The following is a 113,733-nucleotide window of genomic DNA, read 5'->3' as shown; positions in this document are numbered from 1 at the left end:
GCTGCCACTTGCGTATCTCAAGCTATTCAGGAAGCGTTCACCCAGATACCGTAACATACATGCCACTAATACCCTCCTGTGCCATCACACACCAGGCAGGCAGTCACACGTGGCCGGACTCTTTCAAGCCCACGCTGTCACACTGGGCACACGGTCACACAAAATAACCCCCCTGTATCACAAGTTCCTCGGACACGCAGCCACATAACACCAGTCACAATCACATTCTATCTTGTCGCACACATCTGGGTCCCTGCAGGCAGTGGCCCCCGCAGCATCGCCAGGGCCAAACATGCTTCCGATGCAGAGCATCCCCACCTGTCTGTCTCTCTGTCTCTCTCTGTGTCACACACACACACGCACACACACGCACACACGCCCTCTCGGGGAGGGGGAGGGGAGACTGGCGGAGGCTGCCGGGGCCCAGCGGGCGGGCGCCCTGCCCTCGGGCTGGCGATCAGGACTCTGCCCGGGCCAGGGCGGCGGCTGCGGCGGGCGGGCGACGTGGAGCGGCCACGTGGAGCTGCCCGGGGGAGGGCCGGGCGGCCGAGCTGGCCACAGCCCCGAACCCGCCGCCGGCCCGCAGCCGGAGCCTCGCCGCGCCGCCGCAGGTGGGTGGGAGCCCCGCCCGGCCCGCGGGCTGGGGGCGGCCCGGGGCGCTCGGCGCGGCTGCGGGGCGGCGGGGCGGCGGGGCAGCGGCCGCGCGGGGGCGGGGCGGGGGCCGGGCGGCCTCGCGGCCTCTGGGTCGGGATGCTGAAGGCGCAGTCCCTCTGCATCCCCAGGGCTCGGACGCGGCCGCGGCGGACCCGGGCCCTCTCGGGAGGGGTCACCCCGAGAGCAGGTACAGGGGTCACCCCCAGAGCAGGTACAGGAAGAGGGGGGAAGCCTGGGCCCCCTCTGCGTGACTCTGAGGCTTCGCAGTTCCCCGAGGGCTTTTCCCTCCGCCTGTCTCCCTTCGCTGTGACAGCCCTGGGGAGAGGGGCGCGGGCAGGAGTTTCTCATTTGACAGGCGGGTTAAAGGGGCCCGGGAGGGCCGAGGCTCCAGGCTGCAGCCCAGCGCGGGTGGGGACCCTTGGGCCGTATAGCCACTGCCTCGCCTCTTGGGCAGGGGGAGGGGAGCTTGGGGGTGATGCTGGGAGGCCCAGGAGGCGCCAGAGAGGTAAATTAAGGGAGAGGATTCTGGTCCAAATAACTTCCTGACAGAATTAGCCAGGAATGGAATGGATACCCTGTGAGGTGCTGGGCTCCATCCTGGAAAGTCAAGGGGAGGCTGAAAGCCATCGTCGTGGGTGCTGGGGAAGACGTTTTTGCACTGGATTGGAACTTACGCAAGGCAAAAGGCCCTGCCACATCCTAGAGCCTCTGAACTACTCAAGGAGCATCTGCTCCCTGCCAGCCTTTTAACCAACATTATCATGTGGCGTCCTCCCCATGCCCTCATGAGATAGATGCTATTCTGGGTTTTTAAAATGAAGATCCCAGGGCCCAGAGATGTTAAGACACTTGCCTAGACCACCCCGTTAGCACTGTGAGAGGCAGGCTTTGATCAGAAGTCTAACCCCAAGGCAGGCTCGCCTCTCGTGCACTGGTTCAAAGGCCTGAAGAAATCCGAGGTCAGAGGGCCCCTGTGAACGTGAGTGTGGATGTGTGTGTGTGTAGGATGTGAATAACTTTACTGAATTACATCATGACTGTTAACTGACGGTTGCGGTGGCTTTTATGTGGTCATAGGGTAAATTATGTTTACACACATTATAGTTATAGAAAATGATTAGGAACGTTTTTGACAGGCCGTGGTTCAATACTTGTTGCTTACAAATGCTTTGTAAATGCTTAGAAATGTGTGTGAACAACCCGCATTATGCCTGTCTCATTACTCATTTCTAGTGCCTGAGCCTGACTTCCTTTAAATAATGGAGGGAGGTGGGTTACCTGTACCAAAAATGTCAAAGTTGGAAACATTGCTTGAGAGAGTATTAGTTAGATGACACCAAAAGTTTGTGAAGTGGACTACAACCACTATGAATGCTAAGGTTGTCACCAGGGCCCAGGATATTCCAGGGAGAAGGTAGAACAGCTTGGGCAAAAGCATGGAAAAGTGAAAGTGAAAAGTATGTCAGGAGACTCCACTAACCCCTCTGTTTGAGGCAAAGTGTTAGTGTGACTAAGCACTGGAAGATGAGTTCACCATTATAACTTGATACCTGATTGTAGAAGACCCTGAATGCCCAGGTGAGGACTCTAGACTGTAATAGAAATAGGGAGCCATTGAAGGTTTTGGAGTAGCGGAGTTCCAGCAAAGGAAGATTAATCTGATGGAGTATGGAGGGTTTTTTAAATGGAGAAGATAGAAAAAAAACAATAAAATCAAAAACAAAACAAAAAACACACAAAAAAAAGTGGAGAAGATAGCAGAGGCAGGTACAAGAATGAGAGGCATTAGTTTGTGCAACAAATAATTCATTATTCAATTAATATACATTCTAACCCTGTGGTGTAAGTGCTCTCTCCATTATGAAGTTAAGGTAACTAAAGTTTAGTGAGGATAATTAACTTACCCAAGGTTCTGGGGACAGTGTGTGGTGAGGCTGGGATTCAAACATGTCTGTCTGGTTCCAAAGCTCTGTTCTCCTTTAATTGCACATACTGATTAGCTGCGTAAGTGTGACAGATACATAGGACCAAGAGAAGAGTGATAGTAATTCATGCGGGCAGGGTTCAGGACCAGGTACATACTTTTCAGGGCCCAGTGCAAAAATAAAATTAAAAATTTCAAGACGATGAGAGCAGAGCATTAGACTAAGCACAGGGCCCTTCTGAGAGCAGGCCACACACTCGTGAAATCAGTTCTAATTACTGTGACAACTTAACAGGTCACCTCAAAACTTAGTGGCTGAACACAATAGCATTGACTTTGCTCATAAATGTGCAGCTTGGGCAGGGCTGTGGAAACAAATACACTTCTGCTCCATTCTGTTGGCTGAGGTAGCTTGAAGGCTGGGGGTTGAAATCACCTGAAGGTTTGTTCTCTCACCTGTGTGGTCCCTGGGCTGGGAAGGTATGAGCAGCTGGAGGCCAGAATGGCTGGGGTTCCTCAGGTGTCTCTATGTCTATATGGCTTCTCCACTTGGCTTTTTCAGCATGGTGGCTTCAGGGACCCCAGACCTCTTCCATGGCTGCTCAGGGCTCCAGAGGTGCATATCTGCATGTCATGAGAGGGAGAGAGGGAAAGAAGGAGAGAGAACCAGAACCAGGCATAAGCAATGTCACCTTTTATAACTGACTTGGAAATCATGCAGCATCATTTCATCTATTCATTAAAAGTGAGTCCTTAAGTCCAGCTCATATACAAGGAAAGGTGAATTAGAATTGAGCTTTTGTGGGAAGGAGTGTCAAGGAATTTGTAGAGCCCTGGCTGGTGTGACTCAGTTGATTGGGCATGGTTCCATGCATCAAAAGGTTGCCAGTCGGATTCCCACTTAGGGCACAAGCCCAGGTTTCGGGCTTGGTCCCAGGTAGGGGGTGTGCAGGAGGCAGCCAATCTGATGTTTCAATCTCACATTGATGTTTCTCTCTCTTTCTCTCTCTCTTCCCCCTCCCCCTTCCTCTCTCTCTAAAAATCAATTAAAAAAATCTTTAAGCCCTGGTCAGTGTGGCTTAGTTGGTTGGGCGTCATCCTGTGCACTGAGAGGTTACTGGTTCGATTCCTGATCAGGGCACATGCTTGGGTTTCGGGCTAGATCCCTAGTAGGGGTGTGTGTAGGAAGCAGCCAATTTATGTTATGCTCTCACATTGACGTTTCTTTCTTCTCCCTTCCTCTCTCTCTAAAATTCAATAAACTATTCTTTAAAAAAAAAAAATCTTAAAAAAAATAAAAAGAACTTGTAGACCTGTTTTCAAACCAGACTGCTGGTCTCCTGAGCAAGTAGATTAGTGAGATCTGATGGATACTTCCCCCCAATGCCTGAACTGCTACCACTAGAGGTATTCTTTCTCCTCTTTTAGAAGCCCATTGCTAGTAGGTGATATATCAAGCCTTAATAATAGGCTTTGACAGCTCTGTGGGATTTAAATTACTCAGTGCTTCCTGTTGGCCTAGGTCCTGTCAGTAAACAGATGGGGAGGAGAAAGCAATTAGACAATGTTCTGGTGAGGAGACCAGGATGCTAGGTCAGTGTGAAGCCACTGTCAAGCAATCCAGGAAAACTTCTGGAAGGAAAAAGGCGAGGTATTGTGCTTTACAGGTCTCAGGTCGTTTAACCTGACCACACCCCATGAGAGGTTACAGGTAGAGAGACTGAAACACAGATGTCACACAGCTAGTGAGTTGCAGAGCCTGGATTTGAAGGTAGGCAGCCTGAGGTTGAGGCCCACACTCTTAAACTTTGGACTATGCCACCTATTAGCAATTCTATGTTTCTCTGTCTTTCTGTTAATCACTGTTTTAACATTTGAATCATTTCCTATTTATATATTTGCAAACTTTAAGGAAGAAAAGGAATAAGGTATTCTACTTTATGTTAATTTATAAGATAGTGCCTCACCTATAGTAGGTGCTTAATAAATATTAGAGAAGCAAATACCATTTATGCTTATTCTACAAGCTTATATTCATACTTTCCTTCCCTTCGGATGCTCACCCTCTTGGTCTTTGTCACCAGAGGTCTTAACTTCTGCTGGTGCATCCCATGGTGTCCTCTGTGGCATCCACTCCATGGTTCATACCTTGTGGCGTTTTCCTTCTGGCCGCCTGGCCCTCTCAGCCATTATGTGCCCCTCCTTCCACCTTGGAGATTGGAACCCTCAGCTGCAACTGACCCCCAGAAACAACACCCCTCAAACCAGCAGCGCTGAATACAAAGAACTGGGTGAGGTGGCCATTGACCTAAACTCCCTTTCAGCCATTGCTTCCTGACCACGCAGGCACTCTACCGGCAGGGCCTTCTCTGCAATCCTCGGGGATCAGGCACATGTCTCAGCAGTTCTTCAATTTCCACTCAGTCTCCATGGGGTTTCTATGGAGATTCTGTCTTCAAGCCCCTGCTGAGGCCCAGGTGGTGGTGAACTCCTCCCTCCTGAGAAGCCAGGTAGCCTTGAGCCCTAGTTGCCTTCCCTCCAGTCCTCTATCATTTGTGTCCTTGAACTTAATTTGTGGCATCTTTCATGATACAGACATTTAAGCTTTTAATATATTCAAACCTGTCCACTTTTTTCTTTACAACTTCTGAGTTTGAAATTTTTATCATGTTTAATGGCTCTGTTATATAATATGATTTGCTTAGCCATTGCCTAAATGTTAGACCTCCAAGATGTTTACATTTCTTTGACTAATAGTAATAGCACAGCTAATACCCATATAACTTCTTTTCTGTTCTTTTTTAAAATATATATATATCTTTATTGATTTCAGAGAGAAGAAGGGAGAAGGAGAGAGAGGTAGAAACATCAGTGATGAGAGAGTCATTGATCAGCTGCCCCCTGCCTGCCCCTTACTGGGAATGGAGCCTGCAACCCGGGCACATGCCCTGACTGGGAATCGAACTTCGATCTCCTGGATCTTAGGTCGATGCTCAATCTCTGAGCCACGCCCGGCCGGGCCCGTTCTTCTTTATGTAATTCCCGGGATGGTTTTGTTGGGTCAGAGTTTCACAGCAATTAATACATGTTTGCAGATTGCTTTCTAGAAACGGTTCAGGTTTACAATTCCTCAAACAATATTGGTTAATACTGATTTGTTCATTTCCCTCACGATTATCAGACTTAAAATTTTCTATTTTTTTGTGTCAGTTTTGCTTTTAAGTTTTTGTAGGAAATTGGCTATATCTGCTAAGTTTTCAAATTTCTTCTATTTCGCCCAGCCGGGCATGGCTCAGAGGTCGAGCATCGACCTAAGATCCAGGAGATCGAAGTTCAATTCCCGCTCAGGGCACATGCCCAGGTTGCGGGCTCGATCCCCAGTCGGGGGCGTGCAGGAGGCAGCCGATCAATGACTCTCATCATTGATGTTTCTATCTCTTTCTCCCTCTCCCTCCTCTCTCTGAAATCAATAAAGAAATTTCAATTTCTGTAGTCATGTTCACATTTTCATTCCTAATATTGTTTATTGTCCCTTTCTCTTTGTTCTAATGGAAATTGTCAAAAGTTTGTCTATTTTGTTAGTCCTTTATAAAAAACACCATTGTTTGTCTTTGTTGCTCCTCTGTATTGTATTTTTCATTTATGCTATCTTTTATTATTTCCTTTCTTTTTTTTTTTTTTAATCTTCACCTGAGGATACCTTTTCCATTGCTTTTCAGAGAAAGTGGAAGGGAGAGAGAGAAACATCGATGAGAGGGACATTGACTGGCTGACTCCTGCACGCCACCACCGGGGATTGAGCCCCCAACTCGGGCCTGTGCCCTAACTGGGAATTGAACTGGCAACCTCTTAGTGCACGGGTCAACACTCAACCACTGAGCAACACCAACCAGGCTTATTATTTCCTTTCTTTTAATTTCTTTAAATTTATTCTGTTTTACTAGCTTCTTGAATTGGAAGCTTAACTCATGAACTTTAGCTTTTCTGCTATTATAAACTTTTAAGTCAACCCATTTTCCCTCCAATACCACTCTAGCTATATGTCTTGTTTTGATGTATATTTTCCTAATATTATCCAATTCTAAGTATTTACCAAGTTCCATTATCTTCGTCGATCCTATGTAAGCACACCTTTTTAATTTCCATATATATAAGATTTTTCATGTCATTTCTGTTATTGATTTCTAATGTAATTGCATTTTAGTTATATAACAGTGTGAGACTGATTCTTGGACATTCATTGAGCCATACTCTCCGGCGCAGTATTTGTTGGTTTTTATAAATGTTCCAAGTGTTGAGAAGAATATGTTTTTGCTAAGTGATTGAAGTGGGGTTCTCTGTCCATTAGCTCAGGCTTATTGAATGTTTTACTCAACATTCTACATTCTTACTAATTTTCAGTTTGCTTAACCCTTCAGTTGCTGAATGTGGTATATTACATTCTCCCACCGTAATGGCAGATTCAATCTTTTGCCTTGAAGTTGTGCCAGGTGTTTTTTTAAGACTTTATTTTTCCTTAGGGCAGTTTTGGCTTCACAGCAAAATTGAGAGGAAGGCACAGAGATGTCCCATTTACCCCCTGCACCCAGACATGCATAGCTTCCCCCATTATGATCATCCCCACCACGATAGCACATAAGGGACTGGTAAACCTATACTGATCCTAATCGTCCAAAGTCCATAGTCTACCTCAGGGTTCACTTTTGGTGTCCTATGTTCTATGGGTCTGGACAAATGTATAATGACTTGTATTCATTATTATAAGATCTATTTTACTATTATGCCAGCTGGGGTAGAGGAAATTCTGTTCCTCCCTCACACACTGTATTGTCAATAATTTATTCAGATCTATTTTCCAGTTCATTAATCCTTACGACGTCTGTGTCTAATCTGTTTAACCCACTCATTGTATTTTTAAAATCAAACTTTTCTTTATATTTGCATGAGTTATATTTGGTTCATCTTAAAATCTACTTGGTCATTTTTATGCTCTTGTTCCATTCTCATAGTTTAAAGCTTCTCTTTAATGTCTTAAAACATATTAAATATTCTTTATAGTTCGTGTGTGATAATTACAATATCTTTAGCTTTGCAAATCTGCTCTGCCTGCTAGTGTTTAGCAGGCTCTTGTTCACAGTGTCTCATTTCCTTGTGTGTTTATGACTTTTTTGGCTGGGTGTTCACGCTCCCTGAAACTTGACCTATGGAACTTCTTGGAGCCCTGGATTGTAGGTGTGTTCTTTCAGACAAGGCGTACATTTTCTTCTGTCGGTCAACTGGGGGTACTGTCAACCAGGTGCCACTTCAAAATAAATGACCTGCCCTAGGTTTCTGAAGCACAGAGGTAGCAGTAATTGGGCCTCAGACCCACATAAGAGCAGGCTTATTACACATTCGCAGGGAAGATATTTTTCTTTCAACCCAGTACCAAGGTCAAATGACTGTGCTTGCTGTCCTTCAGGGCAAATTTACTTTTTGTTCACTGTTAGACTGAGAGCTGAGCTGTTTGCATCTCCTACTAGTCTGCTCACATTGCGTGGGTCCAGGCTTTCTCTCTGGTCTCCTCTATTGCACAAAGCACTCAAACCGAGAGCTCCAATTCACCAGGGTTTTTGGTTTGGCAGCTACCCTTAGGGCAAAAGCTGACTGTAAACTAACTTTTCCTCTGGGTTACTGGTTTCACTGCTTTTATATTGAGAATTGCTTACTTTCTTGCCAACTCATTGCATTTGAAAAGATACTTTCTATTTTTATCCAGCTCTGGAGTTACTTTCACTGGGACATTTACTAGCATACTCCCAGACATAGAGGCCTGGGTGTTTCTCTAGCCCACCCTTTTACTGAGGGGTGTCCTCTGTGGTGGGATCTCTGAGGGTCCCAGGGACTAAGGGGATCTCAGTTCCAGCTACCTCCCTTGTATGGGCCTGGGACTTTGTCTTCTCTCTTGGGTGCAACAACTAAAGCACAAGGACCTGTGTTGCCAGCCAATGTTTGTGAATGCCTTTGGGGCAGCTGTGGCTTCAGAACCCCTTTGGCCACTGGGGATTGTGGACCAACTGTGTAGACTCACCATATCCTTTGGGGTCAACGTATGCATGGAAAACTGAACATAGTTTCTAGGGCTCTCGCTAGTTTCACCTCCATGTTACTTCCATGTTTTGCTGCTGCTTCTTCGGGCAGCTCTGCTCGCAGCTACAGCCAGGTTCCCACTTGTATCTTCCTGTAGACCAGTTGCTCAGCTGCTCTCCGCATCTCTTAGGAAGCTGATGTCAGCTCCTGCAGTGGTTCTGAACCTTGTCTGGGTCATGGAACTCTGAGAATTTGCTGAAAGCTATGAACCTTTCTCCAGGGAAATTCAGTGCCAGCCAGTGTGTAGGGCACCGTTTCAGAGGTTCCTCATCTTCTGCCTGGACCAAGCAGCCAAGGATTTATCTACCTAGAGATGGGCGCAGGGTCTCGGGCCTCAGGTTGGGTGGGCATCTGCTTCCTCAGGAGCTCATGCCATGTACACACCCCTGGGACTAATCGGAAAGCTTCATGCTCTGTGGTTTTGATTGAGCCTCTCTCTTTTGACTGTTTTTATATAATCAAGTGGCTTTGCTGCCAACGGGCCTACACAATGTAGGTCTAAGGGGAAGTTTTTGCTTTTTCCCTCCTATTGGGATCTGATTTCCTACTTGCACTTAGTAAGTACCAGTTCCTGGGACCACTGTTGGTTTGACCCTGGTTTGTTGCGTTTTCAGTCCCTGCCTGAGTTTTTACCTGTTTCAAGGTGTCTGTGCCTTTTTTGATTTGTTCATCTGTAAGATTTTAATAAACACAAACTAACAACCTGCCTCTCTGTTTAAGTCTTGGTCCTTTTGTGACTCTTTGCATTTCCAGTATGGCCCTTTTCTTAACCTCTCCGAGTTAGCTTCCATCTGTAAAACAAGTGGACTAAACTGGATTGGATGTACTTAAACCGCTCCCCCAAGCACCTGGGGGGCTGCAGGGTGAGAGGAATGGGGTGTGGGCAGGGGCTCCTCCCACAGGCCACTTCCAGAGCAAGTCTTTGTGTACTTTACACACTGGATCTGGAGACAAATTTATTTTGAGCAAAGTTCCAAGGGGGATCACTGATGTCCCTGTGTCCTGTCAGCTGGGCTGCAGGGAGAGGTGGAGGCAGGGAGAGAAAACGTACCTGTTTAACCCACCAATCCCCTATTCTGTGGCACACACCCCCTCCCCCTGACTCCCTAACTCTGCTCCTAGGGAAAATGTTACCTGTTCCAGCTCCAGGAAGGATGTTACCTTTGACGATGAGAATGCTAGTGCTGTTGCTGCTGCCCCTGAGTCAGGCTGCCCCCAAGGATGGAACCACTAGGTAATGAGATTCAGAGGTCAGAGCCCTGGGCTGGGAGCAAGGAGAGTCTCTGGAGAATCGAGGGTATTGTGGGCCCCTCTGGGAAGCAGGAGACTGGGATGTACACTGCCTAACCTCTGTATCCCTGCCCACACCCCTCCACCTCTCTGCCTGGAGCCTGTTAGAGTGTCCCACACAATGTGGGCATGCAATCTGTGTTTGCTGGACTCATTTGGAGCCAGGAGCTCAGTTCCAATGAGGGGTGAGGGCCAGGGAAGAAGCTATGGGCCAGAGAAGGGGCTGCAGTCCTCCTATCAAGACCTGAGAGTGGGACCTCAAAGAAGTCGAGGCCATCAGCAGACCATCTCCACTCTCTCAGGATACCTTTCTTATACCTCTGCAGCATGGATTCTGGGTGGGGTGGGGAACACACACAGGAGCAGCAGGTGGCAGCAGTGACCAAGGTTGCTGCCACAGCTTCTGCGAGCTCTCTGGCATCACAGGTCTGGATTGACTTGGGCAAACAGGTAGCCTCATCCAGAACTGAGGGCAAATATTGAGCTTTAAAGACTGACAAAGAGACCGTAAGCAGCCTGAAACTCCAAAACCAACAGCTTGAGGGGAAAAGAGTCCAGTTTGTGTCGTGTGAATGGGGTCTGTATCAAAGTGGGCAGTGCCACTGAGCTCAGCCAGAGACCTGCCCCTTTGCCCAGCATCAGGGTAGAATTGTTGCTATAATCTACGTTGTCCTGCCCCTGACTGCGCTGTTTTCTTGGGTCTCCAACTTATATCGACTAGGTGTGCCCTCATCTGGCCTCTAACCAGATGTTTTATGGGGGTTTTCACTTACATACCACCTAGGTTAGGACTCTGCTAACATAGAGTCTGAGGGAGTAAGGCTCTGTTTCTGAGGAGACCGGAAGGGCCTCCTCTCCACAAGGTTTTGGGGAATTTGGGAGAGCAACTCCCTTTGGGTCTGGGGAGAGAACTCTGCCAGGAGCTTGGGGTGGAAGGCTGGTAGACTGGGCCCTCAGGAAGGCTCTTTGCAAGGCTGGTCCTCCCCTCCCTCCTCCAGGCTGGCCCCTGAAGTGGAGCAGCGGGCCCTACGCAACCCCTTCCAGCCAGGCCAGGAGCAGCTCCGGTGAGTAGGCTGGGCTGGGGCCTGAGAGTTAGGCCTGGGCCTGCAGATTGGCCTCCCAGGGGCTGATTTTCCACTTTTCTGTCAGACTTCTACAGAGCTACCTCAAGGGACTAGAGAGGATGGAAGAGGAACCGGAGCACATGAGCCGGGAGCAGGGTGAGGGGCTGGGCTGGGGAGCCACTGGAAGGGAGGCTCAGGGCGGCAGAGCGGGGACTGGCCTCAGGCCATCCCGTTGCCTCCTGCCTCCTCCTGTCCTGACACCTCTGTGATGCAGCTTCTTTTCCTTAGTTCTGCTCTACCTCTTTGCCCTCCATGACTACGACCAGAGTGGACAGCTGGACGGCCTGGAGCTGATGTCCATGTTGACAGCAGCTCTGGCCCCCGCAACCGCTGACTCTCTCACCACCAACCCAGTAAGCCCTGCTGGATAGGGACCCTTTTCCTGTGAAGGAGACCCAGCTCCCTGGGGCTTTGGTCTATTTCATCATGACTCTCTTGGTTAATCCCCAGGAATGCTCAAAGCTTGCATGACAGGGATGGGGGGAGGGGTGTTGGGAAGATCAGGGCTCCAGGAAACATCTCTGGTCCCTGTAGACCCCATGGCAGCTGTGTGCTTCATGGCAGCTGTGTGCTTCCACAGGTGATCCTGGTAGTGGACGAGGTGCTCGAGACCCAGGACCGGAACGGAGATGGGCTCATGACCCCTGCGGAGCTCATCAACTTTCCAGGAGAGGCCCTAAGGCACTCGGAGCACAAAGAGCCCCTGGAGCCCCAAGATTCACAGAGGCCGGCCCTGTTAGCTAAAAGCCCATCACGACAAGACGCACAGGAAGCCCTGGGTCCCAGAGAAGCTGGGGGACAAGTGGAGGCCAGAAAGGAGTCCTTGGAGCCTGTGCAGGAGGCTGGCGGGCAGGCAGAAGCTGGAGGAGAAGCCCTCAGCCCTGGAGAGGAGGCTGGGGGACAGGCAGAGGCCAGGGACACTGGAAAGGAAGCAGAAAAGCTTCCAGGGGAAACATTGGAGTCCAAGAACACTCCACATGACTTTGAGGTTCATGCTATTCAACTGGAGAATGACGAGATGTAAACCTGGAGGATACAGCTTGTACCCCTAGAAGTCTCAGTGCCAGAACATAAGTTCCAAATGATGGGGTGTGTATGTTGGGACAAGAACCACCTCTGTGTCCCCTTCCTGGTCCCAGTAGGTGGCAGGTCTTTCTCTACAGCTCATGGAGACCCTATGTTTGAGGGGCAGCTTTAGGGCCCAGACGACCAATAAAGAACTCAATAAACTCATGTCCCTGGACCACCTGTTTACTGGTCCAGCCTGGCCAGACCTCAGAGGTGCAGGGGGTTGGGGACCGGACAGGCCTCTTGGAGGAACAGGGATTCAGCTTTCCCAGTGTTCCCAGCTGGTGCCGAGAGCTCAGCCTCTCCCTGTCTCCCTGGGGCCCAAACACTCCTGTGCCCCCCTCACCTGGTATGCAGATACCCAGTGCCCCCCTGTAGCTCAGGGCAGATATTTCCCATTACCCTGTAGCTACCCCACCAATATTAACAATAACTACCATCTATCGAGAGCCTCGTACACACCAGCATTATACTGGGCATTTTCTATATTGTGTGTTTTTACCTCACAATAATTCTATGACCAGACCGAACTAGCTCCATTTCACGGATGGGGAAATTGAGGAAGACTGAGTTCAATAATGTACCAAGGTGGCACAGCTAATTAAGAGGCAGATCTGAATTCAGGTCCGTCTGTGGCTCATGCACCCTACCTCCACTCCCCTGTGCCCTCAGCCCTGGCTCCCCCAGGGACAGCAATGCTCTGTAACCCGGTCACATTTGTGGCTGAGGCACGGCCTTAACTACAAAGCTGCTCCAAGGGTGGGGCTTTTAGGCTGTGGGGCAGTCACTGGGAAGCTATTTTTGGACAGCAAAGGCCCCACCAAACCACAGAGTAGGATCCCTGCCCGCTGGCCTGTCAAGTTGGCTCAGCCTGAGCCACTCCTGGGGCCACGGAACTGGAGTCTGTGATGGCACAGCCTAGAGGAGCTTTTCTCATGATTTGTGGTTATTTGGAAGGTTCCCTGAGGTACAAACAGTTTAGTGTCCTCCGCAGCCAGTAAGGCTCCCTGTCACTACCTACCCTGATGGAGGGCCCGACCACAGGCACAGCTGGTGGCAAGCCTGGGGCACTTCTGCTGCTCGGGTCTAGGCAGCCCCTCCTTTGGGCTTACGTGGGGCGGTGCCTTGAGGGAATGGAAAGGAAAGGAGGAACGACTGCAGTGTCAAAGCCTCGGGAAGCCCCAGCCAGAGCAGCCTGGACGCCAAGGTCAAACAGACTGCCAGAAGCAAGCAGGCTCTGGGGAAGGAGATTTATTTGCTCTGTGGCTCCACAGTGTGAGATGCCAGGAGACAGGCGGAGCCCTCTCATGGCTGGCATCTGCCCAGGAGCAGGGCAGCCCGGATGCCGGGCTGGATGGAGGGGACAAGGCAACGGCAGGCAATGACATTGGCCCCCAAGGTGGGTAATGAACTGATGCCTCCTGCCACTTGGCACTCACACGATGCCATCGAAGCCCTGCAGGCCACACTTCTTGCCGGCCACCTGGCAGCCAAATCTCAGTGCCTCCTGCATGCTCTTTCCTGGAGGGAGGGACAAGTAGCTCGATCAGCCTGGCCGCCTGGGCAAGGCCAAGTGCCAACCTTGTGCCTCTTGCTGAGGTACTTACCTTGGGACAGGCTGAAGATGACAGAGGCATTGAAGGTGTCACCAGCCCCCAGAGTATCTACCACCCGGGGTGGTGGGAAAGCGTCGGAGTGGAGCAGCTGTCCATCGGGGCCCAGGGCATTGGCGCCCTTCTCAGCCCAGGCACAGATGAGCGTAGCCCTGCAAGACCCTCTACTCAGCTGGGTGTAAGCCCACCCCTGGCCCCCAGCCTCATTACTTCTCCCCAGGACAGACCCTGAGTCCAGGCTCACCATTTCCCACACCTACCCTTTCCTCACACGATTGTATAAGCCCCTCAGGGCCTCCACTGATGACTGGAACCCCAAGTGCTTGGCCACATCTTTGCTGACAAACACCTGTGGACAGTGGAAGAGAATTGGCCGATCACCCTAATTCTAGCCCCAGCTCACTCATCACCAGCAACCTAGCATTGCCCCCATGTTATGACCCCACTCCTCCAATGTGGCCACCCCAGCCCCCAAGATAGAGTTTCTGTGCCCCACAGGAACACGTTTTCATACTTGCTCAAGATATGCCAGAATACAGCCCTGGTCTAGTTCTAAAATCAAGGAATTTCCTCCCAATTGAAACCAAAGCGCGCCTTGAGCGCCCTCTAGAGGTGAAATCTACCCGCGCCAAGTTAGCCGGCCAACTCTCAGGAGCGTTTCTGTGTTTGTTTTCCTCATGCAACTGTGCCCTCCAAGTCTGGTTCCTTCATCTTAAGAACAAAGGGATAGGGGCTCAATACCAATCACACATAAGAATCGCCAGAGGCAGTTTTGGTAAAAAATACTTCAGCTCAGCCTCCACCCCACCAATCAAATAACCAACAGGGGTGGGGCCTGGGCATCCCCATCTTCTAACCTGCAGCCAAGGCTGAGGACCAGTCAGCTTCCGCAGGGACGCTAAGATTGTCAACCGGAGCCCAGTTACATGCCATGCTGCTCAGCTTCACCCTGTGCAAGGCCCCTTCCCATCCTCCCTCACCCACTGGTGGCTGCCACAACCTGACCTCCACCCCGAGTTACAGGACACTTCGGACACAGTCCCATCCCCTCATTTGACAGAGAAAAAGGCTGAGGAGGCCCGGGGAGGCGCCTTCCACAGAGGGCTGCCCGTGCGGGCCGTCTTCACCCTCTCCGAGCCCTCTGGCTACCCTCGTCCCTACGCACTGGGGCAGAGGAAAATCCTTGGCTACTGCCGAGGCCTGCACCACAGTCCAAAGCTGGGGGTTGCCCTCTTGCTTAGTCTCCCTCCTGCCAACACCACCAAGCCATGAGCAGCTAGCCATTCCCGGCATGGTAGGCAAGACAGGGGAATTCTCAGGCTCCTTTTAAGACCCAAATTAGCTGGCTGTGGCAAGGAGAAGCTGCATGGCATGCTCACCACGTCTCCATAGCCAAACAGCTGGAACAGCTCCTCTCGGGGCTTCTCCACCTCCACGGACACCCGGATCTTCTGCCCCGGAGGCTGCCTGGCGTTGTGCTGCTCTATCCGCTGCAGCATCTTCACCTGCTCCGACGCATTCCGGCCCTGCGGAGGGCAGCTCAGGGTCAGCGGCAGGTGCCCAGCCAGTCTGGGTCATTCTTCTCTTCCTGCTGAAATGCTGGGTAACGGGGGAGCGTGGCCGGGGGAGGCTGGGCTAGAACCCCACCCTCAATCTAAAAATTCCAGAGCTGTCACGAACCTTAGAGAACTTATCAACCAGCCCTCCTATTTCATAGATGAAGAGACTAAAGAATAAAAGGGAGCCTTTCCTAAGGAGCTACAATAAGTTAAATGGCAGGGCTAGGATTCGAACTCAGGAATTTTTGAGGCCTAGACTCCAAAACTTCTCTTGCAATGAAGATTCTAGTTCCCTTTATTTGGAGCTGGTCAGGCCCTCCCATTCCTGCCTCCCCAGAGGTAATGGTCAGGCCTCCTGCAGCCAGGCTCCCGCCAGTGTGGAGGAAGCAGGGCAGCCTGCCACACAGAAAGCACGGGACTTTGCCTGGAGTCAGCATCCTGCTTCTGGTGCCTACATCCTACTGTGTGACCTTGAGTAAGTCACCCAATCTTTGCAGGCCTTAGTTTCCTACCTAAAAACATAAAGTAGGATGGAAAGAGTATGAGGGGGTTCAGATTTATTGATCTCTAAGGCACTTCATGGTTCAAAGAAACCAAGAAGGAGGCAAAACATGAGGAGGGGCTGGCAGGTTGAGCCCTTCGAAACACAGGTAGGGCAGAGCTTGCCTCAATGTGGATCCACTTGAACCGAGTCAGGTCAACCTTCTCAAAGTCCATAGCAGAGACATCTGGCAGATTCCTAAGTCACAAGATAGAAAGGACAGAGAAGTGGCATGGTGAGGTTGGCCAGGGCCAGGATCTCCAACAGGCTGCTGGGGTCCTAATGTCTGGCACTGACTGAAGCATGGCAAGAAGTTGGATCCACAGCACAGGCTTGAGGTTCAGCTCCGGGACAGGCCCTGTCCCAAGCAAAACTCACAACCACTTCTCGCCCCACTGGGCTCCATCCAGACAGGGGACTAAAGGCAGCTTGCTAGGGTGCCTCTTCCTGTGTTTGAGGCTGTGATATTATCTAAGGGCAAACTCAACTGCAGCAGGTGTCAAGCAGCCAGTTGGGTGTGCTGTGGAGACCAGGTCTCCCAGAAATCCCCTTGCCAGCAACACACGGCTCCCAGCATCAGTGCCCCTGGGGAAACTGCAAATGCCTTGGGGATCTAGAATCCGGGCCCACTCACTTCTGGCACCACACCAGTGACAGCACCACTGTCTCAAGTTTGGCGGCTCCATGTCCCAACTGTGAGGATAAGCTTAGCGCTTGAGAATGAGTTTATATTTGACTAATTTAGGTGTGGACACCCCATAAGGGTCCGCCTTGACACTCCTTGGCCCGGGACCTACACATAGCTGATGTCCTCTCGGTATTCAGGAGCTGAATCCTTCGTCCACTTAACTAGCTGTGTCACCTGTGCCCCTCCGAAGCTGCTTCCCCACTGGTAAATGGGGAAGCCCCAGGCTCACAGGCTGTGATATTATCTGAAGGCAAACTCAACCACAGCAGGTGTTGAGGAGCCAGCTGGGCAGTTGGTTGGAGGTTATAATGTGTAGATTTGCCTAGACGTAAGCCAGTAGGCAATAAACGTCTTTCTTCAGAGATCTCCCCAGAGCTCTTCTGCCTCCCTCCCTGTGAATACCCATGTTGTGTCCTTGACAAAGGTTGCTACAGATTGTTGTTTAATGGGCAGATGACTAGGACTGCCCGAAGTGAATGTTGCCACTAGCATGTATGGCCCCCACTCATTCACTGGGACACAGAGCCCAGGGACCACTGACATAAAGCTTGTCCCAGAATGACTGTCCCTCTCCCCCAGGTCCAGTGGTCATGCTGGGTAGTGGGGATGGCCTGAACCTCAGGGCAGCTGAGTTTAGGCCATCTCAGCCCTAACATATTATCTGGCACATATTATGTTCTCAGTAGACTAAACCTCTGAGATTCTTCAAGGGGGACTCTGGGGATATGAGAAGGGTCCGGCCCACAGGGCCTCTCCCCAGTGGCTTGGACTCTAAAAGGATCCCCCTCCCCGTAGTTTAGCACATCAGATGGCCTTGATCTGCTGACCCAATGTTCCCCTTCATCAATGGCTACAGATCGTGTGTGGTGTGTGGTCTGGCTTCATTATGCTGGGACCTTTGCGGGGCCTCATCTTTTTAGTTCCTTGGTGCCATGCTACAGACTGGCAATGCTGACCCTGGAAATCCCACTGGGTCCCCCTCAGGGCTTAAGATGGTTAGAATCACATCTCTCCCACCCCTCTATCCCCAGGACAATTTCCCCACACCCAAACCCAGGCTGCTGATTGAGTAATCATGGAGGAATCACATCATAAATTACATTTTTGCCGGCCCCTCCTTGGTATTGACCAAGGCCAAGTTCCCAGGCAGAGCAAAGTGCATCCCTTCCCACATCTCTTCCCCCCTTATTGAAAACAATTCAGAAATCACTGAGCAGTTTGGCATAAGGACAATTTCTGGTACAAAGAGAGAGGCCACAGAGGGTGGGCAACTGGGATGCCCGTGGTGGCAAGCGAGGGGACTGATTGGTGGGGGTGGCAGGGTGAGGCCAGGGGCCCTTACGTGTCATAGAGCACAATGGTACGGGAGCCATTGGAGTTGTTGACGATGCAGCAAGAGCAGGGGGTCTCTCCCCGGCTCTGCCAGGCCACCTGAGACACGTCCACACCTCGTTGCCTGAAGTCAGTCACCAGGAAACTTGGGGTGGAGCCCGAGCCAAGGGAAGGGCAAGGAGGCACAAATTAGAGCCTACAAGTGGCCTGGACCTTCCACAGGGGTGGGGAGGGGTGCCGGAGCATGTGGGTGACGAGCACCCCTCTTCCAAGACAAGAAGGGTCCTGTTCTGTGAGTTCAGCGGTGGTGGCGGCAGCTGGCGAGGCGCAGACAGGTGTACAAACCTGTAGGCGTGTAGGATGGTGCGGCTACCGCTGGCCTCGTTGACGATCACTGTGGAGATGGGGACAGAGCCCGTGGTCTGAAAGACCGTGTAGCGCAGGTCCACGGAATAGCGGCGGAGGTCATCCAGGACAAAACTGCCGGGGTGGAGTAACCCGGGGGAGGTGCAGTTCGACAAGGTTTGGGGGCCGGAAGGGAGCTGGCAGGGCCACTAGGGACCCAGGGTGCAAGCAGAGGGTGCTAGGAGGGAACTAGAAATCGCCGGCTGTCACAGGCTGTGCACGGAGGCGGGAGAGGCAGGAACGCATAGGCTGGAGCTCAGTGAGAAAACACTAAGGGGCATTCGTACAGGTCCCGACACGAAGCAAACTCCAACCCTGACACTGTCCTTCAGTTTGACTCAGGCTGGAAAGGATGGGCTTACATTCGCAAAGCTACTGGGGTGGACTTGGGGCCTACAGCACGTGCCCTGTTTGAAACAAGCAGGGCACTGTGGCCTATTTCATGCGAAGCCCAGGCAGGATTAATAATTACCAAGGTGATACTTTGCCCCCAGTTGCCCTCTGCACACTCACCCCCACTGCACTCTTCCCTCTGAAGTCCCTTCCAGTCCTACAGTGACTCCTCTCTCTCTGCACCTGCCTCCACTCTGCCCAGCCAGGAAGCGGTGCTGCCTTGGTGGGCCTGTTCATCGCCCTCTCCTCTTGCAGCAAGGTGAACCCTCCCGGGCAGCGAGCTGGTGCCCAGTGCCCGGTGGCCCTCAGTATGGGCTGGTCCAGGACTCTTGCTCAGAATCCCTCCAATCAGAGTGAGTTGGAGGCAGCCCCTCGGGAAGACTGCCCCAGCAGGAGAGCAAGGAGGCCAGCCCTACCCTTCCTGACCCTCTCTGGAAACGCAGTGTCCTGTGCCCAAGAGCTGGCACTTATGCCAGTCATCCAGCCATCATCCTGGCTTTTCTCACTATGGCTGGAGCCCACTTCTGGCAGAACCAAAGCTGGACAATACAGGTTTGTGTAAAGGTGAAAAGACAGCAGTGCTGGGAAAAACAGAACGCAGCAGGAAAAGAGGAAGATGAAATATGAGATGAATTGACTCCATAAAGGAAGCCACAGGAGCTGAGCAGGGCTGTTGAGGACAGGACACTGTGGACATCACTCGATCATAGGGTCGCCAGGAGTTGGAGCTGACTCAATGGCATGTAATACACACCAAGTCAGGACATCGGTCCTTGTCTTACACCCCAAGGGTCCTTTAAATAGTAGCTTTTCCACAGCATAGAAAATGTGGTTTGGTTTTCCAAATAACTTTTGGTCCCCACACATGGTAAGCGCTCATTAAATGTTTGTTGAACACATGGGGAGAATTCAGAATGGCCCGCTCATCAGCATGATGACTACGTAACGGTGGGTCCACTACCCTTAGCAAGAGCCAGTCTTGCTTCTAACTGGGAGGGAAGGCAGCTGCTGAAGAGGGTTAATAAGTGACCAGCTGTTGGCTCTGGGTCCCTCTGTCCCACCTCACAGGGCAGGCTCTTGCCTCGATTTACTTCATGCCAGTTCATCAGGAAAAGAATCTGGCTGTGGCTCGGGGGGCTGGGCTCTTGCAGCAGCCCCTCTAAACCGGGGTTCAAAGGGCTGTGCTTCACAGGCCAGCAACCTGGAGCCTGCCCAGTGCCCACAGTGGGCAAAGTGTGGGCCTCACCTCCTGATAAACACTTGCTGAGTCGGCAGTGCCAGGGCTCAAAGGGCTCTTGGGTCCCTGCAGCAGCCAACATGAAGAGCATGTGGGCCACTTATGGGCTGCAGCCTCACTGCGCCTGAGCTGGGAGGTATGGGTCTGGGTTCAGCTTTAGCATGTGGCTTTGGGATGTCCTTAGCCAGGATGCTCTTGCTGCTTCAGGGAACAATGAGGACCTGAGCACTGGCCCTGCCCCCTCAACTGGGAAAGGAACTGTAAGCCTGGAACCTCGGATCATGATGCTGGACACCCCTGAGGGAGGATGGGTACAACATGTCCCGAACTGCCTTCTGCCTCAAGCACAGCCAGGGTGAGGGATTTAAGAAGGGCAAGGTCACATCCACCACAGTCTGTTGGAAGCAAGGAAGGAGAAGGTGGGAAGCTGAAGCAGACTCCAGGGAATGGCCAAGGAACCAGGCTGTGGAAATGAAACCTTCAACAGGAGCAGCATTAATATCTGAGCAGCAGATAAGCTACACCAGGGAGGCTTTGGGATGCTGGTCTCTGCTCCGTCCCCTCCCACCCATTTCTGGTGGGGACAACCATTCCTTATAGCCCACCTGTTCAGGGTTAAGACTGTCTTTTCCCCCCACCCTGTGGGCTGGCCTCCCCTGCTCCCTCCCCAACTCACTCAGCAACATGGCCCGGGGCCAGTGAGCCCATGAAGGCACAGGGGGCTCCTAGCAGGGAGAGAACGGTGCAGGAGTTGGACGCATTGCCTCCACGCTGCCATCTCTGGGACAAGCACCTGCAAAACACAAGGAAGGTCCCTGCAGCTCCAGCAGGCTCATCCTGGGATAAGCAGGGCTGACCACAGTGCCCTGGGCAGGGCCCACAGAATATCTAGAACTCCCTCAGAAAGCATCCCGGCCAGGCCCTGGCTGGATAGCTCAGTTGGTTAGAGCACAATCTTGATACACCAAGGTTGTGTGTTCAGTCCCTGGTCAGGGCACATACAAGAATCAACCAACGAGTGCATAATAAATGGAACAATGAACTGATGTTTCTCTTTCTCTTCCTCCCTTTCTCTAAAATCAATAAATAACAGATTTTTTTAAAAAGCATCCAGGACAGTCTTCTTATTTTCTAGATGGGGAGCCAAAGCTCAACAAAGGGTAGCGGCTTGGCTGAAAACCAGGTCTGCCTCCCCAGCCCAGGCTAAATTCAAGTTCACAGCAAGTAATTTCTATCTTCCACCTATTCTTATGACATCAGGAAACCACTCACTGAGGGTTCCACTCCCTCTGTGTTGGCTCCTCCTCAGTGACAATGGCTCACCTCCCCCCCAGGTAGAACTGCTATACTTTCGGCCTCCCCTTGAGAGCTGGGTAACTCCAAGTGCCAGTTCCCAAAGGTATTAAATCTATTAGGCGCTCCTGTCTTAGGAGAGCCGTTTCAATAACCACTCAGCTTAAATGACAAAGACAGGAAGTGAACCTGGACAGTGTGATCATGTAAGAGGAGGGGGAGCTAACTTTTACAATGTCAAAAGTTAAAAAGAGCCCAGCCTGTGGGCTCAGTGGTTGAGCATCGACCTATGATCCAGGAGATGGAGGTTTGATTCCAGTGAGGGCAGGTGCCCAGGTTGCAGGCTCCATGCCCAGCAGGGGACGTGCAGGAGGCAGCCAATCAATGACTCTCATCATTGATGTTTCTCTCTCTTTCTGTCTCCCTTCTTCTCTCTGAAATCAGTAGAAATATATTTTTTTAAAAAGTTAAAAAGATTATTGGGTGAAGACCAGTTTTTCCTCCATCTTTTTTGTTTGTTTTCCTTTTTTCAGCTTTATTGAAATGTAACTGACACATATCATTTTGTAAGTTTAAGAAGCACAACGTGATTGGACATATTACATATTGTGAAATGACCACCGCAAAAGGCTAGCTGACACATTCAGCACCTCAGAGTTATCTTTTTATAAATTTTTTCTCCATCTTTACTGAAAGTCTAACAAGAGGAAACTAACTCAAAATATACCTGTATGGCTTCATTGTCATCATCAAGAACAAAATAATAACTTATACACAGTAAAAAAACTTTAATGGTTTCTCATTGCCATTTCTAGTCTACCAATTCCAAAAGACTAATAATAATAACTATGGCAGACTGAAGTACCAAAGAATCACTAAGGAGAGGAAATAAATGCAGCAGAATTTTTAGACAAAGGTTTATTTGTACACAAAATTTAACCCTGGACTTCCCTTCAGCCTTGGGAAAAGGGGACTGTGATCTCATTAGAAAGGATACTAATTTGTAAGGGGTCACATGTTTCTCAAGCTATGAGCTTTAGAGAAACTTTCAGGCAGAGAAGAGAGGAGCCTAAGGGAATCTGACTTGCTCAAAATCACACCAATAGTTAATGACAAAGCTGATGCCAGAACCCAGGTTTCCGGACTCCCAAACCACAGCAGTGTACTCTGTGTTTTAATGGAGAGTAGTTGGGCTCCACTTTGGATGAAGTTTCAAAGAAAGAATATACAGTTTTACTCTGTGGAAAGCCTTCAAAGTCACACCGATACCCAACTTCATGAGCAGAAAGGATCTGCTGAACAGGAGGATGTTCTCTGGAAGGCTCTTCTCCGCCTGGACTCTGGGAGGCAGGGCCACTCCTCAGGGGTCTGGTTGAGTACCAGGTGGCAGTTCCTGACAGTCCCCAGCTGCCTGTGGAGCACAGAGAGCCTGGGACAGGTGGGGCTGAGATGGCTGGGAAGGACTGGGTCCCCACTCAAGCTTGCTCATCTGGGAGGCACAACAGAGTCCAGGAGCTGGGCTGGGTGGGATGGGAGCACGGGAGAGAGGCCCTAAGGACAATCACAGTGCTCCACTGAGCAGCAGAGCCATGGGTCTGGGGAGAAAGCGGCACACCCTGAAGAGCAAGGGGCATGGAGAACATGGGAAAGGTCAGCAGCAACGGGAAGGAAAGGGAACACAAGAAATGACTGCTGAATGAGGGCTGAAGAACTGGACTTGGAGTTAGGAGACTTGGGTTGTGATTACTGCTCTGCCACTCATGGCCTTACAAAAATTTAATTTCTCCACATCTTCCTCATCTACAAAGAAAGGGTCTTTACACACTTCCCATGGGCTGCTGTGAGGAACGTGTGATAACACAGGTGACAGTGCTGTATGGACCCAAAGCCTGAGGAGTGCCTGGCCTCTCCCCTCAATTAGCTTCACAGCTATCAGCACTGGGGTGTCTTGCTGAGCTCAACCTTGAACTGGTCTTTTATCCAGCTCGTGGCTGAGATGACTGATAGCCAAGGAGCAGTTCTTCTTGGTATTCCGAGTACTGGACTGTCCCAAGAGAAAGCTCTATATTCTGCCCACAGAAATGCTTTCTTGGGATTACAGCAACGGTGTGGGTTCTTATCAAGAGTAAATATAAGAACCAACAGATGACTCTTGGACTTCCACCACATCAGCGAGAAGGATGTTTTCCACTATGTTGCCTGCTGACTTTTGTAAAAAGGACTCTGGTAAACTCCCTTCGGAATTTAACACCAGGGGAAAGTCTGTCCTGGCACATGAACCAGCTCTATCCCTAACCCACAGCACCTCCAAAGGTCCCTCCAGGGCTAGCGAGCCCCGAGCTATAGTGAAGCTCAAATACCATGGCTTTAAATGTTCCTGACCTGTCTAACAGACTATACATACTTCTCATTGTAAGCTACCTCGATTTCCTTAAAGAAATAAATGAGATCTATATGTGATAAATTAGAAGTAAATGCTGGTGAGAGGCAAGTGCATAGGTCTTGTTGTTAAAACAAAATCCAAAAAACAAACCAAACCAACAAACAAAAAAAACTGGTCCTGCGAAGGACCAGCCGGGTGCCCTTGGATAAATCAATCACTCCATCTCCCAGAGTCTCTACTTGCTTATGGGTAAAATGGGGATAATCATGCCTGACAGTCCCAGTGTTGAAACGGGAATCGGCGAACACACCGCTATCCGAAGCCTGGGTCCTATTCCTAAAGGGCTCAGTTCCTTCTCCAGGTCCCAGGCAGAGGGCACGGGGCACCGGCGCCGGAGGTGGGACTCACGGACCCAGCCCTGTAGTCTTGGCCGCCAGGCACGGAGGGGCTGCAGCAGCCCGGGGGCTCCGAGGGGCCCGAGCGCCCCTACCTGCTGTCCGCGTCCTCCTCGGGGTACTTGTCCACCACATTGATGATGTCCAGCACCACCAGCCCCACGCACAGGATCTGCTTCTCTTCCATGAGTTCGCTCCCGGAGCTCTTCTGCCCGCCGGGCTCGGGCTTTTATACCAAAGGATCGGCTCCCGCTCCCGGAGGCTGCCCTGGCTCCTCCTCCGGGTCCCGAGCTCCTCCTCCAGGGAGCCTCCCGGAGCTGCAGGGGGCGCCGTAGGGGGCAAAGGACGCGGGAGGGCCTTTGCTCCCGGCGCCCACCCACCGACCCCAGCGGTCCTGGGAGCGCAGACCCCGAGGCCTGGGTCCCCGGCCTCGCTTTAGGCTGCGTGGCCCAGCAGGGGGCAACGCCTCCCGCTTCTCGGCCTCGTTTCCCCTACTTGTCAGCCGGACTCGGAGCCGCTGCAGACCTCTCCAAAGCGCGGCGAGGCAAGCTCAGGAAAGCAAAAGGAAAGCGCAGGAAAGGCGCCCCGTGCCCGCCCCCCGGCACCAGCAGCTCCCGACCCCCGGGTTTAAGCCGGCCTCGCAGCAGCGGCCACTCCGGCCCAGCCAATCCCCGCACAGGCCCCGCCTCCACCGCTGGGGCCCGCACAGTGAGCGGCGCTGGTCACGTGACGAGAGGCGGCGCTGAGCGCCCCCTCGCGGACACTGGCGGGACGGGCGGGGCCGGGAAGAGAGTCCCGCTGGGGCTCTAACCCGCAGTCGCACCTAGCGGCCCGCGCGTCCATTGCAAGTGCGGGCAGAGCTACGCCGCGCAGGCTCCATGTACTCCTACCTACCCTTGAACATACTGAAGCAGCCGGTGTGTTTCGTTTTGTTCTGTTTTTTATAAAAACCAAGTGTCTTTATTCCTGAATAGTTTAGTATGGCAGTGGGGACCGGAGCACCCCCGGGAGACCCCTGCAGCCCAGGGAATCGGCCTAGAAGCCAGTTGGGAGAGCTTCTAGGGTACCAGGGCCTGCTCCTCTGCAGTCCGGGCCCTGCAGGGGGCAGGGATCAGGCCGAAAGTCTGGACGAAGGGACTCCGGAGACCCCAACCTGACGCGCTCCGTTCGTGGGGAGGAGGCCGCTCTGGGCGCCTTTAGGTCGGGTCTGGAGAGGGAGATTCGCCCCGGAGCCGGGGTGCGCGGGCAGTGCCCAGCCCGGGCGGGCAGCCCGCCGCCCCAGATGGCTCTTTAGCAGGCATAGACACTTCAGGCCGGTCGGGCCCAGCCGCCTGCGGACGCCTGTTCCAGCTCCAGGTCCCCGTAGAGCAGGGCTCCGCTGAACATGGTGAGCGGCTCCTCCGAGTGCGCCAGCTGCCCCATGACCAGGTCGATGCAGACCGTGTCCCCGGCCTGCAGCGGCAGGATGAGGCTGAAGACGCCCAGGGCGCCCGGGCTGGGCTGGCTCTCGGCCACCGGCTTATTCTCCAGGCCCTCGGGCTCGTAGCCGCCCGAGTCGATGCGCGCCACGCCCAGGTTGGAGCGGGACAGGACGGCCTCCACCTTTTCGTGCCGGTGCCCGGTCAGCACCGCGCTCAGCAAGTAGCGTCCGGCCAGTGGCGCTGTGAACACGCCTGGGGGCAAGGATGGCAGTCAGGAGCAGACACGGGTGGCAGGGGCCGGGACCCAGAACTCCTGGGCTGGGAGAGGACCTGCTGGGTCTTTTCACCTCTCTTCCACTAGAGTGTAAGCCCCACAAGGGCAGGGGATTTGGCGTTTTGTTCATTCCTGCATCCCTGGCACTCAAAACGGTGCCTGGGCAAGAGCAGGCCCCCAATGAAAAGCGGTTGAAGGAATGACTCTTCCCCTCCCCGCCCACCCTAGCAGTCAGCCTGAGCTGCGGTGAGAAAGAATAAATGAAGGAAAGAATAGAGCTCGCCCCAAATCAGAGCAGGAAGACTCACCTTGTCTAAAGGGGCAAGAATGAGAACCTATCACTGCATAGCCCCTGCACTGGTTCTCCCCACCCCCGCCCCCCATGCCCAGCCAGCCCCCTACCAGGCTTACCAGTCTCTGGATCATAGAAGTCCCCGTCATTGAGCAGGACTCTGTCGAAGGGCACTGTGCCTGGTTCAGACCTGGGCAAACTCAGGGCAGCGGAAAAGGCCACCCGGGGCACAGAGGCTGCTGGTGCCCCCTCCACTCCTGGGTGGGGGTAGAGTGGGTGTCAGAGTAGATGCTCAGGGCAGAGCTGCCCAGCCCCCTTTGGCTCTGGAGTCTCTACCCCCAGGGCTGCCTGAGGCCTTCCATCCTCCAACCCCTAGTTCAGTTCTCCTCCCTGCAACATCAAATGAGAACTTACCCTGTTCACCCTGGGGACCTGTAAGAGGAGGAAAGAGAACAGTGAGAGAGCAGCTCTCTCTAAGTCATTCAGCACACATCTGCTGAGTCTGTCCAGCTGTGCTAGGTGCTGTACAGACTTCGAAGCAGGAATGGGGTACCAAGAAAAGGAAGAACAGGTCCACACTATTCACCTGCTGGGCCTATGCCCTTAGCCCCCAGTCTTTCACACCCTACACAACCCTTGTAGGCTTAGCCTTGGTCTTCAATACAGCAGTGAGGCCATCATAGCCAATTAGCTAACACAGTGACTGTCCCAGCTCCTAGTCCCTTTCCAAATCACTATCAGCCATCTAGGACCCCCAATTCCTCACCCCTTCCCCCGTCCCTATCAAGTTCAGAAAGGAATGTCAAGCCTGGGGCTGCCTAGAAGGGTGGTAACCCTGTGCAGCAAGAATCTCAGCCCACATACCTGGTGGCCCAATGGGCCCCTTTTGTCCATCCTTGCCGGGAGATCCTGGAGGCCCAGCAGGGCCTGGGGGTCCCTGTACTCCAGGAGGCCCTGGGGGCCCAGCCTCACCTGCAGGCCCTACAGTGACAGAAGTTTGTTGAAGGAGAACCATAAAAGGAGTTTCCAAAGGACAAAGGTGATGGCTCCATAGACAGGTTGATGGGATCCCTCGCTGCCTGGCTGGCTGAGGAGCACCCCACCTCTACCCACAGCCCTGTTTGAGCTACCAGGGGAGGGCAGGAAGCTGGGATCTTGAATCATCTCTTGTGGATAAACCAACCCTTGGGACAGTGATGGGTCTGCAATTCATGCTGGGCAGAGCAAGGAAAAATTAAATGAGGTTAGGCTGGGCTGTTGTGCGAGAGGGAGAAAGGACTTGAAAGGGGTTCCCCCCACACCCCACCACCCCAGGCCTCCTCTTGCCCCCTCACCAGTGAGATCCTTCAGGCTAAGCTGGTGAAACCGATCTTCCAGGAGCTGCAGTGAGCTGTTCAGGGCACTGAGCCGCCTTCCCAGGCCAGCTTGCCCCCCCAGCAGCTTCTCTAACAGGGCTGCCTGTGTCTGGCTGGTGCTGTTGGTTTCCCGTAACCCAGCCCAGAGCCCAGCCACATGTCTGGAAAGGCCCTCGCGTAGGCCCTGCAGTCCCCCGGCCACAGTGTCCAACCGCTCACAGACTCCCTCCAGACGGCCCAATCGCCCCTCTAGGCTGGGGCACTGGCCAGCTTGTGCCTGTCCCTCCTCCAGGCCTCGGAAACGCTCCTCACTCTCCATAACGTGTTCTGTGGCTTCCTGCTGCAGCCTGTTAATCTCAGAGATGATGCGATCCTTGGTGGCTCCCAGGTCAGCCAGATCAGCGCCCTGGCCCTCCACAGTGGTCTGGAGCTCATGCAATGAGTCATTGAGGGAGCTGAAGGTGAGAATAACTTCGGAAAGCTCTCCTTGCAGGGCCTGTAGAGCTGAGCCTGAGCTGCCCCCGAACACGCTGAAGCCATCCAGAGGCCCACGGCTTGGTCCCCCAACACCGGGGCCAGCCCCAGGGCCCCGTGGAGGTAGCAGGGGGCAGGAGCAGCGCTCCACACCATCCCGAAGGCGACCCAGTTCCTCCTGGACACCACCACAGGCCCCACAGCCCTCATCCCCACGGGCCTGCAGCAGACCCTCTAGTTGGCCCAGCCGTGCAGCTGTGAGATTCAGCTGAAGTGTGAACTCTGCAGCTGTCTCATCCTGAGCATCGACACGACCCTTGAGCTGGCTTATGACCCCCTGAAGTCCTTCCAGGGTGGCCTGCCGGGCCTCCCCAGCTGCTCCCACCTTGTGCAGGCCGGAGATCACCAGCCGCAACTGCCCCTCATTGTCTAGCATCCTGCGCTCCAAGGCACTGAGGGTCTCGCTGACCTGGGAGTCCTTCTCCCCCAGGGCCCCAGAGCAGAGCTGCCCACATGCCTGCACAGCCCCTGCCACTTGCTCTTCCAGCAGGTCCAGACGCCCACCCAGCTCCCCACTCACATTGGCTAGCAGCCCCTCCAGCTTCTCTAGTCGGCCCCGGGCAGCAGGTAACCAGTGGCTCAGTCCCCCAGGATGCCCAGGCCAGCCCTCCTGTTCCTGCGAGGGACCCAGGGTAGAGTTGAATCGGTCCTCCAGGCGGGAGAGGCGGGATGCTAAGCTGGTGTAGCCTGGGGGATGGCCCCCCTGCCCGGCTGCACCTTCCAGCTCGGTGCCTCTCCGCCCACTCAGCACTGTCACTGAACCAGCCACGACCTCTAGCCTCCGCTCCAGCTCTGCCAGTCGCCGTCCCAGCTCTGGAGGGCAGCATTCCTGAGGGGGCCTGCGGCCCACAGCCTGCCCTGCGAGCTGCCGCTGCCGCTCCTCCAGTAGCTTCTCCAGTCTTCGCAGCCGCTCCCTGTCCTCCTGCTGCTGCCTGCGGAAGCCATCTAGCCCCGCCAGGCACACAGAGCAGGACTCCTGCAGCCGCCGCTCCAGCTCCCGCAGCAGCTCCTCGTTGTAGCCAGGAGACGCTGGGGCTGGGTCCAGGGCTCTGCCACCACTGCCACCACCGCCACCACCACCGCTGTGATGGTTGTTGAGATGGCCCAGCTCCTGGTCGTGGGTGGAGACACGCTTATCCAGTTGCTGCAGCTGCTGCTGGATTTCGTTGAGGGTTTCGTGTACACCAGGGCGGGCGGCTGCATCTGCTGGCTGCTGCCTCCCGTTAAAGGCCGTCTCCACAGCCTTCTGGACATCTTCCACCAGGCGCCCACTCAGTCCCTGCAGGACACCCCGAAGGCCCTGCAACTCCTTTTTCAGGCTCTGTACCTGCTCCTCCAGCTGCTGCACCTTCTCTGACTCCCCAGGACCTGGCAGAGAGGGGAAGACATAAGGCATAGGGGCCGGACCTCAGTGCTCAGTGACTATTTCCAGGTCCCCAGCTCCAACATGAGGTCAGAGGTCCTAGCTGATTTGACCATGGCTTAGCTGGGTGATTTGGGCGAGAAAAGACAAAAGGAAACTCATTCACTAAATGCCTCAAGGCCAGATCTTTTCCCTTACAGCTCCATTGGGCAGCTATGGTTAGCTCTTCCCATTTTGTAGAGTAGGAAACAGAGGGTCAGAGAGCTTAAGCAACTGGGGCATGGGTTACAAACTAAGTAAGTGGCAGTCAAGTTTCAAACCCAGGTCCTCTGTCTGCCCACCAAGCCCATGTCCTTTTCACTGTCCAGAGGGCCTCTTAACTTTATGGAAACTTTCCTCATCTGTGAAATAGGTCTGACACTACGTCACTCCCTCAGGGCAAGGGAAATGGGAATGTGAAAGGCACTGTGGTCTGCCAGACAGCGCTATTCCTGGGCAGCACCTCTCCTCAACACCACAGGGGACAAATGCGGTTCTGCGGCAAGCCTGTGGGGGCTCCAGCTGGCTGGGGGAGGGTCAGCCAGAAGTTCCTGTTTCCATAATTACAACATGGCTTTCTCCCTGGCAGGCAGACGCTCCACATCCGCTGTGCCCAGCGCTCTCGGAAGGCAACAGAGACTGCTGCATTCTGGGACCTGCAGTCTCCAGAGGCCACGGAGGGGCCTGGGACCTGTAGTCAGTCGCAGTGCATGCTAGGACTTGTAGTCTCAACCGGCTGTCCCCCTGGACCAAGCTTCTGAAGGAATTCCCCCTTCTTCCCACAGCTGTTCCCAACTAGGAAGTGTCCTGGCCACATGTGGGTGTGCGCAAGCTCATTCACTTTCTCTGCCTCCTTTCCCTCTGGTCCCTCTCAATCTCTCCATCTCTGTCTGGTACACACACGCATGCACGCACACACACACACACACACACGCGCACACACACGCGCGCGCACACACACGCGCGCGCACACGTGCACTCGCACACGTGCACTCGCACACGTGCACTCACATGGACGGGGAATCTCAGGGATCTCATTAACTCTTTTCCATCCCTTTTTTCTGACTTGGAACATGGGGCTTTCCCTCAGCAGCCTGGCCCCACATTTTCCGCCCAGCACCGTCTCCCACTATCCTCTCCAGGGCTCCCATACTCACCTTCGCCCCCTAGTCCACTCAGGTGGCTTCCTGCACTGGAGCCGGAGAGGTTGGGGCGGCCAGGCTGGGGTCGAGGGCGTGGTGTGGTAGGTGCAGAACCCAGCCCTGGGGCCGGACTCTCAGCACAGTCATCACCCCCGTACCCCTGGCAGCACCTCCACTCCATATCTGTCACTGTTTTGTAGGCCACGCGGTAGCGAGGACGGAGGAAGCTGCGGTACCTGGGAGAGGTGGAGGGAGGGCTTTATCCTCCCGTACCATGGCCCCTGTCCTCAGAGATGGGCAGCCGCTGGTGAGCAAGGCCTGTCCCTCAGGCTGGGTCCCCCTTACCATTCAGCATGTGGCCTTGCTCAGCTGACAGCTGTCAGCTAGCTTTTTGGCCAAGGGCCAAATCGCTGTCTTCCTGCCCCTGTCCTGTGCTGGAACCCTGAACTCTTCTCCTTGAGCACGGCCCAGCTCAGAGGAGGCATTTGGGGGCTGGCAGAGTGGTCTAGTTAAGTGTGTCCTAAGTATCCCACCAGCCAAGCTGTTGCCTCAGCATCTCCTCAAAATGGCTCTGACTAAAGCCCCTGGTCCTGCCCCTTGCTCCCTGCTTTGTATAGATTCCCTAAGCTGGCCACCCGCCTGCTGTCCTAGCCCAGCCCCCACCAGGTACCCATTCCCCAGTGCTGGGGCTCACATGAGGATGCTGCGGGGACACTGGGGCTGGCCCCAGCCACAGGGCTGGTAGTCGGGCTTGATGAAGGTCTCCACTCCATCCTCAAGGACACAGCTCACTGTCCGAGTCACCACATAGGCACACCAGTTCCTGCAGGCACAACCCCACCTAGGCCCAAGAGCCAGGAACACCTCCCCTGCCCCCCCAGAGGAGGGCCCAGGGGCTACCAGAGGGGCTAAGGGAGGGTAAAAGGATGAAGAGCCCCTGGGGACCAGTGGGAGCAGCGCTTTGGCAGGGGCAGCTCCCCCACGCCTTCCTGTATGGCCAGAGTCGATAAAGACTTTTCAAGACAGGAGAGGAGGCACAGAATGGAAAACCACAACTATGAGAAGTCGATCCTCATGGCTGGGGAGGGGGTCCTGGGGAGCCTCTGGATTCACCCATTCATTCGTGTCCCTTTTCTGTCTCAGTCTCCCGCTTGGCTTGGCCTGTGTGAGCCGGCTGGATGGGGCCCTCTGGTGATTCCCTGGATGCTGGCTTCCACCCACCCCTCAGGGGAGAGGACCAGGCAGGCAGGGTTAAGCAGAGAATAAGCCATTGATGAGCCCTGTCCCCCATGGGGTTTGCTGGCCTCTGATCTGTGTCTGGCTGGAGAGCCGAAAGGAGTAGAGCAAAAATGGTGTCAGAGTCATGGGTTTCTGGATGGGCCTAGGAAGCCCTAGAGAGTGGTGAAAGGTCTCCGGAGGATCCCAGGCTGGTGCGCAGCTGGCAGGGGGGCCTGGCCCATGCCCCTCAGGGTAGTCTCCCTGGACACCTAACCACAGATCCCATGGGGAGGGTGCAGGAGCTGATCCCCCTGAGGTTAGACAAGGAGACCTATCTATTCAGGGGAGGCCTGGAAACGCCCAACAGGAAGGTGGGTACATGAGGAGTCATCTGATGGATGGGCTTCCTCTCCCCCTCTTCCCTACATTGGGGAGACAGCCCAGGAGAGGGTAGCCAAAGTAGGGGCTGGGACACCACCCACCATCTGACCCACCCTCCCACCTACCTTCAGCCTTGGACTGGGGACCCTCTTCACCAGACACTTACCTGTGGCGGCTGGCAGGCCGAGGGCCGCTCTGGGCCTGGGGTCCCCCAGGGCTGAGGGCCCCACCGGTCCCCCTGTAGAGGCTGTAACCGCGAGGAGGGTAGCTAGCTGCCCCCACAGCTGTGGTCAGTAGGCAACAGAGGTAGCAGCTCCAGAGGGTCCTTAGGGCCATGGTGGGGGCACTTCGCCGTGGCCCTCAGAGGCACATCCCGCCTGACTACTGGCGCCTCTGCCTGTAGTGGGGATGCCCGCTGCTCGGAGCGTCGGGTCCTGTCCCCAGCTTCCTGCCGGCAGCCCCCAGCCACACGCCTCCTCCTTGGCCTCCTGGCCTGACCCCTCTCCCCCTCCTCTTTCCTCCTCAGGCTCTCGTCTGTCCCTCCCTCGGTTCCTTCCTCTCTCCTCTTCTCCACCTCTGAGGGGAGTTTGTTCTCGGTGCCCCCCTGGCCTCCTGCGCCTGGTCCCTGCCCCGCTCGGATGCTGCTTCCTGGGCCCCCGCCCCCTCACCCCAGCTGGCCCTCTTCTGGCCTCCTTAACCGTTTTCCCCAATGACCAGATCCTGGGGGGTGACAGGACTTTACCCCTGTGGCTGTTCAGAGGCGCAAGAGTGGCTGTGTGGGGCGGGCCCTGGCCTCCTGCCTCCCTCTCTTGCTCACTCCCCTCCCTTCCCCCCTGTCTGGCTGGCGGTCCAGCCTCCCCCTTCCTCCCCCCACCTCTCCAACCATCGTGCGCCACATCTGCTTCTTGTTAACTCCGGGAAAGAGAGGGAAAAAAAGGAAAAACAGAAATGTGGAGTTGCCGCAGGCTTGGGGCCAACCTCTCAGACGGGCCACATGGAGTGGAGCCGGGGCCAGGGCTGGGGAGGAGGCCCAGGGCTGGCTGCTTAGCTGGGGAACAGGAGCTGGAGCCACAGCTCTCCTAGGGCTAGGGCAGGCCTTCCCTGGGAGGAAAGACCTGAGAGAGCGACCCAGAGGCCAGAGGAAGAGGAAAGGACTGTAAAGGGAGAAGAGCTTGGAGAGCTCAGCAGGATATCACTCACTGTCCAGCCCAGTTCTCTCCTTTCATAGATGTGAAAATTGAGGCCCAGAGAGGGCAAGTAACTTGTCCAAGGTAACACAGCGAATCAAGAGCAGAGCTGACATTAAAATCTAAATACCCAGGTCAGTGACTCGGGAGAAAAAAGGGCAATAGGAGAGAGGGCCGCTGGGCCACAGAGAAGGAAAAGGACTCCACTGAGGCAGCAGGAAATTCAGAGAAGCCAAAGAGGAAGAAAGGAATCTGGAAAAAGAAAGGAATTAGAGAGGAAGAAAGGAATCTGGTGGGGGTAGGGGTGGGGTACTTGACTTCTGTCAAGCACAGAGTACTTGGGCAAGAGAGGACTCTCATTCTAAAAAGGCTGAATGAATATAGGCCCAACTTGTCTTGGTGAGGGTCAGGACATTAGTAGGGGAGGGGAGGTAGATAAATTGGGTTCTATCTGCATAGCAAAGGAAGTCACTCCCTAGCCTGGAGGGCAAGTCTGATAGCCTCTGTAGCAGGCGAGGAACTCAGTCAGACTCAACTGTCAGCTCCTCCTGAGATGTTTGAGCTGTCAGCTGGCCCCCTCTTCATCAGATGGCCCCTCTCCACCACCTGGCCCTCAGTGCTGTGTCCTGGACTAGGTCTCCCTGTGGGAAGGGACACTTGGGAGAGCTAAGAGGAAGTACTAGAAGACGGTGCTGGGTGCTGAGCACTGTGGAGGCGCCCAGGTGCAAAGGCATATACGTATAAGACTAGCAAGGAGCAGCTGGGCTACTGGGGAATGGGACATAAGCTCCAAAACAGAAACTAACAAGGCAGGACGGACAGAGTGCCAAGGGGGACAGGCAAATGGAGGAGGCGTATTTTGGGTAAGAGAAGCGGAAAGACAGCTGGCTGCTGGGGAGTCAGAGAGGAGCTGTTGGAAGAGATAGAGAGGTTTTGGGTTGGGAAAAGCCTTCCTCAGTTTCCTCATCTGTAACATGGGAATAATAATAGTACCCTCCTTCCTAAGTCTGTGAGGGTTAAGTTAATACATGTAAAGGGTTTGGAATAGTCCATGGCAGGCACGTGGTAAATGCTCAGTACAAGTTAGCTCTTATTTGTGTCAAGAAAATCAGAGAAGTCGATTGCGGAAAAATGAGAGAGAGACTCAGATGACTGGTTAAGGATTACAAGGTTTTGGGTAGGGGTAAATACACATGCAGAAAGAAGACACCGTCGGCAAGAATAATGGGCAGGGTGTTAGGGCACAAGGATGCTGGTTCTAGCTCCTCCTCTAAGTATGTTATCACTTAGAGCAAGTCCCATGACTCCACTGGGGATCTGTTGTCTAGGGTCCCTTCCAAATTCTACATTACAAAGTGATGCAGACCTGAAAGAGAAGGCTGTGACTGCTTTGGTGACTGCCTGGGTAACAAGGGACCAGATGGAGGGAGACACCAGGGAAGATGCCAGGGTTCTAGCCAGGATGGGTAAGTTGAGAAGAGGAGCAGGTTTGGAGGAAAGATGACCTTATTTTAAACATACAGGCATCTCGATTTATTGTGCTTCACAGATGTTGCTTTTTTTATAAATAGAAAATTTTACAAATTTTTGCAAATTGACTTCCTTCACCAGCAAAAAGATTACGACTCACTTTATTGGGATACTTGTTTTATTACTGTGGTCTGGAGCCAAATCTGCAACATCTCCAAGGTCTGCCTGTACTGAGTTTAAGATGAGAGTAACACATCTCAATGGAAACCAATGTCCAGGAGATGATTAGAAATGTGGGTCTTGATTCCGGGAACCATCTGCAGGGCAATGATTGGAAGCCATGAGAGGGTGCCACCAAATCTTCAATGTGACTCTCAATGATCTGCCTCTGAGGTCCTATGAGCTAGAATGGGATCCTGACGGTTGGGAGCAATGTAAGAAAAAGACAGGATGGCGAAAGTAAGCACTGGAACCAATAGAAATGGGAGCTTGTAGCTGCCCCTGAGAGGTGTGGGGACCAGCACACAGGGAGACTTGAAGGAATGGTCCTAGGAGATCTCGGTTTCAAAGTTGCTGCCAGTGGAAGGTTGCAGCTTTGCCCCTGGCCTCAGCATCAGTTGTAGGCCCTGGCCCTGGCAGGAAGCCAACCCACTTCCCCTCTAGGTTGCCCGGTCTGCTGCTGTGGGTTTGCTTTCTCTTCTCTCCCTTCGGGAGGCCTCTGGCAGCCTGAGGGGTCATCCCAGCCATCTCATCACTGCCCAGTTGTCACCCATTCCTTTGCCTGCCTCCTTAAGTTTAAAAGTCTGTTATATTTTAAGTGTGTCAAGTCAGAAATGTTGGCTTTGAAATACAATTGCAGTATGTTGCATATCATTTAGTCCTGTAATTAGGGGCTAAGACCTAGGGGCTGACATGAATGTTTGTGAAATCTCAGATAAATCAGTGGCTTTGGGTTCAATGGTGAGGATAATTCCTGGGTTCACTGGGGAGGCCTGAGGTGTTGGGCAAGCAGGCTGCGATGGAGACTAAGGTTAGAGAGAATGCAGTGGTGGCTGTTGTGGTGGTATTGGTAGATAGCCACAAATTTCCAAAGCAATTGGAATTCCTGCGATCAAACAGGTAAGCCCCTGGGGCACTAGTACAATATCTATTTTATAGCCTCTCCAAGATTGGGAATTTCCGAGGGTCTAGTGCCAATGGGAAATCTTGTCTATACTAAGCAACTAACTCATTCAGTTAACTATCACTGACTGAGCAATGAGCTCATGTGCCCAGGGCCAGGACAGCCAGGGGACACTAGCAGTAAGGAACATTTTGTGTCTAACCGTCCGTCAGAAGATGCATATTGGGAGGGGGAAAAGGGGAATTGCCACGACTGGTGCAGGAAGGGAGGGATCCTGAGAGGGAGTGACAGGAGATTAAAAAATATAGAGACATGTAAGACAGCTAAAGCCGGGGCTGGGTGGGACACTGCCCTCGGATGGAGAGACAGTGACCCCGAGCAAGCTCAGAGTCTTTATTATATACATCAAGGTAACAATTCTTCAAGGAAACTGCGGGTAGCTGAAAGGGTCAAAAACAATCCCTTGGCAAGCTTTCTCAGAACATACTGCTTTGCTGTGCCCAGAACAACATCTTGGGGGTTCTCTATTGTTATACGCTGCACCCACTGTGCCTGGAAGCTGGCACCTGACCGCTGCTTGGCCGATCACATATCCTAGCCTATGGCAGGACAAGTTGCACGCAAGCATAGCTCTGCTCAAGCCAGCGTCCGCCTGCACAATGGGCAGGGGAACCTGTATCCAGGCATGGCTTTGCCTCTGCCCCGGACAAGGTCCCAGGGTCTTCAGGGCACAGCCTTGCTCCTGCCCGAGTCCCGGCCAGCTTCCAGGTTCAGCTGCTCTCCACAGGGAATATGAATTGGGCCTCAGGTCATGCAAACCCAGATGGGAATTCAAGCTTGTGGGGACTCTTGAGCAAAAGTCCACTCCTCCTCAAATGCACACATTTCCTTTTCCTTCCAACCCTTCCTACAGGTACAATCCTTCAGGTGCCAACCTCCTCGGACTCAAGGTCCAGTCCCCCTTTTTCTGGGTCTTGTTGCTTTTTCTCTCCTGAGTCTAATCCTAAACTGATCTTTTCCTTGAAAATGTCAACCTAATCACAAAGATTAAGCTGTACATGTGCCCCCTCCAGATCCTCTCCCTCCCCCAATTCCCCATAGGTTGAGGTTTTGCCTCATTTCCCACGTACTCTTCCACCCAAGCTATTTTCAAGTTTTATTCGTTCTTAGCTGTGTCTAGTTTTGTCCTGAAGACCATTTTTTATTTCAGTTCCTCCAGGCACTAGGCCAAATGACCCATTCAAGGCTGATAAAGTCTCACTGACCTAGGCACAGGAAGTTCTGGGAGGTGAAGGACATTTCTGGATGGTTCTAAAACAAATCCTTTTCCTCTTGTCCTTGACCCAGGACAGCCTACTGAGTTCACAGTCTGACACAATACAGAATAGAGGAAAGTGAATCAGTGACACTGTCTCTGACCAGTTGTGGAAACTTGGTCAAGTCAATTACCTTCTGGGCCTCAGTTTCCCTCTTGATAAAATGATCTTGAAGACACCCTTCAGCTCTGACAGTCTAGGAAACTTTGCACCTGGCTCAGCAGGTTTCAGGACGGCCTTGAAAATCTGAAGCACCTCATGTCACTGGCAATCTAGAAAGTCTGCTCTCCAGAGTCTAGTTCTATTCCAGTAGTAGTTCTAAGATCTGCCTGGAATTGAATCTGCTTCAAATTTCCAGGACACCTGAGGGACAATGGGGAGAACCCTTTGAGACCTGGACCCTCATTCTCCCAGAGCACAGCTGGGAGCAGACCGATCACTCAGAGGCACATGAGGAAGTACATTCTGGGGTTTCAAGGTTATGTGGAGGGGACATGGGCTTGGGATCCTAAATAGAAAACTTCTGGGAAATACTGGGTGGGGGCTAGGGGTGATTGGGGGGGGGCAGAGGAACTACAGCCGACTAAAAGTAGAGACTAAGCTTAGGAGTCACTGGACTGGAGCCTGGAAGACAAACTGCTGATGGTCCCAAGCCAGGGAAGGCCACTCTGGGCTAGCGCACCCCAGCTCACTGTACACACAGGGGGCAAATTGGTCCCCTGGTCCAGCTGTTCCAGCCCCAAAGCAGCTCCTGTAGTTTTCTTTGGCTCAGAGAAGCAGAAACGTCCCCTGAGCCCTGGCCCCCTCTACCGCAAAGCAACTGGCTTCCATTACCCCTGACAGCTCCAGAGCAACAGCCCAGCCCAGCCCCCGGCCCCAGCCCCAGCCTGGCGCAGTGCCGTTCCCTTTTATGGTGCTGAGGAAAGCAAGGGGGGGAGGGGGAGTAGTTGCTGGCTGGGCAGAGGGTTATAAAGCCCCAGAATGCCTCTCCCCTCACCAGAGACCCTCGGACATCTACCCACCCAGTCATCTTTCCTCTTTCTACTCCGTGACCCAATGTGCTCCGAACCCGTGACCCTTCTTGCTTATCCCAGCCATTCCCCCTCTCTCCCCTCCCTCGCATCCGGGGGGTGATTTCCCACTTGGCCGACGTCCCACGATTTGGGTTTAGATTGCGGGAGGGTCGGCCCTATTTCCGACGCCTACCTCCGGGAGTGGGGTGGTGGGAGGGAGCCAGGGGAGGGAGGCACTGGTCAGGTCACGGACAGGATCGTTCGGCTTGTGGGATGTGGGGCAGAAAGGCTGGCTCCGAGGAGAGGAGCACCCAGTCGCCCAGCCCTGTCGCCATTCTGCACCGCCTCTCATGCCTCTCTCTGCCGTTCCGACCAGGGAGGGGACCCTGAGGGCAGGGCGCAAAGGAAGCACCTGGCTGGGCCGGGGGGTGGGGGGTGGGAGGGTGAGCAGCAGCGTGGGGGGTCGGGACAGGAAGGGGGGTCAGAGTCTAGGGTCAGGCCAAGCCTTCTGCCCGGCCCCGCTGCCGCACCCTCGCCCTAGTACTCCGTGGCTCCCGGGAGGCGGTCACCTTGCAGTTAAACACGTCCCCCGCTGCGCCAGCTGCGACCAGCTGCGCCCAGCTGCGCCGCGACCGCGGGACCCGAGCAGTCCTCCCGCAGCCCCACCCGAGACCCCGCCCCTTGCGAGCGAGCCGCAGAGAGCAGGCGAGACGGCGGGGCTAGAGAGACCGATCCTGCCGAGCCGCACGGCCGGAAGTGCCTGGCCTGGGCCTGAGCTGGCGCAACACACTTCCGGTTCAGGTCTCTACCGTGCACTAGTGCGCAGACCGAGTCGGAGCCGAGCCCAGTTGGTCAGGTGAGAGGCGCTCAGGTGCAGTCCACAGCCCGTCTGGCGGTGGCTGGACCACGGGGGCGAGGACCGGCCCTGGTCTGGGCAAGGAGTGTGCTGGCCCGAGGCTCAGGCCGTCCTCTTCTCCGCAGGATGATCACGGACGTGCAGCTCGCCATCTTCGCCAATATGCTGGGCGTGTCACTCTTCCTGCTTGTTGTTCTCTATCACTACGTGGCCGTCAACAATCCCAAGAAACAGGAATGAAAGTGGCGCTTTCTCCGCCCCAGGTAATGGTCCGGGGCTGTGGCGCCCAGCCCCCGGAGAGTGGAGTGGCGAGGCCGTGCCAGGGTCTGCAGGGTTCGAAACTTCCAATCAGCAAGTGTCGGGCCAAGCATGATACAGTTCCAGAACTGGGCCCCTTTATCCGCACAGAGAAGAGAGTGCCTTGCCCCCCCCCCCCAAACTGTTCCCTGCTAGAATGGGGGTGGGTTTCCTACCACCACCCTCCTCAGCCTTCAACTTCATGTGGTCCCCAGATGCCCAAGTTGGGGGTATGGGTACAAGGGGCTACCGACACCGGTAGGAATAAAGGTACTGACTGTGCCATCCACAAATGAGGACTTGACTCTTCACTTGAATAGTCCTCACTTTTCCAAGGTAATTTAGACGTTTATTTAGGCAGGTTTTTGTGTGTACGTGAGGGGTTGTAAAGATACAGAATTGTATTTCCATGCTCTGGGGAAGGCACGGATTTAGGGGTTGCCTGCTGCAGAACCAAGTCATAGAGGAGGGGGTGGGGCTGAAGGGCTTGGAAACCAACCTTAAGTGTGGGTCAAAATGTAATGGGGGGAGAGGCTGAATGGGAGTAGATTCCTGAAGGATTTCTTCAGAGGAAAGCTGCATTTTCCTTACCTCAGGTCTTTCCCCCTCTTTTCTAGGGTTCCAGGACATAGTCTGAGGCAAGATGGAGGGTGTGAGGGGCCTTCACACTTCATCCCTTCTACCCATCACAACATATAAAGCAACTACACCTGGATTTTTCCAAACAACTTTTATTTCCTCAAAGTCTTCCTTAACCCTACGGAACAAGAAGCTGCCACTGAGTAGGGCCCAGTATAGGGGCTGCTTTCTTTTCTACTCCCTCCCCCCGATATAAAAATATAGATTTTTTTTTTTGTGGTCCCAAAATCTTGTGCTGTGGAGGGAGGGAAGGCGTGGCACATTCCCTGCTTTGTCCTGTCTCAAGGTGATGCTTTGCGATGCCTCAGAACAGTGTGGGTGGCATTCCAAGGAGTTATAGTTGTCACATGGAATCAGCAGCTGAGGGAGGGAACTAGCACATTTCTCATTGTGTTCCCCATCTTGTGGCTGTATCCTGGGCATGAAGGTCAAGGCATCAGACCCGAGGAGAAACAGTGAATGGGGGAGATTTAGTGACAAAACAAACCTCAGGTTGGCCCAAGGGCCCCCTGCTGTAACAAGTCCGAGACTGGGAGTCAGATAGACTACAGGAAATAGGAGAAATGGCAGGGGCAGAGTGGGGCCGTGGGGGCCCAGCCTGAGGCAGCCTGCAACAGAGAAGAGAGGAATAAGAGTTGTGAAAAGGCTACCCCTCTTCTGGTCTGTTAGCCAGGGGCTGGGAGATGAGAGAGGTGAGATGGGTAAGGATAGGCTGGTTAAGTATTGCACAGTGGTCTGATGCTGGAACCAGCCAGCTCCTAGGCCTTAGACCTTAACAGTTGTTTTCTTGTTCATTGCAGTGAAGACTGAGGCCATGATGGGGGGGAAAAAATCATCCGGTACTAAATTCCTAATGAAAGTACATTTAGTCTTTTGGGGGTCAGAAGGATTTGGGAAGGAAGAAAGTGATCCTGAATGGCAGAATTGGGAATGGGGGGATAGAAGCGAGAGGTGGGGTGAAGGACTGGACCTCGGTGCTCACCCTGGTGCAAAGCGGGGTCCCGGCTCCGGCTCACTGCTCTCCCTGGTCCGGAGGATAGGGGATGTGGGGCCTGAAGAGCCTCTCATCCCTCTGCAAGTCGGCGGTGAGCCCCGGCCCAACCTGGGCCTAGCCTGTGGACAGGGGGTGGGCTAAGAGACTGGGTTCTTCCATGAATATTTGTGCTTCTAGTTTCCATGAGTAAGTGTGTAGTTTAGCAGTTAACACAAGTACTGGTACCTTTAATCCCTGGGCACTGTCCCCAGCTGAGAGGATAAGGCAGGATAACACAACTCTTGTGTTCAATCTATAACTATATATTCTTGAGTCTTATTTAAGTAGGGGTGGCAAAAGGATCCACCATTTAACCTCCATGGCTGGCTGAGTAGAGAAGTACTGTGTAGAAACATGTTGGAAGATTAGTAGATCTTCCTCAGAGCCTTTCATGCCTCAGCCTCTGCCAGACCAGCTTAAGCTTCACCCAACCAGTCACCTTCTGCCTATACCCAGCGTTAGCCAACTTTTAGTATGGGGATCTGGACTGAATTGGAGTTGGTGGCACAGCTGTTCCTAGGAGCAGCAACCAGATGTGTTACCTGGGGAATCCGGGACCCCTCCTGGCGGGAACTCTCCTCGGGCAGGTCTGGGCAGAAAGAGAGGAGAAACTAAGGGCAGGGGCAGTGAAAGCCAAAGCTAGCAGGCTGAGGTTGGGGTATATCCAGCAGGGACACGGTTGGAAGCAAGCAAGAGACCTGGCTGAAGGGGATGCGGACACTGGACAGACAGGCGCTTGGACACCAGAACAGCTTTCTTACATGGTTGGGGGAGAGGTAAAGCAGTGCTGGGCGTTTCCCCTCCTACTACCCAGATGAACAGTTCCTTGTTGGGTTCTGCCATAGTTGTTTTATGCTGGGGAACGGGAAGACCCAAAAATGTTACCTGCAATCGGGTCCTGATACAGGGGATCCGAGGTCCAGTTCCTAGTAGACCTTTCCCAATCACCATGACACCCTCTGACTTATCCCCTGAGGACAGGAGTGAACAGCTGCTCCCTAGGGAACAAAGGAAACTGATATCAGGGTAGGGGGCCATGGAGAAGAAGGGATAACTTCCTTTAGATCAGGGTTTCTCAGTATTGGAAATGTTGACATTTTGGGCTGGATAATTCTTTTGTACCATTTTAGGATGTTCCCTGGCCTCTACCCACTAGGTAGTGTTTCTTTCCCTGCCCCCTCCCCATTTATCTTTAGACATTGCCAAATGTCCAGGGGTGGTGGGGTGGTTGCCCTTGGTTGAGAAGCTTGGCATGTTTTAGTCTGGTCCATGGTGTAGAGCAGCAAATCAGAGCTTGAATCAGAGCTCACTCAAGCTGAACTACTATGAATTTATTGATGTTAGAGCCTGTTCCAATCAAATGTATGAGCACTTAAGGATCAAGTTAGCAGTACCCAAGACCGGTGGGTTGAGGGAGTTAACAGATTAGGAGTAGCAGGCTCCAAGGGAGGTGCAAGATGCTGGACTGGAATCTTAGACATCCTTCCTATCCAGTCCCTTACACAGCTGGGATATAACAGAGCCAAGGTTCTGTGTGCATGATGTGGTCACACGTTTGCAGTGATGAAAGGGGAAAGGCCTATGTTTTTCTTCATTCTGCACTATTGTCTAATGTTGCCCAGCTCCTGGAGTCAGGGAGCTTCAATAAGTAGCAGGTAGGAAAAGTCCTAAGGTTCCTCAACTGTAAAAGTGAGGATTACATGAAATAATGTGCTTAGCGCAGTGCCTGCCCCATAGTAAATGCTCAATAAATGGTAACTTATTTTATTACAAAAAGACATTCATTAAATTCCAGCTTCCTGTACAAGGGCATAGGTGTGTGGGGTTTAGGATAATCCAGGAAGATAACTGATACCCCTGATCTGGAGTGGCCTATAACATCAACTCAAGAAGGAGGTCCAGGTCGGGTGGAGCTGCAGGGATTTCTTCAGGAGCCTGCTCTACACCCTGAGTGGTAGGGAAGGAAGGAGGAATCCAGCCAACCTAGATTTCAGTGGCAGTGGGTACAGACCTGATAGGCTGAGTGAATTGGGCAGTAGGCAGGAGCCCATATTGCGTGAGGAGGCTGGGCTAGAACTGGCAGGAGTTGGGGATGGGGCCAGGCTGCTTGAGGTAAGGCGATGGGTGAGTGGCTGCTGTCGCCGTCTCCTGTCCTGGCTTCGGGGCTCTGAGTGGAAAGGACACAAGCAGATAGGGCAAGTAAGTGAGGCACTGTCACTCCACTGCCCTGCTGGCTCTTCTTGGTCAGAAGATGCCTGTTTTCAAACTTGTCATCACACCAGCATCCCTTGTCTGAAGTAAATCTAAGATGAGTAGAAAGACCTCTAATACTTATTCCAGTTATCCAGTTCTCAGCCAGCCCTCATTTGACTTCGCCTCTGTGTAGCTAACCAACTTACCCACCAGTTCATTCTTTTGGCAAAGGAGTTATTGAGCTTGGCTTCTAAAACACAGCTTTCCCAGGTTCTTTTACCTCTACCTGCTTCTCTTCAACTGCTCTTCCTGTCCCTTAAATGTCAGTGTTCCCCTACCATTCCATCCTTGGTTCTCTCTTGCTCAGCATACTTCAAACTCCCAAATCTCCCTCTAGCCCTTCTCCTGAGCTACAGCTCTATCCACTGGGCATTCCTACCTGGCAGTCTTTCAGGACCCAAACAGTACATTCTCTCCTGCCCTTCCTTTTGGTCTCCCCATTGGCGGGAAGATCCTGCTGGAAACCTTGTTCATCTTCCAACTCTTCCCTCACATTTATGTCTCTGACCAGATCTGGATGGGTCTGCCTCTGCCTTCATTTGAACTCCTTTACCCTCCCTTGCCACTGCCAGATGCAGGTCTTTAGCTCATTCAGGCTTTTGAAAAAAGTTCTTCACTGGGCTCTCTCCCTTTTTACAATCCATCTTTTATGCAGGTGCCAGAAAATTTTATCCTAAAACACAGACCTGATCAAAAATCATTTTGGCTCAGACAAGGGGGAGATACTGAAGGTCTTTTAAAGGAGAGAATCTAAACCTTTGCACACAGCATTCAAAACCCTGCCCACTGTGATTCTGGTCTACTCATCCTTAGTAGGATGCTGACTTGACACCCTCAGCTACAACCCCTGAGGCTACTAGCTGTGGGGTTCCTCTGAATGTCCTTTTCTAGTGAAACCTTGGATATCTTACTTGTCCCATGTCAGATGTTGCCTCTGAGAGAATTAGTTGTTCTCTTGTCATTGTCCTTTATTCACTTGGCTAGTAACTGTGTATGGCTCTTCCTTAATCAAGTTAGTACATGTAAAGGACTTAAAATGGTGCCAGCACATACTGAGTACTTAATAAATGTCTGCCGATATTCTAATTAGAACTTGAGTCTCTTGAGAGTAGGGAACTTCTCTAATATATAGACTAGTGCCTGTAAAACAGAACCCTTAATAAGCATCTTGTTTATCTGAATAGCAGACACCCACTATAGATCATGAGCTGGCTCAGTAATCTCTGTCTAAGGGCATATAGTTATACCCTGTGAGGGCAGCTCTCTGGTCCGTTCTTTGTGGCTAGAGCCTCACTGTTGCAAGTTCTGAAAGGTGTTCGCCCACTGGTATAACTGTGACCAGGTGGGGTAGGGAGGCTTTCAGGTTTGGTAGGTCCTTCCTCACCAGAGGGATAGCAGGTGCCAAATGCTTTCAAACTGAATGAGCTATTAACCTCCATGGAACTGAATTTGGTGGTGGTTCCAGGATGCAAGCTGACACCTAACAAAGCAACATATGCTAGGTATGTAAAGCCTACAAATTAGGAAGTAGGTGACAGTTACTTCATCTTGTCTAGCTACACTGAGCAGTAGTCAGCAGTAACAAGGATACTTCTGGAAGGTCCCAAACCAAAATAATACTTTGAAAAAGATACATGGGTAAGGAGTAGAAGAAAGGGAGAGATCTCAGGATGGCACCTACTCTAGCTTTGAGTTTGGGTACCAATTAGTCTAAGACCACAGCCAAGAGTAAAAAAACCACCAGAACTTAGCGGGCTAGTAAGAGTTGGTACAGCAGTGCCAACAAGACAATAGAAGTCAAGAGACTCAAGGCCACAGTCAAATAACCTGCAACATTACCACCACCAATGACTTAGAGATGCTGTAGAGCCCATCCCTGGGTAATTCGTTGGTTAAAACGGGCTCAGCGGTTAAGCATCAACCTAGGATCCAGGAGATCGCGGTTTGATTCTCAGGGCACAAGCCCAGGTTGCAGGCTCGATCCCCAGGCAGGGGTGTGCAGGAGGCAGCCGATCAATGACGACTCTCATCATTGATGTTTCAACTCTCTCTCTTCCTCTCCCTTCCTCTCTCTGAAATCAATAAAGATATATTTAAAAAAACAAAAAACCAGGGATGTCACTATGATGTACAAGTGACAGTGCATAGTAGGCAGAAATAATAATCTTGATAGAGGGGGAAACAGCAGGTTTCTAGATGGTCTGAGAAATCTTACACAGACGCATGTTGAAGACACATTAAGGGATGAATGTGTCTTCACCCCAAGAAGGGATGAGAGGGAGCAAGCAAGAGTGGGAGCAAGACTTTGGGACGTTTGTCGGGTCTAGTAAGGAACTGCGTGATAGTCAAGAAGGTGTGAAGCAAAACAGGCAAGTGACGTAAAAACAAGTCAGTGTGAAATGTAGGGATCTTGGGCAAGATACTAAAGAAAAACTCAGGAATCCTGCCCTTAAGGAGAGTTTCAGGATAGAAGACAAGGTCTGGTTTAGGGGGGAAGCCTGATCTGGAAAGTGTAAGGCATTTAGAGATAGCATTTTAAGTCATCTCTTAGAAGACTATTTTAAGATCTGGCCAGGCCTGCTATAAATCCGGCAATGTGAGCGCACAGCCAGCCATTTCTCATGTTTTGGCTCTTGGCCTACTCAGTTCCCATTGAGACAAGAATTAAAGGGAGGAGCCCCAACCCTATTACTTCTTGGTTCTGAGATATAGAAATGGCGGTTTAAGGCTGAGTACAAGAGTGATACATGATCAGCTCTGCTTCCAGAGGTTGTGAGATGATGTTTTATGGTTATCAGCTATAGGTTCTATTTTGGGACTGGCAGGATTGTCTGGGGCAAAGGTCTGAGAGGGAGAGCCAGGCTGACTTCAACATTGTATGAATTACGATGGATATTCTAAAGCCTCGCGATTTAGAGGGGCAGTTATGTGACTTGTGCCTAGGTCCTGCATCATCACCCCCCAAACATCTTTGGAACTATCCCTACATGGCACACTGCAGATCTTATTTAATCCCTGGATGATTGCAGACCTGATGCATGCCCTCTGAGGGTTAGGAAGGTAAGACAAGCATTCATTCAGCTCCCAACTTCTTGCCTTTTATTTGTTCAGCAAATATTTGTTGATCGTTTAATAAGTGCCATGTACGGTGCTGGGTGATAAGGGAATAAATAGATGTGTTAGGACACATTCCCTGCCATCAAATAAGTTGTAACCTGCTATTTAACATGAAACTTTAGTTTGCAGTGGAAAAAGTAAAAGTGGTGATGGTGCTAGAGGCGTTCTTCCTGTGTCCTTTGACTCACTTAGCAAAGGAACCTCCCCTTACTGTTAAACTTTAGCTTCTCTACCAAAAGCTGCCTGTCAGCTGAGTCACAGCATCACAGAGGCCAAGGAAGGGTTCTAGTAACCTCAGGTTTCAATGCCAGAGCTAGGAGGAAGGAGGGCACTGGTGGTAGGACAACAGCTGAAGACTTTACATTTAAGTCCCTTGTCTTGTACCCCAGTATCCCACTGGGTGGTCTGGAGGGCCAGGGCATATGTTTGTTATTGAGACTATTGTTTGAATCCAGGGCCAGGACTGATAGGAAGCTAGTGAGGCATCTAGGGTACACTTGTCAGGAGGCCCTTGCCTGATTGAGAGCAAGTGCCTTCTCATGTTGTGTGGCTTGGGCACCTCACTGGCCTCCCCTAGTCCTTGCCCTCTTTTTGTCAATACAGATCCAACAGGAGAAGCTTGTTACCTCTCCACCCTCTCCCTGGCCCTCCTTTGAGCTCTGCACCTGCTTTTACACCAGTATCTCGCAGACCTGACTATCCTCACCTCATCATTGTATTAGATATTCCCCAGTGATCTCTCCTTCCTCCTCTGTAGTAGCTGCTGATAATGTCTGCGCTTTTGAGCCAGTGGATGGGAACTTGACCACAGGTCTGGGAAGGTGGTGCCCACAGCCTGTTTTGCAGTGGGGAAGAAGGAGGTATAGAAGATCCTGGCCCTAGCCAGTTTGGCTCAGTGGTTAGAGCGTTGGCCTGTGGACTAAAGGGTCCTGGGTTCGATTCCACCCAAGAGCACGTATCTTGGTTGCAGGCTCGATCCCCGGCCCTGGTTGGGGCGCATGCGGGAGGCAACCAATTGACGTGTCTCTCTCACACTGATGTTTCTCTCTCTCTCCCCCTTCCACTCCCTGAAAAGCAATGCAAAAAATATCCTCCAGTGAGAATTAAAAAAAAAAAAAGATAATCCTGGCACTATGGTCAGGGGCGCTGGGAGTCAAGCCTTACTCAGAGACTTTTCCAGCCTCCTTCCCCAGGGAACATTCCTATTGACCCCAAGTTGGCTACTTCCAGCCTCTGAGGACAGAACCTATCAGACTAGCTCTCTGAACCTGCCTTAAGCTTCTGACTGGGCTGCCTAGATCTTTTCTGATTATTCCTGGATAGACCAATCTCACATTTTGTTCCAGCCAATAAAGGACAGTCACTAATTAAATGTATAGTTAAGTGTGATATAATTTTTATACATTGGTGGAAATTTTCTTATAAATTCACAAGACAAAAAAAATCCTTTATCAAATCACAATCCCATATTTGGGTTTGGGAGGTATAGATACAGGGGTCGTGTTTTCCTGTCTCAGAAGACCAAGTATGTCTAGATGTGGCAGAGGCCGGAGGAGCCAGAGGTGAGGAAAAGGAAATGTCACAAAGCTACAGTACAGACAGATCATACTAGACAAAGAAGTTGTTCCAAGGGTTGAAGACACCAAGTCCAGACACCACAGTCTGCATCACAGGTCCCTGTCCCAAGCCAGGGCTAGTGTCCCATCCTGGAGTCATATCAGGGACTTTAAGAGATGAGGCAGCAAAAACAGCACCACCAGTAAATGCCCAAGAGAACACAGGCGGCAAGGTTTCCAGGCTCTGACCTTTCAGCTCCTTATAGTATTCCTGGTTTGGAATCATTAGCAACCCTCTTCTTGACCCCTTTACTTTAGACATAGTTTCTTAGTTCTTACAAATATTTATTCAAGTCCCTGGGATGCCTCTTTACTCAAACCAGCCCTTTTTCTGCTTCTAAGCTTGTTCACCTGGGGGAACATAGCTTCTCACTTGGTTTTACCTGCACCTGTATGTGGATGACTCCTAGATCTAACCCTGATGTCACCTTTTCTACAGTCTGGCCGTTTTTTGTCTGCAGGACATCTCCATATAGATAGTCTATGACATCCAAGCATGTCTAAACTAGATAAACTCTTCACGTTTTCTTCCAACAGTGTCTCAGTGTCACCATGATCTTTTCCTTTAGTGTGTAGGCCTGAAGCTCTCTCAGTTTGTCCCTCTTCCACCATCACTGAGTCCTGCCATTCTGCTTCTAATATGTATATTCACCTCTCCTTTCCAGCCCCCGATACGGGTGCTAGTCTTCTCATGTATAACCGCTCCAAGGATCCCGCCCCCCCTCCCCTGCCTGATATATACAGTTCAGACAGCTCTCTTAACGTCTTTTGTTCCCATCATTCTCAGAAGCACATATGTCTTGTTAACTCATAATCTTTGTTTTCAAGACACTTCTTCCTCCTCCCACCTCTCTTCACCTGACTCCTGTGGTAAAGCTTGGCCCTCTGAGCCAGCTAGTACACTGGTCCTGGCTACCATTCTCAGCTCTGGAGCGTTTTGTCAAACCATATGCCACCACCCATGCTTCAAAACCACTCAGCTAAACATTCTTTGGCTAATTACCCTTGTGTTTATCTATGACAGTGGCGCCCCAAGTCCCTTGTATGTTTATAATGTGTGTGTGCTTTTATGTTGTGTTTACTGTCCTGTGTCCCCTATTAAGTTTCAAATCGGCTAACTAGAAATTACTTTGTACTAAGAAACACAATTCATGCCCCTCACTCAAGGAGCTTAATACAGCATTCCTCATTGGGAGGGGGACAGAGAGGATGGTTAAAACTGCCTAGAATCCTCCAGGGAATACCTAGAATAGGTTTTTTACTATTTCCCTTCTGTAGAAAGGGAACGGGAATTTATAATCCTGATATTCCTTCCTAGGAACTATGAGTTAAGAGGAAAAGAAATTAGAAGGGGAAAAATACTATCCAGATTTAAGATGGGAAACTCAAGTACACTGGGGCATGAAACAACATCTGTGAATAACTCTGCCACTAAATAGCTCTGCAATTTTGGACAAGTCACCCTTAAATAGCCTCATTTTCCTCATCAGAAAAATGGAAACGCCATCCATCCCACAGAGACCTCATGAGGATTAAATGAAATATATGTGATACTGTTTTATTTACTGTTTAATGTTATTTAAATATAAGGCATTATTATTACTTTAATACTCTTCTTCAAACACAGTGTGCAAAAGTACCCTTTTCAATGAAGATAGAATCTCAAAGAATAGGACTTGGAATATAAGCAGAGGTAGCTATGATGCATGTCAGGGATCAGACACCGTACTTGGCAAAGCTGGGAAGGACCACTGGTCTCCTCCGGCTACTCTAACCAGCGCCATCAGATTTCCACAGCAGTGACCCAGTGCATGTTTATGGTTTCCACCAAAAGCCTGGATGCAAGCTGAGTAGCAGGGAAGTGCTAACAAGGATGACTGCGGCTAGAACAGCAAAGCTTTTAGTTCCAGCTTATAAGCTTCCATATTCTGGCAAGACTAGTGCAGCCCAGAAGCCACACGCAATATGATTTGTGGCTTGGTGCACTTCCAGAAGTGGCACTGCAAGTCTACCCACCACAGCCCAGGCCACTCCCAAGAAATGGCTCCAGAGTCCTTTCCTCTTTTTTCCCTAAAGGCCTATCTGTTTCTGGTATACATTTGACCCAGAATCTCGTCTTATCAGGCAGAGTCTCATCAGGCCAGACTAGGGGTACTGATGCAAAGTTGAGCAATTGTGGCCACTGCTGGAAGGGGCTAGACTGTTGCTTTGTAAGCCTACAACAGAATCTGTCGTAGTTACATTTCTCTTTGGAAAAATTAGAATTCTTTTGATAACACTTTCTGAACAGGCTCTGAAGCCAGGAACAATTTCAGCTCATAGGACCTTGGACAGGATCCTCCACACTCTGCAGTGCTGCAGCTTGGACTGTGAGGCATCTCCTTATGCCGCCTCCCACAAGGCAGCCTGGCACTGTCCTTGAAGTGGAGGCTCCATGTCTCGGTGTGGCCCTGCCTCAGCTAGTGTTTCATCCTTAGAAACTCCCCTGCCTCCCAACATGTGCTGAAGCGCAGACACCCAGGACACCTACCTGTGCCACACACAATGCCGCTGTGGAGTTCAGGCCGCAGGGAACACCAAGTTCGCAGGAGAGGCTGCAAATTCTGCTATAAACTAATTTTATTGATTCACCCCCTTGGTCCCAGTCCAAGTATATATCTTCAAGCTCTCATTTCCCCCAACAATGCCCCAAACAACTGAACACCTGCTGCAGGGGCTCCCAGACTAGCTTACCTCTCATGGGGCCCAGCACCCGGTGGCTGACCTTTTGGGTGCTAGAGCCCAGGCCTGGCAGCCCTGCACACCGACTGCCATGAAAAGGAAAGCTGGGGGAGTTCTTCATCTGTGGAGAGTTTTGTTGGCTGCTGCTGCTACCGCCAGCACTTGTGCCAGTGCTAAAACTTCGCGCTCGACTCAAGGTATTTTCAGAGCAGGAAACAGGCAATCCACTGCAAAGAAGCAGATGCCAGTTAACCATGGGCCAGGAGGTTGTGTCCCTAGTCTTTCCCCATGGTCAGTAAAGCCTCACTTCTGCAGTGAAAAGGCATAGATAGGGACTCTTTCCAAGGGAGAAGGGAGGAATTCTTGTTGCTGTCTGAGGTATCTAACCTGGGGCATACCAGCTGATCTCCGAATGCCTACAAACACTTGTTCACATACACATGCTCCTGCAGAAAATATACCAACACCTGGAAGGGCCACCCCTGGGCAGCTTAAACTCCCAGTAAATTCCTCCCTTGTTGCCTTGGTGCTGGCCTTTGGACCTCTCAGTCAGTTATTCACAACCACTGGAAGCTGAGTCCTGGCCCCACCCCAATTATATTTGATTTTGTGCAGGGCTCTGGAGCAGGGAGTCCTCTGGCCTGATTTCCAGATACCTAGAAAGCATGTAGTGCCAGGTAAAAGGGAAGGGGATCCATTTTTTAAAAATGAGCTGATCTTACTAATTTTAATTTACCCTGAAATATTTACCATGTGGTCCTTTCGGAAGTGGAAAAGGAACACAAATCTCTGGGAATTCCTTGCCCTAGAGCCCTGTTCCACTCTAGTACCTTCTCCCTTCCACCCTGCTGGTCTTACTTGTTAGTTTTGGGTGGAGTTCGAGAGCCTCTCTTCTTGTTGACACCCATGTTCAGAGTGCTGCTCGGGCCTCGAATGCTACGCACATGTTTTAGCATCCAGGCCCGGAGGTTCGTGAGGCTGCTGTGCTCTGACAGCACGATTCGGGGCCATGGATTGCATTCTGCCATGTCCAGAGCTGCAATGGCCATAGCTCGTCCCACCTGTGGGGGAGTCCAGTTTGGCTCAGTGTCTTGGTCTTCCAACCAAGGCTGCTGTGTTGGGGTGGGGTGCACAGCACAGTGGAAGGGGAGGAGAGGCCAGACCTCAAATGTGTTCAATGAGTACTCTAACTTTTGTGCCCAGGCTGTTTATCGCAACTGGATTTACAGCTGCTCCCTAAACCATTGTTCATTTGGGGGCCCTCATCCATTATGAGCTGAGGCAGGTGTGCTTTCAGGCTGGCACCAGGAAGGAGCTCTCCCAGCAGAAGGTGTTTGAGTCTCTTCTATAACCCACAGCTCTTTCTACTACTCTTGTGTGTCCTGGGACACCAGGGATCATCAAGACCACTGCAGATGGGGTGCTTTCAGTCCAGGACTGAACTAACCCAACAGAAGGAAGATGAGCTCAGAGGCAAAGGATCTGACTCAGATGTGTGTGGGGGGTTCTCTGTGGTGGGGGGTCAGAAATAGTGCCCACTTATCCTCTCACCACTATTTTAGTCAGAGGCCTGCTCCTATTAACTGAGGAAAATAACCACAGTGGTGAGATGGCAATCGTAGTGAGCCTCCCATCAGAGGCCCTTAGAGTCAGGCAGCAGGAGTGAAGGCCTTTCCAGACTTTGGGGTTCTCCCTTGCCCCACTTATCCCATGTATTCATACCTGCTCAAACAATTCCACAGTGTATCTGGAGGGGAAAGCCGGCGGGGGAGGGGGGCTGGCACGCCCGTTGTCATGGCAGGCGGCAGGGATGCTGTTTACTGAGCGTCCAGTGTTGTAGTTGCATTCAAGTGTGTAGCTAAGACACAGAGACTTTTATCAGTGTCCTGCCTGGAGAGAATCAGGACAGAACTATGGGGACAGCCTAGGTGGTCTAAGAACGTAATCGCTTGGGGGAAAAAATGGATACAAATAGAAAGTCCTAATTCCTAGCCACCAGCCTGACCTCGGCACTACAGCACATGCACAAGAAGTCCCAAAAAGGTAGAGTCCCAGACTAAAGCCAATAATGCTAATGGGGAGCTTGCCTTTCCAGAAGACTTGGGCCATCCCCTGCCCCTCAAACCCCCTAGCCTGGATATTGCTTTCATTAGGGAAGCTATTTCATCAACCATATTCCAGTTTCCACCCAACCTGTGGATTATCCCTGAGGCTTTGTAGATTGCAACCCGGCCGCTTCCCTCCTTAGACTGGCCATCTCTGCGGTCTCGGGCATACATGTTCTTCTCTGAGAAATTGCAGCCCTGGAAGTCGAAGTGTGCTGAGTTCAAGGAGATGAGCTTTGGATACAGCATATTTTCCACCTGTTTGAGGGAGGAAATAGGCAACTCAGAAAAGAAAGAAGGCATGAGGGCAAGGAGGAGAGGGCAAGCATGGCTCCATGTGACTTAGATACCCTCACAACCATCAGCAATAGACCGCGTTTCTTGAATTTGAGAATGTTTGACATTACGTCCAGCTGTTGGAAAGGTGCAATTCTTTTTAAGCTCTTAGCTTCTTCTCTCCAATAATGCAAAATTTTCCTTTCCCCTCAGTTTCCCAAACTCTAGAAAAAACTACAATGCCAACGGTTTGACACTCTTTCAGGGTCATGATATAACAGGTCCCAGTGCCATCCCTTCTAGGCCCTTTAAAGCTTGTTCAGAAGTAGTCCACCTTTTGCAGCCACGGACCTTCCTGACCTGACAGAAGGTCACCTTCCCTCTGTTCATGGCCCAACCTTTTGTCCTAACCTGAAACACTTCCCACATTCATATGACATTCTGTGGATTCCTACCTGGGTGCTCTCATCACTAAAGCTGTTTCCATACATGAAGCAGCCCCTTTTGGAAGCATGTCCGTGCAGGTCCACATAGTAAGCAACACCACTCTCTTTGGGGGGGATGGTGTCAGGGGCTGGCTGTTCAACCTCAGTGGACTGTTCGGGCATAATCCACACACTGCTGGCCTTCTTTTCTGCTGGCTCAGTCTGTGGCCAGCCCTCAGGATTATCCTCATCAGATGAGTGCCCAAGGTGAGCTTCATTTTGGAGATTGTTGGTTTTCTCAAGGTCAGAAAGGGGGGCATCAGGACGGAGATGAGGACTGTGCTGTTGCGTAGAGGGACTCTGGGAGTTCAGACGGGAGTGCACATGGTGGTAGAGGAGCACAGCTTTAGCCCCGTAGATGGCCGGGTGCAGGATTGCATCAGGCTTCAGGTACTGACGGTTTAGATTCACTCCACGTGAGTCTGTGCTGTAAGGAAACAAGGACTGAAGCAGGGTCTAGAGAGCTGGACCAGCAAGGGAGACACCAGAGTAGACGAAAAGAGACTATGGGAGACTAACTTATAAAATGAGAGGCTGAAGTTGCATTAGGAAAGAAAGAACTGAGAATAGGCCCTCTCCTTGATCTGCTATCACTCCTTCACAGAAACCTAAGGATAACTCCCAGATAGACCTGCAGTTATTCTAGCTCTGTTCCTTCCCAAGAATGCCAGTAGATGGGATCCCATTCCTTCCCGAGGCACTGGATGGTTAGATGGGCTTGCCTTTGTTAGGGTGAAGAGGACTGGGAATATGGAAGGAAGATGAGAGGCTGAGCTGCGGGGCATGAGGGGGACCGCAACAACCCAGAGAGGTTGGGGAGGCTGCTTACCGGTAGTGGCCCCGGACCACACCATCAGGGTTTAACATGGGAATCAGCTTAAAAACAAAGAGGCGACGTAGGGTTTGGGCCCGGGGATCATCAGGTCGAAGGATGAAGTCCAAAAAGCCATTGAAGACAAAGCTAGATGGAGTCTCTCCGGGGTGTACCCTACTGCTTAAGAAGAATATCTGATGTGGAGAAAAGAGCAGTCATTAGGGCAGTTACACTATAGTTACACTGTAGTAGTACTTAGGGTGGGGGTGTGGGGAGAGGATGAGGCAGAAATAGCCACTGGATCTCCAGCTGGCTGAGTGTGCAAGTGGAGTGGGAGCTGTCACACTTGCCTCAGCTCACAGGCTGAGGCTGTGTCCAAGATGCCTACAGATGATGTGGCTTTGAACTTCCCTGGACTGGGGAAAGGTCAGGGTCCTACCTTTACACTATTCCCACTCACCTTCTTGCCTGTGAAACGGAATGGTCTGGGGGTGCTGATATCAGGAAATAGTTGCTCTAGACGGGGCTCTCGATCTTCTTGAAGCCCATGGCAGGAACTGATTGTTAGCAGATCTACACGAAGTCCATCCAGAGAATAGCAAAGGATTTCTCGGTGGTAATAGATGGTATCCAGAGGGCTGTAGGGATACAAATCATTAAGCCAATAGAAGTCCCTAAAGTCCTAGCAAGAGGTAGGCCTTGTTACGAGCCTAGCATTTGTAGGATCTGGTACTTCACCCTAACCTTTGGGGCCTCACAGTCTCTCAGTGTTAAAGGAGGCTGAGGATTTGGGTGGATCTGTATTGCCAGAATGCAGAGTACAGGGCAGGATGAACTTGTTTTTTACCCATTTATGGCTCCCTAGGACAGGTTACTCTGCATAGACAGAGAGTTGACCTCTGTTGGGACAGAAAAAAAAGGTGTGCTGAGCAATGGCAGTGCTGGCTAAATTCCAGATAACTGATGGGAGCTGGGATATTAAGGGCTTGAACTAGACAGGTGAGTGGAGTGTAGGTGGTGGTATCAAGGTCACACGGAAATATACTTGTCAAAGATACTGAAAGTCCCATACTGTACAGAGAAAAGAACTGATGACGTTTTGGTTCAGGGCTCTTAGGGTAAGTTCCAGAAGTAGCAGAGGTGCTGTCTGATCCAGGACTGTGTGGCAGGAGTAAGAATGGGGTTGGCACCTGCTATGGGTAGGGTGGTTCTCCAGAAAGCGCTGGTCTAGCTGGTTTAGCAAATCCTGGCAGTCACTGTAGGAGAAGGGGTAGCAGAAGGCGAAGAAGGTGGTGGCCCCACGGCCCTCCACGAAACGGTGAACAAAGGATAACACAAACTGCGTTTCTGTCATCTGAGGAGCAGAGGAGGAAGAGGGAGGGGCAACATGCCATCGGTGTCAGAACTAAGATCCTATTGGAGTCACCAGGAACTGACCTCACACCCTCACACATTTACCAACTTCCCTCCCTCTGAAACTGTCCATGACAACCAGCTCCTTTGAGGCTTCCTGAGGCAGGGGCTTATCTTGGACTCCTGCTAGCACCGGAAAGCTGGTACCAAAACCCGATGTCCTGCCTGCCTAGTGCTCAGTATTGAGGGTAACTCCTCTTTCCTTTCCCTCCTCTACTTTTAGCACCCAAGTCTTTCTTTCCTCCCCATGGATAACTTACCTCAAAGGTGGGCCGGTCTCGAATGCGTTCCCAGCGTGGCCGGGTGGGCAGTGTACGCACAAAGGGGGCCATGCCCTGGGAATACAGCTTGCTTTGCTTGTTCATGTTCATAATATTGATCTTGATGAGTTTCCCAGGAGATCCTCCCCGGACACTGAAGTAAAACCATGACCTGAAGGCCAGAGTAGGAAAGACAGGTCACCATATACGAGAGGGGTAGACAGGGTATGATACGTGGGAGAGTAGCAGGAGAGGGAGAAAGGGGGGCAGGGAGAGAAGTAGTAGTGTGTGGGCATGGACTGTAAGCGAAAGGGCAAACTGAGCATGGGTTTGGGGACAGGGATATCCCTTCTCTTGTCCTTCTTCTGCCCTCCATTACTTTCCTCTTACCTGTTCCCATTCTCAAATTCTGTTTCAGCACAGTCTGGTCGGGTCCACACGTTGAACTCATAGTCAGGGGCAGAGGCAGTGCCGCTGGTGGGGGCTAATGCGCCCCCTGCTACTCCTTCCCCATCACTACACACAGATTCCACTTTCTCCACATGGGCTAGGTTTCCTGAGTCAAATCGAGAGCTGAACAGCAGTCCCCCACAGCGCAGCTCCATGGTGGGGCTGGGAAAGCATCCTCCTGCTCCACTCGGGCCCTGAGAGCTGAGGAAAAATGAAAGGTTTTTTTGATATCTCCAGACATATGAGAGGTGCTTTTAGGGAGTGCCCTACTAAATAAGAGGCTCTCTCCCTGTCAGAGAAGGTAGAAGTGGCCTTCCAGCAAAGGCCAACAGAAAGCAGTATGCTGGCCCCACACTAGGGGTTATAACTGACCTAAAAGGACTCCATTTTACCACAGCGTGGCTATTCCAAACTGAAATACTCAGTGGCTTAACTAGGTTGAGAAATACTAAGAAATACTAGACTCTAAGCTTCTTTGCAGCCCAAAGATTAGAGAATATAATCAGAGAGGTCAGACTGCCCAAAACTAGCCCAGATACACCCACCACAACACATGGCCATCTTGAAAGACGGGCCATTCCGGATCTCTGCTTCCTAGATTGGCCCCCCACTCTCCAGCAAAGCAGAGTGGGAAGAGCCAAGTTTCTAAGTTTAAATGGGGAGCTTCCTGTCTTCACTCCTCTGTCTTCACAAGTACTGACCAGGTATTCTTCTGTTGCTCCCCGGAGCCCTGCAAGGCCCTATTATGGAAGAAAACTAGAAAAGTGTGGCTTTTGCCAAGCCAAAGGAAACTGGGCAGAAGGCACTTGCTCACCTAGAGACTGCAGCTCAGTTCCAATTAGGGCACGGATCTGTTTCCACCCTTCTCAGCCCAGTAAGCACTGGAGTCCCTGAATAGCTACCCTGGTAGTTGTGGGTGAATAAATGGGTGTTGTTAGTACCCGTAAAAAAGTGGCTGGTAGACACCCATCTGACGGCAGGGGGGTGGTTCTCGACCCTACACTCTGAAGGACCAGGATTGCCCTGGGCAAGGTGGGGTTTGGAGGCGTGGAATCGATCAGTGACTCACGGTACAGGGAGGGCAGGAAGGCAGGGAACAGGGGTCAGAGGTGAGGCCACCGGAGTGGGGGTGGGGCCGGGGGAGCCCGGGTTGAGGGGCGGGGTGGCATTCCAGAGGGGCTCGGGGCTTAAGGGGCAGAAAGGGCTGAGAAGGGGGCGGCGCCGGGGCAGGCGGGGCCCGCGCTCCACGCACAGCCCCTCACCTCTCTCTGGGCCGGTGATCCCGCTCCCTCTCCTCTCCCGCTAGCGAGGCGCCACCTCGGGCCCCGGCACCGAGGCCCTCCACCCAGGACCCAAACAAAACCCGAGCGCCGCGGTGCCGGGACCCCGCTCTGCCAGGAAACAAGAAGTCTCTCGCCTATTGGCCGCGGGTACAGCTGGCTACCCGCCCAGTAAAGCTCGCTGCCATTGGTCGGTGCGCAGGGGTTCCCTTGCACGCGAGCGAGTACCTGAGCCAGTGCCGTTTGGGGGCTCGGCCGGCAGGCCGGGCGGGAGGGTTCCGCGCGCGTCTCCTCCGAAGATAGTCAACCGCCTGCCTGCCGGGAGGGAAACACGAAGTGACCGAGAAGTAAACTGGAGAAGACTTACCTTAAAAATAAAAGGACAATGTGCGAAGCTAATCCTTTGCCCGCCGTGATCCTCTGTTGCAAACAGAACGGGTTCAGGTGTCTCCCGTTGGTCAAAGATCCTGTTCCGCGTGGGCAAAAACCGAGTGGAGGATGCGGGCATCGATCCCGCTACCTCTCGCATGCTAAGCGAGCGCTCTACCATTTGAGCTAATCCCCCGGCTGTAGCTGCTTCCCTTCCATTTACCTTACAGGTTGTTGCAAGCTGGCTGTAGACCAGTAGAAAAAACGAAATTCAGGACATTTATTTAGCACCACAGTACAGTGGAACCATGGGCAAAATTTTTAAAAGTAGGAATAACTACGCGTCAGCAATGGTACTAAAGCCAAGTTGATAATATATAAACACGTTACTATATCTGCATTTCACCCACAAGAGAGTACGTGTACGGATCCTGGCTCCTTAGTGCACGTTTCACCGAACATCGACAGTGCTCACGGAAAGTCAGTCTGCGTTCGAGTAAACCTTTCTCCTCACAGGATAATTAAATGAAATTAAGTGGAAGTTTAAAAAAAAAAAATGTTTTACGAAGTCCTTCGAGCCGGAATCGAACCAGCGACCTAAGGATTGCCACGGCTCACCCACTACAGTCCTCCGCTCTACCAACTGAGCTATCGAAGGCCCCGCTGATTCAGCGGCCTGCATATTCCCCTCTAATGCCTACCGAGGCCTCGCCCTCGCAGGGTTTTAGAGCTTTCTGGAGCCTGGACTCTACTTTCTAAAGCAGCTCACCTGGGCCGAGCCCCTCCGGGCCACACAAAACAGAGGGAGCTGGAGGCAGAAGCGAGAGCAGAGGATCCGCTTCCCAGCCCTGGACGGAGGAAACACGGGCAAACACTTCCCTTCCGTTTCCCTCCTTCCCACAAACAATACGCCCCCCGCCCCTCCTAGTGGCTCCCACGGGATCGCGGGCGCTTAGAGATCGCCCGCAGCCCCGAGCCTCTGGGCAGCGCTGCCCCGCGGGGCCCGCACACACGCAGGCTCTGCAACTGCGAAGCGCACGCCCGGTTCGCAGCGCCGACGGCTCGCTTTGGCTATTTCTGCTCCACATTTCCCTCCGCTTTCTCCCCGGAGCCAGTACAATCCCACTGCTCTCCTGCTGTGAAGTACATTCATTCAGCCCTTAAACCAACGTTCGTCCTGACCAGGGCAAGAAAGATACAAACCACAGAGCCGCTCGAGGTTTGCGGAGCGGCGCGGGATCCAGCGGCGCCGAAGCCCTGGGAGGCGGGACTGGCGGGCGGGGCCGGGAGAGGGGCCCCGGGCACGGCCGTGCCCACCCGGCCCCCGCCCCTACTCCTGGCTTTCTGGGGGCCTGCAAAGCCAGCCCACAATCCTTTGCCCACCAGAGCTCCCGGGGTTTAAAAACAAAGAAACCAACCTAAAACCCAACTCCTCTGTGAAGCCTTGCTTCGTAGCCTGGCGGGGGGTGTGTGCGGGAAGACCGGACCTCCATTTCCGGCTCTGTGGTCAACTGCCTGTGCCACCTGGGGTACGATCGCCTCGGGCAAACCCAAGCCAGGCGAGGACTTCAAGCCCCCTGCCGCTCCGACATTTTAGGGGTTCTCATAGGCTCGGCGTTAAATCTGACGTCGCAGAGCACAGCGCGGTTTCCCGCCCACCCACAGAGCAGGGTGTTAACATCTCGGGTTAACTTTGCTCAGTTGCTGCAGATGGTACGGTTGTGTCCCAGAGCGTCAGCTTGGGGTGTTTACCACTCTTCCCGGGAGGGGGGTGGGGGGCTGGGAAGCAGACCATATTTATGTTGAGCTTTTTTTTTTTTCTTGGCGAAATTCACATAAAAACAAATTTAAAGTATGAACAATTCATTGGCATTTAATGCATTCACAGTGCTACGCAAATTACCACCTCTCTAGTTTCAACCACCTTAGAACACCTCGTACCCTTTTAAGCAATTACTCCCCCCACCCTCCCCTGGCAACCACTAATCTCTGACTGTATGGATTTGCCCAGCCTGGAGATTTCACAGGAAAGAATTAATAAAACATGTGACCTTTTGTGTCTGATTTCTTTCACTTATGTTTTTGAGACTCATCCACCTTGTAGCCTGTATCAGTACTTCCTGTTTATGGCTGAATATTATTCCCTTGTGTGGATGTACCACTTTGTCCATTCATCTGTTTTGATGAACATTTGGGGTATTTCCACCTTTTGGCTTTTATGAATAATGCTTTTATAAACATTCGTGTACAAATTTCTGTGTGGATATGTTTTCATTTCTCTTGGTTATATTCCTGGGAGTGGAATTGCTGGATTTTATGGTAATTATAAGTTTAACTCTTTGAGGAACTGTCAAATTGTTTTCCATAGTGTCTGAACCATTTTACATACCCACCAGCAATGTAGAAGGGTTCCAATTTCTCCACATCCTTGTCCAAACTTATTTTCTGTATTTTTTATTATAGCCAATATTTCAATAAATTAAACTCAATTATAAGCATTTTCTTATATCATTAAAGAGTCTTTGGAATCATTAGAATAGCCATTTCCCATCCTTTGATTTTAGCACAACTTATTTAAATATTCATCTTATTGTCAGACACAATTTATATCCAAATTTTTATTGTTAATACTGCTATAATGAATGTTCTGGAATATCTTTGTCCATATTTGTTTACTTTTCTATTCTCCAGAATATATATACTTGTTAATCTTTTATAATTATTATTTTTACATAGTTTGGAACCTCACACAATTTTAATAACTTACAAAATTATGCAAAAAGTCAGAACATATTTTTAGGAGTGGAATTACTTGGTAGAATAATATGAAACTTTTAAACCTTTTGATATTACCAAAATTACTTCCCAGAAATATTATACCACTTTCTACCATAGCATTCACTGAGCATATTATCACTTTAAAAAATTCTGTTGATATACAAAAGTCGTATCTTATTTTAAATTTGCACCTTTTAACCAATGAAATGACTTTTTTCAAGTCGATGGTTCATTTGCATTTATTTTATAAATTATGTCTTTTATCCATATTTTTATGATTAACACTTTATTGATTTGTAAGTGTTCTTTAGCATTAAGGATGTGTTTGTGACATGCTTGATAAGGAAAGAGGCCTTGATCAACACAGTAATTCGACCTAACAAAAACATACACAGAGCATTCCACCCACCAGCAGCAGCACACATGTTCTTCTCAAGCACACATGGAATATTCTCCAGGATGGCTCACATGATAGGCAACAAGTCTCAACAAATTTAAAAAGATTGAAATAATACAAAGTATGATTACTGTAAACTACAAACTTTGGATCCAGACAGTGATGCGTCACTGTAGGCTCACTGGCGTTGACAGTGGGAGAGACTGTGCAAGTGTAAGGGAAAGGGCTGTGTACTTTTTGCTCAAGTTTGAACTTAAAACTGCTCTAAAAATAAAGTCCATTTTAAAAATGTAATAACTGGTATGCTAACACAGTAAACAAATTATCCCAAGGCATATCAAAACTGTGTCTGAATTCAATTTTTTAATTGATAGAATATTCAATAAACATTCACTCATACCCTGAACAATGGAAGCTCCCCTCTGCCCTCAAATTTCTTCTACCTCAAGACTGCGGCAATGGAAAATACCCAGTAAAAATGGAACACCACGTAGGGAAAAGCAAGGTCCTTTGTTCCCTCAAGCCCTTTTGCGACAACCATGAAGAGCGTGTAGAAAAAAGATGGATCACTGTAAGTGTTCACTTAAATTCAAACTCCTTTAGGAGAAATAACTATTAAAATGCCGAGGTCATCCAACCATTGAAATTTCTGTGTAGTTGACAAGTGGGTCATTCTGGAATAGGACAAGGAAGGCATGTCTCTCTGTGGGAAACTTCACCTCAAGGTGGTGGCATTTGAGAATGGCCCAGCAGTGCCACAGGTGTGAGGCCAGCAACGTTATCTGCCCGGCAAGATTATCTATCATAGTGAGTCAGGCCGGCCCATCCAGTTGGCGTGCTCTAACGCTGAAGACTGGGTACAGATAACCAGAGGAACGTGGAAGCATATTTTAAGACTTAGAAAAATGGAAAGAAGTGTTTCAAAGAGTCATGTGATATAATTCTGCACAATTTATAATAACTAAAGTTAGTAAGAGATAACCATATTTGTCCTTCAGTTTTATGGAATGTTCTCTGTAGAACTCCAGCTGTGTGAAAAGTTACATCCAGATGTGACCCTCTGAGGTGTCAGTTTACTTCTGTTCTAATAATACCAACAATCATTGCCCACCTGTCAGCAACTGTGTGTCCCACTAGTCCACACTGGTTCAACTCACTGGCTCAGTTTCGATTCCTGTTTGTTGAGTTCTGAAAATAAAACATCTGGATGTCTGGTGTAGCTTTAATGGACAGCAGGTGCAGTGCTGGACTACTCCAGAGGAAAAATTCTGGGCAATTCCAAAACTGGGTCAACCAACTGCACCCATCAAACTAAGCCAATTCAGGTAGCAGTGTCCTTGTGAGGCTGTGGAGACCTCAGCCTAAGCTGAAGAGATATGTTGCACCTCAGGACTGTCAAAAATGAAATAAACCCAAGTAGAGTACACACATTAGAAACCAATGAAGCATTGTAAGTGGCATTCTCTGAGTTACCGGATTGAACGAACTCAGCCCAGCAGCCTTGGCTGGACTCAGTGTCATTGTAGGATAGTGTCATCACTTTGTCTTTTGCTGTTGCCAATGCAGGATCATACCAGCCTTTCCTTCTACTTGCCGTGAATACAGGCCATTTCCAAAGCTTCACTATTCCTAAGAATAGAACCCATTTGCTTCTGACTGGTGAGGAAGAAATGAGGAAATGGAACACGTCTTAGGACCCTTGGATAGTCCTGCTGAGCAGTCCTAGACCATTGCTCTTTGCCAGGCACGGTTTCTAATTTCTGTGAAAAATGGTCACGGCTAACTGCCACTAGAGCGCAGGGTTCTGCCCAATGTGGGGTATTTAATTCCCAAGAGGTAACATCCTAACAAGGACAGGGAACAAAAATATGAGAGGGCAGTGCACCTCTAGTACTGCTTGTTTTGAAACACTCAAGAAACTTGAAGTGAGAATTGAAAACCCTTGTAGTTATGACATATAGTCTCATGTCAAAAATTAAAAGGGAACCAAAGAATTTATATGCATATATGCACAACCCAAGGACACGGACAATGGTGGGGAGAGGGACTGGGGAGGGGGATGGGACAGGGTGGAATGGGTCATGGGGAGAAAAAGGGACATCTGTAATATTTTAAACAAAAATTAAAAAAAAAAGAGGAGAGAAGACATAAGAGGAAAAAAAAATTAAAAGGGACTTTGGTGATAAACCCTTGATCCTGTGTCTCTTGGAGTTCTGAATCTTTGACTTGCTGCCTTATAAAACAAATTAGTAAATTAAGATCCTGAAACACACCCTGCTTGCTGGCCAAGAATTCCACTAGGAAACTCTTCCCTGCTTTTCCGAGCATAAAATACTTAAGTCGTCAAGGCAAATCCCAACTGGGACATGAATCACAGTGACGAGTGAGACAATACCACTAGTGGAACAAGAGAAGTGTGTCTAGAACCCTCAATAGGCCAAAATTTAGGATGATAGGTGTGGGCTTTCCTTGCCAGAAGCTCAATTACTGCCAGTGGCTACAACCCCTAGGAGGGCAGGGGGCCAAAGGGGAATATGCATGTGCCCATATTTTGTTCTGTCCACAACTATGGGAATTCCTATGTGAGGATGCAAAGAGGAAAGAAAAAATCAAAAGTGTCCTTTATTCTGCCTAGTAGGCATATCCAGGAGCCATATGCTGAATCCTGTCTCAACAGGCTGCTGGAAGGTTCCCTGGGCCCAAGGCACACAGCTAACTGGGAGATCTCTCTCCAGAGAGATTGTAAGGGTGGACAGCAGTGAGAAACTAAAGCTGGGGAGAGGGGAATGGTGAGAAAGAAGGATCAGGATGGGGGGCTGTGAGGGGCCTTGAAGGATCTACGCTGGGCATTTTGAGGTGAGAAGTTTTTCCACCCGCCCTCCATGTCCAGGCTGTGGGTAGAGGTGGAGCTGCTGTTCCCCACTGTTGTGCTATATCCTTCTGGAAGTCCCTTTTCCTGCTGTGGATAAAGTGTGGGAGCAGAAATCATTCATCAGAAGAGTGCAGAAGCCACTCACTGGAGTCTCAGCTTTGGGGATGAGCTGTTTGGGGCTTCAGGAATGAAATGGAAGGCAGGAGACGAGAGGAGGCTAGAGAGGCTACCAGTCCAAGGACAGAGGCTCGGAGCTATGTGCAACAGGGCCAGAGAAATGTTCAGTGGAATTGTGGATAGGAGGCTAAGATACCCCTGGGCTCAGTCACCACCAAGGACGGAAAAACTGGGGCAGAGGCAACTGACCACTTGCCTAGAAGACAGAGCTCAGGCACCAAGTAAAAAAGATCCCACACAGAACTGCCCCCCAGTAGTCTCAGATGACCCGTCTCCAAGCCAAGGAGGCAGGGCCTATTGCTGGGATATCATGGCAAGTGCCCAGTCCAAAAAAGCCACTGTGATGTCCTGTAGGCAGAGCCAAGTCCAGCGGGCAGCCTCACTAAGCTGTGTCTTCATGCAGTCCCAAGTCACCGGACCTCTGGGAGGAAAGTAGGACATTTGTTGGGAGTAGTTGTGTGCAGCTGTATTAAGTCACAAGGCTGCAACTCAGACCCACAACTGCGTTCCACAGTGTCCAAGGGACAAGCAAGGGGCAGGGCAGAGAGACTGAACAGAGGAGCCTTATTCCTGGAAAAAGGGCATGGGGGCCATTGGGGCTCCTGCTGGAGCCTTGGATAAGGGTCTCACCTGCATGCCTTTTCGCAGTGCTGCTGGGCCTGGGCCAGGGCCTCAAGCAGCATGTGCCACACTGGTAACAGCACACTGTGGTAAAGAAGCACGAGCAGCTCCCTCAGAGAATGGAACAGCTGGTTCAAGATATCAGGGAGCTGGAGCTGGACCATGGAGAATGAATATGGTTAAGTGCCCTGGGGATGCATCCTGGCCTGAGCACCCAGTCCATGCCCCTTCCCAAGAACTCAGCTGCTGGGGAGACCAGCCCTTCTCTGACTCCTCTGTCTCTGGCTTACCCGTTGAGAGAGACTGGTGAGGCTGTCACCAAAACAGGCAAGGTGGGAGGCACAGTGGGCAGAAAGGAAGCTGACTGTGGCATTGATATGGGTCCAGGCGAGCTGCAAGCTGGGCCTTACCACAGTCAGCAGGTGAGAGCCCCAGGCAGGCAATGTCTCCTCTAGCCAGCTATAGAAGACAGGAGAGAGGAGGGCTGAGTTTCCTCAGACAGCTCAGCTCCCCAAACACAATTGGAAGGGAAAAGAAAACCAAAATTACTTCCCACTGACTGTCAATGCCATCACTACCCTCAACACCCAATCCCTTGCTCTCTCCTCTCCTGCTCTCTCCCCTCTCCCTCCTCCCGTCCCTGCAAGGTGCTCACCTGTAGCCTTGCAGGCTGTAGGAGTAGATCTTGAAACACATTTTTTGGCCAGCAGGCAAGAAACCAGATGACTGAAGCAATCGGCCAGAGAGGGAGGCTGGGTAAAAGGGGCCTCTGGTGAGCTGGGAGGTGGGGGAGGGGAGGGGAGGGGAGGGACTGGGGAGGCAGACACTTCAGGCTCCAGAGCAGGCCCACTGAGGAATGAGGCAGGCCTTATTGAAGGGATGCAGGCCTGGGGAGCTGAGCCCAGTTCTCCTGCTGGGTCAGGTGAGCAGGAATGGTGCAGACAGGTGGAACCCTGGACTTAGGCATCAGAAAGCCTCGGGTTTGGTGTCTGTCCTTCTAGCTACCAGCTGTGATCTTAAACTAACTGATAAATCTTTCTGAGCTTCAATCTCCTCAAGAGTTAAAAAGGAGAGAACACCTACTTAAATGAGACCATGAAAACCACGCAAGCACTTCTACACTGCAAAGCACTAGTCCAGTCTGAGGTGGTAATGTCACAGTTGTGGACACAAAAATCTGTCTGAAAGTGTTTGTTTTGCAGCATCAGGGCAAAGCTGTGTGCTGGGGACAGGGGTGCTACACCTAGCTCAATGACCCACCCCCATGCTATCTGACTTGCCTGTCAACCCCTGCTTACCTTGGAAAGAGCTGTGTGACCGGAAGTCATGGTATACGAAACCTAAGGCGAAAATCAGCACCAACAGGAGTAGTCGTGTCCAGGGCGGCCGGAGGCCCCGAGCCTGCTGCAACAGACTCTAGGAGGAAAAGAGGTAGGAGCAGTGCTTACAAGGGAGAGGGGTCCTCAAGCTAGGCCTTCCAGGGAAAAGAGCAAGCCCTCATAATCCCCAAGGTAGTGGAGGCTCCAGGGACAGGTGGGGCAGGAATGTGATATGGGCCCAACCCAGGGTGTGCCAAGACAGAGATGCAGAACAGTGTGTGGGCAGGGGACGGCTGGGTGCTGACACCTTGCAGGCCGAGTCACAGGTGACAACATCCTGGTTATTACAACTGTCTTTCCTTAGCAGCTCCTGGTTGGTAAGCTTGAAGGACTGAATGGTTTCTTGCAAAGACTTCTGTGCCTATAGGATAAGAAACATCTGGGTTGAGAGTGTAAGAGTTGGCCCATGAGGGGACCCTGAACCTCCACCATGCTTCATTTCCCATGCCCAATGTACTAAAAGAGCACCTTCTCAGGGAAGGGGGGACAGTGGCTGGGGGTACGAACCCAGAACCCAGACGAGGCTCAGCCTGCCATGTCCTTCCAGCTCCTCACCTTCTTGGGAATCTGCTCCCAGGACCTGAGCAAATGCTCCAGCAGCAGGCTGTGGGAAAAGCACAACCCCTTCCGATCAGGGGGCCCACTTGGCCCTTCCCATCCTCCATTAGGCCCCTGGCTGCTTCAGGCTGAAAGACTGAGCCCCCTACCAGCAGAAGAACAGCTTCCACAAGACTACGGACAATGTTCCCACTAAACTTGAGAGGCATGAGCCCCAACAACAGTAACAAACGTTCCCCTTCTGCTTCTAGGACAGGGACAGGCTGGGAGGCATGAACTAAGGCTTCTCTGTGGTGAGAGGTAGGTGACCCCCGCCCCCAACCTGCCTGGATTGTGACAGGTGCTTGGGGTACAGCTGCCTCCAAACACTGGCACTGAGGGGGTCCACTGTCAGGCATTCAGTCAGGCTGCTCAGGAGCTGCACAGGAGACAGGAGAGAGAGAGACTGCTGGGCATGGGGCTGGTGGAGAAGAGAGTGCTGAGAAAGTAATTCCCTTCTCCTAAGAGAGAACATGCAGGCAACAAAACCACCCTAAAGGGTGGAGAAATCGTGCCTAGGTTCCAGAAATCTCAGAGGCTCTAGAGGGGGAGGCTGGGGTCCTGAGATAGACCTTGAACTCAAAGATCACTCATCTGCAAGAGGGAAGACCAGAGAGCAGCCAGACCTGAGTGCGCTCTCCTTTCAGTTGTTCTTCAGAGGGCAGAACATGACAAGAGTAGGGCAGGGGGCTGTCAGGAGGGAGCTAAGGGATGTTCAGGAAACGGATCCACGAAGGCAGGGCCTTTGTCAGCAGATAGGGGCCTCTGCAGCTGACCCCTGGAAGGGAAAAAGGAGCCTCCCACCATTTCCTCACCTCTTTCTTCATCTCAGGAGGGCAGTTAGGGGTGGCTCTGGACAGGAAGGAGGGGAAGTAGATATGCAGGGTGGATTCCGGCTTTGCCCCAAATGCCAGCACCTTCAATCGGGGGTAGAGCTGACACAGCTGCTCCTGAAGGCTGGGGTAGGAGTGGGGAGGAGAGCCAGGCATATGCTCTAAATGGAGTTGTGCACCATGTCCCTTTTGCCTGCCTCGGAGTCCACACCCTACCTGAGGATGGGAGTCTAAGGGCTTTGTGATGGCTCTGAATCTTTTTAGACTTAGAGACTCCTTGGAAAATCTGCTGGAAGTCACAGATCCTCTCCCCAGGAAAATGCCCACATGCCAATCATACTCAAGGGTCCATATAATTTCATGGGGTTTACTGATCCCTTGAACTTGCAGGTTGAGAGATTTAGGGTGGGTGAAGGGACAGGAATATATTGCCTGCTTTTAACACCTCACTGGGATCCGTCACAGCAGGTGGGTCCCAGAGTGATCCTACCTGGGTGTCAGAGAGTTGTTTGGCATATAGGCAAAGTCCAGAAGTGGGAATAAGTCCTTGGGGCCAATCATGCCAAAGCCCTTGGTAAGATTGGGGTGCATCCTGTGGGGGGAAGAAATAAACAAGCTTGTTGGAGACCACAACCTAGGCCATGATCCTAGCTAAGACCAACATCTAGGAAAAAGGGCATAAACTCTACCCCCTACCTAACCCCTTAGCGGTTCCCTCCCCTTCCTTCGTCACCATCCCATTCTGAGCTGGGAGGAGCTGGTCCTGATTTTCCTTACCCTATGGAGACCAGGATCCCAGCATCCCATTTTACTGAAACAGCCACTTGGAGACACCTGGGCCCTCCCCTTGCCGTCCCCCCACTACTCACAGGAGCAGCCGATCCAGGTATGCAATGGCGAAGGGGGACAGGGACTTGATGCCCAGCACAGGCAGCATGATCCCCAGCCACACTGTGAAGACAAAGGTCAGGGAGGAAGCCTCAGGCTCAGATCCACTGGGGACATTAAAGAGGAGCTTCCTGGCTCCAAGACCATCCCTTTCTCTTCGCCACTGCCTTGTTACCTTTTAGTCCCTCGGTGAGGTTGGCAAAACCTGCTTGACCCAGGGCCCACATGATGGTCAGACACTTTGCCGGTCGATTCTGGTGGGACCTCAGCAGTTCTAGGAACTGAGGAGACCAGTAGGAGAGGCAGGCTGGGATAGGGGAAAGCATCAGGAGCACCCCCAAAGTGAGGCAGGAAGAGAGCTGTCAACTGGGAGATGGACAGGCTGAGGTACAGTGGAGCACTATAGTAGTGTGATGCAGAGATTCAGAGCATGGGCTCTGGCACCAGACTGTGGCCTTCACCCATACTTGCCACTTACTAGTTGACTGACTCTAGGAAAGTTACTGAACCCCTCTGTGGCTCAATCTTCTCATCTACAGAATGAGAGTAACAGCAGTACTTGCCTCGTATATATACAAAGCAGACACAGCACTAATAGTGTCAGCTATTGACTGGTCTTACAGGGTTTTCCACTAGCCCTTAATTGGGTCCAACAGTGTAGATTCTGCCCAGCCTCCCTAGCCCTAGCTTTGTGGTGTCCCTACCACCACCCTGAGCTCACCTTGCCCAGGTTCATGGTGGCAACCTTGGGCTTGTCTTGCAGAATGGCCTGGATACAGATACGGTAACCATGTAGCGATTCCCCTGGAGAGATACATGTTCTTAGACCCACACACAGGAACAGGCATCCAAAACCTGAAATCTCCCTATTGGCAGCTGTGAACCCAGAACCCAGAGCCCAGAACCCAGGCCAGCAAGTCCTAACTTCCTTCTTCCTTTCCAAAAGTGTCAGGATTAACATGTTTCCCTACTAGAAACACCACCTAGCTGCTCCTGAAGCAAGAAAAGGAAATAGGCCCCCAAGATGGGGCTGGGCTATCCCTCATGGGCCCCTCTCACCTGGCGTCTTATCCAACTCTTGCAGCATGGTGAACAGACAGTGGTCAAAAAAGAGCTCCAGAGACCCTGCTGCCTTTGCCAGTAGCCCTCGGATGATCCCACGCAGTTCACGGCTCACCAGGCTATAGGGATAATCTAGAATAGGCCTCCACATGAGTGCTAGCACCAGCAACCTCCCAGCTCTGAGCACACTGGTGTGCTAAGAGCAGTGAGTGGAGCAGAGGTCCCTGCACAGAGGCTGGCATCCTCCCTACCCCAATAAGGCCCAGAACTTTCACAGCCATGATCTGAGAACAGCCCCACCCACATAAATCATGGCAGTAGAGGGCACTAGGGTCTGTTACTAAGTAATGTGCTTACACATAGCCATTTCAGAATTTTCTTGAACTTGTCGGAGCTTGAGGGAGAACTAACCATGAGTATGCTGGCTTAGTGTGGGTTCACTTAGAGGTGCTTGGAGCTTGTAGTTGAGATAGCTGGCCAGGTCCTTCAACCACACGGATGGGTTCCCAGAGAACACACTCTGGCTCTTGTCCAGTTCCTTCTGTAGAGCTGCCACGTCCAGCTACCAGGGACACAGGCCCCACATGGTCAGTTGTGGGTGAGTTGTGAGTGTAGAAAAATGGGAGATAGAGGTGGGAAAATGGTTGAACTAGGTGGTGGTAGGAAGAACAAGGGGTTTCTACTTTTTATTATTTATTTATTTTTTTGGGGGGGGGGGTGTTTCTACTTTTTAAATAAGGATGTGGAATGCCACAATTTTGGTGCATCCAGATTTTTAGAAAGTTTAGGACAGCTGGAATTGCTGATCTTAAGGCCCAGCACTCTTAGGCCCTTCACATGTTCAAGGGGAAAAACAAAGAACAAGATGCAAAATGAAAGATCACTGCTTCCATGGGGCGAGGAACCACAGGTTTCCTAACCTCTCCTTGGTATCTCTGGGTTTCAAGGATCTCTTCTCACTCATCTATGTTTCCCTAGAAACTTCTCATTTCCTTTTTATCCTGAGCAAACATTCTATCCCTTGGGGTTTCCATCCTTCCCTGAATGCCTCCTGCAACCACTGGGGCCCCAAATTCCACAGGTCCCTCAGCTGCCTGGCCCCTCCTGCTCCTTTCATCTTCTCCACACCCCAGGCCCCCATTCTTTGCCCACCGACCACCAGCCACACTCACAGCTCTCAGTGCCTCCTCCAGGCTGCGGAAGCGGCCCTGCTTGGGGTTCTGGTGGGTGAGGGCCGCAGCCTTCTTGGTCTGCTTTTTGTTCGCAGGCTTCTTAGGCTCCACAGCGGGGGGTGGAACCTGCTCCTTATTCTGCTTCCTCATGATTTTCTCAAAGCCCCGCTCGTAAAGGGTGCTTGTCGTCTGGATGGGAGCTGAGGTGGTAACAGGCAGAGAAAGAGGGGCCACCCCTGGGTCATGAGGACCTCACGGGAATAGCGGTCCCTTCTCTCGACCTGTCAACTAATTCATCACCAGGGAGGAGCTGCCTCAAAGCCCCTCCACGCTGCCCTGCTTCAGGAGCAGGCCAGGGAGCCCTTTGGGCTGCTGCTTTCAGTCATCGCAGCTCTCGAGTCCATGGGCTCTTTCACGGAGCTGAGGCATTTACTAGTAAATCGCAGCATGTGGGAACTAGTGGAGGGGCTGGAGACAGAGGGTGGGCTTCTCTGTTGCTAGTCTGGGAGGTCAGGATTTTCCCATCTTGGTTCTATCCCAGGTCCTCTTGGTTCAGATGCGACAACTCTCTGACCAACAAGTGGCACCCGTTCTCCACTCCTCCGGGAGATTTTGAGGAAACAGGCACCACTTAGACTAAGGCTTGGTGGGCGTCTGGAGCGTGCGGTGGGGCATTTCCCCCCCCGCTGGGCCTCGCGTCCGTCCTCCCCTCACCCCACCTGCTGGTTGCTGAAGGAGGGGGCCCCCTACACCATGAGCAAGGATGCCTCTCCCCAGCTCTCGGCAGCCCGCCCAGGGAGGCCAGACCAGGGCCCGGTAACGGCTGGCAGGGTGTGTGCGGTGCGCTGGGCGTCCGCAGGGCGGAATCCTAGTCCCCTCTGACAGGTGACCCTGGGCAAGGCATCTAACTTCACTGGGCCTCAGTTTACTCATCTGCGAAGCCAGGACCTCTCCCGCGTGTCTACCATTTGTGACGCTCAAGACACAAGGCAAGGGGAGCGCTCGCTGAACCGGGAGGCGCCGACTGGCGGGAGAACTCGCGCCTGGAGGAGCCCGCGGTGTTCGGCCGCTCGGAAGCCCCCTGGAGGGGCAGGCCGGGGTTGGGCGGCGGCGCGGGCGGCGGGCGGGCGGGTACTCACGGGTCAGGTCGTATTTCCACACTCCGTTCGCCTCCCCGAGCGCCCGGCGGTCCGCTCCGCCGCCTCGCCCGCTGCCGCCGGCGCCAGGCCGCCGCCCCTTCTTCACCACCTCCCATCGCCCCCCACCCGCCGTCCTGGCCGCCATGGCTCCGACCCTCCAGCCACTGTCAGCCACCTCCCCGGGCTTTCCCGTCGGTGTGCTCTCGCCGCGCTCTGCCACGTCTCCCCGCAGAGCCTCGCGGCGCGTGATGCCGCCGCAAGGCAGCCTGGGACTTGTAGTCTTTCGGTTTTGCCAGGTTATCGCTGGCGAGGGGTCCGGTGAGGGGCGGGGCTTCGCTGCTGCAGCAAACTTCCCTGCAAAGGGGTTGATACGCGAGGCTGTCACATTCAGCAAACTGTTACGGAGCTCGTTCTGGGAGAAAGTCGCTGCATCAGGTGACTTGCAAATTTAACCGTTGCGTTTTTTCTTTGTCTTAGTGCTAGAAGGATGGAATGGAAATAGTTCTCTTCGCCTCCAGGCAGAGTTTGTAGATTAATGCTGCCTTCCTTCCAGGAAAGTGTGTGTTCTGTTGCTAGTGATTAAATTTTGAGTTTAATGGGCTATAAAAATCTATTGAAGGAGCAAAGAAGAGGTTGGCGCTTGAGGGAAGAGGCCGGTTTTGGAGGGTGGAGAGTGGAGAGTTCTGATAGGAGGCAGAGAAAAGCCTGAGCACCTGGGACGGCCCGGGCCGGGTTTCCTGTTCCAGACAATAGGCAAGAAGCGGCTCCGGGCTGCCCCGAGTCCCAAGTCCCAGATGTGGCAGGGAAGTGATCAAAAGCCGCAGACCTGAGGAACCACTCAAACAGGTCACTGCTCTTTCACAATCCCTAGAGGCCTCCTACCAATCTTGTAGTATCACGTGAGACCACAAAGCTTGAAGTGCCCCAGCAGGGGAGGATGAGGGAAGGCAAGTGAAAGTAACTTAGGCAATTAAGGAAATGTGCTATTTTTGTGTACATTCCCACATGTGAGGATGAGATTCATACCTGCCATACTGAGGTACAAGGCAGGCCAGCCCTTATAGTAAGAATTAATACAAGCCCAAATTCCTACCTGACAAACAGTCTAGGGAGTGATGAATTCCTTAGGAAGGAGATTAGAGAAGGCTTCCTGAAGATGAAATCTCAGATGGATCCTGAGGAATGGGAAAATTTTCACTGGTTGGGGATCAGGACAGATGGAGAGAACAGGCCTGTTGTATGGATTTACTGATTTAAGCAAAGGCCTAGAGGTGGGACAGTGCAGGGCAAGGCTGGGAAACTGGAAGCGGTTTAGTGTGACAGTTCTTAATGGGATTTTGGAGGTGATGAGATTGAAGAGGGTCTGAGCCCATATGCCATGGGTCTTGCCTGCCCGTGGGAAAGTGGCATGGTCCACTGTTTCAGAAAGGTGAGTGAAGATATGTGAAGGATGCATTGGGGTGGGAGAAAGGCAGGAGGTGGGAGATAATCAGCTCTTGCTGCCTCTTTCTGCCTGTCCCCCAGCCCCTTCAGGCCTGATCACGGCCTACTTTGCCTCAGGATCATATCTGAGCTGATCATTAATCAATTCATAAATCAGATAATTGGTTTAGCTCTACTCAGAGTCCAACAACAATATCCCCTCTTTGCTTGACCCCTTGTGTCACATGTATGGTCACAGAAGAGACACTGTTTTGGAAAGAGAAAGAGAATGGGCTTTCCATAGAGGCCAAGGAGGGAGAGAAATATAGAATGATGGGGGATGAGGTCTTTCCTTAGAATAGTCTGGCAGGTCATCTGTAGTAACTTGGCATACAGGAGGCATAAGTCATGACTTACTTATCCAGCAGTATTTCCAAAGCACCTGTTCTACCTAAGACCTAGCATTATGCTGGGTGGAGCAGGAGGATGCCCTTCACTTGCTTGTGAGGAATTCAAAGACTGTGTAGGAGACAAATGTGTAAACAGAAAATGACAGTTCATCATCTGAAGTGCTTCATAGAGGCACACTTAGTATGAGGTCCTGGGAAGAGGGAAGGGAGGGGAAGGTGGTTTGGGTATTTGAAGAGCAGCCTTAGACACCAGCCATGGAGGTGGGCTTGAGCAGGTACCTACATGGGGTTTGAGGGAAGAATCAAAAGGTGTTGGGTCAAGGGAGGCAGGTAGGTGTTTAGTGGCTGTAAGAAGAGGGGTGAGCTTATGGAAGCACAGTTAGACCCACTGCATTTTTCTATTGCTGCTATAACAAATTACCACAAACTTAGAAGCTTAAAACAGCACAAATTATCTTACAGCTCTGGAAGGTTGGAGTCTGACATGAGTCTCAATGGGCTAAAATAGGTGTCTGCAGGTTGTTTTCTGGAGGCTCTAGGGGAGACTATTTCGTTCTTTCCCAGCATCAAGGCTGCCCACATTCCTTGGCTCATGGCCCCCTTCCATCTTCAAAGCCAGCAACATTGGGTCAAGTCCTTCTTACATTGTATCACTCTGACCTCTTCTGCAGTCCCTTCCATTTTTAAAAATTTTTTATTTTATTTTTTTATTTTTTTGTCCCTTCCATTTTTATGGACCCTTGTGATTACATTAGGCCCACCTGGATAATCCAGGATACTCTCCTTATTTTAAGGTCAACTGATTAGCAACTTAATTCCATCTACAACCTTAATTCCCCTTTGCTATGTAACCTAACATATTCACAAGTTCTGGGAATTATGATGTGGACATCTTTGGGGGGAGACATTGTTGTGCCTACCACACCTGCTTTATCAGCAGGGTGAGGTCTTGGCTTGAAGATGAACATTGGGCAATGCAGAACACCTACCTTATCCTATATTATCTACCTAGGATAATGGCGAAAAAGCCTTTTAAAATTAGGCAAGGGATTTAAAAATCATCAAGATCAATAAAAGCAGGCAAGGAACTTGTTGGAGGGAAAAAAGAGAGGTAAAGTCAGAAGCATCTATGTGGGGTGGGAGTCAACAGGAGGAGAAGTGAATGAGGAATGCACAGGCAGGAATTGTTATCTAGGCTTCTATCTGGAGCCACTACAGAAATGGTGGTGGTCTGGAAGAAGGATCATGGAGCAGGGCTGCAGAAGAACAGCCCCAACTGTATCTCGGTCATACTCAGGATGGTGAAGAAACAGCTACCAGGACTGGCCTAAACCCGGAGGAACATTCTGGAGATACCTCTGTGGTCTTTGGGGATGAGTCAGGAGGAGTGAATTCTAGACCAGGTTTTTACCACCTTGAGTAGGTCATGTCACGTGGGCCCTGGTCCCTTTATCAGTAAATGAGGGTGCTGTCTACGTGACAGCCAAGGCTTTGTTTGCATGGGCCTGGTAGCTCTCGTTGGGCCTCCAGGACATTGGTTGTTATGGCCCTTTGCTGGGGCACACACCAGGAATGCAGGGCTGTGTGGATGATGTAGAAGCTTCCTGATCCTGGTTCCCACGAGACCTCGTTTTATAGAGGGAACCACATGGGCGCTGCTGTCCTCTGGGCTTCAGTGCTCAGAGTCACTAACTCTTTGAAACCCACTCAGCTTTCTCTGCCAGATGAGTCCTTGTCCCTGGCTGGATCACTGTTATGAGGTATGTGAGCTTTGACAAGGGGTGGGGACAACATGCAGTCTAACTGGCCCAAAGGAGACTGAAACAAAGCACCCCTTGGTCAGGCCTCCCTGTTACCTGCCCTTCCCCCGCAGCATTTTACTGGGCTGCCTATTGTCACTGCCATGGCCCCAAACCTTGTTCTTCCTGAGGGATTGGGGGTGGGCATCCATGCCTTCCCTGAGAACCCTGGCACCAGTGTTAAGAGATGGGGGCTGGGTCAGAGCTGGGCTCAGGCCAAGCGCTAATGGTGGTTTATTGGCATGAGGGAAGGTGGCAGTGGGGCTGTGCTCCTGGGCCATCGCTGTGGAGAGGGGAGCACTCAGGAGGAGCAAAGCACTGAGACCCAGACTATGGCTCCGTTGAGGCACACATGGCACGGACTTTTACCACACAAGTTTATTTAAATAAAAGTGAACACATACGCAGGCTGGGTGGCCTGAGGAGGCAGGGGTGGGGGAGGCAGGTGGATGGGAGGCAGACGTACAGGAGGATCTGGGCAGAGTCTGTGTGGTATGAACCAAGCTGCGGAGGGAGTGGCTGGGGGCCTCGGGGCAGTGCTGGGATTTGGGGCTGGGGGAACGGGGCCCATGGTGGGTGAGTCTGGTGCCAGGAGGTCATTTTCATCCCTCGCATGCTCCCCTCCCTCTCCCTGACCACTGAGGCCTAAGGCACCCCCTCCTCAGTCCCCCTATCCCTCTCCTGACATCAGCCTTCCCCTCAACTACTGGGGAGTCAAAAGACAAAATAAATAAGAATCGGTGAGTCCTGCCATGGCCTGGCAATGGGAAGGGAAGCCAAGCCAGGCACACTGCCCCGGAGCCCATGCTGTGAGCCCTGGGAAAAGAACAGGTAAAGTGCAAGGAAAATCCAGTAAGTAAAAATATACCAATGACTTTGTCAAATATACAGCTGCTGGCTGTCAGGGGAGCAGGCGGCTGGCTGGGGTGGGTGGCGCAGCACCCTGGGAAGTGTTGGCCTAAACAGCATAGAGACAACGGAAATAAATAGGGGTGGGGAGTGGGCAGGGGTCCCACCCACTGAGCCAGTGTGGGGCCTTTGCCTGCCCACCTGCCCCATCCCCTCAAGCCCCCTCGCCTGACTCCCCAATGCTGCGGCACCGACACAAAGCACCCGGCCGACCGCTGTAAGGAAAGGATTATAATGTGGGGCAGGGAGTGGGTGGGGAGGCGTGCAGTCAGCCAGGGCCCGAGCCGCCCTCAGTACTCGTCCTGGTCTTCTTGTTGGTGCTCCTCAATCTCATCGTCCTCCGGGGGTGCGAATCCTTCCTGGAGGGTAGGAAGGGGGAGGGAAATGGTGAGCCACGCAGGCCGCTGAGGGTGTGGACTGTATAGGTAGCCTGGGAGCTGGGGCCCGAGTTCTAGTCCTTTCCCAGCTAATGCTCTCTGTGACCTGGGGCTTGTGACTCCAGCTCGCTCTCCTCACGGCTCCTTGTTCTCCAAGGCTCCTTCTGGTCCTATCTCCTCCGGTCTTAGGGGCCAGGCGGAATGGGGCCTCCCCCAATGGGCCTGGGACGTTAGTGAGTGAAGGCAGAGCTCACCTCAGTGGCATAGAGAATGCCAATGATGCCCGAGATAACAGGGCTGTTCTCACTTTCGTGTTCCTGGCAGATGAGTTCAATGTCTCGAAGTTTGCTGAAGTAGAAGTCTCGCTCCTTCTCCAGCCCATCTACGGTCAGCTTCAAATCCAACAGCTGCTTGGGGCGAAGGTGGTGTTCAAGCCAGAGGTCCTGCCTCCACCTCCCCTTCCCGCCGACACCCCAAGGGCCTGGCTGCTGTGGCAGGGTCATCTTAGCTGCCTTGCCCACCCCACTCGCCTGCTGGTTGAGTTCAAGAATCTGGGCATCGGTCTCATGGCCACCGTTTCGGGCCGATGGGGGATTCTTCCGAAGGATGCAGGGTGGGGCCACGTTGCTCAGTCGGCCGGAGGTCTGCATGTTTTTGGGGCCTGTTGGGGACGTCCTCTGTGGAACTGCCCAGAGGAGAAAATTTGGGTGGAGCCATGTGAGCCCATAGCTCAGGTGGCAGGAGACGGCCTGGTATGACGAATGTGGGGGCAGGCCCCTGCGAAAGGCAGGCACTCCTGCCCTCCCCTCCTCTCCCACTCAGGGGGCATCTACATCTAGGCCTCAAGCCACGGCCACACATGACACCACAGCAGCTAGGCAGCCCTTTGCCAAGCCTGGGAGAGCAAGGACCACTGGGAACTAAAGAAGGCATGAGGTGTGGGGAGGGAGGAAAGCTGGCCTGAGGGGGCGATGAGGGGAACAGGGATGGGGAACTTGGGAAGTGGGGCCTGGAGGGTTGGGGGCCCTCTTGTCCTGAGCTGAAGCCTGAGGGAAAGCAGCTGGGGCAGGGTCTCAAATCTAGCTCTCGCTGGGTCTTTCCTGACAGAAGCCCCAGTCCAAAGCCACCCTCCATGTGGGTGACCTTGGAGTCTCTGAGTCTCGGAACTGGAGGACACAAAAGAAACCTGTCCCTGCCCCGCCCCGGGCTGCCTGCCGCGCCCTCTGCGGGTCTGACTCGGGGAACAAGCATGCTGGGCCACTCCTCTAGCTAGGGCAGCCCCCTAACAGCCAGCTGCTTCTAATGCAAAGCAAGCAGGGAGTTGGGAGGCCCAGGCAGGGCAGCAGCGCAAACAGGAGGGCCCTGCTATGACGGGTTCAGATGCGGTCTGGGGCTGTTCTTCTCCCTTTCTCTCCCAACCTCCCATCCCCCAAAGGCCCCATTGCTTCCTTCCCTTCTCCTCTAGAAGCCAGACAAAGCCTTATTTCCAGAGACTCCTCTCTTGAGGACTTAGGGCTACGGGCCTTTGGAATGGGGGGAAGGTAAACCAAGCTTGGCAAGCTCCTGTCCCCAGGCGTCCAGTGGGCAGGGGGCAAGAAGGACGTGTAGTGCTGGCACCAGGCCCTTGGCCTGGATGGACTTGGACAGAGGAACCATGCCACGTGCTGCCCCGTCATCTCGAGGCAAACTTGTTAGCTCACACTACAGAAGGGCGGGCCCTGGGCCTCCCAGCGCCAGCTGCAACCTTGGCTGTTGTCAGTGGCTCTCCTTTTGTAGCAATCTTTGGAGCCCTCTCCTCCCTACTGCAACTCCCCCTGGTCTAAGTGGGCAGCAGGCGGCGGTGTCATCTGAACTCCGTGATAACAGTCTCCTCTAGGCTGGCAGGGCCGGGCCGGGTGGCCGGAGGCACTCCTGGCTATAGAGCCCGGCTGGCCCGGCCCCCCACACTCCCTCCCCCAGCTCGGGCACGTTACCTGCTGTGCCAATGAGTTTCTTGGATTTGTTGAAGATCTGATCACCTGGGTTAGGAGGTGGCGCTACGTCCTGGCCCTGCCGCGCCAGCAGAGGGTTGTATTCCTTTCCATCATAGTTTGCGTCAAAGAATTTCTTAAACCACTGAATAAACTCAAAATTATCTTGGAATTTTCCTTTCACTAATTTCTCTACAGGAATTATCTGAAATAGACCACATAAGCAGAGAACTTTAGCCACCTGTGGCTGGAGGGCTGCCTTCCTCTGTGAGAGGGCGACTGCCCCCAGGAAAGCCAGCCCCTGGGCTGCAGTATCCTCCAGCTCCTCCACTGGGCCCCCTCCCGTGGCACCAGAGCACATGGGAAGGCTGCAGGCCCCAGCCTGGGATCCGAGACAGCCTTCTTCCAGGCACAGGAGAAACTGTGGGGGAGTCCCTTGGTGCTGCTGCCTCCATGTAGGGTGGGGGCTGCTGGAACAGGGGCCTGGGGCCATCGAGGCAGTAAAGTGAGCAAGGGACTTTTCTTGGGCTCTAGGGAAGGAACTTAATAGGAGCAGAATACCAAGCCTCAATTGCTGGGATAGAAAGGGTCCAGAGAGGAGGAAGGGGAAAGAATGTTGTCAAGATGGGATGTGAGGTGCGGGGTTTTCCACCGTGCCTTGAGCTGGGGGATCACTCCCTCTGGAGAGTTGGGGGTGGAGAGAGGTATGAGAGCTGGGATGACCCAGCAGCCCCCGCTGCCTGTTGGCGGCCCATCTTCTTCCCCAGGGTCACACAGCTCCTCAGGGCCCCTGGGACCACAGCCACCTACTTTGTCGACACCCATCTTCTTGAAAGCTGCTTGCAGCACCTTGAAGTTTTGGATGTATTCATGCTCTAGCTTGGCCTGGAACTTCACCTTCCTCAAGTGCACGCAGCCAGGGAAGAGCATGTCCATGAACTGGCAGTAGGCTGCCCCTGCGGAGAAGCTTACTATTTATTGATGCACCTGTGTGCCAGCACCACAGCAAACACTGTATATACGTAATTTAATACAATCTTAGTGAGGGACGTTATCTCCATTTTACAGACGGGGAAACAGGCCTAGGGAGGTATGCTGACTTGCCCAGGGTTGTACTACAGGAAGAACTGAGATTTGGCTCAGACTGGACCCCGTGCTGTTAACCTTGGGCTTTACTGCCTGTTCCCACTGCCCCACCCCTCCTGCAGCCCTTTCCTTTGCCTTTCCTGCTCTTCCTGGTCCATGGAGACCCTGATTTCTTTCCTTCAACTCCAAACACTGACTAGTTCAGGGCTCTGCCACTCTCCTTAATCCTAATTACAAGTTACGTTCTTTGCTGCGGCTGTTCTGCCTCCCACCTTCCCTCCTTTTCCCTCCAGCAGGGCCCACTTCCCCAGTTCCCAGCCTTCTACCTGAACAGAGCTGTTCTATCTTGGTGTAGTTGAGGTGCAGGGAGTCGTTGACCCACGCAAGCATATCATGGCGACTCAGATTCTCACTGGTCACAGACGTGGAGTACACATTGACGGCCATACCCCAGCTGCAAAGAAAGAAGAGAGGCCAGGTTAGACCTGGAGAACTCGTGCTGTTCTTTAGCTGTAAGGAGAGCAGGAGCTGGACGGTGCCTGGGGAAGTGAGGCATCTTCATCCAGACAGCCTTGCCGTTTCCCTCCTGGACAGGGGACCTCTTCATTCTTTCAACATCTAATGAGTGACTCCCCTATGCTAGAGGTGTGCTCAGAGCCGGCGCAACAAAGTTAAGTAAGATATGATCTCTACCTTTAAGGAGCTTACAGACAGTACCCCCCCCCCCCCCCCCACACACAGTAGGGCACATACAAAGTTCAGGGATGGTACAAAAAAGGGAGCAATCACTTGTGCTTGGCAGGATCAGCAAAGGCTTCCAGGCAGACACGTTGGAGAGGGGAAAGGCGTAGGAATTTTCCAAACGTGCAAAGGGATGTAGAAGGCACTGCAGGCCCAGGGACCAGCAGGAACAGGGCATGGCTTATGCCAGGGCTCTGAGTTGCTCAGCAGGGCTAGGGGCAGGTTCTGTGTAGGGGCGGGGCACAATGCTGTTGGTAGGGATAGATCATGAAGAGTTTTGTTTACCATGAGGAGTTTTTCTGTTTAGACAATGGGAAGCCACTAGAGGTGTTTCGCAGACAGTGTCCTCACCGGATTTGTGTTTTAGAATGTCAGCTGACCTTGGCCTGACTTCAGATCCCATATTCCTGTGGGGCCTGTGGCATGTGGTCTGCTGGCTGACCCAGGGGCACCTAAATTCTGTTTGTCCAGAACCTTCCCTTAAGACATGCTTCTGCTCCTGTATTCATTATCCCAGTGAATGTCACCCAGTCACCAGGTTAGAAGCCTGTGGGGTTGTCCTAGACAGCCTATTCTCCCTCATCCATATCTAACCAAGTCCTGTGGCTCTGCCTTCCCAATATGCCCTGCTCTTCACCACCTCTCCTGCTACCTTGGGGTTTATGTGGACATCCACTCCAGCCAATTCCAGGAGAGACCTCCTAGAACGCCTTCCAGCCTCCAGTCTCCCCAGGCCCTCCCTGACACTCCTGCAGTCAGAGCCTATCTAAAGCAGCCCTGGCCACATAGCTCCCAGTTTAAGGCACTTGAAATCAGCATTCATGAATGAGACACCCATGGCCAAATTTACCTTGCAGACGTGAACTCTTTAACACTCACAGTGTTGGAAACATTTTTGAATTAGTGCAACAACCCAACATTTTAAAGTTGGGATGTTTCACACAAACAATTTGGGATTTCTGGCTTCTTTTGGCAATCCTGGGCCTATGCTCCCTACACAGCAACCTGTGTTGGAGCTCAGAGAGGCACCTGCTCTGGCCAGCAGGTGGGAGCCCCTCCCCCAATCTCCCAGCAGAGGCCAAATGTCAGTGCTGTTTGTCACTGTTAAGGGAACAGGGGAATATTTCTTGTAACTAGACTTTATCAGAAAAGGAGAAACAGAAGACAGACCAAAAGGACTATGCACTCAGGAGTTGTGACAGCAAGGTTCTGGAAAAGAATATTTCTCTAGGTTTAATACGCAAAGTGTCTCTGAAGGAAGTGTGCACCCAGACCAGCTCCTGTCCAGATCTATTCTGCTTCTTTGTCAAGATGGTCTGGAACCAAAAGGGAATGACACAAAGCCTGCCCCACGCACTCCAGAGGTTTTTTACTAGGTGAGCACCTGAGATTCTCCTGCGGGACTTTCCAATAGGCTGGAGGGAAGCCCAGGTCATGTGCGTGTGTGAAGAACTGCATGTATTATATGTAACTATATTACACTTATTATATATTATAACTTGTAATAGGTAATGCTATGTATATAACTATAATACACTACATTTATACATATATATTTTATATACACATACATATATAAAATTCAGAAACACACTGCAAGTGATTCTGATGCACAACCAGACCAGGGATTAGGACCACAGTCCTCATCTGATACCAGGATCAGAGGTTTTGTCTCCACTCAGGGCTCGCTCAGGCTCTTCAGGTGATGCTATCTCTGCCCTGGTTGGGGTCCATTTTGGCTCAGGAGAACTCCTCCAAGGCACCCAGGAGTCTCTGCAATGATTCTCTGTCCCACTTGCTCAGAGGTCACTAAGAAAGCAGCTTTCTAGTTCTCTTACTGCTCGTCATGATGGGGGGGGGGGGGCAGGATGCCCTTCTTTTAATTTTCCTTTCTTAGATTTGGCTCTGTAAATACAACTACATTATGGCCAGCAGGTGGCACCCAGGTCCTGAGCAAAGACTCCTTTCAATGTTTCCCCAGCCCCCAGACCCCCCTGCTCCATTTAGAAAAGGAGCGCCCCTAAGTTTGATCTGGTCCCCCAAAGAGGAAGCCCGGTTAGGTCAAAAGCTGGTGGTGTCAGGGCAGGAGGTTGAGTGGAGTGCTTATTCCTGACCAGCTCTAAACAGTGCTGGGCCAGCTGGAGTGGCGTAGAGGATCGGTCTGCTCTAAGACTGCATTAAACAAACCAACTTCCCTGTTCCCCAAAGCCACACATTAAACTCATCGATAGGCCCAATTCCTGATGACTTTTTATTGGGGGTTGACTCAGGCCTACACTCAAACCAGACCAGCTCCTGGGGGCAGAGGTATATAAAGTATTTGCCCAAGCATCTAGCCCTAAGTGGACCAGTTGCCTCCAATCAGAGCAGAGAAATAGTCTGAGAAAACTCGTGAAGTTACCATACCCATTACCCCGGGCTGCTTCACTTTCCCTGAGATAATGGTAGGCAACCACCCAGAGGGGGTGGGCTCTGTTTCAAGGGCTACAATAGTAGGGTCTTCCAACTCAGACTCCATGTTTCTACCATTGTCTTTGGCACATGGTGACTGTCAGGAGAAATAGCCCCTGATTTGGTTGTGACAACATCTCATCTTCTAGGGCACTTGAAAACCCCATTCAGGATTAGACTGAGGACTTGACCTTGGGAAAAGTCTGCTCTGCAAGGGTCTTGTCTCCTGCTACCATGTGTAGAATCATGGGAAAGGAAGGTTGAGGAGATTTAACCTGGTCACGATGCATTCATTGACAACAGAAAGGTTGTTTTAGCTCTCATCAGGAGAGGTGGAACTGACGGTCATTCTGCGGCCTGAGGCCTTGAAAATGGTCCTCATGACCAAATCTCAACATCCCATGGCCAGAAGAGTTTTGAGAGACCATCCAGTTCCTTCCCAGATACATAGGACTGCACTTAGATCTGTTTTTATATTCCTAAATCATAAATAAGTCTGTGTAACTCTGAAATCTCACATGTAATATTTAAGAACCTTATCACCAGACTAAATCTAATTTTGGCTTTTTGTTTTTAAGTCTTCAGTGGAAATCTATCTTCCACAAATATGTCTTGAAGATAATTCAGGGCCCCAAAGTCTTCTCTAATTCTCTGGTCCCTAGAAGACCCCTCTGCAGTTCTCAAGCCTCTACCTAGCATGGCTATGAAAGACACACCAGTCTTTTACTCCTGAAGTGGGTGTTGGGCATGCTTCCAGCAGGCTCCAAAAGGTGATGCTTAAAGAACACTGAATCTCCAGTCAGACCATTTGGGTTTCAATCCTGGCTCTACCGAATCCTAGCTGTTTGACATTGGGCCTCAGTTTCCTCATCTATAAAATGGGAACAGTAACAGTCCCCGCCTCACAGAGCTGTTATGAGGATTAAGCGAGCCATGTATACAAAGTGCTGAGTAGAGCCTGACACGCAGTAAATATCTAGTAAGTGTTATCAGCATTACTGGGCAGACAGTGAGAATTCAAGGGCACTTGTTTGAGAAGCAGGTGCCCAATACACATCTAGCTTCAGATGTCCAACATGCCAGTCCAGGAGGGACTACACACTGTGCTTTTCCCTGTTCCTTCTGCCTAGAAAGAACCATCTGGGCTTTCTAAAGGTTGGCCTGTGACCATGATACCTCCCCAACTCCAGATTTCCCCATCTGCTTTGTAGATGCCATCCTACCGGCCAGGAAAACTGGAACAGATGTGGTGGGATCAGAAGAGAGAAAATGCTGTGGAGCCTGCCAAAACGTTTCCTGCTCCTGACATGGGGCTATGCCCATTGTCACTGGGCTACCCCTTCCTGTCCTGGCCCAGGGGGGCTAAAGTCACCTGTTTGGAAAATCTGCAAAATTGCTCTCCCTTGCCCCCTTGGATCACACATCCAGGTTATTCTGGGGTTGCATGGAGGCAATTATGTGCAGGCAGAGATGAAGGGACAGGAGGAGCCTGGCTGCCGGGTCACAAAGCCCTGGCAGACCCAGCCAATCACCTTCTTCTCATGGCTGAGCAAAGATTTGACTCATAGGGAGGATTGGCCTCCCTATGAATTAGTCAAAGGTAGAGATGGGGCAGGTAGAGTAGTTCTGGGGTTGACAGGAACCAGCACATGCCCACCCAGCAGATCAGGACAGGGAGCTGGATGGTGTAGATTCAGGTAGGGACTGGAGCTTCTCCAAGATTCTGTTCTCAGAACACCTTTAGGTCACGCAGCTCTTCCTTAAGATCCTGAACCCACTGAGGTCCCAGCCGCTGGAGTCCTGGACGTGATGTGTTGAACGATGATCTGAACTCAAGGGGGCTTTCCCCAGGCTGTTCTGGATGTTGCTGCCATACCTTTGTAGCTGCTGTCCAGGGGAAGGAGTCCTTCAGGGAGTTCTGGCCAGACTGCTCTATCTGATCATGACTCAGAGCGGCAACAGAAACCCAGGAGGGGAGTAAATAGAATTCATCACTTGCTAAAATTAATCCATTTCAGTAGGGCCCATTTAGGTGGGCAGGTAGAATGGCAAACCTTTCTTCCTAGAGATTCTTCATGGAGCTCTTTAAGTTTCTTAAACATCTACTTAAGTCAACAGACTTTCAGGATGGGAGCCATCCATCAAACCAAGGTGACCAGCAGCAGAGTCCTGGAAGCTGTGCCGTGTGGTGAAGTGAGGTTTAGTGACAGAATATGTAGCTTGGCTGGCTGCAGGCTCTGCCACTTGCTGCCTGAGAGACTGAGCAAGTAGTGTGAGGTCTCCAAGCCTCAGCTTTCAGGTCTGAGGATCAGAGTGATGATACTATTGAGCACGGGGTTGTCCTGAGGTTAAAGAGGGACCCTGTCTATGGGAGCCAGAGGTTCAACATCACCCAGACTTTGGGGGCTGAGCGACCTTTACAGCAGGCAGAGGATGACTGACATATTTGCCCCACATTCCTCCCAGCGCCCTGGATGAACTCCTCACAGACCCTCTGCTTGGAGACTTCAAGCAGGGACAAGCTTGGCTTTCGGTTGTGGCTCTTGGGCAGGAAGACAGAGCCAAGCTTTTGCAGTTGTTGCCCATTTCTTTAACTAGCACTGGCTCAGGGTCCTGTACACAATAGCTGCTTAGTAAATATGTGTTGAACGAGTGAAGGAATGAATGGGAGAGGTGAAACCACAGTGTGGGCTTTCAGGTGACAGGTGGGCTCAGAAAGTCTGGTTTTCTGGCTTCATTTCTTGTTTGTTGCCCTGAGGAGAAGGGAGGAGAGTGGACCACTAGCTGCACTCTGCTAGCTGCACTCTCCGGCCACACAGCCAGATGCAGCCTGAAGCCTCTGGGTGCTCAGCGAGAGATTTAGAAAAGCTCCTCCTCTGATGCAAGTAAAAGAGAAACTGTATGACAAGGTGCTGCCAGGGTCCTTGGAGCAGGGCCTTAGGATGGTTCTGAGAATCTCACTTGCTAACCTGCTGTGAGGACTCCCAGGTCAGGACAGCCTCTCAGTCCAGCTCTGTGCACCTCAGGACCGCCTCTCAGTCCAGCTCTGTGCACCCCTGCAGGGTGGGGAGTCGTCCCCCCCCCCCGGCCCGCCTGCTCAGAATCCTCCAGTTTTATTTCCTTGCCTTTCTGACAGACTGCTCATATAATCCTTTAACCTTTCTACCAGCAAGTCTACTCTGATGATGTCCAGAACAAACATGACCATGTTCAATGTTAGATTCTCTGTCCTCTCACATAGAATGTGAGTCATTCTTTTTTTTAAAAAAATATATCTTACTGATTTCAGAGAGAGCAAAGGAGAGGGAGAGAGCGATAGAAACATCAATGATGAGAGAGTCATTGATGGGCTGCCTCCTGCATGCTCCAGCCTGGGGATCGAGCCCGCAACCTGGGCCTGTGCCCTGACCGGGAATCAAACCCCGATCGCCTGGATCCTAGGTCAGCGCTCAACCACTGAGCCATGCTGGTCAGACTATTTTTACTTTTATTTTAAAAAATGAACATAAAGCCAATGATTAAATCTTAGAGGAATGTTAGGGGATGTGATCAATAGCGGAGGTGGGAGAGGTAGTGTTGTTTCAGAAGCCCAGGGAGGGCCCAGCCGCAAGGAGGAGGTTATCTACGCTGCTTAAGGAAGTCACCAGGCCTTAGATGGAGAAACGGTCATTAGATTGTGAGAGAAGAAGTGAAGAAACTCAGTCATTCTGTTGGAGTACGAGGACACAAGCTAGGCCTGCAGATAGCTTTGGAGTCCCAGGTCCCCGGCCCATGAGGATGCTGAGGAGGGAAATCAGGAGTTTGTCCTCAAGGCCATTTGTGTCTGCTGCAGCATGGCAGGTGGGCTGGTGAGAGACTGCGTGCGAGGTGGAGGACACCCTACATCTTTTAGTAAAATTTTGAAATGATACACAGATTTAACACAGGCTTGTGTTCTTTATCTCTACATCCCGCCCATCCTCTTTAGAATTCATATCCTATCCCTAAGTTCTAGATCTCATCCGTCCAAGGAGGCTCATGAGTACAACCTCATGGTCTCTAAAGCTTCCTATGACACTGTGTCCTGAAGGAAAAGAAAGAATGGGGAAAAAAATTAAAATATGACAATGTCTTAACTAAGGTAAATGTTTTAAATATTCATTTACTATTCTGTTTAGCTATGGTTAATCAGAATCCCTTTTGACCTTTGAAAATTTTGTTTTTAAAATTACTCTATTAAGGCAGGGTAGAATTTAAAAAATTATTACTAAGAACTTTAAGAGCCTCAGACTCACTCACTCGTTTTTTTGGAGTGTGTATTCCAGGCACTGAGCCAGGCATGGGGCCTATAGAAAGGAATGAGACCCAGCCTGGGCCCTTGAGGAATTCACAGACTAGGGTGGGAGCTAGACAAGTGAACAAAATAACCAAAGGGCAACACATTACACTACAACCCCCAGACGCAGGAATGGCATGTGGCTTCCTGGGTCAGGGAAGGCTTTGTAGTTTGAGTTTGGTCTTGAAGGAGAAGCTTATCAAGCAAATTAAGAGTCAAGAGGAAAGGGGAATGGATTGGGAGGAGGGAGGGAGCTACAAATAGTTCACCCTAGAATGAATGTTGGGAGCAGACGAGACTGGTTAAAAAGGTTGACGGAAGCCACACACCAGGAGCTCTTTCATCCTGGGGGAAACTCATCAAGGGATTTTTTTCATGTATACAACATATTTGTAACAATACAAAATCATTTGTAACAATACTGTATTTAAAATAACTGAGCATCATTTCCAAAGTGAAATTACAGTAAATGAAATCACAGTGCTTAGAAACTGCATAAAATTTGTAATTCTTGAGGCTTTATCTTTTCCAGTAAAAACTGAAGAGATTCCCAAGTGCTGCTTGCAGAAATCAGTACCCCTCCAAATTTTTGTAAACTCTTTATTTTAAAATAATTTTAGACTCACAATTGCAAAATAGGACAAAGAATTCCCATGTATTTTCCTCCAGCTTCCCCAACGACATCTTACATAACAACTGTGAAAGCTAGGAAGTTGACACTGGCATATTTTATTAACTAAGCTACAGACCTGATTTGGAATTCATCAGCTTCTACATGCACTCTTTTTGTGTGTGTGTAAAGTCTATGAACTTAATCACACACAGATTCATGTAATCACCACCCTATTAGGACACAGAACTGTTCTATAACCTCCAAGAAACTCCCTGATGCTAGCCCTTTATAGCCATGATCCTCCCCCCACTCTAAGCCCTGGCAACCACAGGTCAGTTTTCCATCACTATAATTTTGTAATTTTAAGAATGTTATATAAATGGGATCATACAGTAACTTTTTGAGACTGGCTTTTTTTCCCCTCAGCATAACGCCTTAAGAGTCCCATCCAAGTTGTTGCATGGATTAGTTCTGTTTTATTGCCGAGTCATATTCCAAACAACAGCACAAGTGTGAATGCACCACAGTTTATTCATTCACCCCGTGAAGGACATCTGGGTTGCTTCCAGTTTGGGGCGACTACCAAAAACCCTGTGAGAACTTCCCTGTTCTTTCTTGCTTTGTCCATGAGTCTGGCTCTGGGTGAGATCTCTCCTTATTTTCCTGTTTTTGAACCATAAATCTGGTTGGGGTTTGTAGCTGGAAGGCATTAGGCTGGGGCGAGGGACTGAGGAGACACAGTGCACAAGCAACTCTTTGGACTGACTGTTGGCAGAATTCTGGGTTTGTCTCCGCCTAAACCTGTCTGGGCCCCTGCCAGCCAGATTCTTGCTGCTTACGTGCATTTACACTAACCCAGATCTGTGAACCCAGCTTCCTGGTGAGCATGCACCTCACTATCTAGCCTTATTTTGAAAGTCCTGGCACAATTTCACCAAGAAGGCTTTAGAATTATGGCCGATTCAGGGAGCCTTCACTATGACCAAAGCTGAGAGGCGCTTTAGAACAAAAAGAGAATAAAGTTTCAAATATCCAATTGTTTGAGGATTACTGGGGCTGAGGTACAGAATGGCCTGTCTAAATTTCTACCCAAACTGCACAAAACCCTCTTAAATCAGAGGCTAAAGAAGGACTACGATAGTCAAAAGTATAATAAAGGATTCATCATATCTAGAACAAGTCCTTGTAACACCCCTACACTCAGTCAAAAAACTCAATGGACGGGCAGAGATTTACTTGGGGCTATAAATAGAATAGCTATTCCCTGAGCAGACCAAGTACTCTCTTATCTCTACTGCCTCCTGAGGTTGTATTTTATTTTATTTTATTTTATTATTTTATTTTAACTATATCTTTATTGATTTAAGGGAGAGATAGAAATATCAATGATGAGTCATTGATCGGCTGCCCCCAAATGGGAATCGAGCCCACAACCCGGGTATATGCCCTGACCGGGAATCAAACTGGGGTCTCCTGGATCATAGGTCGATATTCCACCACTTAGCCACACCGCTGGGGCCCAAGGCTGTATAGTTGTAGATGTAAGTTCTGCTTTTTTTTTTTTTACACTGTTTCTTTAGATCAAAATAGTCAATTTGTTTGCCATCTGGGAAAATCAACAATATACCTGGAGTGTTATGCCCCAAAGATTTGCTTAGGCTTCTCCTTTTCATAGGTCCTCACACACCACCTGAAGGGCCTTGGATTTCCCTGTGATTCTTTATGTGGATGACCCTCTGTTGGATCCCACAGGTGAGGTAAGCTCTATGATTAATTCTGGTTATCTACTGTTTTCTTTCAGAAAGGGCATAGAATTTCAAAGAAAAGTTACAATTTTGTCAAAGTGAAGTTCATTACCAAGGACATGATTTTCCCCATGGAGGTAAATCCTTTACTTCTGGCAGACTATAGGCCATTCAAAACTTTCCAGCTTTTCTGAAACTATCACATTCATAAGTTAACCAAGTCCTCCCTCCTCTGTATGCAAATCACTTCCTTAGGAATCTGGACATTAAGAGGCCTTATGTAAGTTTAACCAGGTCCTTCAACAACCTCCCACTCTGGGCTTATCTAATTATCATAACATTTCTACCTATGTGTACATGTGAGATCTGGACACACCTTTCTCATCAGACATCAACAGTCTACTACAGTCTCTCCTGACCCATGGCAAAGCCTCCTTATCTCTCCTGTGGGCAGCAGCCCTAGCAGCTAAGCTAGAGGGGGCCTCTGCACACCTGGTTTTAGGGTCTCCTTTAAATTTGATGGTATTTCATGCTGTAGAATATTTGTAGCTTACTGAAAATATACATTTCTTGTAAACAGGATTACCACCAGTGAAATCCTATTTCTCCCTACATATTTCTATTCACTGCAGTAATACTTTGAATTCTGCTACCCTCCTTTTAGATGCCATGTTTTCAATGAGGTCATTTTGGCCCACTGGTTTCTGCTGTAGGAAAAAGAGATTGTTAGATAATTCAAGCAACAGAAAAACTGGGCATTAAGAACCAAAACTCTTGCCACTCAAAGGAAGCAAAATCTCAAATGCTCCCTTTGAAACATGGTTGGTGAGAGTGTCATTTAGTAAAATCTTTTTGGATGGCAATTTGGTAAAAAAATATATATATGTGTGTGTGTGTGTGTGTGTGTATATGTAAAGCCTTTATATTTTACATACTCTCTGACTTTAATTCTACTTCTAGGAATTTTATACTAAAATTGTGGATATGTATAAAGCTTTAAACATAAGCATATTTATAATGATGAAGAACTGGGGACAAGTGAAATGACCACCAATAACGAGTTGTTAAATAAACCATGGTAGTACACCTAAAGCACTCAGCTGCTTAAGCGAGCGATGTTGTTGAAGAACATGTGATGGCTTTTTGGCACTGTTGGCTGGCGACTCAGCACCCATTCCCAACACCCTTCTCCCCACCTGTCTCCACTATGGAGGTCAGAAAAAGGAAAAACTTGCTTCCCAGCCCAGCGGTGTCTCCTGGGGAGCTTTTCTACCTCTCCCCATAAATACACAAACACACACCTCTCTAGAAAGAGACTCCGGTATGGGGAAAAGTTTCCTAAATGATTCTGATTTGCTCGCCAACCTGTTTGAGAACCAATTTTTCCCCCTAGCTCCATCATTAACGAAGAGCTTTCCCTCCCCATTTATTTTTTTATTTCTCTCTTTATATTGGTATGAATTCACAGATTATTTTACTCAGTGGGTTATAATACATTACTATGACTTCTTTTGATGTTCACATTGTCCCAGCATTGGCCACTGGGAGCCCCTTCCCACTGGCTCCTCTCTTTATTGACACATCCTCAATATTCTTGGAGGAGTTCCTTACTTTCTGGTGCAATAAGATGTTCCAGGCTCAATTTATACTGTCCCTGCCTCAGTCTTGGAACAGGCCATTTCTCTAAGGATTCCTGGACCTTTTAGGGGAGAGTAAAAACCACTTATGAAGATTTAATGATCATATTAATATTTACGATAAAGAGGACTGGGCAAAGTTAGGAAAGAATAAGAAAGATCCCCCTCTTTGATTATGACTAATAAGCAAGGGTCACCAATTATGAGCTAGATTCTTTTTAAAAACAAAGTTTTATTGGAACACAGTTATGCTCACTCAGTTACCTTTTGTCTATGGCTGCTTTCATATTTTTTTATAATTTAAAAAATATATATATTGATTTCAGAGAGAGGAAAGGAGAGGGAGAGAGAGAGATAGAAACATCAATGATGAGAGAGTCATTGATCGAGGCTGCTTTCATATTACATTCGCAGAGCTGAGTAGTTTTGACAGAGACTGTATGGCTTGCAAAGCATAAAATATTTTCAACACATCCTGGTCCTTACAGGAAATGTCTGCTGATCCCTGCTAACAAGAATCCATACGTTGTAGATGGGATTACCTCTCAGGAGGAAGAGTGTGACTTGGAGACACTGTAAATAGGACCAATGCATCTTCCTAGATGTCACAGGGCAGCATCTTCATCAACACAAAATAAGCTACAGACTTGGAAAAACTAACATGTCAGGATGTAGCATCTGGTTGTAATTATAAACAGAGGGAGTGGTTACCGTGGAATATAGAAAAAAGGATGGCTGGAAAGTAAAACTACACTAGTGTAATTTTAACATTGTCCAATGGAGTGGTACTCTGTTTAGTTGACATTGGTATTCTGGTCACTAGGACAGTGTCTCTTCTAGCGGAGAGAGGAGAATTAATCAAGCTTGGCCACAGTGTGGATGACATACAATTTCTTAATGTCTTCCAACTCTATTTGCTTGGATTTTGTGCTCACAAAGCAAGCTCTGATTACGTTTCTGATTTTCAAGACACCACAGTATAGGGAAGTTTATCCCTTGCTCTATTAAATTTTCTTTTTGGTACAAATGTGCCTGAGCAAATAAATGTAAGTCAGTTTTCTCAGGGCTCAGTGACCTTAAGGAGAACTGACCATTAAAATATCAAATCTAAAGACATGAGAGACTAGATCCTGAACTGTGTCAATTCCCTTAGAATAGGGCACACAATAAAACAGCTAGATCCTCATAACATTTCTCTCCAAGTGGGCAGATACAAAAGTATGCTGAAATGTTGGACAGCTCCCACCCACAAAGATTAGGGCTCCAGCCAAATTCTGGGGTATCCTGGAAGCATTCCTTTAAGTCAGTGTTTTCAATAAGTCTCTGTCTTGTGGGAGCCCACCCCCTACTCAGGAGAGCATGGCTCTCAAGATTTCCATTATAATTCTGTCTTTCCTGACAGACACGATCTTTCAGACCCAACCCGTGGTCAGGACCAAGCTGAGCCCACAGTAGTAGGAAAAAGAGCCAGCACTGCCCTATTTCCTAAGTCTAGCAAACATTAGAATTGCTAGGCTTATCCTCAACTGTGCCATCTCATTGTATCAAATGATTACCACAGAGTATATTAAAGCTACAACATGAATTCAGGGGCAGGGGCAGTGTTTCATATTTGTATTTTTAATTTCAAAGCATGGGCCCAAAGTAGGTGCTTAATGCTTGTTGAGTGACCTGTCTTCTCTTCCCCTCAAACAATCCATCCCCAACTCCTAGAATAAGTCACTATTTAAAAAAAAAATGATCTGCCCTGGCCCGGTAGGTCGGTTGGTTGGAGCATCCTCCTGATGTGATGGTTGTAGGTGCCAGCCCTGGTCAGGGCACATGCAGGGAGCAGCCAGTGGGTGCGCAGAGGAGTGGAGCAGCACACTGATGATTCTCTCGCTCTCCCTTTCTAAAATCAATCAATCAATCAAAAAAATTTTAAAAATTATCTGAGAACATTACTCAGTAAGAATGAATGTTTCCTCTAAAATAGGACTTTAAAATCATGTTTTTTTCTCCCAACTGGCAAACAATTCTTTAGTACTAATTTTTTTGACAGAAAGTATTGCTATAGCTTTTAGATGTAAATGTAATAAATATAAACATACCTCATTTATTCTTCTCCCTCAGTTACAGCAGTAATAACAGTGCCTATTTCCCAAAACCATGAAATTAAGCAATTATACACACCAATTTCTCAGAGGAAGTTGGCACAAAGGAAGGATATGTGTGGGATGGTGGTGGTGAAGGTCAGGGAACCAGTTCTCACATATGTGGACAAAGAAGGTCAAAGCGAAAGTCTAGCATGATTTATTATAGTGAGTGATTTCAATATGGGAGGAAGAATGCCCATTAATTCTAGTGGAATGGAGAGAACACACACAGGTATTAGCTGTGCACCTCTGGCCAGATTAAGATTTTGAGAGTCTGATCTAGAAATGTAAGACTGGGAGTGGATGCCTAGAAGTTGCCAGGGCCTTCCAGAGAGATCATTTAGGCAATCTCATGACTGCAGAATTCAGAGATAGAAAGGAGATACTAAGGAAACTGTGTGAAAATGAGCTCATTTCTTTTTTATTTCTGCAGGGCTCTACAAAGTGAATGGGGAGTTTTATTCTGTTTGTAAAAAAAAAAGTAGGGGTTACTCTGGAGAAGGCAGACAGGAATCATAACTATAAAGTAGTGACTTTTTAAAAAATCCTCACCAGAGGATATGTTTATTGATTTTTTATTTTATTTTATTTTTTGAGAGAGGAAGGGAGAGAGGGGAACGTGGAGAGAGAGAGAAACATAGATGTGAGAGAGACACATTGATTGGTTGCCTCCCACATGAGCCCCAAATGGGGCTGGGGATCAAGCCTACAACCGAGGTGCGTGCCCTTGGCCAGAATCGAATCCAGGACCCTTCAGTTCATGGGCTGAAGCTCTGACCACTGAGCCACACCAGCCAGGGCTTCCTGGGGATTTTTTAAAGCTGCAGCTGCCCCATCCCCTACCTTAGGATTCTGATTCAGTAGACTGGTGACCCCAAAGTCCTTGCTCTTAACCCACTCCTCTAGGCTCCCTCTCCTTCTATGATAGTCTGCAGTCACACATCCTAGAAAGTCCCCATGGGAGCAGAGCAGACAGTCCTGACATCCTTACACCATGCTCTCACTTAGCCATCTTATTTTCTTTGCTTCCAGCATCTTCTCTCCCACACCAAGTCTTTACTTTGTAGTTTTATATCATCTTTCATCTGAGAAGTTCAAAGTACTCCCAACACTGACCTCATGGTTGGGCAATGAGAGCAGGCAATAACCTCATTTTATAGAAGGGTATATTAAAGGGCCTATTTAGAGGCCCCAGAGAGTTCACTTTCCTACCATGGTGAGTCAACCCTGAAGCTGAAGACAGACTCCAAGGCTGCCTTCATTTGTTCAGGATGTTATTGTCCTTTCCCTGAATTGCACAGACTCTATCACTTTTCTCATGAACCGAGGTAGCGTATGGAAAACAGCCTGCACAGTGCCCAGCTCCCAGCAGAGACAAGTCACTTCTCTCCTTGACCACAACCAAGCAGGGGCTGCCCAGGTGCTCTGGAGCTCAGTGGGCATTTCATGATGTTCTGCAAAACAGCCATCAGAAATTCCAGAGCCTTTTCTCTAAGGGTGTCAAGGAAAACTTCAAAATGCCATCAAACAACGAAAGAGACAGACAGTTGCATCTCAAGGCTTCGCTTCTGTGTCGGTTCGGGAGACAGGGGTGCTGTAATGAATGACACAGCTGCTTATGAAAAAGTTGAGGTGGTGAAGCTGTCTACCTGGCAGACAGCAAGAACGAATAATAAGCCTGGGACTTCACAGCACACAGTGGGGCTGAGCTCGTGTACAACTCTTTCCTAGGTCCAGGGGCTGCAAAGAGAAGGGCAGAATTTTTTTTCTGCTAAGGAATGGCAAGGGTCACATTAGGCTTTGGGCAGTCTTTCAAGCCAAGAACCTTCACCTAGGTACCTCAAGAAGGACCACTCTCTAGAGCAGAGGTTCTCAGAATTTAGGGTGCACAAGAATCACCTGACTGGTCCATCACTGATGCAGATCCCTGAGTCCCCCCCGCCCCCGGCCCAGTGAGGGACAGTCCTGGGCGGGGGCTCAGGAGTCTGTATTTTCCACAGGCTTTCCTGGTGAGTCAGTTGTAGTACCACACTTGAGACCACCCTGCCCTAAAGAACACATGCCAATTTCCCATTTACCTGCTCCTGCCCCTGTTAACAAGTCAGTGGTCTGTCCAGCATCAAGCTGGGACATGGGAAAGCATGGTTTTTTTACATTGCAGTTTTCCTTCATCTCCAACTGCTTCAGTCTTCTTTCTGGTTGGACTCCAAAATGTGGTGATAGAGTAAAGCAACTTGGGGAACAAATATGAAGAAATATGCTGACTTTCCATATGGACGCTGAACAATTTCAATGGTCATAGCTATTAATGACCACTTAGTTCATTGGTTTTGTCTGCCACCATTTACTTATTTTTATAAGAGAAAGTTTATTTAGAGTGTCACAGAGGAAGAAGTGAGCCATAGAAGAAATGGGCTCAGGAAACAAGTTACAGAAAGAAGCAAGGAAAACATGCCTGGGGATGGGAGTGGGGAAAGGCATGGGCGTGCTCCATAGAGAGAACCGCTTTTCTGCCACCATTTAAAAAGCAGCTAAATGTCTGCAGTGTTCTTTCTTGATAATCATATACGCAAACTTGAGAAAAGAGCTAGAGACTAGGACAGATGCTATCTCACACCACCACAGATGGCTGAGATGCTGGAATGTCCCTGCATTAAAAATTGTCCAGGAGGAGCCTCTCCTCCACTAAGCAGGATGCTGGTCCCGTGAAAGACACTAGTGCTCCCTCACTGTGGCTGCTCAGACTGTAAGGCCAGGAGACACACCGTGTAACAGTGGCCTTGGCTGTTAGAACCTGGCCTTCCCCTAGCAGGCCTGCCTGCCTAGGATGTGGGAGTAGAATTGTCAAGAGAGGCGGCCCCAGGATGATGGGTCCTTTTTTGTCCCCTACCTTGAGCTTTATCCGCTAAACTAGAGCAAGTGTCCAACAAGCTGCTTGCTTTAAAGTGAAACTCGTTAATTGGAGTTTCAGGTCTTGGTGTTATGAAAAGAGGAGCTGAAGCAGAATTAAGCCATTAATTATTTGGCAAGGTTCCAAAGCATTTACTCTAACATCTCACGTTTTACAAGCACGCACGACACCTCTGTCTAACGCCTTGACCTAGAAATGAGTTTGAGTGGTTAGGAACATGGACATTTCTGTCCTACTGGACTCTTCTCTGATCCCTTTATTGGTTGCCAAATCTCTTTTCAAAATTCTCCAACTTTATACTCAACCATCAAAAACTTTTCCAAATAGGCATGAGAGTTTTCTAGATCATTTTAATGTTGAGAATTAATTCTCTTTCCCAGTCCCAACTCTACTTCTTTGAAGTCAGCATGCCTTTCATCTGTAAGTATGAAAATAAATATCAATAATTAATGTATTCCCATCCTCTTCAAGTGGGAAGTTTTATTTACTTCTGAGGAAGAAATTCGTATTTCCTGGAGCTAGAGAGCCAGGCAGATGCAGGAGGGAACTCTGCCTTTGATGGTCTTCATGCAGATTCAAACTGCCTCAAGCAATTTCATCTGCCTTCAAGGACAACTATTACTCCGTTGCTCCCTCCTGAGTTCTTACCTCCTGATGGAAATATGTTTCAAATGGTAGCTCTTCAGCTTCTCACTGTCCCTTCTGACCAGCAACCCCATGAACCACTCCCATCTTTTATGATGGGAGCCATAACATCTCCCAGGCGCCCTGTAACTCTCCCACGACAATGAACTTGCCACATTACCTTTAATCCCACTACCCGGTATACTTTCTGTGCCTCATCCTTTGGTTCATCCCAGGGGACTGTGTCTCCACAGGCACCAGCTTTATGACTGATGGCTGCATGAGATGCCCTTACAGGCGCATTCAGCTTAGTGTGTCTGATAGGCACCAAAGAGAAGTGCTGTACAGGACCTCCCACGCCATGTACATCACCATCATCATCTCAAAGCTTAAAGGGAGAACGTCACCTTGTCTAGCTCACATTCATTCCTCCACCTTTTTAGCACAGCTGACCTTGGCCCTTCTATCTTTTTTGCCTAGGAGAACCTGTGAGGGTAACGCTTCTCATGTTTCCTACCTCTGCATTACGAAGTGTTCCCTTTGATACTGCCTTTCTTACTTCAACGACTAGCATCTAATGTGAACGCTTGGGGATGTGAACAGATCCATCATTCCTATCCACACCCATTAGGATTGTACAGATTGTGGCAGGCCCCCCAAAATGTCCAGGTTGCAATCCCTGGAACCTCTGGATATGTTACCTTAAAAGGTAAAGGGGGCTTTTGACGAAGATGGCGCCAAGAGCAAAGAAGGAAGCCCCTGCCTCTCCCAAAGCCAAAGCCAAAGCCAAAGCCAAAGCCAAAGCCAAGGCTTTGAATGAAAAGAAAGTAGTGCTGACAGGCATCCCCAGCCATAAAAAAAAAGGAGATCCACACACCACCCACCTTCCAATGGCTGAAGACACTGAGGCTCCGAAGGCAGCCTAAATATCCTTGGAAGAGCCCACCAAGAAGAAACCAGCAGGACCACTATGCCATCACCGAATTCCCCAACTACCGAGTCACCCATGAAGAAGGTAGAAGACAGTAATACACTGTGTGGATGTCCAGGCCAACAAGCACAAGATGAAACAGGCTGTGAAGCTCTATGACATTGACGTGGCCAAGGTCAACACCCTGATCAGGCCTGATGGAGAGAAGAAGGCATACGTTCCACTGGCTCCTGACTATGATGCTTTGGATGTTGCCAACAAGATTGGGATCATCTAAACTGAGTCTAGTTGGCTAATTCTAAATATAAAAATTTTATACTGGGGGAAAAAAAGGTAAAAGGGGCTTTGAAGATGTAATTAGATTAAAGATTTTGTGATGGGAAAAACATCCTGGATTATCCAGGTGGGCAGGAGGGTCAGAGAGAACATGTGATGATGGCAGCTGAGAGTGGAGTGATGCAGAACCACGAGTGAGGCCGGCAAGCAGCCTCCAGGAGTTGGGAAAGGCAAGGAAACAGATTTTCTCCTAGATCCTCCAGAAGAAACAGCCTTGCTGACACCTGGATTTTAGCCCACTGTGTTAGTTTCCTGTGGCTGCTTTAACAAATTACCACAAATTGGGTGACTTAACACAATAGAAATTTATTCTCTCTCTGTTCCCGGAGGCCAGAAGTTCAAGATCAAGGTGTCAGCAGGACTGCACTCCCTCTGAAGGTTCTAGGGGTAATCTGTTCATTGTCTTTTCTAGTTTCTGGTGGCTCCAGGCATTCTGTGCTTGTGACCACATCACTCCAGTTGCTGCCTCTGTGGTCACACTGTTTCTTCCTTTTCTCCCTCAAAACTCCCTCTGCCTTCCTCTTAAAAGGATACACATGACTGCACTAGGGCTCACCCAGATAAGCTAGGATAAGCCTCTCCTATTAAAATTCTTAATCACACCTTTTGTCATAGAAGGTAATATTCATTTTTTTTGTCATATAAGATAATATTCACAGGTTCTGGGAATTAGGCCACTATACCTACTGACAAGGATTTTGGACTACTGACCTCCAGAACTATGACAGATCTGTATTGTTCTAAGCTACTAAACCCATGGTGATTTGTTACAGCAGCAATAGGAAACTAATATACGGATCATATTTTCTCCCACTTGGACTCTCTGAGCTGAGGAGTCCTTCTTTGTTCTCTCTCTCATTAAGGTCATTCTGTTGATTGCCCTGTGGTTATGGCACTTTTCTGGGCCACACCTGAAGTGTGGGCTTCCCGAGTCTACTTCTGCCATGTTCTTTCTATGAGAATGGCTTCACCCACTCGGATCTACACTGTCAGAACCCCCTTGGCTAAGTGTTTGCGCATGGAGAAAGATGCACAGAAGAGAATCTAGAACTAGACTATTGTAAAATATCTCATGGACTGGGAGGATGGCCCAGGTGGGACTCTGTCTGAGTTTAAGGGGCAACATCTTTCTCCAAGGGGAAGAAAAGAGTTCCAACATGTCTTAACCTCGCTCAGGGCTGAAGTACATCTATCTAAATGGTACGATTAAGCCAAGACATATGAGGTTAAGAAGAGTTCGCCCAAAAAGGCCAGGAAAGAATGTTCCAGGCAGAGGGAACAGTATACACAAAAATTCATTTTATAGAAAAGGAAACTGGGGATCAAGGAGAGATGTGATTTGTCCAACATAACTCCAAGCCCAAGTCTCCAAACTCCAAGTTCAAGGTTCTTTTAAGTACTGCAGCCTATCAGTTGTAGTCTTCCCCTCCATTTTACTAATTATGGGCCAAGGGCTAATTATTCTCACCTAGCCTGAGTAGGAGAAAAGAGAAAGAACATGGCAGGAGGCTGTGTTTACAAAGAGCCCATTAAATTCTTCACGCAAAACAATGTACCTTAGCTCCTACCCCACCTGGCTTGAGGCCTGCACTGTAAGCCGTTTGTTCCTTCCTGGCAGGCACTGGCAGGGAGCCAGACTCCTGCTTAGCCCTGGCTTTAATGAAAAGCCATTTACAAATGCCCGGGCAAGGTTTAGACTCAGACGAAGGGCCTGGAAAGAATGCAGGGTATTAGCCCCGGCTTTTCCACCTCCCCACGTTGATGCCGCACCTGACTTTCCACGTGTTCCCACCTTGCTCAGTTCCCTGCTACCAGCCCCTGTGACTGCTGTGCGTGGTTAGCTGTGTAAATGCTCCAGTTGTGCAGCACGAAGGTAACGTGAATCCTGCAGGTGAAATATAGGCCACGACCAAGGGTGCCAGTCAGGGTCAGGGGCAAAGTGGATGATCTAGGAGGACCAGAGAAGGAGACGGGTCAGAGGAGGCCCGGGCCTTAGGCCAAGTTTCAAAACAGGCAAGAGAGAAACAGGGCTGTTAGATACAGCTGCTCAGCTTGTACACGGCACACAGCGCCCAAGGAGGAGACGAGCGAGGCCAAAATGGAACCCACACTCCACTCACAAAACCGCATTCAGGCAGGGGCTCTGTCCGCCTAGAGGAAGAACCTTCGCTCACAGGGGCCAGAGAGGAATGAACGGCTCAGGAGGGCACCTGGTCAGAGAGCTGGACACAGCCAGCCCCCCACAGCAGCACACTGAAAATGTGCCAGTCAGGCCTAGGGAAGGTCAGCCTTGCCAGGTTTTAGCCTTGCTGGTGTGAGGTAGACAAGGGCTGGTGGTTAGGTGCGCTCCACAGTGAAAGCTGTGACCATGGCAGCTACTGTTGATAGCAGACACCTCGCAGCTCTAAGCCCTGCTCCAGCCAGACTCTGATCATCTTCCATCTTCACTTCTCCTGCATCAAGCTCCCAGCAGTCCAGCCACACCCTGAGGCGCAGCTCTACTCCCCAGGTTTTAACTATTAGTTTAAAAAAGGTTACTGGTAATACATGGCCATGTAAAAAGCATCCAAACATTACACAAAGGTCAATAATTAAAAGTAAGAAAGCCTCTCCCAAATGTTTAAATTAGAATCGTCCTGTCAGTAAGCTCCTCACTGCGCTCCCTCAGGTTCCACAGCAGCCTTCCGTTCCCGTTCCCGTTCCCGTTCCCGTTCCCGTTCCCGTTCCCGTTCCCGTTCCCGTTCCCGTTCCCGTTCCCGTTCCCGTTCCCGCGGGAGCCTGTACTGAATCACTCTGCCCCTCCTCGCCCGACCCGACCGCCAGCGCCTGTCTTAGATCTGTAGCGTTTGCCCCCACCCTGACCTCAGGGCCGGCTGCTTCGCTGCCTTGTTAAATTCTGCCTCTTCAAGAACCTTGCCCCAAACATGCCAGCCAACCCCCCATCCTGATGCTCCGTCACTCACTGCTGCTTCTCCAGGCCAGAGGACTGCAGAGACTTAGCCCATTATGAATTCATGGGTCCATCTCAGCCCTCACCCCCACGCAACAAGACTTTTATTCATCTCGCGGACGCCCAGGCTCATTTCTCACAGTGGTTCATTCAGGCCTTCAAGACCTCACCCCCCACCTCAGCAAGTGGGAAAGGTCTTTTCTTAGCAGGAACTCCAGTCATCGCCCCTGCACTTCACTCTGCAAGTCGGGTAGAAAGGCCACACCCACTCTTACAGTCTCAGAGGAAGGGACCCCTCCCCTCCCTGGCAAAGTTACCTCTTCCCTGTGTCCTCGAGACCATTCCTGTGTGCTCCCTTTCTTTTTGCATCTGGATTATTTCCTTCAACTCTCTGTCCCTTTCTCCTTATTATCAGAAATCATTTCAAGTCATTGCTCTAACTGTAAGTTGGTTGGATCACCAAGGAGAACAGTGTAAAATAAGCCTGTTAATCACCATCAACACAGAAACACCTAAGTGATCACTGATGGGTGAGTGAATAAAGAAGATGTGATACATATATATGTATGTATATATAAATATTATCCAGCCATAAAAAGAAGAAAATCTTGACATTTATGACAACATAGATAGACCTTGAGGGTATTATGCTAAGTGAAATAGGTCACAGAAAGACAAATACCATATGATCTCACTTATACGTGGAATCTAAAACTAACCAATCAACCCCAAAACACAAACCCTCAAAAACCAAACTCATAGAAAGAGAAAAGAATGGTGGTTGTCAGAGGTTGGGGCTGGGAGTGGGGTTGGGTAAAATAGGTGAAGTGGTCAAAAGGTATAAACTTCCAGTTATAAAATAAATAAGTCCTGGGGATATAATGTACATTATGGTTATACAACATACATCATGGATATAACATACATCATAGTTAGCAATACTGTATTATATATTTGAAAGTTGCTAAAAGTTCTCATCACAAGAAAAAGAAGTTGGTAACTATGTGGTGATGGATGTTAACTAGACTTATTGTGGTGATCATTACAAATATGGAATCACTATGCTGTACACCTGAAACCCACATAACGCTATATGTCTGTTACATCTCAATAAAAAGCAACAACAATACTGTGTGTACCCTTTGCCTCTGTAATTCCACTTTGTGGGATATATCCTGAAGAAATAACCCACAAAAGAAAAACAGCAACTTGTACAGTGATGTTCAGAGCAGATACTGACACTTGCAAAATGTTGGAAATACCCCAATTGCCCAATACTAGATTGATGCCTAAGCATACTCCGGTATCAGTCTGATGGGATACCACAGAAGGAATGAGAGTGACAAATATATGAATTGTGTTGATACAGAGAAATCTGCAGATGAAGCACATTTTACTACACGAAAATATATATAAACAAAAAATTACATGCTTATTACAGTTTTATGTATGTTTGTCGATAATGAATAGAATTGTTTATAACAATAAGAAATTTGACCCTACTACTTCTCGTTACTGTTTTTCGTCCCTTCCCTGTTGCTGTTGTCTGGTGACCACCCACTGCCTCTATTTTCTCTCTATCCAATTTCTCCTTTAACCCTGTGCAATCTGGCTTCCATCTACAGTGTTTTTACTAGACTGACAGTGTTAGCAGGTATCATGATTTTATTCTAGATAAATCCTTAAGTCTAGTTAAACCAGTAGCACTGAAGCTCTCAATATCTTCTCTTCCCTTGTGCTAAACCATCCTAACTTCCCCACATCTCTTCCTTTTTTCCCTAATTATGGACAATTCTCAAAGTTTATTACTTGGATCTCTGGTCTTTGTATTCTGTACCCAAGACCTCTGGAGAGATGCCTTTTCAGGGAAGCCACCCCCCGTGCCGTTGACTCCCACGTCTATAGTTCCCTATAGTTCCATCCCAACCTCACCCTCAGCTTCTGGTTCTATGTGACTGAGCTACTTAGATGTCTCCAATTGTTACCTCTAGTTCTCCATGTCTAACACTAAACTCATCTCCAAACTGTCTCTTCAACTTCCTAACTTCTGGTTAATGTCACCAGTGTTGTTCTGAACTTAAAACCAGCTCACACACTCAGCTTGGTAAGGGTGACCTTCTTACAGTCCTCATCACACACATTTCCGCCGTTCCTCTAGGGATGCTGCTCCTTGCCCCGTGGAAAGCCCTCCCTGGTGTCCTGTCTACTCATTTTCAGGGAAAGCTCAGGTTCTGCTTCCTTTGTGATGTCTTTTCCAATTACTCCAGTTCACGAGGATTATTTTCCTCTCAGAATCCTTTTTGAATTAGATTCTATAGTACCAATGACACACAATACTACTGCTCTTTTCATTTCTTTTGCCTGAACTCTCTTAGGCATTCATCTGTCTTCTGGTGGGCAGGATCCTGCATCACCCTGTACCCTCAGCTCCAGTGTGTCTCCCCCTCTGAGCCTTTCTGGCTCTCACAGGCTCAGGGCCACTCTTCCTTCTAGGTTACCAAGGCACCCCTTCCCATCGTTGCTGGAATTCCCATCCCCTTGTGCTGTGATGACATATCATTTGGTGTCCTACTCACTCGCCAGAACGTCAGCTGAGTTTCTTAAGGGCAAAGACTATGTCATATACAATAAAGCACCACGGATGTATTACTGACATCTGATGTCATATATACCAATTATTCCCCACATCCGCCTTATCTTCCGAACCAGACTTCCGTCTCCTCGTGGACAGCGGTTGAATTGCACTTCTTTTACATCCCATAGTGATTAAGAAAACAAAACAGGAAGGACTTGGAGAGTACTTATTGAGAGTATACTTAGAACAGGCCTTGTGAAGACAATATACAAATTTATATGAATAACCTATAGACCTGGAAACTATACCTTCTGGGGAATACAAGTCTTATCAAATCTCAAAACACTGCACCTTGCTATTTTGGGGCCAGCATAACACATCTCCGTACTTAGCAGCGGTCCTGTCACTTACAGGTGTGAACAGGGTGCCAACGCTGGGAGCTTTCAGCTGTGAACACTACCTATCTAACATCAGAACAAATCAGAGACTAAATCAGAGGCCCTGATATGTGGCAACAATCTGCAGGGAAGGGGGCGGATGGTGGTGGCTGACTGCCAAGAGTCTGGTGCTGCAGAAACGTCTGGCTACACAGTACATATTACACCACTGGAGATAAGCCTTCGGTGAAACACTCCTCATATGGGAAAGGGTATTTCATTTCATCCAGAGGTCCAAGGCCTGCCCCTTTCACATGGCACAACACGCGTTAGTCCAACTAGGATCTTGCTGACTCAGAGCAGCTAAGATTTCATTTCTTACCAGTCAGGAAACACCATTTAAATTACAAGGTGACCAGGGTAATAACACCCTCAAGAAAAGATGAATGCTTCTCTGACAATCACTTTCCCAGAGTGGTGGAGAGTCTCCAGCAGCCATACCTAAAGACTTACTCATTAATAATCCCAGGTGGCAGAGAAGGCCTCCACCCTACTCGGGACAGGTGTCTGGGTAGTCAGAACCACTTGGAAGAAGAGGCAGATCCTGCTTAGCAAATATCTATCTCAGCACAGGCCAAGCTGTGTGACAGGCCATATGGCCCTCAACTCCGAGTCCCAGATCCCCAGCGCTCAGTGCTGGGCAGACTCCACCATTGGTAGAAGGCAGGTCTCAGTCCACTAGATGGGAAAGATGAGGCGAGGAGACAGCTGCCAGGCCAGTCACTCCCTTTACAACCAGCAGCTCCAGGGACCTGGTGTAGGAAAGAGGGAGCTGCCTAGCCTGTCTCTGCAGAGGGCTTCTGCCCATCAGATGGCCACTGGCAGGCACCCAACCTTGTCTATCCCTGGAAGAAAAAGGGCCTCTGAGCTGATGGCTGGCCAGAATATACCCAAGGGCAGAGGGAGGGAGGAGGGAGGCTGCAGCAGGCCTGGGTACAGTCTTTTGAAATAGATGGTTCAGCTAGGTACACAACCACCAAACAAGAAAGTCTCAAAGCCCCTGAGACACTGGGGAACTGGGAATCCAGAGAATCTGAAGAAATGGGGAAGAAAAGCCCACTCAAAACAGCCCTGTGGAACACACGGTTTTACTGAAACCTGGTAAATTCTATCAATTTAAACAACAAAAGTTAAGAGTCAAAATAAACTATCTTAAGACACTTTGTGTTCATAAATTTTTTTACATCTCATTTGAGTCAAGGTCTCACTTGGAGTTTCTAGGCTGTTTTTAAGTCCCAGGCCACACAATACTACGTCAGGCACGGTCTCTCTCTAAAAGGAAATGAAGTAGCTAGCTAAAGAAACACCTTTGAGAAGTGTTTATCATTAATCATGACAATAGTGAAACAAAATAATCATGAAAAAATTAAATACCGCCTGGTGGGTGTGGCTCAGTGTTTGAGCGTTGACCTATGAACCAGGAGGTCACAGTTCGATTCCCGGGTCAGGGCACATAACAAGGTTTCAGGCTCAATCCTCCAGTAGGGGCCATGCAGGAGGCAGCCGATCAGACTCTCTCTCATCATTGATGTTTCTATCTCTCTCCCCTCTCCCTTCCTCTCTCTGAAATCAATAAAAAACATTAAAAAAAAATTAAATACCTTGTGATTTTCTTAGAGATTGCTGTACTACACAGAGTCATTTTAAAATCACTGGTTAAAAAAATTTGTAATAAAAGTTCTAATTGCTTAATGCAGAAAAGTTTGGAAAACACTTAAAAGCACCATGAAAAAAAAATTCACTTATAATCCCATTACTTAATAATCACTTATGATTTGGCATATGCTCTTCTAGTACCTTTTCATACTTTTCTTTATAAAAATGGTATTCTCAACATATTATTTTACATCCTGCTTTTTTCATTGATTATATCAAAAGTTTCTGATATCAATAAGTATTTTTCTAAAGGATTTTTAATGCCTGTGCAATATTTTATCTAGGTGAACCTAACCAATACCTAATTGTTGACCCTTTTGGTTATTTTAAATGTTTGATATTATTAATAATGTTGCATTAGTAAAAATCCTTACACAAATATTTTTATATACACCTCTGGTTTCTAAATATTCCTGGAAAGACAACTTCCAGTCTAAGGGCATGTGTTCTTTCAAGGCTTTTGATATGTATTGTCAAAATTACTGAGCAGACTTGAAGCCGTGCTTCTTGCCCAGTTATTTTAAACATATTACACAGTGGTATGTATCTCCTATATATAGAAAGTAGGCTCAAAAAAAATCTTACATGGAGTCAATACACTTCAGATAGGCCAAGTCCTTATTTACTTCAGGCAAATAAAATGTCCAAAGCTCAAAACACTGATATTATGCTAAATAGTTGGGTAATGACACCTGGCTAGTTTAGCCAAGTTGGTACCACATAATGCTAGTGAGAACAGTATCTACGGCTTAGGCCAGTATTGGCCAGTCAACTCTACAGAGAGAAAAAACCATCCCTGGCCAAAGGGTGCCTCACCTATCTTGGCCAACTGTCACACACATTTGTACTCTTGGCCAAAGGGAAGACTGGGTGATGGAATGTGGATTACTCAGCATAACCCATCCTAATTCCTGGGTAAAGGAGCACGTGTCCAAATGATAGGTGTGTCATCTTTCTATAATAAACAGGACGTCTGGCTAGGAAACCAACTTAACAACATATAAGGTGATTAAAAAGCTCAAAGTTATTCAAGTTGCCATAGTTTATCAGTAATTCTTAAGAGAAGCACTTAATAAACCTCTGTGTGAAAGGTGTGCTCTATCTGCCAGGTCAGATCTGAAATAGCCACCATAACAGAATGTGTCAGCATTTCAGCTGGGATTCCTTTAAAATTCAAGCCCTCTTTCTTTCCTTTTTTTTTTAAATCTCTACCCGAGGATATTTTTTTCTATTGCTTTTCAGAGAGAGTGGAAACGCTCGGAGAGAGAGAGAGAAACATCGATGTGATCATCGATTGGTTGCCTCCCTCATGTGCCCTGACTGGGCTGGGGATAAAGCCTGCAATGGAGTTATGTGCCCTAGGCCAGAACTGAACCCTTCAGTCTGCGGGCCAACACTCTAACCACTGAGTCAAACTGGCTAGGGAAACTTCAAGCCCTCTTTATGTTAAGTAACAGGCATGGATTTTTCATAAAGACCACATGCTCATATGGTCTGATGTCATTTCCATCAACAGTGAAAATTAAATTAGCTTATTAGAATAGTAACGATTACTTCCACTGGTCAAGAGGAGGGGACTTTCTCAAGAAGGAAATGAGAAGACTATGAAGAGGTGGTGAGGTAGGAGGTCAGTGATGCATGTTGGGCCACCAGGGAAGCAGCCACATTGGAGAGTCCTGCCACCACTTAGGAGCCTGGTTTGATGCAAACTGGCATGGCCTGCTCAAAGAAAGCAGTTTAACCTCTCTGCCCATGCATTGAAGGCTCCAAGTAAAGGCGACTGCTTCTTTTGTACCAAAATGTATTTACTGAGAAACAACCACTACCAATTCTATTGGTCTCATTAAATAGCAAAAGCATATAGGATTCTAGTAATAATTCAGATCTAGAAGCATATATAAAGTAAACTGTCCTTTGAGTCTCTTTTTCCCTCTTCCAGAACCAAATCCCACTTCTCAGAGGTAAACACTACTATGTGGTTTTTTTTCAGTCTTTGGATGCTATTCCTGGGTATTTTCTTCCCTCATGAAATTTACAGGAATTTAAATTCATTTGTGTTCTCCCATCCGAATGGCCCTGGCTCCTTAATTACTTGGTAGTCTGCCTTGAGCCCATCTGGAATTGCTGCCATCCAAAATGACCTCCCTTTACCTCTGCTCACTAGCGAGGAGGTTTCCCTCTGAAGATGGATAGCTCCTGTCCCTGGCCCTCCAGATCTGGATGTAGAAGCTGATCTGAGCAAAGTCACAGATTAAAGCGACTCCTCTAACAGTAGAGGAAATAAGTGCAGGACATGTGAGCTTTACTCACAAGCAAGAGCTCAGCAGCTTTTCCATTTCAAATTAAGATCACTCCCCAGACTGGCCTCCCCAACTGGAGGACCAACCGCCCCCACAACACACACAACAAACACATCAAATCTGTGCTCTCCTAGTCAACTGCTCCTGCCCTGCCAGTCTTTCAGATAACCAGGTCAGCTGAACACATGGAGACAAAGGGGCATTTCATATACTTCTATTTTGGCAGTTGAAATAACACTGCAAGTGCCAGGACTTCACAGGACAAATCTTTTCTCTGTGCATGTCAAGCACATGGAGAGGGCTGCCAGGAGATGGGGGCTGCTGAATTGAGGGTCCAAGACGGATTAAAGTCAATAAATTTTTGAAAGCATTAATTTTTATTTTATACTTCAGTAATATAAAGTAATGATTGCTATCTCTTATTAAGCAGGTACTCTATATACTTTCATTTTTCCTCACACTCACCATGTAGAACAGTTATTTCCAGGATTGCAGGTGAGGAAATCAACACTCAGAGATTCCACAACTTGCCCAAGGCCACACAGCCAGGAAGTGCAGGACTGGGATTTGAACTCAGATCTGTCTTCTTCTAGAGGCCAGGCTGCCTCACTTTCCCAAGGTCGGATTAGAAGTCCCTCTGGCTCCCCGGGGGCTGGAAGAGAATCCAGCTTCCTCCTCCTCTCGCCCTCTTTCAGCCCTCTCTGCCTTGCTTTCTGGAATACAGCAGTCTCACAGATAGGAAGTTGAGAAGACTTCAAACACCCACCTTCATATTTGCTTTATGTTAGATGGTGGAAATTTAAAAAAGAACAATCTTCCTGAAGTTGAAATGTGTAAGGAAAAATTATTATTTTTAAGGTGGCAAGAATAAATATTTAATTAGACAGTGCAACACTGAATTTTGCCTGGCTTTGCAACATCTCAGACAATATAACAAGCCCTTGTCTGCAGGGCTAATTACAGATGACTAATTATTTTTATTAAAACCCTCTGGAATATTAAACATGAGGGATGAAGCAATGTGGTATTGTAGAACAGCTCTAGTCTGGAAATCTGGGTTCTAATCCTGACTCAGCCATAATAATCACCAGTGTTTATTTGCATGGCATACACAGTTTACAATGTTTTCATGTACTTGCTACATTAGTTGGGTGACCTTGGGCAAGTCACTTCACTATACCATCTGAAGTCCCCTCCACTTCTGACAGCCTAAGGGAGGAGGACATGTGTCTTGGGATCTTTACAAATGTGTCTGTAAACAAATCAGGGCAGATGCATCCTGGTTTACAAAAATTATATTTTCTGTTTGGCTTCTGAAAGATGTTACTTGGCTAAATTCAGGTATAACTCATAAAATATTTGCTTCCAGGTAGTTCGCTCAGCTTCTGGAGGGTACCATATTAAAGCCGTGGGTTGGATTACCATATAGGAACTTTCCTCTGTTCAGGAGCCAACCACCATGCCTAACTCCAGCCAGTCATCTCAGATACATGGCTTAGGGGAAGGACTTGAGGAAATCCGTCCTCAGAATGCATTCTCAGGATGCTAAGTAAGACAACATCACACACCCAGGAATATTATAAATATCATTCTTTCTTAGTTCTAAGACACACAAATCCCTCCTTCAAGTCTTGCCACTTACTAGCTGTTTTCATGTTCCTGAAATTAGGATGCACCTTAGAACAACATACATAGGGTATCCAAAAAAAATGTATACACACACCAAATTATAAAGATGGTGTTTATTAAAATATATTTCATTTTCCAACTTGAGCTATCGGCTGTTAAAGTGTGTATACAAAGTGTGTATACATTTTTTGGGACACCCTCTATATTTTGACCTGGTAGTGTTGTTATTTTACCTAAAAGGTGTTGGTAAATTGCTGGTATGTCTTGGAATCAAGGAAATACAGTGCTACAAAACCACAACATAGATTATATAGATTTAGGTCTAACTTGGATCAAATAATGTCCCTCTCCCTGATCTTAACAATTACATTCAGTAACAACTCAACTGGGTAGGCAATGTGTAAGACACAAGTATTAGTCCTGTTTTCCAACAGTAGCAGTTTAAAAGGCAATCCATCATTATCTCATAAAACACTGGTATGGATTTCAAAGGCAAATTAACCCATATAAAAAACCCTGTGATGCTCTGAAAATGTACTATCCCACAGCAAACTGGAAAGGGAACATTTTACTCACACCCTCCTGATCTATCTAGCCTTGACACATTTTCTTGCTTCTTAATTCACAACCCTCCATCCCAGTAATATCGCTGATTCCCAAAATACACTCAACCCAGGAGGAGCAGCTCTCCAGCACAGCTGTCTGCTCCTGCCCTGCCCGGGTATTTCGATGAGCTATGTGACACAGAGAGGACCACACAGAAAGAATGCAACTCTCAGGCCCCACAGTTCCCATCGCCCCGCAGGCAGGTGCATCCCGCCAAACCCCACACTGGCATTCGAAACAGAAGAAACTGCACTGCTGCATGGGGGCTGTAGTTTTCCTGAACTCCATCTCTATGTTTAAAACTAGGGCGACAGCCGTCTTTGCTGCTGTAAACTAATCTGATGGGCATGGGGGTGGGGAGTGGCTCTGAGGAGGCTGCCAATAGGCAATGATTGAGCAAAGTCAAGGAGCAAAATCGTTATTTCTTACTGTTTTCAATTCCAGAAACTCCAAATTAGTGGGTCCTTCAGCATGATATTTAGGAGTGAACCACCTACTTCTTTTGCAGCCTGGAGTAAAAAAACCAAAGTTTCACATACAGTTTAACTGGCTGATATTTACACACATTTTCTAACAGTACACTGAAATCTGGGAGCCAGAAAAAAAAGAAAGAAAGGAATTTGGGAATGAGGTGCACACACAGTAGTTAGGAGCTCTCGAGTTGAGGCACGTTTGTTAAGAGAGCTTCTGGCTGTGGGCAACAACTCTGACTTCAGCTCAAGTTCTGCCGGAAAAAGAAAACAGTTTGGGATCTTCCTCTATCCCAAAACCAGGGAATGCAAGATGGGCAGGTGGATGGATAGCAAACATAACCCAGGGAATCGTCCAAATACGCTAGAACCCCTATCAGGTGACAGCCCCCATAAACACTCACAGCTGCAGGAGGCCAGGGGTACAGGCCTCGGATCTATACCATGGAGAAACCTCAGTTCCTCTCCAGTCTGCACATGTTATGTTAAAACTCACTATTACCCTACTGGTTACCACATGAAACCCACAGGCGTCGGACATCAAGTCCTGCCACAACCCCTCAACACACAAATAGTAAGCACTTGCTCTGGGTGATATAAGGCCTGTTTCCAAACCTCGCCATATACCAGGGTTGTACCACACACACACACACACACACACACACACACACACACACACACACACTTTAAAGAGGACTGCAAGATGCTTATTCACAACAACACACCGGAAGCGAGGAACTTCGGCTCCCACACGCAGCCTTCCCCCTCCCTCACCACCTCCAGCGCTCGCCACGGCGGCCACGGCAATGCCCAGCCCAGGCAGGGCCACCTCGCACCCGCGGGTGTTCACGAAACAGCCGCTGATCACGACGGGGCCAAACCCTTCTCAGCAAAACCTATTCCGAAAGCCCCACAAGCTCTTCGCAGGCAGTTAGAACTGTCCAGACCTACTTCCCACAGCAGCCAGGGCAGGAGCGCGTGGGTAAAACACCCGCGGCCCCACGGTTAGGGCAGGCGGACTGTCCCCCCTCCCCCAGCCCCCTCGCTCTCTCCCTTGTCACTCTTTTTCTGGCATAGCGCTGGGGAAAACCGGAGGCCGGCGATGTCAGGCCCGAGAGGAGTAAGGAGAAGGAACGAGGGCGGACGGGAGGCAGTTCGGGGGGGAAATCAGCGCCGGGCGGAGGTGCTGTAGCGCCGCACCCGGCGGGGAAGGACCCCCGAGGGGGGTCTGGAGCGAGGGGAGGGGAGGGGAGGGGAGGGGGAGTGGCTCGCGGAGGCCCGACCGCTGTGGCCGCGGGGAGCCGGGGAGGGACGAAGGAGGGAGGGAGGCGGGCGGGGGTTAGACGCGGTTGGGGGGCGGGGGCAACGATGGGGAGGCGAGGGGGGCAGCCGCGTTCCCCTCCCCCAGCCCGGGCCCGGGCCTCCCGCTGACTCAGCCCCACGGCGTCCGTCGCCTCGGCCCCGACTCACAGTGCGCGAGGCGGTCCGGCGGAGGCGGCGGGGAGGGGACGGGCGGCGGCGGGGGCGCTGCGGCTGAGGCTGCGGCTCCGGCCGGCGGCTCCCGGGCGGAGGGTCCTAGCAGAGGCCGCCGAGGTCTCCGGCTTCAACGCACAGAGACTGCGGGGGAAGAGAGCACTGCGCAGGCGCGATGCGGCCACCGCTGTCAGTCCGAGAGGGGCGGGGCCAGGGCACCCGCCATCTCCAAGGCAACCGGGCGGCGAGGGAAGGACAGCCCCTGCTTCCACCTTGTCTTAGCAACGGCGGCGGGCGGTGGGGGCGCCGAGAACAGTCCCTCCGGATTGCCATAGCAACAAGGACACGAATCAGCACCATACATTTACCGCGGTACCGAGGGAACGCTCCTACCTTGTCACCATAGCAACCGGAAACAGCCCCTTCCTTTTTCCTTAGCAACAGGGTAACAATTCCTTCACTCGGTCTAACTAATCACAGAAGGAACAACCATTTACACCTGATTCCATAGTAGCCCGATGACGGATTCTTGTCTCACAGCTACTGCAAAGGAAAAAGTGGAAAATATTTCTTTTCTTTCAACAACAGGACAGCCAAGGCTGGGTTTTATCGCCACTCTTGTTCTATGGCTTTCAACCACAGCCTGTTACTCTAATCCCTAAATCGAGCTAAGAAAATCGTCTATACACATATCCCTTAAGTTTTAATAACCTTATTGTTCTCTCCCAATGCATTTGTAAACAATTCTTGTTTTTTCATTTTGCCCACTATCTGGTTCAGATTCTAGCTCCTCATAACTAGCTCCCTCCTTGATATGTCCAATGGTGTTCCCGAATTTCCTATTCCAAGTCTGTTTTTATGTATCCCCCCAGTTCTAGATCCCCCTTCCTGTCCATGCCTACTGTTGCCGTATTGTCTTTCAGTGCCCTGCCCGGGGTTCCACTCTGCTCACCCCCTTTCTGGTTCTTTGTGCAGATGACTTCTGCCTCAGCCTTAACTTCCATGGATGTCTTGAGGTCACCTCTGTACCCACATTCTATAGTATTGCTGTTGGTTTACATGTCTGTCTCCCTAATCAGAGTGTGCGCCCCTTGTGGGCAGGAATTCTGTCCTATCAGCTCCGTCAGCATCTAGGCGCAGAATGGAACACACTGTGGAGTTCAAATAAGT

General features: G+C 50.1%; 7 protein-coding genes and 2 non-coding genes across 21 annotated transcripts; 2 read left to right on the top strand and 7 right to left on the bottom strand.

The window, feature by feature from the left end:
- Nucleotides 1-3,060: 3,060 nt before the first annotated feature.
- Nucleotides 3,061-24,610, bottom strand: KHK (ketohexokinase). Of its 3 annotated transcripts, XM_087823428.1 has the most exons (9): nt 24,124-24,610; nt 20,634-20,750; nt 18,268-18,402; nt 17,933-18,067; nt 16,028-16,100; nt 15,182-15,328; nt 14,063-14,151; nt 13,797-13,954; nt 13,407-13,710 (listed from the first exon to the last, which is right to left on the bottom strand). In XM_087823428.1, the coding sequence occupies exons 1-9, from the start codon at nt 24,213-24,215 to the stop codon at nt 13,625-13,627; spliced, it is 1,032 nt and encodes a 343-aa protein (XP_087679554.1). In that variant the 5' UTR covers nt 24,216-24,610; the 3' UTR covers nt 13,407-13,624. The 3 variants fall into 3 exon arrangements, with proteins under 3 accessions (XP_016064871.1, XP_087679554.1, XP_016064879.1); XM_016209385.2 differs by lacking the exons at nt 13,407-13,710; nt 17,933-18,067 and adding an exon at nt 3,061-3,202; XM_016209393.2 differs by lacking the exon at nt 17,933-18,067 and having other exon boundaries at nt 13,408-13,710.
- Nucleotides 9,835-12,346, top strand: CGREF1 (cell growth regulator with EF-hand domain 1). Its single transcript, XM_016209371.2, has 5 exons — nt 9,835-9,941; nt 10,996-11,061; nt 11,147-11,217; nt 11,350-11,474; nt 11,702-12,346. The coding sequence occupies exons 1-5, from the start codon at nt 9,835-9,837 to the stop codon at nt 12,143-12,145; spliced, it is 813 nt and encodes a 270-aa protein (XP_016064857.2). The 3' UTR covers nt 12,146-12,346.
- Nucleotides 24,611-24,950: 340 nt separating the features above from the next.
- EMILIN1 (elastin microfibril interfacer 1) lies at nt 24,951-32,561 on the bottom strand. The gene is made up of 8 exons (XM_016209359.2): nt 32,214-32,561; nt 31,143-31,271; nt 30,464-30,684; nt 27,350-29,272; nt 26,880-26,996; nt 26,430-26,447; nt 26,135-26,272; nt 24,951-25,701 (listed from the first exon to the last, which is right to left on the bottom strand). Exons 1-8 carry the CDS (start codon nt 32,381-32,383, stop codon nt 25,337-25,339), a joined length of 3,081 nt encoding a protein of 1,026 aa, XP_016064845.2. The 5' UTR covers nt 32,384-32,561; the 3' UTR covers nt 24,951-25,336.
- A 6,353-nt stretch (nt 32,562-38,914) lies between these two features.
- On the top strand, nt 38,915-40,167 carry OST4 (oligosaccharyltransferase complex subunit 4, non-catalytic). The gene is made up of 3 exons (XM_016209345.2): nt 38,915-39,012; nt 39,138-39,275; nt 39,927-40,167. Exon 2 carries the CDS (start codon nt 39,139-39,141, stop codon nt 39,250-39,252), a length of 114 nt encoding a protein of 37 aa, XP_016064831.1. The 5' UTR covers nt 38,915-39,012; nt 39,138; the 3' UTR covers nt 39,253-39,275; nt 39,927-40,167.
- AGBL5 (AGBL carboxypeptidase 5) lies at nt 40,025-58,988 on the bottom strand. 10 transcript variants are annotated; one of them, XM_087823422.1, is made up of 17 exons: nt 58,910-58,988; nt 58,139-58,238; nt 56,432-56,692; nt 56,042-56,213; nt 55,559-55,722; nt 54,829-55,006; nt 54,384-54,562; nt 53,525-53,981; nt 52,882-53,051; nt 52,411-52,546; nt 51,547-51,749; nt 50,701-50,915; nt 42,993-43,148; nt 41,867-41,979; nt 41,553-41,570; nt 40,931-40,946; nt 40,025-40,556 (listed from the first exon to the last, which is right to left on the bottom strand). In XM_087823422.1, the coding sequence occupies exons 3-17, from the start codon at nt 56,644-56,646 to the stop codon at nt 40,123-40,125; spliced, it is 2,826 nt and encodes a 941-aa protein (XP_087679548.1). In that variant the 5' UTR covers nt 56,647-56,692; nt 58,139-58,238; nt 58,910-58,988; the 3' UTR covers nt 40,025-40,122. The 10 variants fall into 10 exon arrangements, with proteins under 10 accessions (XP_087679548.1, XP_087679549.1, XP_087679550.1 ...); XM_087823423.1 differs by lacking the exon at nt 58,139-58,238 and adding an exon at nt 58,000-58,086; XM_087823424.1 differs by lacking the exon at nt 58,139-58,238 and adding an exon at nt 58,000-58,082 and having other exon boundaries at nt 58,910-58,953.
- Nucleotides 58,264-58,336, bottom strand: TRNAA-AGC (transfer RNA alanine (anticodon AGC)). The gene has a single exon. It is a non-coding gene; the product is annotated as a tRNA-Ala (tRNA).
- Nucleotides 58,710-58,798, bottom strand: TRNAY-GUA (transfer RNA tyrosine (anticodon GUA)). The gene is given in 2 exon segments: nt 58,710-58,745; nt 58,762-58,798. It is a non-coding gene; the product is annotated as a tRNA-Tyr (tRNA).
- A 5,270-nt stretch (nt 58,989-64,258) lies between the features above and the next one.
- Nucleotides 64,259-72,200, bottom strand: TMEM214 (transmembrane protein 214). Its single transcript, XM_087823416.1, has 17 exons — nt 72,056-72,200; nt 70,917-71,116; nt 70,156-70,306; nt 69,742-69,876; nt 69,404-69,486; nt 68,858-68,963; nt 68,664-68,745; nt 68,285-68,386; nt 67,777-67,918; nt 67,249-67,340; nt 66,920-66,968; nt 66,612-66,725; nt 66,284-66,401; nt 65,641-65,737; nt 65,276-65,444; nt 64,995-65,140; nt 64,259-64,785 (listed from the first exon to the last, which is right to left on the bottom strand). Exons 1-17 carry the CDS (start codon nt 72,198-72,200, stop codon nt 64,659-64,661), a joined length of 2,058 nt encoding a protein of 685 aa, XP_087679542.1. The 3' UTR covers nt 64,259-64,658.
- Nucleotides 72,201-76,068: 3,868 nt separating this feature from the next.
- Nucleotides 76,069-112,635, bottom strand: MAPRE3 (microtubule associated protein RP/EB family member 3). Of its 2 annotated transcripts, none has more exons than XM_087823415.1 (7): nt 112,561-112,635; nt 80,355-80,482; nt 79,753-79,898; nt 78,946-79,147; nt 77,503-77,657; nt 77,227-77,379; nt 76,069-76,954 (listed from the first exon to the last, which is right to left on the bottom strand). In XM_087823415.1, exons 2-7 carry the CDS (start codon nt 80,473-80,475, stop codon nt 76,886-76,888), a joined length of 846 nt encoding a protein of 281 aa, XP_087679541.1. In that variant the 5' UTR covers nt 80,476-80,482; nt 112,561-112,635; the 3' UTR covers nt 76,069-76,885. The 2 variants fall into 2 exon arrangements, with proteins under 2 accessions (XP_087679541.1, XP_087679540.1); XM_087823414.1 differs by having other exon boundaries at nt 78,991-79,147.
- Nucleotides 112,636-113,733: the final 1,098 nt, after the last annotated feature.

Source organism: Miniopterus natalensis, chromosome 13 (assembly GCF_054644295.1).
Source record: "Miniopterus natalensis isolate mMinNat1 chromosome 13, mMinNat1.hap1, whole genome shotgun sequence".
Taxonomy (NCBI): domain Eukaryota; kingdom Metazoa; phylum Chordata; class Mammalia; order Chiroptera; family Miniopteridae; genus Miniopterus; species Miniopterus natalensis.
Note: the sequence above shows the minus strand (reverse complement) of the source record. Positions and strands in the feature narration are given on the sequence as shown.

Coding starts and splice junctions, on each gene's coding strand:
- OST4 (XM_016209345.2), top strand. CDS start 39,139: ATGATCACGGACGTGCAGCTCGCCATCTTCGCCAATATGCTGGGCGTG.
- CGREF1 (XM_016209371.2), top strand. CDS start 9,835: ATGTTACCTGTTCCAGCTCCAGGAAGGATGTTACCTTTGACGATGAGA. Junction 11,218..11,349: donor GCACATGAGCCGGGAGCAGG/GTGAGGGGCTGG, acceptor TCTTTTCCTTAG/TTCTGCTCTACCTCTTTGCC. Junction 11,475..11,701: donor ACTCTCTCACCACCAACCCA/GTAAGCCCTGCT, acceptor GTGCTTCCACAG/GTGATCCTGGTAGTGGACGA.
- MAPRE3 (XM_087823415.1), bottom strand. CDS start 80,475: ATGGCCGTCAATGTGTACTCCACGTCTGTGACCAGTGAGAATCTGAGT. Junction 79,899..80,354: donor GATAGAACAGCTCTGTTCAG/GTAGAAGGCTGG, acceptor GCTTCTCCGCAG/GGGCAGCCTACTGCCAGTTC. Junction 77,658..78,945: donor GAAACTCATTGGCACAGCAG/GTAACGTGCCCG, acceptor TCCTCTGGGCAG/TTCCACAGAGGACGTCCCCA.
- EMILIN1 (XM_016209359.2), bottom strand. CDS start 32,383: ATGGCCCTAAGGACCCTCTGGAGCTGCTACCTCTGTTGCCTACTGACC. Junction 31,272..32,213: donor CGGCCTGCCAGCCGCCACAG/GTAAGTGTCTGG, acceptor TTGTGCCTGCAG/GAACTGGTGTGCCTATGTGG. Junction 29,273..30,463: donor GAGTGGACTAGGGGGCGAAG/GTGAGTATGGGA, acceptor CCTCTCTGCCAG/GTCCTGGGGAGTCAGAGAAG.
- KHK (XM_087823428.1), bottom strand. CDS start 24,215: ATGGAAGAGAAGCAGATCCTGTGCGTGGGGCTGGTGGTGCTGGACATC. Junction 16,101..17,932: donor ACCATTGTGCTCTATGACAC/GTAAGGGCCCCT, acceptor CTTGTGACTTAG/GAATCTGCCAGATGTCTCTG. Junction 13,711..13,796: donor CATCTTCAGCCTGTCCCAAG/GTAAGTACCTCA, acceptor CCCTCCCTCCAG/GAAAGAGCATGCAGGAGGCA.
- TMEM214 (XM_087823416.1), bottom strand. CDS start 72,200: ATGGCGGCCAGGACGGCGGGTGGGGGGCGATGGGAGGTGGTGAAGAAG. Junction 70,307..70,916: donor TGGAGGAGGCACTGAGAGCT/GTGAGTGTGGCT, acceptor TGTCCCTGGTAG/CTGGACGTGGCAGCTCTACA. Junction 66,969..67,248: donor AAGCACCTGTCACAATCCAG/GCAGGTTGGGGG, acceptor CTTTTCCCACAG/CCTGCTGCTGGAGCATTTGC.
- AGBL5 (XM_087823417.1), bottom strand. CDS start 57,461: ATGGGTGTCTACCAGCCACTTTTTTACGG. Junction 56,693..57,432: donor TACCAGCCACTTTTTTACGG/GTACTAACAACA, acceptor ATTTTTCCTCAG/CTCTCAGGGCCCGAGTGGAG. Junction 56,214..56,431: donor GAATTTGAGAATGGGAACAG/GTAAGAGGAAAG, acceptor TCTGGCCTTCAG/GTCATGGTTTTACTTCAGTG.